The sequence below is a fragment of the Balaenoptera musculus genome, chromosome 8 (genome assembly GCF_009873245.2).
Source record: "Balaenoptera musculus isolate JJ_BM4_2016_0621 chromosome 8, mBalMus1.pri.v3, whole genome shotgun sequence".
NCBI classification, from domain to species: domain Eukaryota; kingdom Metazoa; phylum Chordata; class Mammalia; order Artiodactyla; family Balaenopteridae; genus Balaenoptera; species Balaenoptera musculus.
Window position 1 is genome coordinate 60,805,631 of NC_045792.1, and position 144,179 is coordinate 60,949,809.

The 144,179-nt window shown below is 38.6% G+C and overlaps 5 protein-coding genes across 8 annotated transcripts; 4 read left to right on the forward strand and 1 right to left on the reverse strand.

Annotated features, from left to right (window-relative positions):
- The first annotated feature begins 901 nt into the window (after window positions 1-901).
- Window positions 902-1,888, forward strand: LOC118900129 (olfactory receptor 2D3). Its single transcript, XM_036862382.1, has one exon. It carries the CDS (start codon window positions 944-946, stop codon window positions 1,886-1,888), a length of 945 nt encoding a protein of 314 aa, XP_036718277.1. The 5' UTR covers window positions 902-943.
- A 12,851-nt stretch (window positions 1,889-14,739) lies between these two features.
- ZNF215 (zinc finger protein 215) lies at window positions 14,740-38,755 on the forward strand. 3 transcript variants are annotated; one of them, XM_036862171.1, is made up of 6 exons: window positions 14,740-14,974; window positions 18,436-18,997; window positions 25,629-25,717; window positions 27,099-27,231; window positions 27,542-27,637; window positions 37,371-38,755. In XM_036862171.1, the coding sequence occupies exons 2-6, from the start codon at window positions 18,598-18,600 to the stop codon at window positions 38,240-38,242; spliced, it is 1,590 nt and encodes a 529-aa protein (XP_036718066.1). In that variant the 5' UTR covers window positions 14,740-14,974; window positions 18,436-18,597; the 3' UTR covers window positions 38,243-38,755. The 3 variants fall into 3 exon arrangements, with proteins under 3 accessions (XP_036718066.1, XP_036718069.1, XP_036718067.1); XM_036862174.1 differs by lacking the exons at window positions 18,436-18,997; window positions 27,099-27,231 and having other exon boundaries at window positions 14,809-14,974; XM_036862172.1 differs by lacking the exons at window positions 14,740-14,974; window positions 27,099-27,231 and having other exon boundaries at window positions 18,946-18,997.
- A 14,026-nt stretch (window positions 38,756-52,781) lies between these two features.
- On the reverse strand, window positions 52,782-71,873 carry ZNF214 (zinc finger protein 214). 2 transcript variants are annotated; one of them, XM_036862170.1, is made up of 5 exons: window positions 71,749-71,873; window positions 71,187-71,245; window positions 70,461-70,549; window positions 59,709-59,870; window positions 52,782-58,607 (listed from the first exon to the last, which is right to left on the reverse strand). In XM_036862170.1, exons 2-5 carry the CDS (start codon window positions 71,201-71,203, stop codon window positions 56,917-56,919), a joined length of 1,959 nt encoding a protein of 652 aa, XP_036718065.1. In that variant the 5' UTR covers window positions 71,204-71,245; window positions 71,749-71,873; the 3' UTR covers window positions 52,782-56,916. The 2 variants fall into 2 exon arrangements, with proteins under 2 accessions (XP_036718065.1, XP_036718064.1); XM_036862169.1 differs by having other exon boundaries at window positions 71,346-71,839.
- Window positions 71,874-82,649: 10,776 nt separating this feature from the next.
- On the forward strand, window positions 82,650-115,884 carry NLRP14 (NLR family pyrin domain containing 14). The gene is given in 12 exon segments (XM_036861308.1): window positions 82,650-82,969; window positions 83,768-83,820; window positions 91,955-92,358; window positions 92,360-93,471; window positions 93,473-93,550; window positions 94,341-94,417; window positions 101,618-101,792; window positions 102,215-102,385; window positions 103,904-104,074; window positions 106,087-106,257; window positions 114,717-114,887; window positions 115,749-115,884. Coding segments are annotated over 12 exon segments (3,039 nt in total).
- An 18,860-nt stretch (window positions 115,885-134,744) lies between these two features.
- Window positions 134,745-136,394, forward strand: RBMXL2 (RBMX like 2). Its single transcript, XM_036861639.1, has one exon. The coding sequence runs from the start codon at window positions 134,996-134,998 to the stop codon at window positions 136,151-136,153; it is 1,158 nt and encodes a 385-aa protein (XP_036717534.1). The 5' UTR covers window positions 134,745-134,995; the 3' UTR covers window positions 136,154-136,394.
- Window positions 136,395-144,179: the final 7,785 nt, after the last annotated feature.

Sequence of the window (144,179 nt, forward strand, 5' to 3'; positions counted from 1 at the left end):
AATATTTTTCTTATATTTAGTAGCTATTTGCATTTCTTCTTTGTAAATAGTCTTTTCATGTCCTTGGCCCATTATTTGTTGGACTCAACAATTTTCATAGTGTTTTATATGGAATCATAATGTAATAAAGTATTTTAACTTTTGTCTGATGTCTCCCTAAAATATTTTCCTCAGTTTGTAGTTTATCTTTTAATTTTATTCATGATATTATTGTCTCACAGAAATCTTTCAGTTTATGTTGTAAACTCTACACATGTTTTCCTTCATGGTTTCTTAGAAGGCTTTTGTGATTTTCAATTCTAATCCTATCCATATGTCACAACAACTTTAACCTATTTTTCCTTTTTTGTATTGTTTTACTTTTAATATTTTATTCTTTAATCCAAACAGAATGGTCCTTAGTGTTGATATGCCAAAGCTTTGTTTTTAAACCCAAGAAAATTTTGTTGTTTTTTAAGAGGTCAAATTAAATTGATGCCCAAAAACTGTTTCATGTTTTTCAAGCATATGTTATAATTAAATATGTGGTATTTTGAACAGTTAGTGGTGCAGTTTTATGCAAGGTGGTAGTCCTAACAGTATACATGGTCATTTCCTAATAATATGTGTATAGACATTTAGTAAAATCCACAGGAACTCTAATATCCTCATATCAGAAGTAGCCAAGAAGGCTTTAACAACGTCATATTCTATCTATAAATAAGAGGCACTGGGGAGAGGAGATTTGGGGAAAATGAGGTGGATTTAAATTACAACCAACTAATAAGAATAAAAATATTCTACTTAGTATCAATTAGAACAAGCTGGATAGCAAAAAGCTAGAAATATCTAATTGGGTTTTTAAATTGAGCTTTAAATGAGCCTCTTCTACAGGACTTGATGTCATAAACCCAATGTTTGTTCTTTTTGTTTGTGCCAAACAGGTAAACAAGCATAAATCTCAATGGGAGAAGAAAACCACACTTTTGTGGCTGAGTTTATCTTCCTTGGCCTTTCACAGGACTTGCAGACCCAGATCCTGCTGTTTATTCTTTTTCTTATCATTTATCTGTTGACTGTGCTTGGAAACCTGCTCATCACTATTCTCATCTTCATGGATTCTCGACTTCACACCCCCATGTACTTTTTTCTTAGAAATCTCTCTTTCACAGATCTCTGTTTCTCTACTAGTATTGTCCCTCAAGTGTTGGTCCACTTCCTGGTAAAGAGGAAAACTATTTCTTTTTTTGGGTGTATGACACAGATCATTGTTTTCCTTTTGGTTGGGGGCACAGAATGCGCACTGCTGGCAGTGATGTCCTATGACCGGTATGTGGCTGTCTGCAAGCCCCTGCACTACTCCACCGTCATGACCCAACAAGTGTGTATCCAGTTGGTCATAGGGTCCTGGGCTAGTGGCGCACTAGTGTCTCTGGTAGATACCACCTTTACTTTCCAACTTCCCTATCAAGGACAGAACATTATCAATCACTACTTTTGTGAACCCCCTGCCCTCCTGAAGCTGGCTTCAGCAGATACTTACAGCACAGAAATGGCCATCTTTGCAATGGGTGTGGTCATCCTCTTAGCTCCTGTCTCCCTGATCCTTGTCTCCTACTGGAATATCATCTCCACTGTGATCCAGATGCAGTCTGGGGAGGGGAGGCTCAAGGCTTTCTCTACCTGTGGCTCCCATCTCATTGTTGTTGTCCTCTTTTATGGATCAGGAATATTTACCTACATGTGGCCAAATTCCAAGACCACAGAAGAATGGGATAAAATGATATCTGTGTTCTATACAGTGGTGACTCCAATGTTGAACCCCATAATTTATAGCCTGAGAAACAAGGACGTCAAAGGAAGTCTCAGGAAACTGACTGGAAGAAAGTCCTCTTCTCAGAGACAGTGACCTCTAGGTCTGACTTTTAGAGCTATAGTAACCTTAAAAGAGGAGCAGGATTTCAGTCGACAGTTACAAGTTAGGTCATTTCAGGAAGAATCATAAAAGTAAGGAACATGTTCCAGAAACTGTGAATACACCACCCTAAACATAGGGAAGATATGAAAGGATGAAAAGTTAGTTTATTTCTTGATTATGAAAAGCACTAAATGCTATTTTGAAGGAGTTTTTGGTTAATTCAGCTAACGTGGACATGTTTTAAGCTTGATCACCCTTGAATTTAAGAGATTTAAACTGGATTATCCAGAGATAATGTCTAATATGAATTAAATACATGATTCTAACATTAAAGACATTTCAAGTTTGGATGTCCCAGTCATACAAAACCAGGAATAGTCTAATCAAAACAATCAATGTATTTAATACTGGTCTCATTCACGGCCCAAAGCATTTCAGCTTGTAAAAAGGTACCAGAGGCCACACTACTTCCTAGTTCATGATGTTCTCTCCTGAAAGCTCCAGAAAATGAGTTTTTATATCATCACCCCAAAGTCCATATAAACACAGACTATCAGAGTAAAAAGTGAATTCAACAGTCATCTAATCCAAACATATGTCTGAGGATTAAACCACTCCATAATATTGCCATTGAGTAATTAATTGTCCAGCATTTGCCTGAACAAGAATGGTATAGCTAGTGCTCTACGTTCTAGGATCATTCCCTTTCATATGTAGATAGTTTTTTTACTGTTAGAAAGATCTTCCTTATGGTAAGTCAAAATCAATTTTCCTATATCTTCAACCCACTTTCCCTAGTTTTACTCCTAGAATAATTTTCATTATCCTTCTATACCACAACTCACTGAAGTCAGTTTCTATATTTGCCCAAATTCAATTTTCATAGCCAACCACCCACTTGTTCCTTTAAAATTCCTTTATCTAACATGCTTTGGTATCCAATATTCATTCAGGTCATCTTCCTCTGTATGAACCCAATTAACCCAATGAATATCTCTTCTGTAAGCAAAATGAATTAGAATTTTAGAAATTGGAGTTTACCATCCCTAGACTGACCCCTTAAGCTTAGATGCCTCTAACCACATTTCACTGTGGCTCAACTTGTCTAGAATGGTCAATTCTAGAGTTCACTTTAGGTTCTCATAAACTCTTAGTCCAAATAAACAGACTGACAGGGCTTCCCTGGTGGCGCAGTGGTTGAGAATCTGCCTGCCAATGCAGGGAACACGGGTTCGAGCCCTGGTCTGGGAAGATCCCACATGCCGCGGAGCAACTAGGCCCGTGTGCCACAGCTACTGAGCCTGCGCGTCTGGAGCCTGTGCTCCGCAACAGGAGAGGCCACGACAGTGAGAGGCCCGCGCACCGCGATGAAGAGTGGCCCCCGCTTGCCACAACTAGAGAAAGCCCTTGCACAGAAACGAAGACCCAACACAGCCCAAATAAATAAATAAATAAAAATTTATTAAAAAAAAAAACAAAACTGACAGCTGCTCTGCTCTTTTTTTTTTTTTTTTTTACTCCTTATAACATAACATTTATTCACTTAAAAATACAGTAGATACAAAAAATAAAATGAGGGGGGTGGGGGGAATGGATTGGGAGTTTGGAAGTAGCAGATGAAAACTATTATATATAGAATGGATAAACAACAAGGTCCTACTATATAGCACAGGGAACTATATTCAATATCCTGTGAAAAACCATTATGAAAAAGAATATATGTATATAAATAACTGAATCACTTTGCTATAGAGCAGAAATCAACACAACATTCTATATCAACCATACTTCAATAAAATAAGTTTTAAAAAATTGAAATTGAAAACAAAAGTTTCCCGTCAGATAACCCTTGTTGTTGTTTAAAAAGCTACAAAAGTATAGAAGAAATTTTGAATAGTACAGAAAGATATAAAACAAAACATGATAGCCACTCCCTTCTTCCCATGTCTTTCTCCCCATAGATAAACACTATTCTGGGAAAGATAATTTTCTTGCTCATTCTGTCTCTCCCTTTCAATTTTAATTGGAAAATAGAGCACATAGCTTATAAAATGGGGATATGCCCCTCTATTTTTGTCATAGTTTTTATATGACTTTTAGATAATTTTAGAAAGTCCTTTTTTGTTTGTTTTTTTACTTTTATTTTTTAATTAAAAAAAATCTTTATTGGAATATAATTGCTTTACAATGTTGTGCTGGTTTCTGCTGTATAACAAAGTGAATCAGATACATGTATCCATGTATCCCCATATCCCCTCCCTCTTGCGTCTCCCTCCCACCCTCCCTATCCCACCCCTCTAGGTGGTCACAAAGCACCGAACTGATCTCCCTGTGCTATGCAGCTGCTTCCCACTAGATATCTATTTTACATTTGGTAGTGTATATATGTCAATGCTACTCTCTTGCTTCATCCCAGCTTACCCTTCCCCCTCCCTGTATCCTCAAGTCCATTCTCTACATCTGTGTCTTTATTCCTGTCCTGCCCCAAGGTTCATCAGTACCATTTTTTTTTTTTTTTTAGGTTCCATATATGTGTTAGCCTATGGTATTTGTTTTTCTCTTTCTGACTTACTTCACTCTGTATGAGAGACTCTAGGTCCATCCACCTCACTACAAATAACTCAATTTTGTTTCTTTCTATGGCTGAGTAATATTACATTGTATACAATGTGCCACATCTTCTTTATCCATTCATCTGTCGATGGACAGTTAGGTTGCTTGGCTATTGTAAATAGTGCTGCAATGAACATTGTGGTACATGTCTCTTTTTGAATTATGGTTTTCTCAGGGTATAGGCCCAGTAGTGGGATTGCTGGGGCATATGGTAGTTCTATTTTTAGTTTTTTAAGGAATTTCCATACTGTTCTCCAAGGTGGCTGTATCAATTTACATTCCCACCAACACTGCAAGAGGGTTCCCTTTTCTCCACACCCTCTCCAGCATTTATTGTTTGTAGATTTTTTGATGATGGCCATTCTGACCGGTGTGAGATCATATCTCATTGTAGTTTTGATTTGCATTTCTCTAATGATTAATGATGTTGAGCATTCTTTCATGTGTCTGTTGGCAATCTGTATATCTTCTTTGGAGAAATGTCTATTTAGGTCTTCTGCCCATTTTTGGATTGGGTTGTTTGTTTTTTTGATATTGAGCTGCATGAGCTGCTTGTATATTTTGGAGATTAATCCTTTGTCAGTTGCTTCATTTGCAAATATTATCTCACATTCTGAGGGTTGTCTTTTCATCTTGTTTATGGTTTCCTTTGCTGTGCAAAAGCTTTGAAGTTTCATTAGGTGCCATTTGTTTATTTTTGTTTTTATTTCCATTTCTCTAGAAGCTGGGTCAAAAAGGATCTTACTGTGATTTACGTTATAGTGTGTTCTGCCTGTATTACCCTCTAAGAGTTTTATAGTGACTGGCCTTACATTTAGGTCTTTAATCCATTTTGAGTTTATTTTTGTGTATGGTATTAGGAAGTGTTCTAATTTCATTCTTATGAAATTAGAACACTCCCTAACCACCTATTGAAGAGGCTGTATGTACTCCATTGTATATTCTTGCCTCCTTTGTCAAAGATAAGGTGACCATATGTGCATGGGTTTATCTCTGGGCTTTCTATCCTGTTCCATTGATCTGTATTGCTGTTTTTGTGCAAGTACCATACTGTCTTGATTACTGTAGCTTTGTAGTATAGTCTGAAGTCTGGGAGCCTGATTCCTCCAGCTCCGTTTTTCTTTCTCAAGATTGCTTTGGCTATTCGGGGCCTTTTGTGTTTCCACACAAACTGAAATTTTTTGCTCTAGTTCTGTGAAAAATGCCAGTGGTAGTTTGATAGGGATTGCATTGAATCTGTAAATTGCTTTGGGTAGTAGAGTCATTTTCACAATGTTGATTCTTCCAATCCAAGAACATGGTATATTTCTCCATCTGTTTGTATCATCTTTAATTTCTTTCATCAGTGTCTTATAGTTTGCTGCATACAGGTCTTTTATCTCCTTAGGTAGGTTTACTCCTAGATATTTTATTCTTTTTGTTGCAATGGTAAATGGGAGTGTTTTCTTAATTTCACTTTCAGATTTTTCATCATTATTGTATAGGAATGCAAGAGATTTCTGTGCATTAATTTTGTATCCTGCTACTTAACCAAATTCATTGATTAGCTCTAGTAGTTTTCTGGTAGCAGCTTTAGGATTCTCTAAGTATAGTATCATGTCATCTGCAAACAGTGACAGTTTTAATTTTTTTTTCTGATTTGGATTCCTTTTGGTTCTTTTTATTCTCTGATTGCTGCGGCTAAAACTTCCAAAACTATGTTGAATAATAGTGGTGAGAGTGGACAACCTTGTCTTGTTCCTGATCTTAGAGGAAATGGTTTCAGTTTTTCACCACGGAGAACAATGTTGGCTGTGGGTTTGTCATATATGGCCTTTATTATGTTGAGGTAGGTTACCTCTATGCCTACTTTCTGGAGAGTTCTTATCATAAATGGTGTTGAATTTGTCAAAAGCTTTTTCTGCATCTACTGAGATTATCATATGGTTTTTATCCTTCAATTTGTTAATATGGTGCACCACATTGATTAGCGTATATTGAAGAATCCTTGTATTCCTGGGATAAACCCCACTTGATCTTGATATATGATCCTTTTAATGTGCTGTTGGATTCTGTTTGCTAGTATTTTGTTGAGGATTTTTGCATCTATGATTATCAGTGATAATCATTTTCAGTGTAGTTTTCTTTTTTTGTGACATCTTTGTCTGGTTTTGGTATCAGGGTGATGGTGGCCTCATAGAATGAATTTGGGAGTGTTCCTCCCTCTGCTATATTTTGGAAGAGTTTGAGAAGCATAGGTGTTAGCTCTTCTGTAAATGTTTGATAGAATTCACCTGTGAATCCATCTGGTCCTGGGGTTTTGTTTGTTGGAAGATTTTAAATCACAGTTTCAATTTCAGTGCTTGTGATTGGTCTGTTTATATTTTCTATTTCTTCCTGGTTCATTCTCAAAAGGTTGTGCTTTTCTAAGAATTTGTCCATTTCTTCCAGGTTGTCTATTTTATTGGCATATAATTGCTTGTAGTAATCTCTCATGTTCCTTTCTATTTCTGCAGTGTCAGTTGTTACTTCTCCTTTTTCATTTCTAATTCTGTTGATTTGAGTCCTCTCCCTTTTTTTCTTGATGAGTCTGGCTAATGGTTTATCAATTTTGTTTATCTTCTCAGAGAACCAGCTTTTAGTTTTATTGATCTTTGCTATTGTTTCCTTCATTTCTTTTTCATTTATTTCTGATCTGATCTTTATGATTTCTTTCCTTCTGCTAACTTTGGGGGTTTTTTTTGTTCTTCTTTCTCTATTGGCTTATGTGTAAGGTTAGGTTGTTTATTTGAGATTTTTCTTGTTTGTTGAGGTAGGATTGTATTGCTATAAAATTCCCTCTTAGAACTGCTTTTGCTGCATCCCATAGGTTTTGGGCTGTGGTGTTGTCATTGTCATTTTTTTCTAGGTATTTTTTGATTTCCTCTCTGATTTCTTCAGTGATCTCTTGGTTATTTAGTATTGTATTGTTTAGCCTCCCTCTGTTTATATTTTTTACAGTTTTTTCCCTGTAATTTATATCTAGTCTCACAGCATTGTGGTCGGAAAAGATACTTGATATGATTTCAATTTTCTTAAATTTGCCAAGGCTTGAGTTGTGACCCAAGATATGATCTATCCTGGAGAATGTTCCATGAGCACTTGAGAAGAAAGTGTATTCTGTTGTTTTCGGATGGAATGCCCTATAAATATCAATTAAGTCCATCTTGTCTAATGTGTCATTTAAAGCTTATGTTTCCTTATTTATTTTCATTTTGGATGATATGTCCATTGGTGAAAGTGGGGTGTTAAAGTCCCCTACTATTACTGTGTTACTGTCAATTTCCCCTTTTATGGCTGTTAGCATTTGCCTTATGTATTGAGGTGCTCCTATGTTGGGTGCATAAATATTTACGATTGTTATATCTTCTTCTTGGATTGATCCCTTGACCTTTATATAGTGTCCTTCTTTGTCTCTTGTAATAGTCTTTATTTTAAAGTCTATTTTGTCTGATATGAGTATTGCTTCTCCAGCTTTCTTTTGATTTCCATTTGCATGGAATATCTTTTTCCATCCCCTCACTTTCAGTCTGTATGTGTCCCTAGGTCTGAAATGGGTCTCTTGTAGACAGCATATATACAGGTCTTGTTTTTGTAACCATTCAGTGAGCCTGTGTCTTTTGGTTGGAGCATTTAATCCATTCACATTTAAAGTAATTATTGATATGTGTGTTCCTAGTACCATTTTCTTAATTGTTTTGGGTTTATTATTGTAGGTCTTTTCCTTCTCTTGTGTGTCCTGCCTAGAGAAGTTCCTTTAGCATTTGTTGTAAAGCTGGTTTGGTGGTGTTGAATTCTCCTAACTTTTGCTTGTCGGTAAAGATTTTAATTTCTCCGTCGAATCTGAATGAGATCCTTGCTGGGTAGAGTAATCTTGGTTGTAGTTTTTTCCCTTTCATCATTTTAAATATATATTGCCACTCCCTTCTGGCTTGCAGAGTTTTGCTGAAAGATCAGCTGTTAACCTTATGGGTATTACCTTGTATGTTATTTGTTGCTTTTCCCTTGCTGCTTTTAATATTTGTTCTTTGTATTTAATTTTTGATAGTTTTATTAATATGTGTCTTGGCATGTTTCTCCTTGGATTTATCCTGTATGGGAAACTCTGCACTTCCTGGACTTGACTGACTGTTTCCTTTCCCATGTTAGGGAAGTTTTCAACTATAATCTCTTTAAATATTTTCTCAGACCCTTCCTTTTTTTTCCCCTCTTCTTCTTCTGGGACCCCTATAATTGGAATGTTGTTGCGTTTAATGTTGTCCCAGAGGTCTCTGAGACTGTCCTCAATTCTTTTCATTCTTTTTACTTTATTCTGATCTGCAGTAGTTTTTCCCACTATTTTATCTTCCAGGTCACTTATCCGTTTTTCTGCCTCAGTTATTCTGCTACTGATTCCTTCTAGAGTATTTTTAATTTCATTTATTGTGCTGTTCATCATTTTTTATTTGCTATTTAGTTCTTCTAGGTCCTTGTTAAACATTTCTTGTATTTTCTCCATTCTATTTCCAAGATTTTGGATCATCTTTACTATCATTACTCTGAATTCTTTTTCAGGTAGAGTGCCTATTTCCTCTTCATTTGTTTGGTCTGGTGGGTTTTTACCTTCCTCCTTCATCTGCTGCATATTTCTCTGTCTTCTCATTTTGTTTAGATTACTGTGTTTAGGGATTCCTTTTCTGAGGCTGCAGCTTCATAGTTCCTGTTGTTTATGGTGTCTGTCCTCAGTGGGTGAGGTTGCTTCAGTGGCTTGTGTAGGCTTCCTGGTATAGGGAACTGGTGTCTGTGTTCTGGTGGGTGGGGCTAGATCTTGTTTTTCTGGTGGGCAGGGCCACGTGTGGTGTTGTGTTTTGGGGTGTCTATGAACTTTGTATGATTTTAGGCAGCGCCTCTGCTAATGGGTGGGGTTGTGTTCCTGTTTTGCTAGTTGTTTGGCATGGGGCATCCAGCACTGGAGCTTGCTGGCCTTGGGTGGAGCTGGGTCTTAGCGTTGAGATGGAGATCTCTGGGAGAGCTCTCGCCGATTGATATTATATGGGCCTGGGAGGTCTCTGGTGGTCCAGTGTCCTGAACTCGGCTCTCCCACCTCGGAGGCTCAGGCCTGACACCAGGCCAGAGTACCAAGACCCTGTCAGCCACATGGCTCAGAATAAAAGGGAGAAAAAAAGAAAGAAAAAATATAATAAAAATTTAAAAAATTATTAAAATAAAAAAATCAAAAATAAATGAAATTAAATTTTAAAAAAAGAAGAGAGCAACCAAGCCAATAAGCAAATCCACCAATGATAAGAAGCACTAAAAACTGAACTAAGATTAACATAAAAATCAGAAACAAATCAGTTGCAGAAAGCAAACCCCAAGTCTACTCCCAAAGTCCACCACCTCAATTTTGGGATGATTTGTTGTCTATTCAGGTATTCCATAGATGCAGGGTACATCAAGTTGATTGTGGGGATTTAATCCGCTGCTCCTGAGGCTGCTGGGAGAGATTTCCCTTTCTCTTCTTTGTTCGCACAGCTCCTGGGGTTCAGCTTTGGTTTTGGCCCCACCTCTGTGTGTAGGTCGTCCTCCGGCATCTGTTCCCACCCAGACAGGACAGGGTTAAAGCAGTGGCTGATTAGGGCGCCCTTGCTCACTCAGGCTGGGGGGAGGGAGGGGTACGGTAGTCATAACTGGAATGCAGGGTGAGCCTGTAGCAGCAGAGGCCAGTGTGACGTTGCAACAGCCTGAGGCGTGCTGTGCATTCTCCCGGGGAAGTTGTCCCTGCATCACAGGACCCTGGCAGTGGTGGGCTGCACAGGCTCCCAGGAGGGGAGGTGTGGATAGTGACCTGTGCTTGCACACAGGCTTCTTGGTGGCAGCAGCAGCAGCCTTAGCATTTCATGCCCGTCTCTGGGGTCCGTGCTGATAGCCGCGGCTCACGCCCGTCTCTGGAGCTCCTTTAAGCGGCAGTCTTAATCCCCTGTCCTCGCGCACCAGGAAACAAAGAGGCAAGAAAAAGTCTCTTGCCTCTTCGGCAGTTCCAAACCTTTTCCCGGACTCCCTCCCGGCTAGCCGTGGTGCACTAGCCCCCTTCAGGCTGTGTTCACGCCGCCAACCCCAGTCCTCTCCCGGCGATCCGACCGAAGCCCGAGCCTCAGCTCCCAGCCCCCACCTGTCCCGGCGGGTGAGCAGACAAGCCTCTTGGGCTGGTGAGTGCTGGTCGGCACCGATCCTCTGTGTGGGAATCTCTCCGCTTTGCCCTCTGCATGCCTGTTGCTGCGCTCTCCTCCGTGGCTCTGAAGCTTCCCCCCTATGCCTCCCACAGTCTCCACCCACGAAGGGCCTTCCTAGTGTGTGGAAACTTTTCCTCCTTCACAGCTCCCTCCCACTGGTGCAGGTCCCATCCCTATTCTTTTGTCTCTGTTTTTTCTTTTTTCTTTTGCCCTACCCAAGTATGTGGGGAGTTTCTTGCCTTTTGGGAGGTCTGAGGTCTTCGGCCAGTGTTCAGTAGGTGTTCTGTAGGAGTCGCTCCACATGTAGATGTATTTCTGATGTATCTGTGGGGAGGAAGGTGATCTCCACCTCCTACTCCTCTGCCATCTTGAAGGTCCCTCTGCTTGGCTCTTTTACCCAAACGTTAATCAATCACACATTTAGAGGGGATTCCATGGTAACCATTCTACAGTTACCGTGAACATAGGTCCAGGAACAACACACCTCAGATTGACTTTGCAGGGGAAGACCTCCCCAGTGAAGAGATATCTAGTAACCAAAGTTCTTATTTCTTTCGTTCATGCATTCATGCATCCATGGAATCATTTTAAAAGTATTTATTGAGCTCTTATTTCATTTTATCTTACCATTTTATCAGAGCAATGACTGACACATAATGTGTTTTAATACACACTTTTGCATTTGTTACTATCCTTTTAAAATTACTGGAACTGCACTACAATAGACAAACTCTAATCTGGGGTAGGAGGATCAGAGAAAACCCTCATTCAAACAGCATGTGCTAGATGAGGTGATGTAGACAAGGACAAAAAATTAATAGTTGAAATTGGTGACTTGGCTTTCATTGATGATCTAGATGAGAGCTACTTCAGTAACAGCAGAAAAAATAAGAAAATGTAAGAAGAAAGTACAAACACTACCTTAAATATTGCCATTACCGATAGTTGCCATCTCCACCTTCCAAATTCTGGAATCCTGAGCAAATAAAATGATTGCTGTTTTAAGGCACAGAGTTTTGAGGTGGTTTGTTATGCAGCAATGGATAACTGAAACTCTGAGAGAATTGTGCTCCATCACATTCAAATAGGTTCTTGTGGGGCTTATTCACATTACCAATAAAAACGACTACCTCTCCTGCTATGGAGGGAGAGGGGGAATAAAGGGCCAAGAAGCTTCTAAAGAATCATAATAAAGATGATGTATCAGTCAGGGTTTGTAGTTGCAAGTAACAGAAACTGACTATGCATGATTTAAGCTAAAAGGAAAAATACTGAATAATAGTAATTCCGATTCTGCAGCCAGCATCACGGGCCAAATTCATTAACACAAAATGGGTCTGCTAAGGACATCACTGCCATTCAGCACTAGGTGGCGCAGTTTACACTGCCAACACCCTCAGCACAGGCCCTGCTGCTGGAGCGGCTAATTCCCTGAACCTGGAAATTGGAATGTTGCTGCTCTCTCTACCGCTGACAAAAAAAGAGAAGAAATTGCTGACACTGCCTCAGCCAGGTGACCAAGGTTAACATAAATAGTGTTAAGTCCTGTTGTTAGTACGTTCCCTTGAGATGATATGATGGAAATAGCACTTTATGATCGGAAGATCCCTCAAACCCATAACCTCAGTCTAATCATGAGAAAAACAGATAAATTCTCATACATGGGCTTCCTATAAAATATACAACCTGTACTCCTCAAAACTGTAAAGGTCATCAAAAACAAGTCTCAAAAACTGTCACAGCCAGGAGGAGCCTAAGGAGACAAAACCTCAGCAAATTCAAACAAAGTATAAAGTTTAGTTAATAATAAGGTATTAATCTTATTTTCTTAATTGTCGCAGATGTGCCATAATAATGTAAATAATAATAATAACAATGTAAGTTGATAGTGGGAAAAGGGGGGGTATATCAGAACTCAATGTACTATATCTTCTTAATTTTTCTGTACATCTAAAACTGACCTAAAAAATAAAGTCTGTTTTTAAAAAAGAAACTTTTTGATGTCCTTGCTTTTTCATGTCACTAGCTCTTAATTCAAAGTCTAGACTGGGTATATCTAATTGATCGAGTCCTAGCTGCAATGCAGACAAAGGAAGTTAATATTAGATGTATTCAGTTTCCATGGATGGAGACAGGCTCCAACTCCCTCACAAGACTCAGCAGAAGACTATAATTTTAGACAGTGTATTCAAAGGATCAGAAGCCAAAAACTGACAAATGTCCATAACACATGGCCCATGAAACCAAATCACCCCTATTCATATCTTGACTATCTACAAATTCCAGACTGACCAATGCAACTCACAATCTACACAACACAATATTCTGAGGATGTGCAGAACACAGAACATTGGGTGAAGAAGTACAATAGCTTAGCATATGGAATGCTTCCACTGGTCGTTAAGACAGTCTTCACTTGGTTGTGTTTACTAATATATTTTCAATTGCTAGTACAGTATTTGCCACATTAAATTCTCAATAAAAATTGGCTGAATGAATATATAAGTGGTCTAGGAAAAGTGTTGGCTTAACTCAGGTCAAGTTTTCTCTATATTTTTTTCTTAAATACAGAGAAGATCTGGATTTCACAATGATAGAAGAGAATGGAGTTTGTAGCAAACAAGTGTATGCATCTTAAGGATCTAATCCCAGATGGCTTTACAATGAAAGTCATATATTGAGAGAAACCTTTAAAATTGTGCCATTAAAAAATAGCTGGACTTTAGTGAGGTAACTGCAAACTGAAAATGACCCTTCTTCAATTAGAAAGCAGTGTCTAGGCCTCTGTGGACCTTTGAAGACACTTGGTCAGAAACTTCATATCTATAAGGTATGAGAGGAAGGCTGGTCATTCCTTTCCAGGGCACCCTTTCCATTTCCCTGAACTCTTAATTAGCTAAAGACTATGTTTGAGCCTGTTTACTGGCAATACTTACAAGTTAAAATTTTTATTTTGCCTAGCTATTAACTGACTTTTATAAAGGTCAACCCCATCACAAACAATTCATGGCACACACCATACTCCTAATCTTGGAAAATATCATTCCACAATTCTGGCACATCTTACTAATGACCCTCTAAATCTTGAAGCGTTGAGTGAGTAGCAGTGGGACAAGAACGAAGTGATCTGAGCTTGACGCTCAGCTTCGCTATCTTTTAGTTTCCATAAATTTGGGGATGATAATCTCTTCCTTATAGTGTTGTGGTGATGAGTGAGGTGACATTTATAATTTGCTTATGATAGTAATGAGTACAGAAGAGGTTGGTTAAAACAAACAAAAATCTGGCTCCTATCTTGTTTGATCTAGATTTAAAACTCCCTTCCTGGGAGACAGTCCCTGATTTACTAGTTTGAGTTCTTCCTCTGGGGCTCAGTCCTAGACTCCTCCTCCTTCTACTGTTTTCTCTCCTTCTCTCTGCAGTCTCATTCTCCCCCCACCCCACCCCCCGCCCCGCATAGTATCTAGTACCATCTACCCGTTACCGGCACAAATTTTACAAGTCTGGCCCCATACACCTCTAAGCTCTCAGACACTTACGTCCAATTTGACAATGCTTCTTGGATGTCACAAAGTATCTCATATGTAACAAGCCAAAATTGGACTCATGGTCTTTTGCAAGATTTTCTACCGCGATGCAAAACTGAATAAATGAGTGAATGAGCGAATCAGCAAGTCAGTAAAAACCATGTTAAACCATGTTATATACAAGACCATATCTTTTCAAAATTACTTCACTGGTTTTTGATTCCAAGAAAATGGGGGAGGAGGGTGGGTGGTGATGAGAAGGTAAAAAAATTTTGGCCATTTCTCCTAGATGGGAATGGAGGAAGCCACAGAAGTTTGACAAGGCCTTTTCCCACCTACCCTAAGCGTGGCCCTCAGTTCCTGGCCCTAGGGTTGACTCACGTCTATGAAGCGGGCGCGGCCTGGGAAAGGGGCGGGACGGGCAGAGGCCCCACCCCGTCTACTTTACAAACTTGGGCCGCGGGGGCTTCTGGGGGCTTCCACGGCTGGTGCGCTTGCGCGGGAGTGCGCCGGCCGGCGTCTTGGCATTTAGTAGATAATGAGCCGGCGCTGGCGTGTAAGGGGCGGGTGTGGCCCGCGCTGCTTAGTTGTGGCGTGATTACTAACGCAAGCTCCCTCCCCGGGCTGGGAGGACGACTTCTGCGGCTCCTCTGAACTGGCTCCTGGGTGTGACTGAACCCATCCCTGGCTGGGAGCGGTGTTTGCAGGTATCACGCGGGTCAGCGGGCGGTCAGGACGCGGGTGCGTGGAATTGGGAATCCTGCTTGAGTGCGTCCACGCGGTCTCCTCGGCTTGTTCGCTGTTACCTGGATTCCAACTCTGTGCTCTGCAGTCTCTGCGGGAGAAGCTGGAGGAGGGCGCGAGCTGACAGAGATGGAGGCGTGGGCTGTGGTAGGAAGTTAGTGCGTGAGAGAGGAGAGGTAAAGAGGGCTGGGGTGGGAAACAGGACGGTTAGGTTCCAGATCCAGGTCTGCTGTCTCCTCTTCCATTCTGTGGTGGGGGCAGTCTCCAGGCGTTTAATCTGCTAAATATATCTTGCTCAGCTGGTTTTGGAATGACTGATATGGATTCCCGATCCAGTGTGACTGGATCAATCGACTGCGAAAAAAAATGGAGAAAAGTTCATTCCAACTTGCCGTGCTGTCCCACTAAAACCTCTTTATTTCAGATGCTCATTTGCACACTGCTTTATGCTCCTTTTTACAAGCTAATCTCGGAAGGCGAAAGATTCTCCTTACCTCAGGCTACTGCTCTGCCTATGACCTATTTGATTAAAACAACTCTTTTTCACAGGTACTACCTTTTCCCCATAATTAGTGCCTGTTCAAGTTCCTTGACGCTGTAAAATCCTATGAACTTGTGTCAGCTGGTTATTTGATCTAACTCTCCAGATTCCTGTCACCTGCGCCTTACTGAGCCCTTCCTTCCATTGGTATTGGCTCAGCGTCTTAAATCTTCATTCTGAGTCCTACCATCATCCTTAAAGGTGTCTGTTTAGTACTTTAGAGTTTAAACTTTAACAGTTCTTGACTTTGTTTATTCCATTGGTGGTCACTTACAGACCACTTAAGCTATTCTCAGTCACAGTCATACCTTGGACCATTTATCACCCAGACTGTTCCTCTTTTGAAATCTTAAGTGCTAACATATCATCCTGAACATCTCTAACCTGTCTTCCTAGCTCTATAATTATTTATACTGAGTAATTTATTAATTTTTAACCTATAAACTCCTAGTATATTTTGTTGCTTTTTCTCACTTTGAGTTGAACGTTTAATTCATCTCATTCTTGGTTAATTATATATATAAGGCTTTGCTATTGCTTAACAGTAGAACTCGAGCTGTTAGATTTTGAAGTGCAGTGTTTTTAGTGTTTTTAATTTGAGTTGTTTTTTAGAAGCAAAAGTTAAATTTCAAAGTAGTTGAGATTTTTTTCTATTTCTACTTGATGTTAAGATCTCGTTTTCATTCTGGTAATAAATGTGGTTTGTACCACTTTTATTTACTTTTTATTTATTGAGGTTTTTGGTAGCTTAATAAATAGCAGCTTATGTAAGCATTCTCATAAGTGCTTGAATAGAAACTACATTCTATATGGTTTTATATATCAGGCTAAGCATGTTTTTCATGTCCTCTATACTATCAATTTTAGCTTACTTGTTAAGGACTGAGAAAGTTGCCTTAGCCTCCCATTTCTGTTGTGTTATTGTTGCTTGCATCTCTTGTTTTCTGAGGGTTTTGCTATAAATATATTTCACTGTGTTATTTGATATACTTAGTAGCAGTCATATTTCATTATGAGTTGTACCTTCAGTCATTTAAAGTTTCCTCTTTGTCTAATTTTATTCATTTGTGCTTTTAATTCAATATACATCTTAATTCAGTGTATCCCTGCATATTATTGTTGTTTACATTTGCTTGTTATTTTTTCTATCATTGCTTTAAGCTTTGGAGTTCTTTTGTTTTGGATGTCTCTTAATTTTTTACATAGTTGAGTTTAAATTTTTACCGAGTGCATTTATTGTTACAATGGATATTCTTGTTGTTAAATCTGCTTTTTTTTTTTTTTTAATGCTTACTTGGTTTTTTGTTTTGTTTTTAATATGTGATCTGTGAACTTATTTTTCTTCTTTCTCCCTGTATGTTAACTCTGAAAGTATCTGGGCCCATAGTTCATTGTTCTGCTGGAACTCAGTGAATGATACCTCTTAAGCACTTTGGAACTTTCTTTTTTTTTTTTTTTTTTTTTGGTAATGAACGTGTACTTTCCTTAAGCTTTGGAGAAGGTTTGTGTTGGATCTCAGAATGTTCCCTCAGTTGTTCCACTTTGCCCTGTGTCCCCATGTAATGGGGATACTAATGAGTATATAAATGGTGTCAATACATTTCTACAAGACAGAAAGTGAAAATATGGTTTACAGAAGCAGTGTAGAAAAGGTCACAACTTAGAATATGCTAGGAGGTGGAAACCCATCTGCCTATGTGAATCTTAAGCTGTTTCAACAGAGTATGGCAGTGAGAGTTAAATAGAACATAGGAATCGAGTGAAGGGTTACCTGTGAAACACCTATTCCAGTCATCTCCCCAACCTCCCAGCCCTCTTCCCACCTACATAGAGAAGCAGTTTAGCTCCAGTGCCTTCCTCCCACAAAAAGTTCTTCCCTAAATAAATTGAATAAACCATCTGAGGAGAACGAAGGCTTTTAGGTTAGGTGTTGACATTTCATAGTAAAACCTTTTCACTCTGTTGTGTGGGGAGCCCACAACTTGACAGCCTGCTCCTCCACTCACCCTAAATCAAAGTCTGTCAATGTGTGTGTCTCACTGATATTCACATGGCTCTTGGTAAGTCTCCCATTCAGGGTAGACACACATTAGGAAACCAATCTACTGATACAGAAGAAGTAGAAATTCATATGATGATCTGGAATAATCAACCTAACACTTGATTCTTAAATATGAGCAGAAAACTAGGGAATACCAGATGTCTAAAAACCAAGATAAATAGAAACCCTGACCACAGAATCAAAGGGAATTTAGGAAACAGAAAACTCAAATTAGAATCTTCAGAGAAATTAGAAACGATATTGTAACTGTACAAGCACAATGCTATGGAAAAAGAACCACTGGCCTAGAGACTTATAATAAAAATGACTCCTGAATGGTAAATTGCATCTGGACTGGGAGAACTGTAAATCAGATAGAAAGCTGGATCTGAACTTCCCTGAATGTAGTGACTCATAATCTGGCACACTCTTTGGGGAACCCTGAGAGCTGCACTCGTAGAGTTGTGAGATATCAGCTCCTGTAGAAGGCTTTTGAGTCAAGATGCTTTCTGCCCAACCTACATGGTCCACACCTCCTTGCACTCGAGCTATACTCTGTGAGAACTGCCACTGAAGAAAAATTCCAGTTACTCCTCTGTTAGCAAGCTTTGTTTTCTGTCCAATAGCCTTCTTAGTAACCTAGGTGCCAAATATGAGCTGTGGTAGTCCTGCAAGGTTTAAATGTTTTGTTGAGCCTAAGACCTCCCTGATTGATGGGCATTGCAGACTGGCTCATAGCGAATCCTAACAAATTAAAACTTTTGATTGTTATAGTCCGGGAATGCACTTTTTGACCTATCCATGTTCATTATCTGTAGGTCATATTTATGTCTTTTTTTCAGTCTCTTGGGTGCCTGAATATTGGCTCTTCGTCTGAAGCTCCTGAAACTTTTCTCACTGCGTATATATGTATATAGTACACAAGTGCTTAGCCCAAGCATGAGAATTATTGGAATCTTCTGATAAGACAAATCTGAACTGCAGTGGGAGCTCTGTGTAGGAAGATGCAGCCTTTGAACAAGTTGACGGCTATCTCAAAACCTCAAAACCTGGCTCCTCGTGAACAAAGTGAGGTCCTGAGAGCAGATGTGTCTTGGCAGCAGGAATCTATCCCAGTCGTGGAGACAGATGACTGTGAAGCCTCTCGTCTAAAGTTCAGACATTTCCAGTATTTGGAAGTGTCTGGGCCTCATGAAGCCCTGAGCCAACTCTGGGAGCTCTGTCTTCAGTGGCTGAGACCAGAAATTCACACAAAGAAGCAGATCCTAGAGCTATTGGTACTGGAACAATTCCTGACAATTCTCCCTGAAGAAGTCAGGACTTGGGTGAATTTACAACATCCAAAGAACAGCAAGGAAGTGGTGAGCCTCATAGAGGATGTGACTGATATGCTTAAGGATGAAGGTGAGAATATAGAAAATTGGAGGTAGAATAGTTGACCCTTCCCATATGAAGAAAAATTATCTTTTACAAAAAATTTTTTATGGATGCATAGTTGATGTACAGTATTTATATGTTATAGGTATATAACATAGTGATTCATAATTTTTAAAGGTTATTCTCCATTTATAGTCATAAAATATTGGCTATATTCCCTGTGTTGTACCATATATCCTTATAGCTTATTTTATACATAATATTTTATACCTCTTAATCCTCTTTCCCTATATTGTCTCTCCCCCCTTCCCTCTTCCCACTGGTAACCACTAGTTTGTTCTCTATATCTGTGAATCTGTTTATTTTTTGTTATATTCACTAGTTCTATTTTTTTGATTCCACATGTAAGTGATATCATAGAGTATTTGTCTTCCTCTATCTGACTTATTTCACTTAGCATAAGAACTTTTTCTGAAGCTAGAAGGTGTCAAGGGCCAGATCCTGAAGAACTTTACTATATTAGGAAGGCTGAACTGAGATCTCACAGATTGAGTAGGGGAGTAAAATAATTTGATTTACCTTTCAAAAATACTGTGTTGGCTTCAGTGTAGAGCAGGGATCAGCAAACTATGACCACAGGCCAAATATTTTTGGAAATAAAGTTTTATTGGAACACAGCCACACCCCATTCATTTACATTTTGTCTACAGCTGCTTTCATACTATGACTAGACTTGATTAGTTATAGCAGAGACTGTATTGCCTGCAAAGCCTAAATAAAATATTTACAATCTGGATCTTTACAGAAAAAGTTTATCAACTTCTGCAGTAAAGGATAGCCCTGAGAGCTCTGAAAATAGGAAAAACAGTTAGGAAGTATTGTAGTAGATCAGGTGTTAGAGAATGAGGAAGCATTTGGGAAAACAGAGGAGTTTGAACCTAAAGGGTTTACATATTAGGTGTGAATGGGATAAATGTTCTGGCTTGCATGAATGGAGCGTAAGTAACAGTTTTTGTTGGTGAGGAGATTGATATATTAATTATGTGGCATGTTGGATTTGAGGTCTTTGTGGGACAACCACAGTGAATAATCTAATATATAGTTAAAAATATGGCTTTAGTGTTCAGAAGTATAGCAATTTCTGTTGCTGCTGTAACACATTACCATAAACTTTGTTGCTTAAAACAATATGAATGTATAGTCCTACAGGTTTGTAGATCAGTGGGTCTCTCTGGGCTAAAATCAAGAAAGAAAAATATGGAAATGTATAGGTATGAACAGAAGTAGGAAAAATACAAATCCTTAGGAAGAACCAGTATTTAAGAGCTGGCATAGATCTAACTACCAATTATAGAAAATAGAGAGTAGAGGAACATGTTAAACTATACCATGGGAATGCCATTACTAAAATCCAATCTGTGGGAAACTGCAAGACAATCCAGTTTCTAAAAATAATTGTAAGGGAGTAGGGAGGGGCTATGGAAGAGGGATTTAGAGATTAAAAGAAACATAAAAGATGTGTAATTGATCATGTGAATGTGTGAACCTTATAAGACATGAGGCAATTGACTGGATATTTGACTAGGCATTATTGATTAGAGACAGTGATGATACTGGTATTGGGATTATATTTAGTCCTTATCCAAAAAGGAAATAAAATGAAGTACTGAGCAAAATAAGAAAACTCAGGGAAGCAAGCTAGAAAGGAGTAATCTAGAAAGCAAAGAAGCAGGAAAGATTGGTATCTTGAGCTAAGAAAAAAGAAATCTTCAAGAAGGGAGTGTTCAACAATGTTGCAACAAAAAGGTCCTGTTAAGATGAGTATTGAAAATAATTTATTGAAATTGTTGATTAGATCAGTGGTCCAACATGGGTCTCCCTGGGCTAAAATCAAGGCATCAACAGGAATTCATTTCTTTCTGGGCCTCATGCTCCCTTTCCCCCATCTTCAAAGCTGGCAATGGTGAGCCAAGCCCTTTTCACACTGCCATCTCTCTGACACTCCATTCTATTGTCATGGTGTGTGCTGGCATACATGCACATGCTCACACTCACTCTTTCACTCTCTCTGTCTCACTGACCACAGCTGGGAAAAGTTCTCCACTTTTCAAGATGAATGTAATTTGATTGAGACCACCCAGATAATCCAGGATGATTTTTTTTTTTTAATTTTTAATTTTTGGCTGCATCGGGTCTTTGTTGCTGCACACGGCCTTTCTCTAGTTGCAGCGAGCAGGGGCTACTCTTCGTTGTGGTGCTCGGGCTTCTCATTGCGGTGGCTTCTCTTGTTGCGGAGCACAGACTCTAGGTGTATGGCTGCAGTAGTTGCAGCACGTGGGCTGAGTAGTTGTGGCTCGCGGGCCCTGGAGTGCACGGGCTTCAGTAGCTGTGGCTCGCAGGCTCTAGAGCGCAGGCTCAGTAGTTGTGGCGCGCAGGCTTAGTTGCTCTGCGGCATGTGGGATCTTCCCAGACCAGGGCTCGAACCCGTGTCCCCTGCATTGGCAGGCAGATTCTTAACCACTGCACCACCAGGGAAGTCCCCAGGATGATTTCTTCATCTCAAGGATCTTTAACTTTAATATTGCTGAGTCCCTTTTTTTTTTGGCCGTGCCATGAGGCTTGTGGGGTCTTAGTTCCCCAACCAGAGATTGAACCCTGGCCCTGGCAGTGAAAGTGCTGAGTCCTAACCACTGGACCTCCAGGGAATTCCCTTGCTGCGTCCCTTTTGCCATGTATCCAAGGATTAGGGCATGGACATTTCAGGGGGCTATTCTGCCTATCACATGGGTCAAAAAAATATGAAGTATGAGGTGGGAATGTGATAATCATTATAGACTATTCTTGAGAAGTTTGGGAAGAAAATGAGAGGTTTCAGGGTAATACAGGACCGAGAAAGGCTTTTGCTTTCTTTTAACGTGCCATGGATCCCTGAAGAACCCACTTAAAGGGTTTGCCCATATTTTACCTACCTTAGACCTCTCAGGGCTGAAATGGCCACCTGGCTAGCATTTGTCAGAAACATTTAATGAAAAATGTTTTAGCCACTGCTACCTGGGACAGCAAATAAACAGTTGGGACAAACACAGACTAAACAAAAAGATGGGAGGAAAGGTGCTTTAGAGAGTAAGGGATTTGAAAGCTTCTACATATTCTTAGAGATCTAGAAGGCTGGGTACATGTTCAGAAAGACCTGAGAATTCCCTGATTCTCACCTCTGGCTGGTCTTCAGGCTCTGCTCGAGCAGGAAATGAAGACTAAGGCAGGGGTGAAAACTATCTGGCTAAGTATTGAAGACATTTCCTGATGCAGACAGCCCATCTGCAAAGGCTAGGAAATGATTTTTGTTTTTCTGGTTTCAAGCATTTAAGGAAATCTCTGGAATCGCTAGCTAACCACCAAGTTAAGGAAACAGACTTAAGTGGGCACACACAACAAAGAATATAGACTTTATAAATTCCAAAAAATGTTGAAAACATCAACAACATTGATAAAACTTTAGCTACAATGACCAAGCAAAAAAGAGAGAAGACCAAAATAATTAAAATCAGGAATAAAGGTAGGGATATTACTACTGACCTTGCATAAATCAAAAAGATTATAAGAGAATGCTGTGAAAACTTAGATGAAATAGAAAAATTCCCAAAACTACCAAACTGACTCAACTCATCTGTAACAACTAAAGAGGCTGAATCAGTAATTTTTAAAATTTCAACAAAGTAAACCCAAGGACAACATGGCTTCACTGATGAATTCTACCAAACATTAAAACAATAATTAACACCAAACTTTCTCAGACTCTTCTAAAAAATAGAAAAGGCAGGAATACTTCCTAACCTATTCTATGTTGGGAGTTTTAATCTGATGCCAAAGCCAGAGAGAGGCATTACAAGAAAAGAAAACTAGTGAACCAAACCCAGCAGCATATTAAGAGGATTATACACCATGACCATTAGGGATTTATCCCAGAAATACAAGGATGGTTCAAATGTGAAAATCAACATTATACACCATACCAATACAATGAAGGGAAAAATCACATGATCATCTCAGTTGATGCAGAAAAAGCGTTTGACAAATTTGTATATGAATGTTCATAGCAGCATTATTCATAATAACCAAACAAATGGAAGCAATCCAAAAGTTCATCAACTGATGAATGGATAAACAAATTGATATTCATACAGTGGCGTATTATTCAACCATTAAGAGGAACAAAGAACTGACACATGCTACAACATGGATGAACCTTCAAAATATGCTACTTTAAAGAAGTCAGACAAAAAAGGTCACATACCATATGACTGAATTTACATGGAATGCCCAGAATAGGCAAATCCAAAGAGACAGCATGGAGGGAAGGGGAATGGGAGGTGACTCCTTAAGGGGTATGGGGTTACTTTTGGGGGTAATGAGTATGTTCTGGAATTAGATAGTGGTGACGGTTGCACAACACTATGAATATACTAAAACCCATGAATTGTGTACTTTAGAATGGTTAATATGGTGAATTTTTTGTTATGTGAATTTTACCTCAGTTTTTTAAAAAGGTAATGTAAAAGAGATTACTGCATCAAGCTAAGATTGGATGTTAGATATAAAGGATCAGTGTTCAAGGAATTTGAAGTCTGAAAAGAGTAAATCTGCAAGTGATTTACCATAAAATCCAAGCTGCGTAGAAAAGAAAGTGACTTCACAAGAGGGATGATAGACTGGGAGAAAATTAAAGAAGCAATGTACTATGGTGGAACCTTGATGAAAGGATAGGAAAGTTGAAAGGATAGGAAAATATAGTTAGGGATTGATTCATTCAAGTTTGTTCTCAGAGTAGAACAATCCTAAGTATATAAGGACCCCAGTATGAAAAAGGAAGTAGCTTGATTGCTGATGGTTGTTAGAAATAAGGTTGTCAAGGGTCTTCAGGCTGGGTTGTTGAAAAGATTATGATTTGGTGTGGAAAGCAACGTTAGCTAAGTAAAGTTTTTACTGACCTAGTACAATTACTTATTTAATGCCTGTCATTCACAACAGACTATAGGCTCCCTGAGGGCAGGCATTTGTGTGCCTCACACATGGGAGGTACTCAGTAAATACGGTCTGAATAAATGAATTTGCAATAGCTTAGTGTATTACAACATCAAGAAGGCCCTAGCTAAATGGCATGAACCACTATGAAAAAATTTTTGTATGAGCGTAGAAAAATCTTTATGAGGAAATGGGAATGGAGAAGTATGAATATATCAAAACAACTACCAAGACCATAGTATTGGAGGATGAGAAGAGGTGGCTTTGATGGTGGCCAAGATCCATTTTAGATTAGAAGGGAGAAAGAATATTTTATAAAGAGCTAGGGAATGTATAGGAATTTTTCTTTGAATGGCATGAGAGTTTCAGACAACACAACTGTAAAGGTTCAGGAAGGAAGTCAGCAGGAAAGAAGAGTTACGGGAAGGAAACAATACTCAGAGCAATAAAAAAGGGATGGCTGATTGAAGGCTTTTGCATCTTTTCAAGATATCTTGCATATTTCCAAGAATGACAAGAATAAGAAACAATGTGATATTCTACTATGTATAAAATAGATAACTAATGAGAACCTACTGTATAGCACAGGGAACTCTACTCAGTGCTCTGTGGTGACCTAAATGGGAAGGAAATCCAAAAAAGAGGGGATATATGTATATGTATAGCTGATTCACTTTGCTGTACAGCAGAAACTAACACAACATTGTAAAGTAACTGTACTCCAATAAAAATTAATTTAAAAATTAAAAAAATCATATTAGAAGAAAATGTGGTATTGACTGTTCTAGGGGTTATGGGACTGAGGAAACTGAGGTTTCACAAAGTGTTATAGGCCTGAGTAAAGTTAACAGACTGTAATCTTGTGGCAGTATTCAAATGGCATGTTGCTGAGAAATTTGGATTTTTTTTTCAAATCCTGCCTTTATTTATAAAATGTAAATATTTCCTGCATTGTTTCTACTTTTTCTTATTTCACCCTGAATTAATGAAAACTTCTTCACAGACCAGTATTGGCCCATAGTCTGGCATTTGAGGATTAGTGGTGTAATTAATGAATCTTGGAGAAACATTAGGGAGTAGCCCTTGGGTATACGTCTCACCAAAGGGCTGGAGAAGAGAATCGGTTGCTGCTCAGATCTTTATGTCCTGGAAGACTCAGTAGTCCAAGGTGACCAGACTGCCTAAGTCTGTGTGTAGTATACACAGAGCGACTTAGAGGAAAAGAATCCTTGAGTAGATTAATCCCCAATGTCTTTGAGAAAGTGATTGGTTGGGTAAAATATTCTTAGCTCCCAGTAAATTACAGCCTGTGGTGGCTAAGCCTTAGTTAGGATTTAGTTTTGACAAGATCAAAGTTTTTTTTTTGGATCTGCTATAACCACAGGTGAGGCATCAAAATATTATTTTGGCCTCTCTGATCAAGTAGTTCTTGACCCCTCGTAGAATATGCAAATCACTTTTAGAGCTTTTTAAAAATATAAGATCTGGGCCCCACTCCTGGAGATTCTGGTTGCTGGTAGAGCCTGACATCATTAAATTTCAAACTTCTGAAGTAGCATGTTAAAAGTACTATAATTATTAAAAGTTTCTCCAAGGAAAAACTTGTCTCCCTAATGTTTTCCTTCATCTTCCTCAGCTATAACCTGCAAGGATTCTGCCCTACTCCAGAAGGGGAGCATCAAGAAAGAAAAAATGGAAGCTGACTCACTAACAGGCAAATCCCAGGTAAATTAGGATTCCACTCTATTGTAACGCTCTGCTTTTTTTTGTAGGTCTGTGAACTTTTGCCAAACATAGTTCCATCTAAGAACATGACTATTTTAGTTGATGATACGCTGGACGTTGGATCTATTTTAGTTGATGATACACTTTTTGGAAAATATTTAATTTTTGTATATTCTCTGTGCATCTATGCCCTTGAGATTGTAGATGATAATTGAAGGTATAGACATAGGGCCTACCCAGGGAATGTTTAGAATTAAAAGTGAAGGAAGCCAAGGGCAGAATCCTGAGCAATATCATTTAATAGGCAGGAGCAGAAGAAACCTCAAAGGATACTGAAATGAAAGGACCAAAGTGGTAGAGGAAAACCAGGAAAATATGATGTCACTGTGAAAGCAAAGAATGACCATATTTCAAGGAGAAATCCTTTAAAAGTTCAGAAAAGTGCAGCCTGAGTAGTGTCTATTCTCTTAACATCATGGAGATACAAGCATGCATGGGAATAGAAGCCAGGTTGCAGAGGGTTGAGGAAAGAGGAAAAGTGAGGAAGTAGGCAGAACACATGTAGACAGCTTATTCACAAAGACTGGCTCTGAGGTAGAGGAAGGATTTGTGTGTTTCAGTGTGATTGAAGGTAACTATAAGGACAAGGTTGAGAATGCTGGACAGAAAAGCGCAACAGCTGGCGGGATGAAGGCCCTTATAACCAGTATTTATGCAGTGCCTAACATTTCTAAGGGCTGGGAATATGACAGTAAATGAAACAAAATGCCTACCTCTGTGGAGATTACATACTACTAGAAGTAGACAAACACAAGCAAATAAGATAATTGCAGATGGTAATAATTGTTAGGGAGAAAATAAAGAAACAGACTGATTAGGAAGATGGCTACTTTGTTGGGTAATCAGAAAAGGCCTATCTGACAAAGTGACATTGGGCTCTGAGACCTGAAGGATGAGGCATTAGCCAACAGTGTTTCTCAGTTAGAGATGCTCCCTGTTCTGCTAGGAGAGCCTACATTTTCATTATAAATTTCCCTCCAATCTGCCTTAAACTCTTCCTATTCTGAACTCTTTCTGTGTAAATTATTTGTACTCTATAGTAATTTTTTGTTGCACAATTATTCCAACCGGTTTTTCTCCTCAGTTAAAATGTAAGCTAATCTAGAGTTAGGACAGCCCTTCATTTTCCTTTCCCAGCCCTCAAAGAGTACCAAGTTGATAGGCCCCTAAGGTAACTTGATTTTTGTCACTTAGAACTCCAAACATTGTCCTATCAATTTTTTTTTGGATATTCTCGCCACCTACCCTGTTCTTTCCAAATTCATTTCTCCTCTAGTAATATTTTTGAGACCTTTGATTAAGAAGGAACTTAATGTTTTAGGAACCAGTGACATTCAAAGATGTGGTTGTGGAATTCAGCGAGGAAGAGTGGGGGCAACTGGACCCTGCTGTAAAGAACCTGTACAGGGATGTGATGCTGGAGAACTATAGGAACCTGAATTCATTGCATAAAGGTGGCGTCTGCGTATTTACCTCATCTGCCCTTTAGTAGTCTCTTCATCTACTGTTAAAAACTACTGTTGAAGTGGTTGAGGGCATTTGGGTTTCAGTTTAGGTTTCGTAATAACTTCTGGGCACAATAGCAGATTTTCTTGCTGTATGTGACTGAAAGTCCTTTCTGATGTAGAGCTAGAAATACACAGGTCCACTGGCCTTACCTTTTATCAGCTCTTAGACTACTACTTTGGGATGGGATTCTCTTCCCTATAAAAATGTCTGAAATGTGTTTGTTTATTTGTTTGTTTTCCTTTTCCCCATGTACAGAGTATCTACTTTCCAAACCAGCTGAGACCTCCAGGTTGGAGAGTAAGGAAAAAAGTTGGATAATGGAGCAAGAAATTCTAAGAACAACTGTTTTTGGTAAGCAACAGGTAGATCTGAGGCATTTTTAAGAAGCTTCTGTTCATTAAATACACAGATAATGTACAACCCAGGGTTCGAGTTGTTGGTTGGAAGGTGACAGCAAACCAGCTAAACTTTGAAGAAGAAAAGTCATTGCTTTTTGTTCACAGATTCCTTTTCTTATATGGACAGGCAAAAAAGTGGTGTGGGTTAGGAACACAAACTCTTTTTTTTTTTTTTTAATTGAAGTATAGTTGGTTTACAATGTTGTGTTAAGTTTCTGGTGTACAGCAAAGTGATTCAGTTATGCATATATATATATATAAGTGTGTGTATGTATATATATATATTCTTTTTCATATTCTTTTCCATTATGGCTTATTATAGGATATTGAATATGGCTGCCTGTGCTATACAGTAGGCCCTTGTTATTTATCCATTCTATATATAATAGTTTGCATTTGCTAATCCCAAACTCCCAATCCATCCCTCTGCTCCTCCCTCCCCCTTGGCAACAACAATTTTGTTCTCTATGTCTGTGAGTCTGTTTCTGTTTCGTAGATAAGTTCATTTGTGTCATGTTTTAGATTCCACATGTAAGTGATACTATATGATATTTGTCTTTTTTTTTTTTGATTTACTTAGTGTGATAATCTCTAGGTCCACCCATGTTGCTGCAACTGGCATTATTTCATTATTTTTAGAGCTGAGTAATATTCCATTGTATATATGTACCACATCTTTATCCGTTCACCCGTCAATGGACATTTAGGTTGTTTCCATGTCTTGGCTATTGTAAATAGTGCTGCCATGAACATTGAGGTGCATGTATCTTTTTGAATTATAGTTTTGTATGGATATATACCCAGGAGTAGGATTGCTGGATCATATGGCAACTCTATTTTTAGTTTTTTAAGGAACCTCCATACTGTTCTCCATAGTGGCTGCACCAGTTTACATTCCCACCAACGGTGTAGGAGGAGGAACACAGACTCTTAACACAGGCAGAGTTGCCTGGGGCAGCCTCCCTGCCAAGTTTCCTCTTCTGTAATGTAACAGTGTTTACCTCCATGTTACTGTGAGGATTAAATGAGTTGATATGTGTAGCACACTTAGAACAGCCTCTGGCATGTGGTGTTATATAAGCAAATGTTAGCCAACCTAACATTAAATCATATTCTCTCTTTTAAAGAAAAGGAACTGCTTTATACTAGGGTGACTCCAGTAATCTTCCATTTTTCCTTCTTTTACTGTAAGACCTCCTTAACTTGTGCCTTCCTACCTTCATTGTAATCTCTATATTCTTATTAACATTTTGTTTGTGAGAGATTAGAAATTGTTGTGTGCTTAATATAAATTTTAGTAAATAAAGTATGAAGAGGAATATAACTCACCCTGTTACCTCACTACCCAGAGCTATGCAGTATTAACATCGTGGTTTGTTTTCTTAAGCCATTTTCTTTGTGATGATGTGTGCCTATGGCTTGTAAATATTTTTCTCCAAAACTGGATCATTGAGAATGTGTCATTATGTGTTCTGCTCTTCTCACCTCATGTGATATCATGAACAAATACCCATTTAATTAGTCTATGAAAATGTGGTTTCTTATTCGCATATGACAGCCCCTCACATGCATGTATAATAATTAACCATTCCCCACCCCAACTGTTGGACATGTAGTTTGTTGCCAGGTTTTCAGGCATATCTGATTCCTTTCACAGGATTCCTTCTTAGAAGAGAAACTTCATCCCAAAGGGTATAACTATATTAACTGTCTTGTTACATTAGGTTATATTGTCTACAAAAGAACTATGTTGTCTACTACCAACTCATACTCACTAATAATGAGAGTGTTACTATCACTTTAGTTATTATATCTCTGTTATCACCCGAGCAAACACTGGGTATTATTTACCTGAAATCTTAATTTGTTAGGCAATTGACTCCATTTCTTCTTTCATAAGGTAAATCCTCTCCCTGATTATCCTTTCGACCCCATTTCTCCATGCTTTTTTTAACTTATATTTTCACCATTTCTGCCTCATTCTCCCATTAGCTTTTTAACATTTTCAGGTCATTATTAATTTTTTAACTTTCTCTCTCAACCCTATACCCTCTTCTAATACTCTGTTTCTTACCTCTTTATAGCCAGACTTCTCCGGGTGTTTTATACTTGCTTTTCTCTTTTCCTCACCTTTTATTCCTCAACCCGTTCCTGTTGAGCTCTTACCCGAAATACTAATCTTAAACAGTTCTTGTTCAAGTCACTCATGACTTTATTGGAGCGAGCTCCAGGGGACACTTTTTAATTCCTTATCTCATTTGACTTCTCAACAGCAAGTGACGCTGTTAACTGCTGCTCGTTCTGAAAACCCTCCTAGGTTCCTGTAATACTCCTGAGTTTCTTCTTCTCTTTCTGGCTAGTCTGTCTCTGTCTACTGCAGACCTGTCCTTCTCTGCCTATCTAATACATTTCAGTTTGTCAACATTTGATCTCATCCTGTCTTCTCTTTTGACTCTGTATTTTCTTCCATCTACAACTGCAGCTTCAATTATCACACATTTATAGCAGCTTACAAGTTCATATCCCCAGCTCAGGCTTCAGCTCCGAAATAAAATTTATATACACATGACATTTCTTTTGGATGTCTCAAAGATGCCTTAAATTTCATAAAACCCAAGTGATCTTTTTCCTTCCCAGTATTCTTCCATTGTTCCCTACCTGGATGAGGTGCCATCCATCCAGTTATACAAGTATAGTTTAAGTATTATCCTTGACAGCCTCTTCTCCTTCACCTATCTAATACTTGTTTTTTATCCTAAATATCTCTTAAATGAATCTACTTCTCTATCTGCAATGCCACTACTGTAGTCCATGTCCTGTCATCTCTCACCTGAACTATCACCATAGCCTCTTGTCTTAATACAAGATCTTGGCTTCCCTCTTAGCTTTGTCTCCCCTCCACAACTCCAGTGTTTGAACCACACTGCAGTCATGGAGATCATGGTTTATCATGTACTTGCTGAAACCTCTGTACTGAATTCAGTTTTGCTTACTTCACAACACACTTGTCCCTACCTACTTCTCCAACCTCATCTCACAGTACATCCTTTTTGCACTCAAACCACACTGATCTACTCTCAGTCAGCCAGCATCAAATATGTATTAGCATCTACTGTGCCCTGTGCACTCTGATAGGTGTTGGGGTTCAGTAGAGAAAAAGCACTTCCATAGGGAACATATTTCTGTTGTCCCTTGAGTGTGGCTTGCCCTCTCCCATCACAGGACCTCTGTGCATGTTGTTTCTTTACTTAATGCTCTTCCTCCTATCTTTGCCTAGTTGACTCCTATTCCTTCAGATCTCAAATAGGTCCATATCTCCTCAGGGAAGCCTTTCTTGACTAGGTTAGTTTTTTCTATTATATACTCCCATAGCACCATATTCTTTTCCTCTTACCATTTATCACAAATACACTCTACATGTGTCTCTGTGAGTCTTTGTCTCACCCTAGGCTTTGTGTTCCTTGAGGGAAGGCAACATGTCTCTTTCTGCCTACATTTATATCTCCGCCTTTTGCACATATCTAGGAACCAAAGAAGCAGATAGATAGATGGATAGATACTGGATTATGAGAAAAGTAAAAATTATTTGTTTTGGTCATCTGTGATTCAGTAAACGGTTCTTTTATGTCTGTTATCAAGATTCTAGAGGTTTTTAATTAGTATATTACAAGCTTATGTTAAATTCTTACTATTGACCATATTTGTGGCAAATGAGATGTGTCTGAAGACATTTTTAAAAATTATTTTATTCATGGAGCCTGCCAAACATATTTTTTATGTTATCATGTATCTCCCCCATTGTTTTATATCTGTTAATTTTATACATAAGAATTTTTCCATCCCAAAACTAAGGTACATTTTTTCATTTTATTCTAGCTCCATCTACTTCATTATTTAAATATAATATACCTTAATCAATCTGGAATTTACTTCAGTAAATGTCATTTATTTTCCCAGTTAATGGATTTTGGTGGATTAATGATGGCCACAAAATCTTTGTCACTCCCTCCATTGAAGTGTAGATGTTGTTTTCCCTCCCCTTGACTCTGAGCTGGCACTAGATTCTTTGATCAATAAAATGTAGCAGAAGTGACACTGTGCCAGTTCCAGGTCTAGCCTGTAATAGGACTTGCAGCTTCTGCTTCTTTCTCCTGGAATTCAGCAGCCACTAGTTCTAGTACCCTGATATCACTATGCTTATGAGAAGCCCAACTTGGCCACATGGAACATGTATACACACACACAAATACACACATGCATCATGTATTTTTTTTAAGATTGCCACATTTTTTAAAATTGAAGTATAGTTGATTTACAATGTCATGTTAGTTTCAGGTGTACAGCAAAGTGATTCCATATATATATGGAAAAAAATATATATATATATATATTCTTTTTCAGATTCTTTTCCCTTAATGGTTATTACAAAATACTGAGTACAGTTCCCTGTGCTATACAGTAGGTCCTTGTTGGTTATCTATTTTATATATAGTAGTGTGTATATATTAATCTCAAACTCCTAATTTATCCCTCCCCCCTTCCCCTTTGGTAACCATAAGTTTGTTTTCTATGTCAGTAGGTCTATTTCTATTTTGTATTTAAGTTCATTTGTATCATTTTTTTTTTTTAGATTCCACATATGGGTGACATCATGATATTTGTCCTTTTCTTTCTGACTCATTTCATTTAGTATGATAATCTCTAGGTCCATCCATGTTGCTGCAGATGGCATTATTTCATTCTTTTTTATGGCTGAGTAATATTCCATTGTATATATGTACCACATCTTTTTTATCCATTCCTCTGTTGATGGACACTTAGGTTGCTTCCACGTCTTGGCTATTGTAAATAGTGCTGCAATGAACATTGAGGTGCATGTATCTTTTTGAATTATGGTTTTGTGTGGATATATGCCCAGGAGTGGGATTGCAGGATCATATGGTAGTTCTATTTTTAGTTTTTTAAGGAAACCTCCATACTGTTCTCCATAGTGGCTGTACCAATTTACATTCCCACCAACAATGTAGGATGGTTCCTTTTTCTCCACACCCTCTCCAGCATTTATTATTTATAGACTTTTTGATGATGGCCGTTCTGACCAGTGTTAAGGTGATACCTCATTGTAGTTTTGATTTGCATTTCTCTAACAATTAGGGATGCTGAGCGTCTTTTCATGTGCCTTTTGGGCATCTGTATGTCTTCTTTGGAGAAATGTCTGTTTAGATCTTCTGCCCATTTTTTGATTGGGTTGTTTGTTTTTTTGATATTGAGATATATGAGCTGTCTGTATATTTTGAAAATTAATCCCTTATCAGTTGCATCATTTGCAAATATTTTTTCCCATTCTGTAGGTTGTCTTTTTGTTTTGTTTATGGTTTCCTTTGCTGTGTAAAAGCTTTTAAGTTTAATTAGGTCCCATTTATTTATTTTTGTTTTTATTTCCATTACTCTAGGAGATGGATCCAAAAAGATATTGCTGCATTTTATGTCAGAGTGTTCTGCCTATGTTTTTATAGGAGTTTTATAGTATCTGGTTTTACATTTAGGTTTTTAATCCATTTTGAGTTTATTTTTGTATATGGGGTTAGAGAATGTTCTAATTTCATTCTTTTACATGTAGCCTGTCCATTTTTCCTGGCACCACTTATTGAAGAGACTGTCTTTTCTCCATTGTATATTCTTGCCTCCTTTATGGTAGATTAATTGACCGTAGGTGTGTGGGTTTATTTCTGGGCTTTCTATCCTGTTTCACTGATCTGTATTTGTTTTTGTGCCAGTACCATACTGTTGTGATCACTGTAGCTTTGTAGTATAGTCTGAAGTCAGGGAGCCTGGTTCCTCCAGCTCCATTTTTCTTTCTCAAGATTGCTTCGGCTATTCTCAAGATTGTCTTTTATGTTTCCATAGGAATTAAAAAATGTTTTGTTCTACTGTGAAAAATGCCATTTTCACAGTATGTATATAGTAGTGTGTATATATTAATCTCAAACTCCTAATTTATCCCTTCCCCCTTCTCCTTTGGTAACCATAAGTTTGTTTGTGTAATGCCAGTTACACAAAATGTAATTTGATAGAGATTGCATTGAATCTATAGATTGCCTTAGGTAGTATAGTCATTTTGGCAATATTGATTCTTCCAATCCAAGAACATGGTATATCTGTCCATCTGTTTGTGTCATCTTTGATTTCTTTCATCAACATCTTATAGTTTTCAGAGTACAGGTTTTTTGCCTCCTTAGGTAGGTTTACTCTTAGGTATTTTATTCTTTTTGATGTGATGGTAAATGGGATTGTTTCCTTAATTTCTCTTTCTGATCTTTTGTTGTTAGTGTATAGAAATGCAACAGATTTCTGTGTATTAATTTTGTATCCTGCAACTCTACTGAATTCATTGATGAGCTCTAGTAGTTTTCTGGTAGTGTCTTTAGGATTTTCTACACACATGTATATTTTTAAGGCTCACCAAATGTTTCAGATCTAGAATAAGAATCAGTGATCCAAGTTTACTAGAGACAGTATAAGGTAAATTTGGATAGAGCATATAAAGCCAGATTTTGGAGAGTTTAACTAACTAGGTGATTTGAGAAGTCGGGGGAAATTGTTAGGCCAAAGAAAGGCAGAGGTGGTTTGGCATGGGCTGGTCTCCAGGAGAGAAGTAGACAGAGACCCAGAATTAGGATTATAGGCTAAGGTTTAAAGTTTATTTTTGTTTTAGGTTAGAGACAGGAACAGTCTTATAGATAAAGCACAGTTTATGAGTTTGGAATTAGTGGTCAGGAATAAGCCAGTGATTTGAAATCTATTAGAGCAAAAAGAGAACAAATCATGGGTTAATATTATGTGTAAACAATGGTATTAACACTAAAATCAACAGATTCTTAGGCCTATTACCATAATTATTTAATATTTACCTGAAGGTTTTAACTAATGAAAGAAAAATAAATGAAACAAATGAGAAAATTAATAGAAAAGAGAAAAAGCTATTTGTGTATGATAACTTTCTACTTAGAAAATCCAAGAGACTCAGTATCAGAATGATTATATCTGTTTAGAATTTCGTTAAGGTGGCCAGATATAAAATAAAAATATTAGCAGCTTTTCTACATATTAGAACCAAGCGACTTGAAAATAACAAAATACATGAGAGTGATTTTAAAAATAGAAGTAAGGAAGTTGCATGAAAAATGAGTTGTACAAATATGAGGAGAACATAGATTTACTTAAGGAAATACAACTAGGAATTCTGCTATTTAATAAATACTACTAGAACAAAATTACGGTTTTGGTCATCTATTATTTCTAACAAATTACCCTAAAACTTAGTGACTTAAAACAATTATTTTATTAATTCTCACAATTTAGTGAGTTGACTTAGGAATTCTTACATTCCATATGATGTTCGCTGAGGATGCAGTGTTCTGGGAGCTTGACTGGGATGGAATGGCCAAGATGACTTGGCCATTCCAACTATGATCACATAGTTGGAAGTTGGTGCTAGCTGTCACTGGGAACTTAGCTAGTCCTGTGGACCACAACACCTATACGTGGCCTCTACTGAGGCAAAGACTTCTCACAGCATGGCAGCAAGGTTCTGAGAGGAATTGAAAGCTGTGGGTCTTTTAAAGGCTAGGCCCAGGGACTTCCCTGGTGGCGCAGTGGTTAAGAATCCACCTGCCAATGCAAGGGACACAGGTTCGATCCCTGATCCGAGAAGATCCCACATGCCGTGGAGCAACTAAGCCCTGTACTTTAGAGCCCGCGAGCCACAACTACTGAAGCCCATGTGCCTAGAGCCCATGCTCCGCAACAAGAGAAGCCACCGCAACGAGAAGCCCGTGCACCACAATGAAGAGTAGCCCCCGCTCACTGCAACTAGAGAAAGCACAGTGACAAAGACCTAACGCAGCCAAAAATAAATAAATTAATTAAAAAAAATTTTTTTTTTAAAAATAAAGGCTAGGCCCAGAAATAGCCTAGTATCACTTCTATCACATTGTGTTGGCCAAGCAGTTGCAGGATCAGCCCAGATTCCAGGGGAAGAAAAATAGACTCCACTTCTCTATGAGGAGAGTATCAGAGAAAGTGCCATAATTCTGATCTGTTATAGTCTGTCCTCTGGCCACAAATTAACTTTAGTTTTCTCCCTTGTTAATTACATTTACTCTCTCCTAAGATGTCATTTCATTATGGCATCAATCTTGAAGTCCAGGAACTCATCCTCTAAATTAAGTCCAGGTTTGGAAGAGGTTCCTCTCTCTCTGAAAACCTGTGAGTTAAATGGACAAGTTATCTGCCCCCACACATCCAGTATACACTGGTGAGGTAGAGACAGGAAAGCTACAATCGATATTTCCATTATATTCCTAGGCTTCATCCTAGGAGATTCTGATTTAATTGTCTAGTTTCCAGTGTGGGTATTTTACAGACAAATAATGATTTCTCGTAGAGATTAGACTAAAGAAGGCTGAATTGGTATATACTTGACAGAGTTGGATGTATCAGTGAGAGCTTTGAGGTAGAAGTCATTTCATAAAGTAAAGTAATAGTACCTAAGGACAGATTAGATATGAGAGGTAAAGAGCAATGGTTATTCAAGTTCTCTTCATGAACTCTAGTGTAAATGTTAGAAGGCCAGTGACTCACTGAACGAAAATGAGGACATTGAGGGAAGTTCTTTCCACATGGAAGATGATAGTCTCTCATTTGTTGAGTTTTGGAAGAGAGTAGGGATAGTCAAGTAGAGGTGTTCTAGTGACTGTGTGAAACTGGAAAGCTGAAGGTCTTGCTTGGCTACCAATAAAGTATAGAAGATAAAATCATTAGATATATCTGATGTTATGTGGAAAAGGAGAAAGCAGGAAGTCAGTTAAATTTAATTTTTTTAAAAAATGCTAGAATATACAGTATACTGGGTATATTTATATAGAAACTAAGTGAAAAAGGAATTTGAGAAGGAAAGTGGAACTTTATCAAATGAAATAGAGAAACTGAAGGCAGGTGAAAACAGAGGAACCCAACCTGAATCAGAATAGGTAAAGTTTTGAGTTCTAGGAAACACATAGACGTGTCTGAGCACTGTTAGAATCAGGAGTGATTATTTTGAGCCCAGGATAAGACTGGTTTCCCTGCTATCATATATTACAGTTCTTTCTGCCTCTGTTAAATGCAGGGAATAATTGCTCTGTATGGAAAATAGGGGCACTGTGATTGCAAGTTTGCTTTTAGCTGTTAAGCTATGGGGCCTATAAATTTAGACATGTTCCTGAAGACATTATTAAATTGGTATTTTTGAAGGGCTATTATGTGGAACAGCTTGGGGTAAAAGAGACAGGATGCTAGAGAAAGGAAGATTAGGTATAACTTTCACAAACTAGTTACGAACCAGTGGTGGCTTGAACTGTGATATGCCATGCCATCCCAGTTCATATGCTGATATTTTACCTAAGTTCTGTGTATTCTCCTTAGTATTCTTGAATAGCTCTCATATTTTGTGATCTCCTGATCCTTTTAAAAATATTTTTATCCCATTTATTTCTTCTGTAATCCTTGTTTTCTAACCTTGCCTCACATTTCCATTCTGTATTTAAAGACCCATAAAATATGCCTATACCTGTATATGGCTCAGCGTCCCTTTCCTAATTAAGCAGTTTCCCTTCTAGTTCATGGACTTTTTTATTTACTTTTAGACAGAGAGATAATTTCAGAAAATCAGGATTTAGTTCCAAAGCAGAGAATTTCTGGAGAAGAATCATCCCATGCAGTGATTATGACAAGACTGACTGAAAGTGGACATCCTCCTTTAGATGCCTGGAAAAGTGATGATTCGTTATATAGGAACCAGGAACACTGGGACATAAATTTGCCACAAGAAGCTTTCGTTCATAATGCAATCTACACTGAGGAGGGAGACTTTGAATATAGTGAAAATAAGAAAAGTTTTGATGTTAAGTCAGTTAACTCAACTTTTGACACACAACAGGGAGTTCCTATGAGAAAGGGTTCCCCAAAGTGTGATCAGCTTAAAACTAACTTCGAATTTAATTTAGACTCAGTAGGTAAGCAACATTCAGAATATAACGGATATGGGAATGCCTTGAACTTGAGTACAGATACTCAGCACCCAAAAAGTCATGCCACAGTGAATTCCTATGAATGTTATCAATGTGGGAAGGCCTTCAGCCGCAGTTCATCTCTTGTTCGACATCAGATCATTCACACAGGAGAGAAACCCTATAAATGCAATGAATGTGGAAGATTCTTCAACCGACGTACAAACCTTACTAAGCATCAAAAAATTCACACTGAAGCAAAGGCCTCCGAAGGCAATCAATATGTAAAACCCCTCAGTCAGCCTGAAGACAGTAATAAAAATCCAAGACTCTGTTCTGCAAATAATCCCTATGAATGTGTTAACTGTGGAAAATCCTTCACCCGGAGCTCCTCACTTATTCGACATCAAGTGATTCATACAGGAGAGAAACCATTCAAATGTAAGGAATGTGAGAAAACCTTCAACAGGAGTTCAAACCTGATTAAACACCAAAAACTTCATACTTGAGAGACGTCCTATGACAGGAAGAATGTGGCATTATCTTCAGTCAGAACTCATTCAAAGTCCATGAATTTATTCTGGAAGGAATCCTGTGAATATAGTAAATGAAAGAAAATGTTTGTCGGAGATTATTCTTTAATTGATATGACTGAATTAATATGGAGATAAATCTGTTATTGGATAGAAATCTGAGGGAGCTTTTCCAGGCTTCAAATGAACTCATAAGGGCTCAGAGTTAAACATATCAACATGATAGTGTTTGTCTGTCATTATTCCGATATCCATTACCATCATCTTTCCCTAGTTCATAAATGGAACCTATAGAATACTTATATTCACCTGATCTATTGATGAAGTAGATATTAGGGAGGTGCCAAGCAATACCCTTGGACTTGACTCAAACTTTCAGTCCTTATAAGAAGGTCACAAGAAACCAGGAACTCACAAGAATATATCCATAGAAGGACACTTCTAAGGACTGACTCTGAATTAATGGCGAAGACCACAGTGACAGCCAATTACTTCACACCTAGTAATATTCTTAGGTGTCCTGGTGCGGAGTGGGGACTGGAATTGGAAGAGGGTTTTCAACTGCAGTGGTGGGTGGATGTGTTGTTAATCTACATGTATTCTCAATATCTGCATTTGTTGAAGTACTGTTTGGGATCTAGGCTTGAGAGACATCCATAGCCTTGGGCTGTCATTTATCCCAAACATTAAATGGTGAACAGAGTGTCCTAATACTCTGTGTACCAGAACTGCCTCTGTTTTCTGTAAGCTACATCAGGATCCCAAAGGGTTCTTGAGACAAGATGTTTATCTTAATTTGCCCCCAAAGATTCATACTGGAGACATTCCCAATGAATGTTGATGGTGACATTTGTCAGAGTTCATACGTTATCCAAAAGCAGAAAACATATTCTGGAGTGAACCCCTATGATGAGTTAATAAATGTGAAAAATTATTCTGTGTTCATTTGTTCATTCTTTACATCACAAGCTGTTAAATTAAGACAAAACCCTATACAAGTATTGATAATTGATAGGGAAATTCATATAAACATAAGGCAACTTGTGAAGAATCCTAAGAGAAAAACACTCTGAACATAGGAAATTCTTGAGGTATATAGTTCAGTCATTCATCAAAGCAGTGACATGTTTAATATAATGGATTATGACATTCTTCTTTTAGGCATTCTAAGTCTAATAGTTCACCTTTTTTATAAGCTATACTTTTCTTTTGGCTGGTTGAAAGATTAAAGTACTATTTTCATTTGTTATCTTTTTTCTCAACAGCTAGCTATTTGGGCCTAAGTAAAATACTTATTTTTACTCCTAAATCTCTACGCTTTCCAAAAATTAAAAGATCTATATACTATTTACTAAGCTAAACATACTTAGATTCGAAGAAAACCCCTTTAGAGTACACTTAACATTTAATTTTTGCAGAAGAGTTACAGCCAGTTAACATCTTCCAGCCTTTTTCCATAAACCTATTTACTTAATAAACATTTGAATTTCACCATGTGCATTCAAAGGCAGGTATCTAAGCTGAAACATGAAGAAAGTGAAAATTAGCTAGATTGTATGTGGTGGAGTGTGGGAATGTTAGAAGAGATGAAAAAGAAACAAGGAGTACAGAGCTACAGAGTGATGAGGGCATGGCATCAGGAAACACGTTCACTGACTGGAATGTGGCACTGGAAAAGAGTGGAGCAGGAATACACAGAGGTGAAGTTAGAGGGAAACTCAAAGGCCAGATCGTGAAAGGCCTTGTAAGCCACCTTAGAAGTTTGGACTTCATGCTAAAGGTAGTGGCAAAAAGTAAAATTCCTGTCACCACAGTTATTCAGTGCTCTGAAAGTGCCAATTGGAATAATAAGAAAAGGAAAATAAATGGAAATTGGAAAGGAGAAAATCATTTGCTGGTGATATGGTAGACCATTAGGACAACCTAAAAAAATCAATTGAAAAACTTAAATTTAATAAGTGAATTCAGATATACTACATACACCCCACTTCCCTCAAAAAATACCTTGAATAAATGGAAACATGTTTCTGGATGAGAAGATAATTGTAGAGATGTTCAATCTCCCCACATTAAACCATTCTAATCAAATATTTCATTAGGAAGATTATTTCACCAAGTTATTATAAAGTTCATTTTGTAGAAGTAACAAGTTAAAATAGTTATATACCTTTTTATTAAAGGGGGGTGATAAGAGGAGCCTTACTACTAGTAACATAGTGCGGTACTAACCTAGGAATTGACATCTCTGGGACAGAATTGATAGTAACTAGACCTAGATATTTGTAAGAATTTAGCATGTCATAAATTATCACTTCACATTGGTATGGAAAAAAGAATAGTTAATATTACATTTATATCATATGCAGGTATATTAATTAGGTGAATATGTAATATAGGCTGATATTTATTAAAATCAAAAATTAAAAGTTGAACATCAATGAAAACTGGTCTAAAAAATTAACTGTCAATTCATGATAGAAGTATAACCAATAAACATGGGGGAAAATACTATCTTCACCAATAATAAAAACATAACACTTGGGGCTAATAACATATGAAAGGAATATTAAAGCAGGACTGTCAAAATGGCAACTCATAACCACTAACAGGAGTAAATAATTACTACCTTTTTGGAGAGCTGATTCGACGTGTATGAAGAGCCTTTAAAAAGTCAGTACACAGAAGGGAACAGATCAGGAGTTAAGGATTCAGGAACCTCAAGAATGCATGTGTTTCCCCAGAGGGCAGCACGGGATGCACAGTCTACAATAGGAAAGTGCAAGAAAGTTGCAGAAAGGACCAGGCATCCAGCCTACAAAGCAAGGGAGTAATTGCAGAGCTCAACCTGAGATAGCAAAAAAGAACAAGTATGACTCGAGAACCACCAGACTCAGCAACAGCAGCAGCAACAACAATCACTGAGGAACTAGGTCAGAGATGAGCTAGGGGTGGGGCTTCCCTGGTGGCGCAGTGGTTAAGAATCCACCTGCCAATGCAGGGGACACGGGTTCAATCTCTGGTCCGGGAAGATCCCACATGCCGCGGAGCAACTAAGCCTGTGCACCACAACTACTGAGCCCATGCGCCACAACTACTGAAGCCCACGCGCTCTAGGGCCCATGTGCTGCAACTACTGAGCCTGCACTCTAGAGCCTGCGGGCCACCACTACTGAGCCCGTGTGCTGCATCTACTGAGCCCACGTGCCACAACTACTGAAGCCCACGCACCTAGAGCCCGTGCTCCGCAACAAGAGAAGCCACCAAAATGAGAAGCCCGTGCACCGCGACGAAGAGTAGCCCCTGCTAACCGCAGCTAGAGAAAGCCCACATGCAACGAAGACCCAATGCAGCCAAAAATAAATTAAAATTAAATTAAATTAAAAAAAAAAGAGATGAGCTAGGGACAAGGCAAGCACATCACCCAGGCTCTCTTACATATACTTAAATATATCATTAAGCACTTAATTATTTGTCCATCTGTTTCATATTTAGGAAGCTGTGGTCAAGTTGTTATTGGCACAGATTCCTCTGGATCAAAACACTGTTAATTCCTACCCTCCTGTAACTTATTGCAGTAATTATGACCCTTTGTCTCTAACACATGCCCACCATCTGGCATCTGCCACTTTTGGGTTATATGATTACCGTTAAGATCAAGAAACCCATTTCCATTGCAGCAATTTTCACCGTCATCTCTAGCCTACACAGAACAGACACAGCAAAGCTCTTCAAGAATGTCTTTGCTCCTTTTTCAAAACATCCCTTAACTCTGGAGAAGAGAGTAATAATAAATCCTTTCCAATATTCCGTCACCCTGCACCTCTGAACACTATTCTCTATGGTATTCGAGAAGTTATGTTATTAGAAGTAGGTCAAGTTTGATTCCAGGTTTTAATTACCCAGTTTAACAGAATAGGTTGCTCTTTCAGATGTTTAAAGCAACATGTTAAACTCCAGGTTCCAGAAGTTTGCACCCATGACGATGAATTCAACCCAAATGTAACTTACATTTGGTCCATCATAGACTCCCACGTTTTCTCTCCCGGCTCTTGCTAATGTAATTACTGAGGTATTGTAATTCGTACAGTACTAATAGGTATCTCCTCTAGGAGCAGGGAATGCTTGCATTTTTTTCTATCAGGGTTAAGTTGGGATCTAAGTCTCATTATGGGCCTGGAGCCACTGACATTGGTGGGGAAGAGCACTGAAGAGATGTGGTATCAGTTTGTGAGGCAAATGCTCCAGATGTAATCAAGAGTAAACTTGAATGGAGTGGAGGTCTGATACCCTCAGATAAGCAGATAAGGGATATTGTTGTTAGTGACAAGAGAGGTTCAGAGGAATGGGGTGGCCGTGTTCTTAGCCTCACTGGTGTCTACCCAAATGCCTATCCATTGCTCTTCATCAGTTCTCTTACCATATCTCTGACCAGGTTATGAATTTAATTAGTGCTGCAATTTTGCAACCATTTCAGTCGGAGTGTGATTTGGTCCTTAGCCATATTTGCCTTGCAGCCGTTGATAACAAGCGCTAAAAACTATACTAAAAAAACCAAAAAAACGACAACAAAAAAACGGACAGACAGAACCCTAGGACAAATGGTAAAAGCAAAGCTATACAGACAGAATCACACAAAGAAGCATACACATACACACTCACAAAAAGAGAAAAAGGAAAAAAAAAGGAAGAGAGCAACCAAATCAATAAATATCTACCAATGATAATAAACTCTAAATACTAAACTAAGATAAACATAAAACCAGAAACCAATTAGATGCAGAAAGCAAACCCCAAGTCTACAGTTGCTCCCAAAGTCCACCTCCTCAATTTTGGGATGATTCGTTGTCTATTCAGGTATTCCACAGATGCAGGTACATCAAGTTGATTGTGGAGATTTAATCCGCTGCTCCTGAGGCTGCTGGGAGAGATTTCCCTTTCTCTTCTTTGTTCACACAGCTCCCGGGGTTCAGCTCTGGATTTGGCCCTGCCTCTGCATGTAGGTCACCTGAGGGCGTCAGTTCTTCGCTCAGACAGGACATGGTTAAAGGAGCAGCTGATTTGGGGGTTCTGGCTCACTCAGGCTGGGGGAGGGAGGGGTACGGATGCGGGGCGAGCCTGCGGCGGCAGAGGCCGGCGTGACGTTGCACCAGCCTGAGGCGCACCGTGCGTTCTCCCGGGGAAGTTATCCCTGGATCACGGGACCCTGGCAGTGGCGGGCTGCACAGGCTCCCGGGAGGGGAGGTGTGGATAGTGACCTGTGCTGGCACACAGGCTTCTTGGTGGCGGCAGCAGCAGCCTTAGTGTCTCATGCCCATCTCTGGGGTCCACGCTGATAGCCACGGCTTGCGCCCGTCTCTGGAGCTCGTTTAGGCGGTGCTCTGAATCCCCTCTCCTTGCGCACCCCGAAACAATGGTCTCTTGCCTCTTCAGCAGCTCCAGACTTTTTCCCAGACTCCCTCCCGGCTAGCTGTGGCGCACTAGCCCCCTTCAGGATGTGTTTACGCCGCCAACCCCAGTCCTCTCCCTGGGATCCGACCTCCAAAGCCGGAGCCTCAGCTCCCAGCCCCCGCCTGCCCCGGCGGGTGAGCAGCCAAGCCTCTCGGGCTGGTGAGTGCTGGTCGGCACCGATCCTCTGTGCGGGAGTCTCTCCGCTTTGCCCTCCGCACCCCTGTTGCTGCGCTCTCCTCCGTGGCTCCGAAGCTTCCTCCCCCGCTCACCCCCCATCTCTGCCAGTGATGGGGCTTCCTAGTGTGTGGAAACTTTTCCTCCTTCACAGCTCCCTCCCAGAGGGGCAGGTCCCATCCCTATTCTTTTGTCTCTGTTTTTTTCTTTTTTCTTTTGCCCTATCCAGGTACGTGGGGAGTTTCTTGCCTTTTGAGAAGTCTGAGGTCTTCTGCCAGCGTTCAGTAGGTGTTCTCTAGGAGTTGTTCCACATGTAGATGTATTTCTGATGTAGTTGTGGGGAGGAAGGTGATCTCCATGTCTTACTCCTCCGCCATCTTGAAGGTCTCCCAGCCGTTGAAAATGAGGAACTACTTCAAAACTGCCATAGGGACCTTTTGGTGATCCTCTTCTGTTTCTTAATTTTATGCTCACAGCTCTTGGTTACTCTTGTTCTCTATGTTTATTCTCGAAGGTGACAGAGAAGCTAGATGGCTCCAAATTTTTTAAATCATTATTTTCATCATAGCAACTGAATGTCATAGCCACTTGATCCCTCAACACCTTGCCCTCTACCTGCACTTTTCTTCAATTCTGCCACTAGTGATAATTTGAGAAATCTCTATACCCTAAAATTAATTTTTTCCCCCAGCAAGGAGGTTATCTCTGTGCTGCTCCCAGTAACCCAATCCTGAATCCCATTTAGAGGATCTATTTTCTAGGACCACTTTGGTCCCAATAAGTATTTCAGTCTGGGTCCCAGCAGGAAACAGGTTCTAATTTTAAAATAATTTGATGATAGTTTAACAATCTGGGACTATTTAAAGAGGTGTGGGCAGAGTTTAGGGAAACCACAAGAAATAGGGAAGTATTCCAGTGGTAGTAACAAGGGGGTGTTTTATTCCTAGGCCCGAAGAGGCAAGAGGAAGAGGAAGGAGCCATCTCCAGAAACTGGAAGGAGAAAGTCATGTAAAGAAGGCACTTTGGTAAGAGCTGTGACTTCAGGTCTAGAAGAGCAGCCAATCAAAACTAACCCGCCAGTCTGTCAGGGCTTCCCATTGGCCAAACCTAGTCAAAGCCAGAGGGCTTGGGAGCCTATTGATATAGTCCATTTAGGCCAGCCTCCCAATGTTGGAGAAGGTTAGGAGTGGATTTAGAAAGGCAAATGGAAGATGTCTGATACAGGATCCAATATGACCTGATGAGGGACTTTTAGTGGACCTTAGTCTTCCTGAATATATCTATGATTCACATCCTTGGGAGTCCAGCTCTCCTTGGACTAGCTTCTATACCCAATTAGGTTATCTATAGCATAAGTAGAAGTGTTTTTGTTTGTTAGTTTTTGAGATACAATTGACATATAACATTAGTTTCAGGTATACAACATAATGATTCAATATTTGTATATATTGTGATCACAAGAAATCTAGTTAACATCCATCACCACACGTTACAAATTTTTTTTCTCGTGATGAGAACATTTAAAATTTACTCTCAGCAACTTTGAAATATACAATACAGTATTATTAACTATAGTCTCCATACTGTACATTGCATCCCCAAGACTTACTTATGTTATAACTGGAAGTTTGTGCCTGTTAACCACATTCACCCATTTCATCCCCCCCCCTCACTCTTGACAACCACCAATCTGTTCTCTGTATCTATGAGTTTGTTTTCTTTTTTGGGGGGGTGGTTAAGATTCCACATATAAGTGAGATCATACAGTATTTGTCTTTCTCTGTCTAACTTATTTCACTTAGCATAATACCCTCAAGATCCATCTGTGTTATTGCAGATGGCAAGATTTCCTTCTTTTTTATGGCTGAATAATATTCCATTGTGTATAAATATACATACTGCATCTTCTTTATCCATTTATGCATCAGTGGACACTTAGGTTGCTTCCATGTCTTGGCTATTGTAATTAATGCTGCTGTGAACATGGGAGTGCAGATATCTTTCCAATTTAGTGTTTTCATTTTTTTAGGATAAATACCCAGAAATGGAATTGCTGGATCATACAGTAGTTCTATTTATAATTTTTTTAAGAACCTCCATACTCTTTTCCATAATGGCTGCACCAATGTACATTCCCACCAACAGTGCACAAGGGCTCCCTTTTCTCCACATCCTTGCTAATACATATTATTTCTTATCTTTTTGATAGCCATTCTAATAGATGTGAGGTGATATCTTCCTGTGGTTTTGATTTGCATCTCCCTGATGATTAGTGATGTAAAGCTCCTTTTCATGTACCTTTTGTCTTTGTAAAAACGTCTATTCCAATCCTCTGCCTATTTTTTAATTAGATTGTCTGTTTTTGCTATTGAGTTGTGTTTATATATTTTGGATATTAACCCCTTACCAGATATACTGTTTGCAAATATTTTCTCCCATTTGGTAGGTTGCCTTTTCATTTTGTTGATGGTTTCTTTTGCTGGGCAGAAACTTTTCAGTTTGATGTAGTCTCACTTATTTTTGCTTTTGCTGCCTTTGCTTCTGGTGTCAAATCTAAAAAATCATCTCTAAATCTGAAGTCAGATAAAACTGTGAGTTGCTTAAAGTGTACATCCTGGTGATTTGATACGTATACATTGTGAAAGGATTCCCCCCATCTAGTTAATTAATACATCACCTCCAGGCCAGCCAAACTTCTTGAAGGTGTTGTTTATACTGGCTCTGTACTGGTGACCCCACTAACACACACCAGTACTTTTTTCAAGTTTGTGTATTTCTTTGAATAAAAAAAAAGTATTTCTATTGTTTGCACTAAATTATGACTGGATTATGAACAGTGGCCCTGACTGGGATCTGTTCACTATTACCTTAATAGATGTGATCTTTGAACTTAGTAATTTACCAATACTAGTTCTGCTCTGTCAATTTTCTCCAAGGACTCCTTGATATTCAAGTTGATTTCTCTTGCCCTCATTACTTCATTTTGATGTTGTAATGACTGAAATAGATTATTTCTTAAAAGAAGGATCTAGTATTGTTTGTCAGAGACATTAACTAGGTACCACTCTAGCAAGTGAGGAAAATCATAAGAGATATCACTTACTAAATATATGTGACAATGAGTTTAGTGGCTAAAAAAGCAGTTTCTGAGAAATAAAAATACATAGGATTAGTATTTTGATTTTCTTTTTTTAATGACAATGCTTCTTATAAAACATTTCATCTCCCAATATAGTCTTAAGAGATATGGAAAACCAAACTTCTAGGTTTTAATCCTGATTTGCTACTAATTTGTCCTATAACCAGTTATTTAACTTGGGACTCTGATTTCTCACCTGAGAAGGGGGATAACTGGTCCACATTTTGATTGTTATACAGCTCAAATGAAATAATATATTACTTATTACTGAAGTACAAGAATTGCAAATGAAATGCAAATATATAATTTTCATTATTATTAGCACTCAGTGATTTAGCAGTGTTTGGCTCATGGTAATTGCTCAAAAGTCACAGCCATTATAACTATAATAATTGACCAAAGAAGCAATAGCCTGGCTCCGAAATTAACAATCAACCCTCCAAAACATCAAATGCAATAAATTCTAGTTCCAGGGATGAAAGATTCCTCAACTGTATGTGTTCAGGCTTTCTAAGAGTCAAACTTATTTTTCTGTGGAAGAACCTGTAGCACCAGAATTCATCATAGATGGAGCAGTTCACGTTTAGACAGGGATAAATCCCACCTTACCCCACCACTTACTTTAATATATTGATATTTTCAATTATGAAATGGTTGGAAATTTTCTTTCAAAAGGAGAGAGGCATGCCTTTACTTTTCCCATCTATCATTGAACCAGGAAAGGAAGGTAACAACTCTTGGAGACCTATTCAGAGCTAAAATATAAACTACGGAAAAATCCATTCAAAAATCCTGTGCCTGTGTTAGTACTCTCAAATATCTGGATGTGTGTGTCTGTGTTTATACATGTGAATGCAGACTTACCAAGGATAGCAGATACTGACTAGATCAAAGCAGTTATTTCTAAAACAACAAAATCCAGCAAAAACTAACACTTGGGAGCATATTCACCAGTTGCCTGACAATCTAAAGGTGGGTACTGATGGGGATCTGCCCAGGTGGAAGACAGCAGGAGAGCAAAGGGGGCCTTTTGCCCACTGGAAGATAAAACCAAAGATATCTGGTCTAATACTAAAATATAGGCATAACTTGGAGATATTGTGGGTTTGGTTCCAGACCACCTCAATAAAGAAAATAATGCAATAAAGCGAGTCACATGAATTTTTTTTTTTTTTGGTTTCGCAGTGCATATGAAAGTCATGTTTACACTATACTGTAGTCTATTAAGTGCACAATTGCATTATTTCTAAAAGAAACAATATACATACCTTAATTTAAAAATACTTTATTGCTAAAAAATGCTAACCATCATCTGACAATGCAGGGTTGCCACAAACCTTCAATTCGTAGAAAACAAACAAACAAAAAACCTCATCATTTGTGAAGCACAGTTAAGTGAGTTATGCCTGTATGCACGTCATAGAGGAAACCAAGTAATTAAAAAGGACAGGAGATGAAAGGGTTGAGGGAAGAAAAGGAAGAGGCTATTAGAAGATTAAACTTCCAGGAATAACGGAATTTTCCTTTGTGTCTTCATGGGTACGAAATGGTAACATCTCAGTGGTTTTGATTTCTGAATGAAAATGTATAACTTTTTGGAATTAAAAAAAAGTCTAAATCAGTATTCTGCATCAGCTACTATCTGTTTGGCTCTTTGATCCTAAAATAATTCCTTCATGTTCACTATTTAGTGGATAACACAAAAGTGGGAGAGAAGGCTGACATGAGGACTACCTGCACAGTGACTTGCTTGATGCTGTTTAAAAGTTTTATTTCTTGTCAATTGCATTATGAATGTAAAAAGAGTACTAGTTTAAAGAGGAAGGGAATTTTTCAATTAGGTTTCTCTTCCTGTGACTCAGTTTTCATATAAAAGCAACTGGAAGGCTTCCCTGGTGGCGCAGTGGTTGAGAATCCGCCTGCCAATGCAGGGGACACGGGTTTGAGCCCTGGTCCGGGAAGATCCCACGTGCCGCGGAGCCACTAAGCCCACGTGCCACAACTACTGAGCCCACGCTCCTAGAGCCCATGCTCTGCAGCAAGAGAAGCCACCACAATGAGAAGCCCACATGCAGCAATGAAGACCCAACACAGCCAAAAAAATAAAGAAAAAAAAAAGCAACTGGGAATACTACTTCTGTATGGGACACATGTAAAAATTTTAATGAATTCTTTGTTCCTAAACCCCAAAATTCTAAATTTTTTTCTCTCAATGGACTTGAAATCATTTGAAGATGTGAAGTTATGATGATACTGTCTCTTCAACAGTATCCATTCCTTAAACATTTATAGTGTGTCAACACTGTGCTAGAAGTCAGAGACACGCCAGGAACTCCTAATACCTATATAGAAGGTACTATAGAAATGATGTGAAAGCACAGGATTCCAGAGACCAGATTTGACAATGTTTAAGCCTCCAGCGTGGGGACAAGATCTCCGAAATGACTCTGAAACTGCGTTTCCGGATGGAGAAGAAACGCTTACTGACCTGAGTCCTAGCTGTGAAGGGCTCCATCCCTCCTTTTCTGTTCTCTTCCCCTAGGGAAGGGCAGAATGGTGGGAAGACGGCCGGTGGAGTGTAGGGACTGTCACTTTTGTAGTCTGAAGAGGTCAGCTTCTCTAGAATAGAGCACTGTAAACCAGCCCGGACCCCCACCCCCTCCAGAAATTAGGCGGATCCCAAACCATTCGCACCAGCTCCCAGAATAAAGTCGGCCCAGCTCAGCCCGGAGTGGTCTGAGCTCGCTGCTACAGCGCGAGCAGTAGGAGTTCCGTATGAGCCTTAAGAGATCTTCACTAAGAGCGTGTGCAATTGGTAGCTTCAGCCTATCAACAAAAATAAGAAATCAAGCTAAAACCTCTGCTTGCCCTCAGGAGTCCCTCCAGTTTGAGAGTTGCGCAGGCCTGAAGGCTCGGACTGCTTGCCAAGGCAGTAAGGATACTTCAGTCCTTGCCTAAGAAACAGTCTAGCCACTGCAGCCTCGGGACGTATCCCGCCGGGAGGCACCACCCCTTGCGGCCCCGGTGGAGCGGTTTGGCGCCAGCACAGTCCGCAGCTGCATTAGTCCTCCTGCTCTGGAGCAGTGGGGCTTTCCTGGCCAGGTCGCTCATGTACTCTCTGCGGATCCCGGAATCCACACATTTTCCCATGAAAACTGGGTAACTGTTCTGTCCTTTGGGCTTCTCTTTAATTGCTATTAGAAGTGTCTGGTGACCGCTAGTCTCCAGTACTATGAAACAGACTTGCCATTTGGTGCCTGGAGACTTGGTGAGATTTCCAGCTGAGTCTCACCACTTGGTTTCCTCGGGCTAATCGTGAGCCTTTCCAAGCCACGATTTTTCTTGACTGTAGAGTGCACTTAGTAGGACCTTTCTTGACATGATTGTGAAATTAAAATGACGTTAAACTTTTGAGAAGATGTCCCGGCAACAGTATCCTGTGAAAATCAATAGTTTACTATGTAGTATGCACCATTCTAGAGATATAAGTTCACAAGAGACCTTAGGACTCTTGTTATCTCAACCCTTTTAATTTACAGCTAAGCATACTTAAGCTCAGAGAGGTCAAATGATTATCCCAATTCCGTATCATCAATAAAAGGTAGATCTTGGATCAAATGCCAGCAATTCTTCAGTTACTTAAGCTACTGTGCCTTTCACTGTTCACTAGGAAACCTTTTCAAAGAATGTTAAAGTTCTAAATCATTTGCCAATTAATTTTAATATTTGGTGAAAGACACCTGTACACATGACTCAGGGTGGTCTGTATTCTAAGTTGTAGAACCTAAGAAGATGAACAAAAACATACCATAGTGTTACCTTTTTTACTGGATCACATAGTTTTTCAGCCTCTGCATAGCCTAGTATACAGTATTCAGTAGATATTAGGATTTAGTCAGTTAATTTGGTAGGCATTCCTGACAGGATCTGCCTGACTCTGATAACTTGGCCTACATAGGATTGCTGATGACAAGACTCCCAGTTCATCCTGACCCAGTGATTGATTATAAAAGTTCGTTGACATTAGGTAGAAATACACCCTGTTTTCATAAAAACTGATCTGAGCTCAGGCAGCCTGGTTCTTAACTACTAAACTCTTATTCTTAAGACTGCGTATTTTGCTCACTCTGCTTGAAACACTTACCAACCTCCCTGCCCCATCCCCTGTCAAGTTATTTCAGTTTATTCGGGACAAAGATTAAAACCACTCTCTGGAATGCCTCCCCTGACTCTTCCCCAAGGTTGGGCTTAACTATCCCCATGGCACAATTTGAGCTTTATATTATCCAGATGAAAAAACCCTAGACGTTTAGGAGTAGCTCAAACCCCAACATGAAGTCATTAATCTGGACAGACTGATTTCACTGTCCCTAAAAGACGATGTACTCAACTACACGTTTTTATAAGCAATTCCTCCTGTCTGTAAACTATTTTGGCCTTTTTACCTATTGAAATTCCATCTAAAGTCCAAGTTTAAAACCGCCTTCTGATATATTCATCATACTCAAAGTATATCCAAAATTTGATTATTTCTCTTGCCTCCACTGCTAACATTATGTTAACACCTTATCTTTCTTAGGCATCACTAAAATACTTTCTAATTGGAATTTCTGCTTTGGCTGTAGCCGCTACCTTCAGTTAATTCTTAACACAGCATTCACAGTGACCCTGTTAAAATTTACAGTTAGACCACGTCTCTTATAATCTTCTAATGGCTTTTTATACTATCTTTAAACTCATTTTTTTTAGTGACTGTGTTTTCCAGTTTTACTCTAGTGGGCACACTGATGAAGTGAAAAATAAATCCAACAATTAAAAAAGCAAACTGAGGACTTCCCTGGTGGCGTAGTGGATGAGACTCTGTGCTCCCAGTGCAGGGGGCCTGGGTTCGATCCCTGGTCAGGGAACTAGATCCCACATGCATGCCGCAACTAAGAGTTCACATGCCACAACTAAGGAGCCCACATGCTGCAACCGAGGAGCCCATGAGCCACAACTAAGGAGTCCGCCTGCCACAACTAAGACCCAGCGCAACCAAATAAATAATTTAAAAAAAAAAAAGGAAACTCCCTCCTACTATCAAAACTCATTGACACCACCTCGTTGTCTTGTCTACTGTATGGCCTCATTACCTCCATTCTTGCTCCTTCTCTTCCCCTCACTCTACAAAATATCCAGTCTCTGGATATCCAGTCACTGTTGTTGAAGTCTTTTCCAAATGGCATACTGTTGTTCCTTTGTTTAAGATTCTTTAATGTCTCTCCATGACCAATAGAAATTTTTTAGCTAGGCACAAGAAGTCCTTCATGATCTGGCCATCCTCTAACCTCACCTTTCGCTTTTATACTTTATAATCCAACAATGTCAAGTACTTGGCTTTGACATTGTTGTCAGGTACTTTGACATTACTTGTAGCTGGTTGTATACATCATGTAATTTCATTATTCCATTTCTCTGCACAAATTATACCTTCTGCCTCCTATCTTTTAACCCAATAACTGAATATAGGAAATCATTATAAAAATTACCTAAAATAATTGAAAACATCATACATAAGTATACTTATGGCAGTTCAATTCATGATATAAAAATTAAAAGTCTAAATACCTGATAATATAGCAATAAATACTATGGTACAGCCACACAATGGAATGTCATGTAATCATTAACATTTTAAATAAGTTGTATGTAAAAAGTTTTTATTTTTTTTTGAAAAAAAGACACCAATAAAAATATTAAAAATACAGAAAAGCATGAAGAACATAAAGATAACCAAAGATCCTCTCAAAGAAACCCACTAATAACATTTTTGTATATATCCAATGTTTTCCCCATGGAAATATCTGTATAAATATAAATAGAATCTTACCCCATGTAGAGTTCTGTATCTTGTGCTTTTAACACCGTAAGTATATTCTTATTATAACATTCTTGGAAAATATAAGTTTTAATGACTGCATAATATTACATCATGTAGATGAACCATAATTTATATGACCTTTTCCCTATTTAGGGGGGAGGGCAGCATAAAAATATTTCAATAAATATCTTGAACATTTATCTGTGTATGTGTTCTAATGTGGTTCAGAATGCTTGGCCCAGACCCACCACTTTCTGGAGAAACCTATTTGAACGTCAGCCCTTACAACCATGTTATATGCCTTATCACTTCATCCCTGGGCATGTCTGAAAGCACCAGAGTGAACATCTGATACAAAGCTAGCCAATCCAAAGGCTTACCAGTAGCCTATAGTTTGGCCTGGCCTCAAAGACTTGTCAGGAGGTAGTAATTATAAGTTGAGCCAATCATCTTCCCCTACTCAGAAATCTAAACAGAGACCCAGAAGTTACAAGTTAGTGGTGGGCAATAAAATTGAAAAAAATATATTCAAGGATGTGGTGGCAATTATAAGCATGCACAGAGTGAGTAAACAGGAGGTCAATTTGTAGGGAGGAGAGGATAACCAAAGAGAAACAAAAGTTCTTGAAAGAGTAGCCTCCTTGTCTAATGGCTTTCTACAGCAAATTCTCATATTGAAGCTTCAGTCCTTGTGTTTTCTTTTTCTTTTTTGGTGAGATTTTAAAACATAATGTTATATAACTCAGTTTTTATATGAAATAACTTAAGTGGATCTCTGTTCTTTGCAAATAGAACTACCCTAATAACACAACAATGTAAAGCAATTATACTCCATTAAAGATGTTTAAAAAAAAAAATGAAGTACCCTAATAGAGTGTAACTCTATTTCCACAGGATATACATCTAGATATGAAATCACTATAGGACAAAGAGTAATAACAATTTTAAGGCTTATAATTGGCCAAATAGCTTTTCCAAAGCATATCAATTTACCCTCAACAAAGGTAGTGTATAAGTATCAATCATTCTGTACTCTCACTGAAAATAGCTATTACAATTTTTGTTAATGATAGTGGTATTTTCATCGCTTTAATCTGTTGACGTCCTTTGCCATTTTTTAAACTAGGTGTCCATCTCTTGTATTAACTTATAAAAGTTCGTAACTATCCTAATCAGGGCAAATATTTTCCCTGTTGTTGTCTTGACTTCCATATGTTCTTAACCTATAAATTTTTTTAATGTGGTCAAATTCCTAGGTATTTTTTCTGAGTTCTTCCATTTCATCAAACTCTCAAAAAATGCATGTGTCTTTTTAACCATGTAAAAACCCACTTTGGTGAATTTTAAACATTTTATGTTTAAAATGGTAGAACCTCCTCTAAAAGAAAAAAAAGAAAGAAAGAAATCTTGTGCTAATCTTGAATGTGAATCAGAAAAGATGGATGGGGTTAACTTGTAGCTTTGTTTTTGATGAACCAGGCTTCATGAAACCATATGGAGGTTCATGGAACACAGCTTGAAAACCTGTGCTTTAATCAATATATATTAGATCAGTATATATGATATAGGTCATGAGACAAAAGCCTAATTTTATTTTTCACAAAAGTTAAATAATTTTCTCAGCACCATTTACTGAGTAATCCTTCTATTCATAAATCTTTTATCATATGTAAAGTATTTAAGCATATGTACTTAATGTTTTATATATATATATATAATCCATATACTGGTTTATTTTTAAGCTATTTAGTAATAACTGAGCATTCTGAACATTTTTTCAAATGTACAATCAAGTTCTCAATATTTTAACTTCAACATATCATTTATTATATGTTAGGGCAATCTCATTAATCTTTCTTATAATTATCTTTGCTCTTCTCCAATATCTATTTTTCTTAAAAGACTTTAGAATACTTTTTTCAATTTCACATCTCATTGGGATTTTGATGAGTTTGGAAATAAATCTATAAATTAAGAACATCCTCTCTATACAAGTCCCCTTTTACTTTCAATTAAATGTTGTTTTTCATTATTTTCATTCTACATTTTTGCTATTTGTTCCTTTTAAAGAAATTTTAGTATTTCAAACCCTTTTTTGCACCCATTGTATTTTTCTGATTATTACAAGAGTTTAGGAAACTATTGGTTTTTATATTATTACCCACCTTAATGGGTTTAATTAGTTCATTTTAAATCAACCTTTAAAAGCATATCGTAGGCATGCTTTTGTTTGCCTAATAAACATTTGCCTATTCTTTTATATCAATAAATCAATATTGAGCAATCAATTGAAAATTGGTCAATTGACCAATATCATTTTGCTTTAATCTTTTCTGTTGTAATAGCATATAAGTAAAATTTTAATTCAATCAAGGGTTTTCAAAACTTTTTAAGGGGAGATTTAACCTATTTTGATAAATTTGATTTCCTCTCATCTTGATCCATGTTCTCTAATTTTTTAGATCATCTTCATGTTGTTTTTGTTTTCTGTCTTTTGCTATAGGGACTGAATATTCTTTGCTTTTATCTTCTCTGTTTTGAAAGAAATATGTTTTTAGTTCTTTTAGTTGCAATTTCTAACTTTGTAAAAAAATATTTAGACCTTTATTTCTAGAGTTGTTAAAGTCAAGAAGAAAATGTCATGAATCCATGCTATTTAAGGTCAGAGATGTAGCACACTTTCTTTTGCTGTCCTTCCCTCATTTGGTTGCCAGATTTAGCAAATAAAAACACAGGGTGCTGTTAAGTTTGAATTTATATGAACAAATAATTTCTTAGTATAAGTTCCATGCAATATTTGGGAAATACTTATACTAAAAAATTATCATTGTATATCTGAAAATCAAACCTAACTGGGTGTCCTGGATTTTATCTGATAACCCTACTTTCCCATCCAGACTTTAACATATAATGTTTTTATACTCAACATTTGTATATTAAATATTTCTTGTACAACTATTTAATATTTTTGAAGTTTTGTAAACAAATTAACAATTATTCAAGACTTAACTGCATGTTTAACTGATTTTAGTGTTTGTTACCAGTTCTTTTACACTATGACTTCCACATTCTTGAGCTCTCTTTAAGAAAGGTACGTATTTGATATGTTTTCTGTTTTCTTGCTTATCTAATTCGTTACCTACAAACGTAAAAGACAATTTAGTTGATAAGATAAACTATGGGCGATAACAGATTTTTCAGTCTCACAATTCTGAAGGTGTTATTCTGTTGTCTTTTGACAATTACTGTTGCAGAGGTCTTTATCCATTTTCCCTCTTTGGTTTTTTAGATAACCAGAATTTTTCCACACCTCCTAGTGTCTGAACCTATGAATAAATGTGGAAAACTGGGAAGGGGAATGGGTGAGAGTGTATTATGGTAACCTCATAGTGCAGCACCCCTGCAACAAAAGGCTGGTTCTTGAGTTTTCTGGGTGACAGAAATAACATCTCTAGGATACCCTATCTTGGATAAGGGTCATACACTGTTTTCCGAATTTACTGGCCCTTTAGTTAATTCTTCAACATTTGAGAACTTGTTGTCTACCAGTTTGAGTTTCAAGTTTTGTGTGTTTTCATTTTTTTTCTGTAGCTTCTTAGGGACTTTACAGGTGAGTCAAGATGCTATTTCATTTATAGCTAGCCAATTTCAATTCAAACCAAAATATAAGAAAATGTTTTGAAGTCAGTGAAAATAGAAAATTGAACATACAGTATGACTTCATGCACATGAAAATGCACAGGAAAAAAGGCTTAGAATGAAACAGGATGAAAAGTTTTCTTCTTGACTCTTCTATATATTTTATAATGACTATGCATAATATTTATTGTAGAAAAAGAAAATACACTTTAATTTAAAATATCCTCCTAAGGATCTCCTCTTGAAGCAAATGATTCTTAGTAGGAATTAGGAGAAACTATAAATGTTCCTTGGGATTATTTGGGTTATTTATAGAATTTTCTTCCCAGCAGCATTTACTGGGCTTAAGGTGAAGCTTTGATTAAAGCTGTTATAACTAAATGAACAGAATTATAAGGTTTTTCTTCTGCGATTACTATGAAGATGTGAATTCTGATCGAACCCCTTATAATACTCATGGCATTTATGAATTTTTTCTCCCATGTGGACTCTTTGATGAATTCGAAGAGCTGAGCTATGGCTGAAACCCTTACCACACTTAGCACATTGATAAGGCTTCTCTCCTGTGTGGACCCTCTGATGAATGTGAAGATTTGAGCTGTGACTAAAGCCCTTTCCACAATCATCACACTTATAGGGTTTTTCTCCTGTATGGACTCTCTGATGAATGAGAAGATGTGAACGCTGACTGAAGCCCTTCCCACACTGTTCACATTTATAGGGTTTCTCTCCAGTATGTACTCTTTGGTGAGTGTGAAGTTTGGAACTCTTGCTGAAGCCCTTCCCACATTCATGACAAGTATAGGGCTTCTCCCCTGTATGGACCCTCTGATGAATGCGAAGATCTGAGCTGTGACTAAAGTCCTTCCCACAGTCATCACATTTGTAAGGCTTCTCTCCTGTATGCACCCTCTGATGGATTTGAAGATTTGAGCGCTGGGTAAAGCCCTTACCACAGTCATCACATTTATAGGACTTTTCTCCCGTGTGGACTAACTGATGAATTCGAAGATTTGAACTCTGACTGAAGCCCTTACCACACTCATCACACTTATATGGTTTTTCTCCTGTGTGGACTCTCTGATGAACATGAAGTACTGAACTCCGACTAAAACTCTTACCACACTGATCACACTTAAAAGGCTTCTCTCCTATGTGAAGTCTCTGGTGAATGTGAAGTAATGAATTTCTACTGAGGTCCTTATCACACTGCAGTCTATAGAGTTTCTCTTCTGTGTGGACTCTTTGATGACAGTGAAGACTGGAGATCTGACTGAAGCTCTTACTACACACATTACATATATAAGGTACCTCCCCTGGGTGGACTCTCTGATGAAAGTGAACACCGAAGCTCTGACTAAAGTTACTGGCAACTTCATCACATCTGTACAGCTTCTTACCTATGTGGATTCTTGGATGTCTGTATACGTCTGATCTCTGAGTGAAGCATGCTGTGCTGATGGAGCATGGATAGAACTTTTCTCCAAGTTGATTTCTCTTGTGAACACACTGTGAGTTCCAATAATAAATTTCTTTACATTTATTACATCCACAGTATTTCTCTTCCACAGAGCCTTTCAGCAGGTCATTTTGGCATATCTCCCCAATGTACTCTGGAAGGGCTTCCTCTCCTGGGATATAAGAATGCTGACCTATGAGCTTCTGTTCTTTTTCCACAGAGAGATTTTTCGTGGATATGCCAACATGGTATCCGCATCCTTGAAAACCACGTGAATCACTCACATAGATTTCTCTACCATCGTCTTCAGTGTGTTTTGTTTCTAAGGATTGACAAGGTATCAACTTCGTATATTTTAAGTTCCTGGGAATTTTGCCTTCAAAAGTCAGTTCATAGTTCCCAAACCCTGGTACTTGTGTGGAGAGTATTAACCATTCTTGATGGTGAGAAAGGTGTTGCTGCTTTAGGTCTTTGGAATCTATACCTTGAACCATTTCCACATAGTTTTGATTATCATATGTCTGAGTGCTGGCATTCCTCCAGCCTTGCCAGCAGGAAAGATGTTCATGTTCAAAATATCTGAATCTTTCTTCTTGGGGTCTGTAGCTCTCTTTCCAGTTTCCTAGAAAAATAAGCAGATAATCCGGTGGTAAGATGAAAGCTGTGCTTAAAAATTTCCAAGTATCTCAATCAACAAGCTCCAGAATTACAGGAATATATGTGTGGGTGCAAGTGGGAAAGAAGTGTTATGACTTAGGCTGCTCCATATTTGGGTGTGGAATTCATTTGTTTGTTCATTCATAGATGTATTCATTCATTCAACAAACATATGTTGAGCATCTACTACTTACCAGGTACTGTTAGAAAAAAAAAAAGAAAGTCTGACTGGTTTCATGGAAATAGTCTTAAAGACTGAGATTTAATTAGATTACTCTATTTGGGACATTATTATAAGAAATAAAATATTGTTTCTATTTTTCTGTTCTAAAATAGTATAGTAGATTGTGGGAAAAAACTCTCTACTTTATCTACATCTTTGGGTGTTCCCCTTACACACTGACTCTAGGCTTAGCTATATAATTCGCTTTGGTCACTGGGACAAAAGTGAGACAAGCAGAGATTCGCAAAGTGCTCGTGCATTGGGGCTTGGCCTCTCTTGCTGGTTTTGAAAGTCCTGTGATCACCACCATGTAAATGAGCCTGGGCTGGCCTCCTTGAAGAGAGATATATGGTCAATACATGCCTGTTATAACACTGATACTGACCAGCTGCCATTCAGGCTGTCCAGTTTCATCTTAGACCATCCAGCCCCAATCAAGTCACTCCATGATAGAAGATCCATCTAACCAACTAGAATCATGAAAAATAAAGTTTGTTTTAAGTCACTAAGTTTGGGGTAGTTTGTTATACAGCAAAAGCTAACTTACAAATAGAACATGAAGAGAGAACAAATCGAGGACTGCACAAAATTATGGGCGGAAATCTGTGCTTTAAGTGTAATCCAGAAAATAAATAAGAATCACAAATACCTATTAATTACATAGCCAAAATGTTTTGGAAGATATCTTGCTTCCTTTATCTTCTATTTGTCATGTGATTTAAGACCCATTTTTGAGAATGTTTCTTCTACCTCAATACAGCACCCTAATAAAGAACCAAAATACTCAACAAAACTGGTCCCAGAAGAAACTAACCTTATTCCCTAAGAGTTGGGATAATTTACCTACTGACATGACATTTGTGTAGTTCTCCCACATGACCTCTCTGTAGAGCTTTTTTTGAGAAGAATCCAAGAATTTCCACTCCTCCCAAGTAAAATTAACAGTCACATCTTCAAATGTTACTGCCATCTGGTCGAAGATCAGGCTTTCCAGGAAGAAGAAATCTAAGTGAGAAGATGGACAAAGAAAAAGACATTCAGCAGGTAACATAAGTGGTAAACCAGAAAGAAAAAGAAATAACTCCAATAATGAAGAAAAACAAGAAAGGTAAGAGGAGACATAATAAGAGGTCAAGTAGTTAAATAATGTATCCAATCATTGAACACCATCACCATCATAAGAAACATTTATATAGCATTTGTCTGCTAACCACTGGGCCAAGTAAGTACTTCACATATATTTCAAGTAATCCTTACAGCAATCCTATGTTGTAGATACTATTATTATCCTCATTTTACACATTAGTAATAATGGTTGAAAAAGATTAATTCCCAAGATCATGGACCTGGAGGTACTGCAGCTAGGACCCAGGTCTACATACTTTGGACCAGAACTATTTGCCAACTGTAACAATATTGCTTCATGTTGCTTATATTATTGCTTCATGATTGATCATTTTAGACTGTTTACTTCCCACTGTGAGATGAGGAATTAAATTACCACCCGTACCTCCACTCCATATCCTCCTATAGCATTATCACTAATTTTCTGGTTAAATCAATAAGCAGTGCTTATATAATTTTGAATATGATTATATACTGTTTTTTTGTGGGGGGGAATTACCTGTTTAATTTTTACTTAATAAATTTACTGTCCTCAATTTTTTGATTGTTCAAAAGGCTTTATATAATCTATTTTATCAAGTGTCTCATCCCCTCGCCCAACCCTTTTATTTTGGAAAAGTCCATCATCCTGCTCCAGTCAGGGCCAACTACTCTTTAGTGCTCCATTTCAAGATCATATGACTCTTCTTCTTTTGTGATTTACTCCATTAATTGGGAGGCACATAACAACATGAGTTCAATCAAGCCTGTGAATGTTAAGCCTATGGCCATCGAAAAAAGCAAAGGTGAGAAACAGACGAGGTTTTCTTCAAAGGAGAATATCCAAACACGGTTACTAGGAAAGATTCCCAAGAATCATTTGAATCACTGTATGACTTAAGTCTTTATTACTATCCCTCATAAGTGGCTGGGTGTAGAATTCGAGAGTGACAAGAATTTTTCTCAAAACTGCTTCACTGTTCATAAGCTTTTGGTGTTGCCAAGACTGATTTAAAGAACAAACTGTAATTCCTTTGTGGGCAACTTTTTCTTTCCTCTCTGGAAATATTTTAGGGTCTTCTTTTGTGGCTGGCCCTCTGCCCCAAATGGTGTATGGATTTGAGCCTCTCTAAAGTTCACAGGGCTCATCAGTTCCTTTCTTGTCTGTATTACCCTGCTGAGTATTCTAGGATGTAACATCTTCAGCCCTATGTAGCTCTTACCACTATTCCTACTGTTGCCATCCAGGTTTTTGTTGAAATTTCTCATTTGCTGACAGCTCTTCGGCTTCATCATTGTAAGTTCATAAATTTCTTGGTTTTTTATTATATATATGCAGTTTTAGAAAGTAGAAGAGATAAATGCATGTATTCTAACTGTCTAAAAATATTTCAGTAGAAAGAATAGATCATAAGTTGGTTATGTGACAAATTCATTTTATTTCTTTGATGACACATTCTCAATTGTAAAGTTCAATTTAAAATGTTCAGTAAATACTAAGAATAAAAGAAATAGTACTTTTGGACTTCCCTGGTGGCACAGTGGTTGGGAGTCCTCCTGCCAGTGCAGGGGACACGGGTTCGAGCCTTGGTCCGGGAGGATCCCACATGCCGCGGAGCAGCTAAACCCACAAGCCACAACTACTGAAGCCCATGCGCCTAGAGCCCGTGCTCCGCAACAAGAGAAGCCACTGCAATGAGAAGCCTGTGCACCACAACGAAGAGTAGCCCCCGCTCACCACAACTAGAGAAAGCCCGCGCGCAGCAACGAAGACCCAATGCAGCCAAAGATAAATAAATAAATAAATTTATATTTAAAAAAAAGGGAGAGATAGTACTTTTAAGGAGATTACAATAAAATGGAAGGAAACTAGACTATCATCATCATCATACAAATATAATCATAGCAGCAGCTAAATATTATCTAGCAGTTATGTGAAGAAGGCTTTGTTATCTCGTTTACCATCACAACAATCCAGTAAGGTATTATCATCAACACTAAAGGAATGAGGAAACTAACATTTAGCAAGATTAAGTAACTTTTACAAGGTCATGTAGTTACAAAGTAGTGGTTTTTAAACCCAGGCCTACCTACTAAGTGAAAGTGAGAAAAGTTAAAAACAACTTGTGAAGGGTTGTAAATCAAGATTTCCACGTACAGCCATATTGTGTTAATACATAAGGGCAAAAGGAAGATGTACTGAAATATTCAAGGAAACAGCTACTGTTTCCCAAATTAAATAAAAATCCACGCCTAAAAAATGAAACGTTAATTAGAAATACGAATTCAAGAATGAGAAAATTCAGTGCTGTTTATTTTTAAATGTTTATAAATGTTAAAAACTATAAAGATAGTAAGTCTACTTTAACACATATGAATGGATAAATCAAATAAGAAAATTGGGATCCTCAGAAGCTGAAAACCTGGTGTCAGTGTAAAAAATAAATGAACTCGCTGGTGCTTCATTTTTTAAAAAGTATGGTAAATAAAACCCAGTCTGTTGTTATTGCTTTTGATTGTCATTTTAACAAAGATTTAGGAATTTATTTTTAAAAATATACTAGAGATTAAGAGCCTAGTTTTTTTTTTTTTTTTACTGAAAGTAAGTTCATAAAAATTATAACAATGCCGAAGTAATATAAGTAAAAATTAAGTCTATCCTCCCCAAATAATTTAAGAAATAACCACTATAGTTTTCACTGTGTCCTTTCGGACCTTTTTTCATACATACATACCCCACTAATGTTTTTTTCATAACACAGACATGATAATTCTGCAGTCTGCTTTTTTCATATAATATATAGTATACAACTTCCCTTTTCAGTACATATAGGCCTATGTTATTCATGGTGACTTTAAAATATGTCCAGAAATTATTTGATACCTTTCCCTTCAAAAGGTGGGACCTAATTCCCCACCCCTTGAATGTGGCCTGGGTTAGGGACTTACTTCTGATGAACAGGAAAAAAAAGCAGAAGGGGAAGCAATGGTATGCAGCTTTCAAGACTAGCTCATAAAAGGCACTGCAGCTTCCTCCATGCTTTTTTTCTTGGATCAGTCACTCTGGGAGAAGCTATCTAACACACTGTATGAATAGTTAGGCAGCCCTGTAGAGAGGCCCATGTGGTGAGGAACTGAGGCCTTCTGTCCTCAGTGAGAAATGAGGCATCTGCCAACAGCCATGTGAGTGAACCATCTTAGAAGTGGATCCTCCAGCCCCAGTGAAGGTTTCCAATGAACTGTAGTCCTGCTGACAACTTGACTGCAACCTCGTGTGAAACCCTGAGCCAGAACCACACTGCTATACTGTTCCCAGATTCCTGACCCTTAGAAACTGAGATAATACATGTTTGTTATTTTAAGCTACTACATATAATTTATTATGCAGAAGTAGATGGTTAATGTATTGTTGTAAAAGTTGCATAGCATTTCATGTTATGATGTTCCAAAATTTAACTGTTCCCATACTGATGAAGATTATTTCCAGTTTTCTGGCTATCATAATACAGCAGTGAACAACTCTCTTAAATACATCATTGAACACTCGTAATATTTCTAGAAGATACATTTCCAGAATTAGAACCACCAGGCATGTGCATTTCAGTCTACTAAAAAAAACACTGTAAAACTTTGAAAATATTTTTAAAAATCTGTTACAAATATTTTCCCCCACTAGAAAGTTAAAAGCGGAATACCTACATTCAAAATTAGTAGGTACAAGTCTATAGAGGAAAAAAAGAATTATAGAAAGCATAAATTAAGATGGCAAGTAAAATTATTAATAGACAAAAGGATACTAAAACAGTTTTAAAATATAGAGGCATATTGCTTAGAAGAGACACTCCAAACTACTGAATTCTAGAAGATTAAAAATGAAAAGACAGGCTAATCTATAACAGAAAAATGTAGACAAAAATAAAGTAGGTTTTGCAATATTAATATTACATAAGGTAAAATCAAAGGAAAAAGTATTACCCTAGATTAACAGAGTAATTTTATAAGAAATGAAATTATTGCTCTTGGTGTACCACCCATCAGAATTAAGATTTTGTCAGAATTGCTCCAAGACTGTATATCAGAAGGTGGGGGGGTGAGGGGAGATGGGGACCATATGATAGCAAAAATAACAGTAATTATAATAAATGTGAATAGCTTAATCTCACAGATTAAAAGACACAGATTTGTAGGTTAAAAAAATAAGATTCAACATGTGGTTTAGAAGAGACACACTAAAAAGAAAAAAAACATAGGAATAAAAGGATGGAAAAACATATTCCACACAAATATGAACCAAAAGAAGGCTGTAATAACAAACTTAACTTCAGCTGAGATAAAATTTATGGCAAAAAATTTGTAACTATGTGTGGTGATGGATGTTAACTAGATGTATTGTGGTGATCATTTTACAATGTATACAAATATAGAATCATGTTGTATACCTGAAACTAATATGTCAGTTATATCCCAATAAAAAATTTATGGCAAAAATATAAGGGACAAAAACACAGTTTTTTTTCTGTATTAGTAAATAAATAGTAAGACCAAAAAATATCCATTATAATTAAACTGCACCCACAAATAAAATTTCAAAATGTATTAAGTAACAACTATCGTAAGTTTAAGGAGATATAATATATACACCATTGATTGTAATTATAGATATTAATACAATCCTCTCAGAAAATGACAGATCAAGCAAAACCAAAGAACTCAACAATATAAAGACTAAACAGTACAATTAATACTAGAGTTATTTTATCTGTGTTGAATTCTATACTCCCAAAACACTAAATACACATTATTTTCATGAACCCACAGTACTGTTACAAGATTGACCATGTATTGGTCTATAAAAGAAATCTCAATAAATTCCAAATTATCAACATAATGCAGAATACATTCTCTAGGTACAAGGTAATAAAATTAGGAACTATTAACAATGGAATTTAAAAATCCACACTTCTGGAACCCAAGTAACATATTAAATAGCCCTTAAATTTAAAAGGAAAATATAATGATAATTAAGAAAATTTGAATTGAATAATAATAATTACACATCAAAATTTTCAAGACCCAGATAAATAAGTACTAAAAGGAAATAAGAATGGCTACATATAATCAACCTAAGCATTCAACTCAGAAACTCAGAAAACAAAAACCCTCCCCCTCTAAAAAAAAGAGCAAACTTCAAAAAAGAAGGATAAAGCTGAAAGTCAGAGGCAATAAACAAATAGATGATGTGGAAATGCATAAAGCCAAAAGATGCTCTTAAAAATTTAATAAGTCAGATCTCTGCAAGTCTAATTTTTTTTTGAAAAGATGATTATAAACAAAATTCTGGACAAAATGAGGAAATAACCACAGACATAAGACTTAAAATACAAGAGCATTATGAACTATATGCAAATACACTTGAACATCTATATAAAAGGACAAATTCCTAGTAAAGTACACAATGCCAATATAAAATGCCAAAATAGATTTTAAGAGTAATATAAAATTACAGACCAGTAAGTATTAAAGGAAACTGAAATGGCAGCCAAGATTCTTTCTCCCTCCCCCAAAATCAAAGGCCCAAAGAGTTTTACAGTTGAGTTCTAGCAAATGTTCAATTAACAGTTAATTACTATTACAATCAAATTGTTTTAGAAAATAGAAGGTGAAAATTACTAGCTCATTATATGGCCAGTGTAATATTGATTACAAGACCTGGTAAGAACAATACAAAAGAAAACTATAGGCCCATTTTTAAGTTTGATAGATATGTAAAAAATCCTAAATAGATATTAGCTAATTGAATTCAGATATGTATGAAAAAATGATAAAGCATAATTTATAACAGGAATGGAGGACAGTTCAACATGAGAAAATTAATCAACATAATTCACTATACTAATAGACTACAGAAGAAAACCACAATTATCTCAACTGATGCAGAAAAATTGTGTGATAAAGATCATAATGTTCACTGCCTATAAAGGTCTTAAAAAAACTTTTAGCCAACTAGAAATAAAAAGAAACTACCTAAATTGGTAAAGGTTATATATTGATACTAAGAATCTACATCAAACATTAAGTTTAATGGAGAAATTTTATATGTATTCCCTTTATGATGGTAACAAGATAAGAATGCCCACCATCACCACTGCTTTCAAAGTAGTACTAAGGGTTCTGACAAATACTATAAGAAAAGAAAAAGAAATAAGAAGCATAAGGATTAGAAGAAAAAACATAAAATGTCATTATTTGCATATGTTATGGCAATCTACCTAGAAAAACAAGAGTATGTGGATAAACCATAAACTGATGAAAAAGCTCAGCAAAATTACCAGACACAATAAAGCAAAAGCATCACGGTATCAGCAATCAACTACCAGAAAACAAGATATCATTCACAACAGCAAAAAAACCCAAAAAACCAAAAAAACAACTATCTTATAAAAAGATAGTTTTATCTTTGAAGACAACTTTCAAATTCCAATAAAGTAGAAAAAAGATTATCTGAATAAAGGGAGAAGCATGCCTCCATGTTCTTGGATGAGATGACTCAAATTCAATATACCTCCAGTCAAATTTCTAGCTGGATTTTTTGAGGAACATGATATACTTTTTTTCCCTAAAATTTATAGGGAGGGAAAAGAAGTCCATAAAGACTTAAGTAAACCAAGCAGGAAGACTTGTTCTACTAGATACTGACATACCACCAAACTACAATAGTAAAATCAGAACAAATAGACCAGTAGAACAGAATTGAGGACTCAGAGCCTAAGCAATGTACTTGTTTATATATGAAAACTTACTAACAATAAAGATGGCATTAAAAATCAAAGAAAAAAGAATGGATTATTTATACTAGATGGTGGTGTGAAACTGATTAACTATATGAGAAAAAATAAAGCTGGATTCCAACTTGATATCATATACAATGGGACACTAGATGGATTAAACACTTAAATGTTAAAGGGAGAGTTATAGAGTTAGTAAAAGAAAATGTTAGGATTGAAAAACATTTACCATTGTTAAATGAATCCAAGGACCAGTTCTTTGGGGGGAAAATATTAACAATAAAATAAATCAATCCCTGACTAGCTATAAAAGAAAAGAAAAAAGGGTGGGCACAAACAGAAAAAAGTTAGAAATGAGATTAGTGAAAAAGCAACAGATAAAAATTTAATTGAACATTAGGTGGGCACTTTCCACCATTCTTTAGAACATAAATCTGAAAATCTGAATGGGAAATGTATTTTTTCCTAGAAAACCATTTGATATAGCCCCAAGAAAAGGGAAAAATCCTGAACAGATCAGATATTTTGAAAGAAACTGGTCAAGTTATCAAAGAAATATGACCTTCACAATAACAACCCAAAAGTTTCCTTAAATGAATTCTTTCAGATTTGCAAAGAACAGATTATGTGATTCTATTAAACTATTCCAAGGCATATAAAAGAATTATCAAAAATTTTAAGAAACTCAGGAAAATACTGAGACAGCAAAATCAGAAAACTACAGATCTATATTACTAATGAATATTGACATAAACTTCAGAAATAAAGTAATATATAAGGCCAATAAAATGCAGCAACACCTGTATTTATAATCTACTGCCACACAACTAGTTACTTCAAAACTGAGTGGCTTAAAACAATAATTATTATCTTTCATGGTTTCTCTGGGTCAGAAATTCAGGGGTAGCTTGGCTGGGCAGTTCTGGTTTGGACCTCTCATGAGAGTGATGTTGAGCTGTCAGCTAGCGCTGCAGTCACCTAAAAGGCTTGACTGGGCTGGAGGATTCACTCCCAGGGTGGCTCACTCACATGGCTGGCAGGTTGGTTGTGATTGTTGATGGAAGGTGGAAGGTCTCAGTTTCTTTCTACTTGGTCCTTTCATGTGGCCTGGGCTACCTATCAACATGGTGGCAAGTTTCTTGAGAGAGACAGGCAAGCAAAAGCTGCATCCTATTAATGACTTAGCCTGGGAAGTCACATAGCATCACTTCTGCTGTACTCCATTGGCTGAGGCAAACACATGCCCCCAGCCAGATTTGAGAAAAGGGGACACAGATGACACCTTTCGGTGGTAAGAGTGAAAGTCACATTGTAAGAAGAACATGAAGGATAGGATGAATTATAGGTATGACTATCTTTGGAAAACGTGATCTGCTATAATACCAAAGTATATTATAGCATGATGAAATGGTGGCTAATTCCAAAAGGCAAAGGAAGGTTCATAAGAGAAAATCTATTAACTATAAGCCATCATAATAATGTCAAATAAGAAAAGCCATATAATTATTTTAATCAATGCCCAAAAGATCTCTCTTAAAATTCCACAAATGGGACCTAATGAAACTTAAAAGCTTTTGCACAGCAAAGGAAACCATAAACAAGACGAAAAGACAACCCTCAGAATGGGAGAAAATATTTGCAAATGAAGCAACTGACAAAGGATGAATCTCCAAAACATACAAGCAACTCATGCAGCTCAATATCAAAAAAACAAACAACCCAATCCAAAAATGGGCAGAAGACCTAAATAGACATTTCTCCAAAGAAAATACACAGATTGCCAACAAACACATGAACGGATGCTCAACATCATTCATCATTAGAGAAATGCAAATCAAAACTACAATGAGATATGATCTCACACCGGTCAGAATGGCCATCATCAAAAAATCTGCAAACAATAAATGCTGAAGAGGGTGTGGAGAAAAGAGAACCCTCTTGCACTGTTGGTGGGAATGTAAATTGATACAGCCACTATGGAGAACAGTATGGAGGTTCCCTAAAAAACTAAAAATAGAACTACCATATGACCCAGCAATCCCACTATTGGCTTATACCCTGAGAAAACCATAATTCAAAAAGAGTCATATACCAAAATGTTCATTGCAGCTCTATTTACAATAGCCAGGACATGGAAGCAACCTAAGTGTCCATCAACAGATGAATGGATAAAGAAGATGTGGCAAATATATACAATGGAATATTACTCAGCCACAAAAAGGAATGAAACTGAGTTATTTGTAGTGAGGTGGATGGACCTAGAGACTGTCATACAGAGTGAAGTAAGTCAGAAAGAGAAAAACAAATACCGTATGCTAACATATATATGGAATCTAAAAAAAAAAAAAGAAAACAGTCAGAAGAACCTAGGGGCAAGACTGGAATAAATATGCAGACTTACTAGAGAATGGACTTGAGGACATGGGGAGGGGGAAGGGTAAGCTGGGACGAAGTGAGACAGTGGCATGGATATATATACACTACCAAATGTAAAATAGATAGCTAGTGGGAAGCAGCCGCATAGCACAGGGAGATCAGCTCGGTGCTTTGTGACCACCTAGAGGGGTGGGATAGGGAGGGTGGGGTGGAGGGAGAAGCAAGAGGGAAGAGATATGGGGACGTATGTATATGTATAACTGATTCACTTTGTTATAAAGCAGAAACTGACACACCATTGTAAAGCAATTATACTCTAATAAAGATGTTAAAAAAAAAAACAACTCATGCTATCCAAACATACTTGGAAAAATGTCCACTTCATATGTTAAATGAAAAAATTAAACATATAACAGCCATTCATACATTCAACAAATATTCATTGAGTGCTCACTATATGCCAGGCATAGTTCTATATACTAGGAACTTTCCCTGCCCTCATGGAGCCTATCTGTCATGATTCAAATTTTTTTTATATATACTAATCTCTTTATATATGTATCTTAAATTTATGTTTGCATATTTGTACATATGTGTATGTGTATGTATGCATACATACTAGTATTTGTATGGATTAGTGAGTATGTATGTATATTAAGTATTAAATAAAAGACTCTAAATATTGATAAATACATCAAAATGTCAATAATGGCTGTCTCTGGTTGATGTGCCGTGGACTCTGAGTGGTACACAAGAATAAGTAACCAGTTAAACATTAATTGCCCTCCAGAGTATGGCCTTACCTTATACATTCATACTTACGTCTCTACTGCAACTAGCCCAGTTTCCTTATTTGTCCCTTTATATTCTGCCTGAGACTAAATGATGGTCTTCCTGTCTGGAAAGATATCTTCCAATTCATAGTAATTATTCAAATCTGAGTTCCTGTTCCTGTCTTTTACTTAAAAGTGCCACTCATTCCAGCACTGTTTAATGTATAATAACTTTAGAAATTCTTATTAACCTCAGTGGTTTGTTTCTCCAAGGTTAAGGAAAGACATTTTTGTATTCATTCATCTCGGGTCATCAAAAACAGTATGAATTATATAGTAGGCTTGAATGACTGGCTGAGTGAATGAGTAATTGCTGGGAAAAGACACTGGGCAGGAGGCAGGGGCTTGCTGCATAGGAGGCTTGAAAGCTTCTCAGGCAAAGAGGAATATGTTCTATTCAGTCTGGTCCATCCATCCCCGTGGCCACCTCCACTACTCCCACTATCCATGGAGAAGTCTGGGGCATTTTATAAATGAGAAAGGACAATCCGACTCACCTGGGATCAGACTGTGAGGGAAACAGTGAACATTCCTTCCTCCTTCGTGCTCCTTTTTGGGGGAAGGGTGGAGTGTTGAGAAGGCTGAGCTGAGGGAGAAGAAAGGAGGAATGAACGACAGGGCATGACTTGAAATTCCCAAACTCACTACAATCCCCACGTACTAACTGAGTGTGACCCCCCAAATCTCCCAGACAGAGGTCAGAAAGAGCCCAAGAACATTTCTGTTCCCTTTCAAGCACCCGAAAGGAGAGCTGTACGAACTGGCACTCAGGACCTTATTTCTGACCATTTAGAAAAGTACAATTCTAGTTTGGGCATGAAAACACAGAATTTGATCTCACAGTTTAGTCCCTCCAGGAATGCAGATGCTTTCTATGTAATTTAACCTCTCTGAGCCTCAAAATTTTCCTAGTTTATTATTAACAAGAACAATTTTTTAAAAAGATTGGAAAAACAACAGCACACTTAAATAGTTCTTTCTAAAAGTATATTTTTAAAATCTTGTTCAATCAGTTAAGTAGAAAGGTAAATTCCATCACCCTCTCCTACTTCTTACAACATAAATACTGGATTTACTATTAGATCAGAGTACAGAGTCTCAGCAAAAGATCCCAGATCTAGGGCCCCCAGGACACGGTAATAGTCTCAACTCTGTCACCAACCACTTGTAGAACTTCGAAAAAGACCAAACTTCTAGACCTCGTAGGGCCTCACTTTCCTCACCTGCAAAATGGGGGCATGAGTCTTTGCCACCCTGGTCCTCCCTTTGTGATCACAGGTCCCTGTGGAAAATGATAAACAGTTAAGAGCCCTCTTTCCCTAGAGAGAAAAATGCTTCATGGTGTCTCAGGAGCAGGACAGGTTTGGGCTCCCACTACGCACCAAGGGCCGCCAGAGTTTGTACATCTGAAGCTCCGGGTTCAGACGTACAAACGGTTCTCGCGGAGCTGGATCCCGGCGGCCTCGGCTCCTGTCGCGGAAACACGCGCGGCCTCCGTTCCACATCCAGGCCTCCGTTCCCCAACCAGACCTCCGCCCCAGCACCTCTCGGCCCCAAGCACCCCGGCCCCAGGGCCCAAGCTGCCTGTGCCTCCTCTCTCCTTCCCCTTCTTCAGTTTAAACGTGGGGCGGGCGGCTGTGAAGACACCTACACTGGTGTCCGAGATTTCTAAGCCGGAGCGGCTTCTCGGCCCCGGCCCTCCCTCTTCTGCCTCTCTTCCTGCCACAGCTCTCCCCGCCCTTGTCCGCTTCTGGCTCGGTGCTCCCGAGAGTCCGCGTCACTTACGGAGCCTCTGGAGGGGGACGGGGACCGGCCCAAATACTCGTCTAAATAAACAATGGCCGCAGCCCCGCTTGACCAAAACCGAAGCCCCAGGCCTCGGAGTAGACACTCGGAGCGTTCCCATGGAGACGGGAGGAGGCGGGGCGGGAAAGGAAAACGCCGGAGGACGTGGCTCCTGATTGGCCAGAAAGAACGAGGTGAGACCTGGCCTTAAACCATCAGCGTTCTGGGGGTGGGAGGACTGTGTACTATGGCACTCTGAACCGAGAATGGGGCTGAGCCCCCAAGATACTAACGTTAATGGGACAGTTCTAGGTGTTTTTAGGGCCCCTGGGAAGGGGGGGCAGGGCTGGGGATTCGGGGAAACAGTCACCCTGGGGGGCGAGGGGTGGTAACGCCTGCTGTCTCGCGCACTCGGCGGAATGGGCAACCCACTAGCTCTGGCTGTAGCGTCGTCTCTAAATTCGAGTCACACAGCCGCGAAGAGAGCTTTTCAAATTTCGTTTTATGGGGACCCGCTTCTCTTCTGGTAACTCGCTGGTCGGGTGGGGCTTTCCTCCCTGCTCTCTTCCTGCCAAGACCTAGGCTTCTCTGCTACCATCATTTTCTCTCACCTGGATTATTGTTAATAGCCTATTAACTGGTCCCTCGCTTCTGCTATTGCTACTTAAATCCCCTTCATGAGGATCCTGGATGATTCTCTCAAAACATAATTGTGATTATTCACTTTGCTCAAAACCCTTACTTGGCTCCCTAGCTTATTCCTAAGTGAAAGCCAAAGTTCTCACAGTGACCTATATGGCCCTACGTATAGGGCCATACTTTTCTCATCTAATTCCCTACCTCTCTGACTCCATATTTCATTATTCTGCTCCCTTTTGCCGTATTAGCCATTCTGGCCTAATTGTTTTTCTTTCAACTTGTCATATTTGTTTCCACGTCAGTCCCGTCTTACATTCATGAGGTGTGGATGGACTCATCCACTGTTCTAGGTGCTGGGGATACACAGTGAACTAAATGGATACAAATCTTTATCCACTATGGAGTATGGAGCCATTCTATTTGGTGGAGTGAAGTGGGCTGGGGAGAGAGCATTAATAGCCAACGCACAAAATTATTTGTTGGGTGAGGAATTCAGGATGCAAAAAACAAAATATAATTCAAATTGTGTAACTCAGTGTGTGTGTGTGTGTGTGTGTGTTTGTGTGTGTTTGTGTATGTTATTGTGAGTATAATTATACAAGCATGGAGAAAAAATGCAAAAGGATACATTCCAGATAGTTGATGTACTTCATGTGGTTCATTTATTGGGAGAGATCACTGTGAGTAAAGATAGGAAGAAAATTGAGGGCCTATGAGTCTCTCAGACTCTTAGTAAAAAAGGAATTTCATGACTTTTACCTCTGTGCTTGTGGGAGATAAGGGAAATCACAAGCTTTCTTATTTGACAAACCTCCAAGCATTTTACCTTCTAGTAACACAGAGATGTCATTTATAATATTATTATCAGAAGAACAAGGACTACAATCACTCAGAATTCATGTTAGATGTTAAAAGTTACTTTCACAAGGCATTGCAATACTTTCAAAAGTCCAGGTATCTTATAGGAGTACTCCGTACAACTAACACTTTCAAGTGCAATATTAGCAGAAATAGAACAAGATGGTAGCATTATGAATATCTATGCAGATCTCCTTATTGCACAGCAAAACAAGATGGATATTCTATTACTGATTTCCACTTTTCACCTTGTTAGATTAGTTTTATGAAGAAGAATGGTGTCTCTCCTTCCAGTTGCAAGGGCTTGTGGAGACATCTATAAATTTTTTCAGAAATGCCTTTCCCTAGTAGTTGTTAATTAATAAGACTTGCATTTCAATTTTATTATTTAGCTTTTCAAGGAAAAAAGGCATGGTGCTTGCTTCAGCAGCACATATACTAAGAAAAAAAAGGAAAGAAGGCATGGAAAATTAAATTTTACCAAAAGTAATAGAGAAAAGGCAAAACAGAATTTTTTAAATAATGATGCAATAAAGGGCAAACATGTTCTTCACAGGAGTTTTTTTTAGTGGGAGAGCTAAGTCAAAAAGAAACAAAAAGATTGCCCTAAAATGCATATTATAAAACGTAAGCATTCACATAAAATCAAATATTGTCAGATATATGTAAATAAAATAAAAATGAAAGTGTCTAATTCATTTTTACTAAGGTACAGTTCTGGGACCCTCAGTTTCTAAAACTTCGTTTCTTTAATAGTCTCCTCAGTTTTTAATTTTTTTGTGAAATAAATGTGTTCTATTTCATGGTTTTTTATGAGCATGTTAGAAATGGTTTCAGATGCAAAACCTCTAACATTCATAGCTTCTCTTAAGCTGTATGGACTTGTGAATAAAATATTTAGCACATTACTTGAAGAGCTATTATATAACCAATCCATATAGTAGGCTGGAGCCAAACCAAGAGAGTGTACTTTGTTTTCTCTCACCCTCACACTGTTGGTTATCCTTTTGAATTAGTTTTTATATGAATGTTTACAATCTAAGGCTCTGACTTCTGAGTGATTGAGGTTGTTGGATCCATCTTGCCAACTAGCAGGCCTGCTCCCTTAGTATCTGCTGCCTAGAGTGGACATTTACTTAATGACAATGAATGCTGACTCCTACTTTGCCGATAAGGTTTAAAGCTCTCCGTGAAGATTCCAGCTGGAGAAGTGTTACCTTAAATGAGGCTATGGACAACTCCACAATCTCCCAAATCTTGCTAGGTCAAGAGGAAAAAAAAAAAGGGGGGTCTTTAGAATGGGTAATCCCCATCCTAAGAGGACACACATTTGCCCATTTAATTTGAGGTCTCTCATCTGAGAGTTAGACGATTCTAATTGCTGAAGCTGCTGGATTTATTAGAGTCTAAGCCAACTTTGAGGGGCCAAGGCCATAAATTCACACAGGAGATTTGGGATTTGGATGAAATTCCACTATCTATATGTCAACACAGGGTCATGATGACCATGATGCTTGATTTACTCAAATGTTCCTCATGTCTATCAGACAGACTCTTGCCCGAGGGCCTCTGCACTTGATATTTCCTCCCCCTGGAATGCTCCATCTCCAGGATATCTGCATCGCTCATGCCCTCACTTTCTGCAAATGTCACCTTCGCAGAGTGTCTTCCTTTTCCACCCAAAGAGAAATAGGACCCACCTCCTAGCCCCCACCCCCAAGCACTAGGTCCCTTACCCACTGTTTTCCTCCTTAGCGATGATCACCATCTGATACACTGCAGTTGGTTATCTTTACTCCTTCAGTAGAATGTAAGCTCCATGGGAGGTGTGGGGGTCTGGTGGCGGGGGGCGGCAGCAAAATTTTGAATGTTTTGTTCCCTGCTAGAGAAGGCCCAGAAAAGTGTCAGGCACGAAGTGGGTGCTCAACAGTTATAGGGATTATTGGATGGATGAATAAGGGGACGCAGCTTATTGTAAGTCAGCCTGTCTGGGAAAGGTCATCCATAGCTAGGGTCCAACTCCCAGACTCTCTCTTCCCCACATGCTACCGGTTATCGGGAAAAGGAGGCTGCGTGCCCCAAGGTGTGCTGCGCACAGAAGGTCCTATAATGAACAGTGTATCTTTTCCTAGGAGCAGGGCGTGGTAACGCTGGTCTAAGACGCAGGCCGGGAGCGGGAGAGTGGGAACAGCCCCTTGCCCTGCGAGCCAATGGGAAGAGACACTCTCTGGGCGGGGCTGTGAGGGTCCAAGCATCCCGGGCGGCCCACGCAGCACTCTGCGCGCGTTTGCTCGGCTTGAAGCGCAGGAGGGGGTTTTGGCGTAAAGAGTCAGAGTGAGTTCCCCTTTCGCATCAGACAGCAGGTAACTCTTGAGCCTTTCCCTTCCCTCTTTCCTTTCCCTCTTGAGTTCGTGGCTTTCAGCGCTGGAATTGAACCTTCGCCACCAATGCCCACCGTGTGACCCCAGGTATGGAATGACCGTCCTCTTCGCTGCGTGTATTTTGCCTGCTCTAAAATACAAAGTTAAATCCTGTGAGCGTCTTGCCAGCGCCCGGATTCTGTGTGGAAGACAAGAAAGGGCAGGCAAACTCGGCCCGAGGCCCAAGAGGAGAGCTGCTAGGACCCCGGGGGTGGAGAACGGTGCTGGCTAGAGGGCGCCGGCGGTGACCGGGCGGGAGAGGCCACTTCCCAGGTTCCAGTCCGCTGCACCTGGGGAGGCGGGAAGCCCGGGACCGGGGTACCCACGTGGGTAATGAGTGCAGTTTGGGTGAAGACCTAGTGTAGCCTTTAACTCGCGGGCAATGCCCGTTTCTTAACTCTCCTGATGTTAGGTGGTATGATTATCCCCACTGTCAAGAGTTCTGATGAATTCAGGCACGGTTCTCTCCCCTCTGCCCGGAGCAGGTGTTTATCCTTCAATCCCAGAATCTTCCCTCCACCTGGGCTCCGCCGTTATTCCTCCACCCTGTGACGCCTCCAACCCCCTCGCCCGACTGAAGACAAAACCGCTAGCCTAAAACTTTGCAGTCTCTGCTCCTCGCTACCAATTTCTCTCATTCCTCTTCTAACAAAGTTCTAAAAAGAATAGCGCATATTTGCTCCCTGCATCAGTCACCCTCTACCCATAATAGTGAGGCTTTATCACTCCCACTCCTTCTCCCCCAGCAGAGGCCTAAAATTGCTCTCTTCACAGAGGTTTCCACTGAGCTGCCACCCTCCATATTCAAGTACAGTTGGCAGGCATTCATTATCTCTTTGAGATTTGACAAATTGATATTGCCTCTCTCACCTTTTTATTTTTCCACGTATTGAAGTAATGTATTCTGATTAAAGAAAGTTGTTACAAATTGTCCTAAACCCAGAACACAACAGTGGTTAATACTTTGATATATTTCATCCATTTTTTATGCAGAGGTTTCAGTTCCTTAGTTGTAATCCTTAATGCTCCTACCATTTGCTTTTAACTATGCATGTGTTGCATATTGCTGTATGACGAGATCATTTTAATGGCTGAGAAATCAAGTGCGTGCCATATTTTTATGCATTTATTTCACTAATCATCATTAAATTTTAATTTGCTGACAATTATTTACTATTCTATTATGCACAAAACTTTCTTTTCTGTATTTGGAATTCTTTCCATTGGATAATTTCCCATAGAGAAGTTACTGATTGAACAGTCATGCATATTTTTAAAGTTCTCCAGAGCTGTGAAACCTGCAGCTTTCCAAGAGTGTACAAATTAACATTTACACTAACAATATCTGCTTCATTCCATTCTCATTGTCATACGGTATTGTTTCTTAAAGTTTATTTTTGCCATTTTAATAAGCGTGGAGTGATATCACCTGGTTTGTATTAGTTTTGGTATCTGCTTAAGTTTGAACATTTTCTGAACTACTTGTTAGCCATTTTCCCCCTGTCTGAAAAGGTTATTTACAATAATTTTATTTCAGTGCTTTTCTAATATATTTGTATTATGTCTTTTGGTGATATGAACCTTTTTAAAACCATATTTTAGAGGGGACTGTAACTCATATAGAAGACTGCATTAAACATAAATGTGCATCTTAGTGAACGATAACCCAGTGATCATCCATGTAAACCATCACCGGGTCAAGGAATAGAAGATTACTATTACCGTACTACACTATACTAATGTATTACCATTACTATAGAGTGCCCAAGAGCCCAGGGGAAGCTTCCTGATTACAAGTCCCTCCCTCCCTGCAGAGGTAACACTAAACCGATTTTTATGGTAGTTACTTCCTTACCCCAGCCCATTTAAAAAATATGGCTTTAACACTTACACATACATACATAAACAGTATACCAGTTTAGTTTTCTATTTTTTAGTTTTGATATTTTTATAAATGGAATTATATGGTATATAATCTTTTGGGGTTTGACTTCTTTCACTGATTATGTTTGTGTGATTCATTCTAGTGGCATGTAACTACAGATCATATATTTTCATTGCCCCATAGGATTTCATTCTATGAATTTACCAGTTTATTTATTGGTTCTACTATAGGTTTGCTCTTGGATCTTTTCCAGTGCTTAGGAATTACAGACAATGCTGTTATGGCTATTTTTGTATGTCTCTTGGCCTATACCTGCACACACACATTTCTGTTAGGTATAATATATTCTGAGGACTGTAATTGCTAGGCCATCGTGTATGCATAAATCTAATTTAAAAACAACCATTTTATTTTAGAATAGTTTTAGATTTACAGAAAAAAGAGTTCTTGTGCACCCATTACGCAATTTCCCCTATTTTTAACATCTTGTATTACTGTAGTATATTTGTAACAACTAAAGCAATTAATTAAAACTATTAATTCACACTTAGTTCAGATTTCACTATTTTTTTTTCCTAGTACTCTTTCTGCCCTTGGATCCTTTCTAGGATACCATATTATCAATACTTTTAGGCATCTTGTCTCCTTAGTTTCCTCTGGTCTGTGACAGTTTCTCAGTCGTTCCTTGTTTTTGATGACCTCGACATTTTTGAGAGTTACTGGCCAGGTATTTTGTAGCATTTCATTTAGGTTTGTCTAAAATTTTCCTCGTGGTTAGACTGGGATTATGGATTTGGGGGAAGAATATCACAGTGGTTATATGCTATTCTCATCAAATCACATCAGTGGTACACACTGTCAACAGTGACTTATGGTTGATGATATTAACCTTGATCACCAGGCTAGGGCAGAGTGTCAGGTTTCTCCACTTAGCAAATCACTAAGAATGATCCACACTCCTGGGTGGGCGTGGGCTGGGGTTAAGATCCACCTCCTGGAGGAAGGAATAGCTACATAAAGTATTTGGAATTCTTCTGTAAGTAAGATTTGTCTCTTTCCCCCCATTAATTTATTCATTCAGTCATTTATATCAGTACGGACTTATGAACATTTGCTTTATACTTTAGGTTATAATACTACATTACTTTTGCCATTGGGAGCTCTTTTGGGTTGGTTCTTGTATCTTTTTGACCTACCTCATCCTTTTCTTTTCCTTACTTTCTGGCATAACAAGAAGCTTTAGACTCAGTTTGTATACTCCCAGCCCCAGTTCTAGAATCAGCAATTTCTCCAAGGAGCCCTCATTCCTCTTATTGGAGAATGGTATTAGAAACCAAGATCTGGGTCTGGGTGCACATCTCCAATTTTACTAGTTAATGCCAACAGTTCTAAAGTGGTTTTACTAATTTAAACTTCAACTCGTTATTTGTCAAATTTCCTAAAAACATTTGCTGTTTTCAGTTTACCTTTTGTGTTTGAATTCCTATGGACAAGAAGTTTTAATTTCAACATAGTTAACAATATATCTCCTGATATTCATCCTGATTCTTGATCATTTCCCTTATTGTGCCCAAGCTGGTAAGTTCCTCCTTTTCTAAGGTGTAATGAATATGCTCTGCTTTTTCCCCCTCTTGTTTGAAGTATTAACAATGTACTGATTTATGTATCTGAGATTTATTCTGAGGATACTAATTTTTGTCTGAATGGTTTACACGTTGTCCTAATAATCTACACTGAATGCTTCCCTTCCCAATTATGATGTTTCTTCTATCATACATTACAATCTCATGGGAATGCCTTTTTCTGAGCTATCTACTCTGTTTCTTTGATTTGTTATGGTAATGTCATAGAGAAGGGCTGATGAGTTGTGTACGAAGCAGTAGAGGGTAAGGCTTTGGAACTGGTTTCAACTGGGGCAATTTGCTGCCCCGTGAACATCTGGCAATGTCTGAAGACACTTTGTTTGTCACAACTGTGGGAGATTGAGGGTCGTAACGGCATATAGTGGGTAGAGGCCAAGAAGGCTGCTGAACATTATACTGTGCACTTACAGTATCCCCCAAATAAAGAATTATCTGGCAAAAAGTGTTAATAGTGGTGAGGTTGAGAAACTGCTATAGGAGATTACAGTGGCCCAAGAAAGGAAATCAGACAGGAATGTATGAAAAGGGTGGGAATATCCTGTTTCCTAGATAAAATGTAACTTCTCCAAGACCTTCTCATCTCTACCCTCTATGGAAAAGAATTCCTCCTTCCTTTGTGTTCTGGAACTGCTAGAGCTCAGAAGACTGCCATTATATATTTAGAGGTCTTCCCTTTCCCCTAGCCCGGTGTTCAGCATGGGGTCAGATATCAGAGCATAGCCACACAGATTTCATTAAATCTGAATTCCCAGTGTCTGGGAAAATAAAGTGAAATTAGAAGGCAAGTGGTACCTAGTAGAAAGAGAATGAATTTTGTAGTCTGATAAGCTCCTTGTCAACTCTGTAACCTGGGCAAGCTTCTTAATTTCTGAGTCCCTGTATCTGTAAAATGTGGATAAAACCAAACTTTCGGGACTAGAGAAGATTTTCATAAAGAACCTGTCACAGTAGATCCTCAACAAATATGGTAATTATTAATATGTGCTGAGTGAATAATTTATTTTGAACAAATATCCTTTCATTATTATAGGTGGTAAAATTTTACATCAATAAATTTGCAAATTGAAATAGATCCTCTTAGGCCATGGGTTCCCATTTTAGTTCAGAACATTTTGGAATTTATGAATGCCATCGCAGAAGAGGAGCCACACCAGACAACATCTGTTTTCCTCTTCCCAAAAATGTAAACAAAGGAAGACCACAAAATTTAAAATAAAAACAAATTCCTTCAAGAACAGCATAAAACCTTTGGGAAGGAAGCCAAAGTATATTGTACTCTCTGTCAGAGTTGTAGATATCATATAGTAGAAGCCCAGTAGGGTTCAGAACTTACAGATCTCTGCTCAAAGTTTCACCTAGAAAGGCAGGAGGAAAATGAAGGAAGTATGGGATATTATGAGAGCCAAGGGGGGACAAAATATCAACAATTAAGGCATTGTTAAAATAGTAGTATTATACGTATGGCACCCTGTAAATTAGGTGCATGTGTTATCTTCCAATCCTTGCGGAGGTACTGTTATTTTTCCTGCTTACAGATACGAAAATTGAATTTTAAAATGCCTATCTAGTGGGTTTTACAAAAGGGTGGGCATTGGTCTGAACTATCTCAGTGGAATTGTGGTAGCAACAGTTAGGTTGCAGGGGACTGAGGAGGTATATTATAATACATAAAGTATAGAAGGCTGTGAGGACATTTGACTCTGAAAATGAAGGGGATGTGAAGTGAAGGACACATTTGTAGAAGACTAAAGTGGACTTGGGCATGTTTAAATGCTAATGAGAAGGACTTAGAGGACAGGGAGAAGTTGAGGCCAGAGAAGTGAAGAGAGATTTCTGATGGATTAAGTCCCTTAATAATTCCTGACTCTAATGAGATTCAGGGGTGAAGGAATGAGCTATAGAAAAGGGGCTAGAGCCACCTTCTTTTGTTACAGGAAAGAAGAAGGAAAAGATAGGCTCCCATGCAGTGATAACTGTACATTACATATCACATTTTCCCTCACCTACTGTATTTTGTATGTTCTGGAGGAATTTCAGTGTTCCTTTGAAGTTTCCTCAAATTTTCTCCTTTTTGCTTCTTTAAAAAAAAAATTACTATGGAACCTGTTTTGGTCAGATCCTAATCTATAATCTAGATTATTTCTGCAGTGCAGTCAAAACAAACAAAACCCTAAAACAGCCGATAGCTCACCGGTTACTGTAGGAGAAAGTCCTGATTTACTTTATAATTTTCAGATAATTCGCCTTCTGTTTAAGAAGTAAAATCTCCCTCTGTACATTTTTACTTGTCCCATCAATCTTATCCAATCCCATTGGCAAGATTAGGGGATGGCATATGAAAGGCTGGAAAGGAGAGGGGGTTGGAGAAAGATCTAGGTTGAGTTCTAGCTGTACCACTTACTAGCTCTGTCTCTTAAGGCAAATCACTGAAGAGGAGATGAGGAACTTGAAGACACGGTTTAAACGATTGACTGCAGTACCCGTGCTAAATAAGAAACTGAATAAGGCTCTTAAGATGGCTGATAAATAAGAGGAAAACAGAGGGCTCAAAAGACTAGGATTTGATAGCATTTGAAGAACAGTCACCATGGGAGTGAGGGCGTGAAACTGCTCAATTAACTGGAAGGTATTAGTTTAAGGGTTTAATTAATTTAAGGGACTCTGCAGAGTTTGGGTAGCTGCTGCTGATAAAGTCTGAGTAAGAGCATCAGAGTGAAATGCTGCAGTGGAATGAGGTCATGGGGGTTGAGGTGGGCGAGAATGCTGTTTGGGAAGGGCTTTAACTTTGAGCTCACCCAGAATAATTGTGGTGTTGGGGAGTGGATGTGAAAGTAGCTTGTGAGCTAAGAACGCAGATCTTCAGGGACTAGTATGGATTTGTGACCAGAGATGACATGACAAGAGGTAAATGGTGATATATGCCAATGGTGACAAATGTGCTTCAAGAGTAATGATGGGGGTACAATAACAATGTTTTATAGGCTGAGATGTATGTTGAGTGTTGGTGGGGGAGAGAGAATGAAGAAATTTGCCAATACTTAGTAGGAGCCTGTTCTGAGCCAGTTGATATATGAACTCTACCTTATTTAATCCATACCACAGTCCTCTGAGATTGGTTCTGACATCTTTGCTTTGCAGAAGAGTAATGAGAGATGGGTTGCCTTTCTTTATTTCTTACAGCTCATAAGTGTGGGACTGGGAGTAACTCTTGGGAAGGTGGAAGAAACATAGATGGGTCTATATTAGAAGAATGTTTTTTTGATAGAAAATGTTTACAGTGGACAGGAAGTCAGTACTGAGCCTGATACAGTGGGATTCAACACAGGTTTGTTGAATTAATCTATGTTTTTAGAGGTATTTCATTTTCTAAACTTACTTTTCCATAGGCCCCATTTATTCCACGTTCTTTTGATTATTTTTTCCCCACTGAAGCTTGAATATTGATCCATGGACAAGATGACAGACTTGTCATCTTCCTCCTTCTTTTCTGATTTTGGGCTGCTACTGTATTTGGAGGAGCTAAACAAAGAGGAATTAGATAGATTCAAGTCACTCCTAAAGAATGAGACTTCGGAACCTGGATCCTGCAGGATACCCTGGTCTGAAGTGAAGACGGCCAAGCGGGAGGATTTGGCTAACTTGATGAACAAGTGTTATCCAGGAGAGCAGGCCTGGGAGGTGGCTCTCAAAATCTTTGGCAAGATGAACCTGAAGGATCTGTGTGAGAGAGCAAATGCAGAGATCAACTGTGAGTGATGCTGGGCTCACATCTGCGGGTGGGAAGAAGGAAGTGGTTCCTGGAGCCCATTGATTCTATGAGAGGGACTTGGGGATTAAACCATTCTTTGGGACACAAGCTCCATGGTGCTCAAGTACGTTGGATCATTTGAGGAACACTAAACAGGCTGGAGGGTTCTGAGTACTGTTATTCAGCCTGGCTCCTTAATTGGGGGTAATTCATCCATCTTGTACCAATTAGAATGATTAAAGGAATTGAGTGAAAAGAGTTGCCCCATCTAGTGCTCCTTTGCCTAAACTACAAATAAAGTCCTAGGTTGGCCTAAATTTTGAGGACACTCAAATATGACCTTAAATCTTTACTGAAATATGAGGAATGGGCAAAAACTTATTAAGGGACATAAGGCAAAACAGTATTTTTAGTCATTCCCAGGCGTGAAATTCTGTAGACATCTAAAATTCCTTATTCATATACAAGGCTTTAGAGCTCCAAAATGTATATCCATTATTTCTTTTGAGCCTCACCATATCCCTGTGAGGTCAGTACAGTCAAGGAAACTTAGGCTTAGACTAGACTACTTGCATTAGAGTTACAGGGTGGGAAGCATGGCAGGAGGTATCATGCCTCAGTGTTGTTCACACCACATCACTTCACCCTCAGCTAAGCTGGTGGAGTCTGAGGCTTTGTTGGCTCTAGTTTCTTAAACCCAGATGATCATAGAATTGGACCACTGAGGAAAATTCTGGCCCCTGTTCTGGCCATCACCAAATTCTCCTTGTTTTTTGTAAATCTCACGATCCTTTTGGAACCTGTTGCAGGGACAGTCCAGACTGAGACCAGAGGACACTGGGGCCAGAGAGGTACAAGGTGATCAGGAAGCAGTGCTGGGTAAGTAGATGGGCTTTTTGTCAGATTTGGGAGGTTTGAGCTTTTGAAGCATGATGGGGGAAAGTTATCTCCCAGGGGACCTTTGTTCAACCCTTGTTAACTTCTTGCAATATCCCACCTGTTCTGTGATTATTGTTCAAAAAGAGTTGACAAAACTGGCTCTCTGGACAAAGTCAGAAACAGGGCCATGTTAATTCAAAGCCTCAAAAGAGCAGTATTTGGAAGTGGCCAGTCAAAAATTGACAGTCTGATGAACAAAGGTATCTTGATATCTTGTTTTATAGACTGAAGAGTCCCTGAGTTGACAGGGATTATTTGGCTTTTTGCATCTCCTCTCTTCCATTAGAAATGATGTTGTAGGGACTTCCCTGGTAGTCCAGTGGTTAAGACTTTGCCTTCCAATGCAGCAGGTGTGGGTCTGATCCCTGGTCGGGGAGCTAAGATCCCACATGCCTTGGGGACAAAAAAACCAAAACATAACATGGAAGCAATATTGTAACAAATTCAGTAAAGACTTTAAAAATGGTCCACATCAAAAGAAAAATCTTTATATAAACAGCTCATGCAACTCAATATTAAAAAGCAAACAAGCCAATCAAAAAATGGGCAGAATACCTAAATAGACATTTCTCCAAAGAAGACATACAGATGGCCAAGAAGCACATGAAAAGCTGCTCAACATCATTAATTATTAGAGCAAATCAAATCAAATCAGATCAAATTAATGCAAATCAAAACTACAGTGAGGTATTACCTCACACCAGTTAGAATGGACATTATCAGAAAATCTACAAACAACAAATGCTGGAGAGGGTGTGGAGAAAAGGGAACCCTCTTGCACTGTTGGTGGGAATGTAAATTGATACAGCCACTATGGAGAACAGTATGGAGGTTCCTTAAAAAACTAAAAGTAGAATTACCATATGACCCAGCAATCCCACTGCTGGGCATACACGCAGAGAAAACCGTAATTCAAAAAGACACATGCACCCCAGTGTTCATTGCAGCACTATTTACAATAGCCAGGTCATGGAAGCAATCTAAATGCCCATCGACAGACGAATAGATAAAGAAGATGTGGTACATATATACAATGGAATATTACTCAGCCCTAAAAAAGGAACGAAATTGGGTCATTTGTAAAGACGTGGATGGATCTAGAGACTATCGTACAGAGTGAAGTAAGTCAGAAAGAGAAAAACAAATATCGTGTATTAACGCATATATGTGGAATCTAGAAAAATGGCACAGATGAACCAGTTTGCAAGGCAGAAATAGAGACACAGATGTAGAGAACAAACGTATGGACACCAAGGGGGGAAAGTGGCAGGGGGTGGTGGTGGTGGTGTGATGAATTGGGTGATTGGGATTGACATGTATACACTGATGTGTATAAAATAGATAACTAATAAGAACCTGCTGTATAAAAAATTAATTTAATTTAATTTAAAAAAGAAAAGAAATGATGCTGTAATTGAGTTCCAGGATGGTGACAACTAGTCTACATAAAATGTAATTTCTAGGACCAGGTTTTCTCAGTCTTAGTTCAATACTATTTCCAGTACCCCTACTTTGTTTTGAATTCTATATGGCTGAATTCCAGTTTATATAAATTGAATTATAATACAAAGAAAACTGGACCAGCTTAGCTCAGCTATGCTGCTTTCTAATGGGCTACATTATTTCATTCAAGAAATAATTGAGAACCTACTTTATTCTAAGCACTAATAAATAAAAATTTCTTATTGTATTAAATGATTTTGAAGATAAGTTCCTGCTTGGACCTTAATTTCTGATACAATATAAGGAAACTTATTTTTGTGGTATAACTGGCCATAAATTTAGGAAACCAAGGTTCTACCTCCATAGAAATTTACTTTGGAAAATTTGGAAGATAGATAAAAGTATAATGAAGAAAGTAAAGATCATCCTTATAATCCCAATTTTTTAAAATACAGCACTGTGTGATATTATACCATAAAAAGAAAGAGCATCTGACTTCTAATACCATACCTTCCCCTGGGGGAGAACTAAGCATAATTTAGTAGGATATGAACTTTGTTAGATGTTTGCACTGAATGCCCTAGTAGAACAAAGAAAAGAATTATATGCTTTAAAAATTAAAGTAATTCCAGCTTGAGATATGTGCTGTGAATGAAAAATATACTGTGTTCTGAGAATGTACAAAAGAGAGAACTATCTATCTTTGGAGTTCAGAGGAGTCTTCCCAGAGATAGTGATATTTAAATTGAGCTCTAAAGAAGGAATCAGACTGAACTAGGAAAAAAAGAAACTATATTTTCATTCTACTTGGACACTTGGGAATTTTTTTCTTTTCTTTAAAATATTCTTCAGGCTATGCTTCAATGTTCATTTCTTTCTTTCTTTTTCTTTTTTAGTTTGTACCTCTCCCTCACCTATTTCTAAATTCCTCCCATCTCCCAGCCCTCTGGCAACCACCTGTTTTTCTCTGTATCTATGACTCTGTTTCTGTTTCATTATGTTTTTTCATTTGTTTTTTAGATTCCACATATAAGTGAACTTGTACAGTATTTGTCTTTCTCTGTCTGACTTCTTCACTTAGCATAACACCCTCTAGGTCCACCCATGTTGTCACAAATGGCAAGATTTCATTCCTTTTTATGGCTAATATTCCATTGTGTATATATACCACAGTTTCTTTATCTGTTCATCTGTTGAGGGGCACTTAGGTTGCTTCCATATCTTGGCTATTGTAAATAATGCTACAATAAACATAAGGGTGCATATATCTTTTTGAATTAGTGTTTTCATTTTTCTTTGGCTAAATACCCAGGAGTAGAATTACTGTATGGTATGGTAGTTCTGTTTTCAATTTTTTGAGGAACCTTCTTACTGTTTTCCATACTGGCTGTACCTACTTACATTCCCACCAACAGTGCCCGAGGGTTCCATTTTCTCCATATCCTCGCCAGCACCTGTTATTTGTTGTCTTTTTGATAATAGCCATTGTGACAGATGTAGGGTGATATCTTGTGATTTTGATTTGTATTTTTCTGATGATTAGTGATGTTGAGAATCTTTTCATGTGCCTGTTGCCCATCTGAAGTCATCTTTGGAAAAATGTCTATTCAGGTCCTCTGCCCATTTTTCAATAGGGTTTTTTTTTTAAATAAATTTATTTATTTTTATTTTTTTGGCTGCGTCGGGTCTTTGTTGCTGCGCGTGGGCTTTTCTCTAGTTGCGGCGAGAGGGGGCTACTCTTCGTTGCAGTGCGCGGGCTTCTCATTAGGTGGCTTCTCTTGTTGCAGAGCATGGGCTCTAGGCACGCGGGCTTCAGTAGTTGTGGCACTTGGGCTCAATAGTTGTGGCTTGTGGGCTCTAGAACGTAGGCTCAGTAGTTGCGGCGCACGGGCTTAGTTGCTCCGCCGCATGTGGGATCTTCCCGGACCAGGGCTCGAACCTGTGTTCCCTGCATTGGCAGGCGAATTCTTAACCACTGTGCCACCAGGGTTTTTTTAAATGTTGAGTTGTATGAGCTCTTTGTATAGTTTGGATATTAACCCATTAATGGATATAGTATTTGCAAATATCTTCTCCCATTCAGTAGATGGCCTTTTTGTTTTGTTGATAGTTTCACTGTGCAAAAGCTTTTTATTTATTTATATATTTATTGAAGTATAGTTGATATACAATATTATATAAGTCACAGGTGTACAATATAACGATTCATAATTTTTAAAAGAATTCTCCATTTATGGTTATTATAAAATATTGGCTATCTTCCCCGTGTTGTACAATATATCCTTGTAGCTTATTTTATATGTAATAGTTTGTACCTCTTAATCCCATACCCCTATAGTGCCCCTCCCCCCCAACTGGTAACCACTAGTTTGTTCTCTATATCTGTGAGTCTGCTTCTTTTTTGTTATATTCATTAGTTTGTTGCATTTTTTTTAGATTCCACATATAAGTGATACTATATCTTTCTCTGTGTGACTTATTTCACTTAGCATAATACCCTCAAATGCAAAAGCTTTTTAGTTCGATGTAGTCCTATTTGTTTACTTTTGCTTTCATTTCCCTTGCCTGAGGAGGCATATCCAAAATAATATTGCTAAGACGAGTGTCAAAGAGCATACTGCCTATGTTTTCTTCCAGAAGTTTTATGGTTTTAGGTCTTAACACTTAAGTCTTTTTAAAAAAATTTTTATTGGAGTATAGTTGATTTAAAATGTTGTGTTAGTTTCTACTGTACAGCAAAGTGATTCAGTTATACATATACATATATCCACTCTTTTTTAGATTCTTTTCCCATATAGGTTGAGTTCCCTGTGCTCTACAGTAGGTCCTTATTAGTTTTCTATTTTATATACAGTAGTGTGTATATGTCAATCCCAATCTTCCAATTTATCTCTCCCCCACCCTTTCCCCCCTGGTAACCATAAGTTTGTTTTCTACATCTGTGACTCTATTTCTGTTTTATAAATAAGTTCATTTTTACCATTTTTTTAGATTCCACATATAAGCGATATCATATAATATTTGTTTTTCTGTGTCTGACTTACTTCACTCAGTATGGCAATCTCTAGGTCCATCCATGTTGCTGCAAATGACATTGTTTCATTCTTTTTTATGGCTGAGTAATATTCCATTGTATATATGTACCACACCTTCTTTATCCATTCCTTTGTCGAGGGACATTTAGGTTGCTTGCATTGCATTTAAGTCTTTAATCCATTTTGAGTTTATTTTTGTATATGGTGTGAGAAAGTAGTCTTTTGCATGACAGCTGTCTACTTTTCCCAACACCGTTTATTGAATAGACTCTCTTTTCTCAGTTATATATTCATATTTCCTTTGTTGTAGATTAATTGACCATATAAGTATGGGTTCATTTCTGGGCTCTCTTTTCTGTTCCATTGTTCTGTGTGTCTGTTTCTGTGTTAGTACTATACTGTTTTGATTACTATAGTATAGTCTGAAGTCAGGGATTGTGATACCTCCAGCTTTGTTGTTCTTTTTCAAGATTGTTTTTGCTATTTGGGGTCTTTTGTGTTTCCATACAAATTTTAGATTGTTCTGGTTCAGTGAAAAATGCCATTGGTATTTTGATTGAGATTGCATTGAATCCGTAGGTTGCCTTGGGTAGTATGGTCATCTCCACTTTCTGGAGAGTTTTTATCCTAAATGGATGTGAATTTTGTCAGAAGCTTTTTTGTCATCTATTGAAGTGATCGTATGATTTGTATTATTTAATTTGTTAATGTGGTGAATCACATTGATTGATTTGCAGATACTGAACTCTTCTTGGGGATAAATCCCACTTGATCATGGTGTATGATCCTTTTAATGTATTGTTGAATTTGGATTACTAGTGTTTTGTTGAGGACTTTTGCGTCTGTGTTCATCAGTGATATTGGTCTGTAATTCTCTTTTTTCGTGATATCTTTGTCTGGTTTTGGTAAGAGGGTGATTGTGGCCTCATAGAATGAGTTTGGGAATATTCCTTCGTCTGCAATTTTTTGGAATAGTTTCAGAAGGATAGGTGTTAACTCTTTTCTAAATGTTTGATAGAGTTCTCCTATGAAGCTCTCTGGTCCTGAACTTCTGTTTGTTGGGAGTTTTTTAATCACAGTTTCAATTTCAGTACTTGTGATTGGTCTGTTCATATTTTCTATTTATTCCTGGTTCAGTCTTGGGAGATTGTACCTTTCTAAGAATTTGCCCATTTCTTCCAGGTTGTGCATTTTATTGGCATATAGTTGCTCATGGTAGTCTCTTATTCTTTGTATTTCTGTGGAGTCCATTGTTAACTTCTCCTTTTTCATTTCTAATTTTATTGATTTGAGCCCTCTCCCTGTTTTTCTTGATGAGTCTGGCTAAAAGTTTATCAGTTTTGTTTATCTTTTCAAAGAACCAGCTTTTAGTTTCATTGATCTTTGCTATTGTTTTCTTTCTATTTCACTTATTTCTGCTCTGATCTTTATGATTTCTTTCCTTCTACTAACTTTGGGTTTTGTTTGTTCTTCTTTCTCTAGTTGCTTTAGGTGTAAGGTTAGGTTGTTTATTTGTGATTTTTCTTATTTCCTGAGTTAAGATTGTATTGCTAGAAACTTCCCTCTTAGAACTGCTTTTGCTGCATCCCATAGGTTTTAGATCATCATGGTTTCATTTTTGTTTGTCTCTAGGTATTTTTTTATTTCCTCTTTGATTTCTTCATTGACCCATTAGTTGTTTAGTAGCATATTGTTTAGCCTCCGTGTGTTTGTGTTTTTTACAGTTTTTTTCTTGTAGTTGTTTCTGTGTCTATTTCTATGTATTAGGTAGGTCAGTTGTGCTTCCTAATCTTGGGGAAGTAGCCTTATTTAGGAGATGACCTATGAGGCCCAGCAGCACACTTCCCTCTGGTCAACAGAGCTGTATGCTCTAGTGGTGACCCCTGTGTGGGCTGCGTGGGCCCTTCTGTTGTGGCAGGGCTGCAACAGGCCACATGCCTACTGTGGACACACAGGTAGGCATGGCTGGCCCCTGGCCTGGTTGGTTGCTAGGCCCTGCCTAGTGCAGAGGCTGCTGGCTGCTGGTGGAGCTGGTCCTGGAGCGGCTGGCTGCATGGCCTGGGGATTCCCTGTCCTGGTGCTGTCCCGCTGGGGAGTGGGGCTGGGTCATGGGTGGCTGGCTGCAGGCCCAGGGTTCCCAGAGCTGGTGTTGACCTGCTATTGGGTGGGGTTGGGGCGTGGTGTGACTGGCTGCACAGTCTGGGCTGACCTGTTGGTCGGTGGGGCCAGATTACAAGGTGGCTGGCTTTGGGAGTACAGGGGCGCCAGGACTGGACCAGTCTGTCCTGGCACCCCTCGGTGGAGCCAGGTCCAGAGGTGACTGGCTGTGGAGCTCTGAGGGGTTCCAGGGCTAGTACTGACCCACTAATGGGCAGAGCCAGGTTTGGGGTGGCTGGCTGTGGCCTGGGGGTCCTAGAGCTGGTAGATGAAGGCAGGTTCTGGGGCCAATGCTGGCCCACTGGTGGTTGAGGCTGGATTCCAAGGATGCTGGCTGAGGGGCCTAAGATATCTTGGAGCTGGTGTGTCCACCCGCTGGTAGGCAGGGTCCAGGGACTGGTGTCTGCCCACTGGTGGGGGTCTGGGGGCTGGGTCCTGGGCCAGCTGGGATGCTCAGGGGGGCCTACGGCTTCTATCGTCTTGCTGGTAGGTGAAGCTCTGTCCCTACGTGGTTGCTGCTTGGTCTGGGGTGCCCCAGGACTGGTGCCAACCAGCTGGTGGGCAGGGCTGGGTCCTGGTGCTAATGAGCTAGGGGAAGGACTCCAAAATGGCTCTTGCCAGCACCAGTGTCCTCATGTTAGAAGGAACTCCCCAAACAGCTGCCATCAGTGTCTGTGTCCCATGGGTGAGTCCCAGTTGCCTCCTGCCTCTCTGGGAGGCTTTCCAAGATCAGATACTAGGTCTTACCTGAGCTCCTTTCAAATTACTGCTTTTACCCTGGGTCTCAACATGTGAGATTTTGTATGTGCCCTTTAAAAGCAGAGTCGTGTTTCCCACAGCCCTCTGGCTCTCCTGAAAGTAAGCCCTGCTGCCTTCAAAGCCAAACGTTCTGTGGGCTCATCTTCCCAGTGCAGGACCCCAAGGGTGGGAAGCTCGATGTGGGGCTTAGCCGTCTTGCTCCCTGGGGAGAATGTCTACAGCTGTTCATGTCCACTAATGGTTTATCTGTATAAAGTGGATGATTTTGATCTGTAGATTCAGATCTGTCTTCAGGTCCTCTCTGGGTATTATTGTTAATTGTTGCCTGTGTTCTCTTTTTATCTGGATGATGGCTCTGTTCTCCACATATACCCTCTTTTTCCTCTGTAGAATAGAAGTACAGAGAAGAAAAAAAAGTATTTCTAGAACGAATCTAATTTTTATTTTCCATCATTCATTTCTGCATTGTGGGTTCTGTTTTTTCAGTTTATAATGTGGGTTTTAAACCTACAAGAATATTTTTGTTTTATTTACATTCTTTTCTCATTTAAACCAGCTGCACTTTGATTTAAGCATGTATCACTTCTTGGTCCTGCTCTAAGTGCAATATTCTTAAGATTGAAAATCATAGAATTAATTCTGATCGCGTGTATCTTCTGGCTCCCTTCTAACTGATTTAGGTGATGGAGCAGAACACAGAGTTCAAATAAGGGAAAAAACTTGCATCATGTTAGATAAGAACCATTTGCTTGGAGAATCTGAAAACTTCTGTCATGAAATTGCTCAGGAAGGCTGAGAACTGTTGGAACGTTTGTTTGATGAGGATGTCAGAACAGGTTCGCAGCCACAGACCGTGCTCCTTCAGGGGGCTGCTGGCGTTGGGAAGACAACCTTGGTGAGAATGATGATGTTAGACTGGGCACAGGGCAACCCCTACCAGCAGAAATTTACCTATGTTTTTTATCTCAGTGCAAGAGAAATTAACCAGTTGAGAGAGAGAAGCTTTGCTCAAACGATATCAAAGGACTGGCCCAGCACAGAAGGCCCCATTGAAAGGATTCTGTCCCAGCCGAGTAGTCTCCTTTTTTATTATTGATAGTTTTGATGAACTGAACTTTGCCTTTGAGGAACCTGAGTGTGTGCTGTGTGCAGACTGGACCCCGGTACACCACGTGTCCTTCCTCATGAGTAGTTTGCTGAGAAAAGTGAAGCTCCCTGAGTCGTCCTTATTGGTGATGACAAAACTCACAGCTTGTAAGAAACTAAAGCCTTTGTTGAAGAGTCAGCATTCTATACAGCTACTAGGTAGGTCTGAGGATGCGAGAGAGGCATATATTTACCAATTTTTTGAACATGAGAGGTGGGCCTTGCAAGTGTTCAGTTCCCAAAGAAACAATGAGATGCTTTTTAGCATGTGCAAAGCCCCCGTAGTGTGCTGGGTCGTTTGTAGTTGTCTGGAGCAGCAAATGGAGAGGGGTGGTGATATCACACTGACCTGCAAGACAACCACATCTCTGTTTACCTGCTGTGTCTCTAGCTTGTTGACACGGGTAGAGGGAAGCTTTCCTAGTCTACCCAGCCAAACCCAACTGAGAAGCCTGTGCCACTTGGCTGCCAAAGGAGCACGGACTATGACATGTGTGTTTTACAAGGAAAATCTCAGAAGGCATGGGTTAGCGAAAGCTGATGTCTCAATTTTCCTGGACATGAATATTCTTCAAAAGGACACAGAGTATGAAAACTGCTATGTGTTCACCCGCCTGCACATTCAGGAGTTTTCTGCAGCAATGTTTTATATGTTGCAAGGCAGTTGGGGCACCAGGGACAATTCCTTTCAGTCTTTTGAAGACTTGGAGCTGGTACTTGAAAGGAGCAGTTATAAAGACCCCCATTTGCTGCAGATGAAATGCTTTTTGTTTGGCCTTTTGAAGGAAGATCAAGTGAAACAACTGGAGGAAACTTTTAACTGTAAAATGTCACTGGAGATGAAATGGGAGATACTTCAGTGGATGGAAACACTAGGAAACAGTGAACATTTTCCATCACATCTGGTTTTTCTGGAGTTGTTTTACCACCTGTATGAGACTCAAGATGACGTATTTATAAGCCAGGCAATGAGATACTTCCAAAAGGTTGTCATTGATATTTGTGAGGAAATCCATTTGCTTGTGTCTTCCTTCTGCCTGAAGCATTGCCAGTTTACGGACCATTAAACTGACTGTAATTGTGGTATTTGAGAAGAAGATGTTAAACTCAAGCTTCCCAGCTGAAACTTGGTAAGTGTGCTAGGTCAGTTCCCTGGAAGTGCCCTGTGAGGGAGTGAAGGAAGTAGATGTTGTCAGAGGGAGGGGCGGAGTTGTTTAACTGAGGTCCCAGAGCCAGGATAACCTTTCAGAATTGTCTCACCTTGAGACAAGGAGGCCAGGCACTGAAACCCCCTATTGACCAGTCACAACTACTGGTGAGGAATGGGCAAAAACGTGCCTGATGTGGCTCTCTTGGCCTGAGGGCAGCCCCAAGAGAAGGACTTGGCTGAGAGCTGTCAGCTGTCAACACTCCCAGCACCTGTGGAATGAGTGATTCCGTCTTCAAGGAGGGAGACAGCATAGGGCTAGCTTCCAGCCACTATAGGATATTTAAATTTTTAAAATAATGCCTTCCCAAAGGAGAGGGACCAGGAATTTCTTGCTGAACCCAGGTTACATAGGTCATCTATCTGGGCTGTTTCACTATACTCTACTGACCTCACTCACCTTCCCCATTACCTAGACATAGTTTGGCCTTTGTATGGAAGGTCTCAGCCCTTTAATACCTAAATGGAGAGAGTCAGATGTGGGTAAGAAATAGTAGGTGCTGACGGAATGTTTTGAAAGAATAAATGAACCTTCAGCATTTTATGCATACTATTTTACCCTCTCTCCTTCCTCGAGTTGCCTTTTCTGACTCTACCCATCTAAGTCTGGGGGTAGAATTGAACTATGGTATCAGTTCCAGATTTAATTAATGGAGGGCTTACTATGTGGTATACAGTTATACAGTACATGGGATATTTAACATGTTATCCAGTTTAATGCTGGTCAAAACCATATCTCAGTTTATTTTTACGATTATAAAACTGAGATTCAGAGAAGTTCACCCAGAAAGTAAGTGTACAGTTATTGATTCAAGCACACATCAAATAATAGCTAAATTTGCTTAACACATACCTGACAGCCTTCTAAGTCCTAGCTCATTTAGTCTGCCAACAATCCTACATAGATGCTATTATTTCCATTTTACTTATAAAAAACCGAGGTACCAAGAGTGTACATAACTTGACTGAGGTCACATATCTGATTATAAGTCCTTGGTTTTCGAACTTTACCCAGGTTGTCTCACTGCCATTACATACAGTTGTATTCCTTTTATAAGAACATGCATTTCATTTCTCTCTGAACTGTGGGAGCAGGAAATGTAGGCTGGAATGCTATGACCTTTGCTGTCCTTGGGGAGTTGTGAATAATCACCTGCAGTCAGTTTTCTAATTATGGCCTCATAGTTCTATTTATAGGAGATGTGATTCAACCCAGGGCATTAGAATGTATTTGATGCCTAATAATTATAATGTATTTGATGTTAGGATGGCATTCTGGCCACTATATTGCCAGTCTTTGTGCTACCTTCCCCTCACCTATGTTGTAGTGTTATCTAATCCTAGAGTTGCCATTGTTATGAAAATAAAAGAGACCAAGAACCCAGTGTTTTAAAAGAGACAATATCGGTGACCTCAGTCTTTTCTATGGCATAACTACATTGTAAACTACACGAGCAGGATCTGTGTCTTGTCCACCGTTTTATCCATAGTATTTGTACATAGTAAGCGCTTGAATGTCTGAATGAATGATTTATTGCCTAGTTTTCTCAAATTTAAGACCCTTAGGTGATGTAGAGACCACCCCTCTGCAATGTCACTTATTCCAATTTAAGCAAGGCATGGGGGAACCAATATTTATTGAGTAGTGATGTGGATCAGTATATGCCACTTCAAAATATGCAGCTTTTACATAAGCATTATTTTGAACTGAAGGCATTTGAGTTCCTGAAATCCCTTACTGCCTAAAAGCAGAACTTCTCAAAAGAACTCAGCTTTTAAAATCAGCTGTCATAAATTCCCTCCCCGGAGCAACTCTAATCCTGTCTTCTTGGAGACAGCAGTTGTCCCTACACTCAGATAGACATTATCACCATCATACCTCCCCATCTGTTCTCCTAGAGGCCCATTTACCTTTCCAAAAAGTCAGTTGTTTTCCTATAAGTGCCCTTTCTCCCCCTGCCTTTCCCCTAGTAATTTAGATATATAGACCCCAAATTCTAACCACTCCTTTGAGTTACTCATAACTGCATAACTGAGTATCTCCCATGTGTATGTAGCAATGCACATGCTAATAAAATTTCCCCACTTTCTTCTGGAATGAGTTTTGTCAGTCTGATTTACAGAGCCCCATTCACAGAACCTAGGAGGGCAGAGGGAAAAATGTATTTTTTCCTCCCCTACAGTAGCTATTATATATAAGGCAGCATGGTAGACTTTTATATGTTTTAATATAAATAATAGCAGCTACCAATTGTTAGGAACATTTATAAAGTAAAACATTTGCTAAGCATTTTCCATAGATTATCTTACTGAATGTTCACAGTAATCCTAAGAAATAGAGACTATTATCTTCATTTTTTTATGATAAAGAAGCCAAAGCTCACATAGGTTAGTAACGTGGCCAGAATCACCCAGTTTACCCAGTTTAGTGAATAATAGAGTTGGGATTCAGGACTCTTACGTTCTAGAGCTTATGTTTATAATCACTAGGCTATCCTCTGTTTTATTGCTTATTACCCTTTATTTGTATAAATAAGTTTATTGATAGTATGCCTAATAACTAAATTATACAGCATTTTAAAATTTACAAAGTGCTTTTGTGTACTCACTGAAATTGACTATTAGATCCTCACAACCCTGTGAAAAGAGATGGCATTTGCATTTTATGGCTGAAGAAAACTTGGAGCTCAGAGACCTGATGGGACTTAAAGTAGTACAGCTAGTAAATGGTAGAACTGGAGCTCAAAGCCTGTGCTTCTTAATCTACACCACAGCCTCCTGATGTCTACACACTATTCCTAATCTTACTCTTTGTGGTCATGTGTTATTTTTCTTCTGGATATTGGCTCTTGAGCTTGTTTTCACTTGCCACTCACTGATAGGGTTTTGATATGAGTCGGCAAGCAATTGATTTATTATGGTCTCTGTGCAGTCAAGCCTCTCTGCTAATGATAATCTGTATTTGCAGCCACTCCCCAGCGCCAGCATCACTGTCTCAGCTCCACCTCAGATCATCAGGCGTTAGATTCTCGTAAGGAGCGTGCAACCTAGATCCCTCACATGCGCAGTTCACAGTAGGGTTCGCGCTCCCATGAGAATCTAATGCTGCCGCTGATCTGACAGGAGGCGGAGCTCAGGCGGTAATGCGAGCGATCGGGAGTGGCTGTAAATACAGATGAAGCTTCGCTCGCTTGCCCACCCGCCGCTCACCTCCTGCTCTGCATCCCGGTTCCTAACAGGCCACGAACCAGTAGCAGTCCATAGCGCAGGGGTTGGGGACCCCTGGTTTAAATGTTTAAGCCCTAACTTTTTAAACATAAATAATATGGGATATAAGACAATACATTGATTTTGCTATTTTAATTTGAATAGTATGAAGAAGAAATGGTAACAGATTGTTGTAAGAATGTAATTTATTTTCTCTCTTTGAAGTTTAATTTCTTTAGATGTCTTTAGATAAACACAAATTACTAATTTTTAAAATATTACATTACTCCAAGGTTCCAAAATCAATTAGTAAGTTTAGAAAATATATTCAAGTTAACATTAAGGAGAGTATAGCCACTGTTAGTAACTAAGAATTTAGCAAAACAGTATTATATCTCAAGCATGACCCAGATAGTATAGTGTTTGTAATATTGTCTCATTCCAAGATTTATAAGATCCTAATTTATAAAGATGTTAGTTATTTATTTAACTCATTTAAATTATACACCCAGATTTATATTTATATTCTTTTAAATATTAACATAATTATAAAGCAGAAACTAACACACCATTGTAAAGCAATTATACTCCATTAAAGATGTTTAAAAAAAATAAACAATAAATATTAACATAAGTAATGATTATTTGACCTATAAGGGAACTGTAAGAGATTTAGGAAATTCTTTAGTTTAGACTTATTGTTAAAGAAATGCAAAGCCTTATGTGATCTAAGAAAACGTGTGCATTTTTATTTCTCACTTTAGTAAAATCAGGGAGAAGTCCCATAGCCATTTTAGGTCTCAAATTTTAGACCACATTAATTTATCTAATGATTTACCTTGCTTTAGAACAGGCCCATGAAGCCTGTCTTACTAACGTAAAAGCTCTTTCTCTTGTGAGCACCATTCCTCTGGCACCTGTGGTGCATTCGGCCCATACGTGGGGAACACATAACTTCTGCAACCATACTGCTTTAGCAACAACTCCATTCTGCCATATCTTAATGTCTAGTTCATATCAGAAAAATAATCTCACACTCAACAACAAGAAATTCTTGGACAACCTGAAAATTAAGCAGCAGGCATTTTTAGAAAAGAAAAATATATTCAGACAGCTGTTCTGAATATAATAAGAACAATAAAATCAATCAATAAGAACAAAAAAAAAATAAAAATTATAATGTGCTTACTTTGAAGGGGCTTTGGAAATTTTCAGCCCAGGGCCTCATTTTAGTAGCAATATTAAGAGATTATAGGGCTGGTTCTCCAATAGGACCCAAAAGTAAGTTAATGTATCTCCTCTGTTTCACTGGTTCATATTTAGGGATAAGTATGGAGCCACAAGCTGGAGCTCAGCTCTCAGCTTCCCTTTTGATTGAGTCACTGGTGGTTGATGTTACATATTAATATAAACGAGACAGGACCTTCAAACTCTAGAAGAAGAATAATTATATATATATTTTTATTACCTTAATGCATGTGAGAGGAGAGTAGTGATGATCTTTTTTTCTGCTTTAACAAAATTCTTTCAATATTTGTAACATTTAAGAATTCCAAAATATCAATTTGAATATTGCAAGAGAGACACATTTTTATGTAAGACAATCAAAATTACAGACTTAAAAGCACTTAAGGGTTGTTTTCACAAGACATAGCAACAATTTCTAAGGTCCAGATATCTTGTAAGATTCCCTTGTTACGATAAAACAATAAAACACAGCAAAAATGTTCTTACAAAATATTTTCTGACTTGTAATACCATCTGCTTTTCTTTGCAGATGCAAGGGAAAGAGGGAACATTTTCTTTTTATGAGGCTGAGATTTCATTCATAAAGCATTAGGAGGTCCATAGCTGAAATTCTATTAATTGGCACGAAGAAAAGAAGAGAGTTTGAGAAACTCAAACTTATAATATGGAAAGAATAAGAGCAAAATAGATTATGAACAGAGGGACTCTGGGGCATGTACTGTTTATATCTCCAGTTAGAAGCATTTTTTAATGTTTTCAGTACCACTTCTATTTCTTGATTCACAAATGAGCTACGTTTTGTTTCATTTTTGTTTTGTGTCCAGGTATGTTGGAACATTTGCAAGTTCTAGTGCCTGTTTTTAATTGGTGATTATTAGTTATTACTCTTCAGGGTCCCACCCCCCCAAATATATCTTAATCAAATTCAAAAGTATTACAGCATTTAAAATACCCTTATGTAAGGCAATACATTTAGTATACCTTGATCATACAATTTCCAGTATGTTCATTTAATCTGGGATTACAAGGGCTAAATATTTTACCCTTTGAACTCTTTCAAAACTTTTCTGACTTTTTATCATGGCAACACATGAATACAATTATTTAGACTTAATTCTGTACACTTAATTTTTAATCAATGTATACTGCTAGTTTTTGGTTTTGTTTTCTTAAACTCACCTTTCCCACTGTATAAAATCTTAATTTTGATTCATTGCATGATTGGCTGGTACAATTTTAAACTAACATTTTTATGCAATGTGTGTGAATGATACATTTTATGACTTCCTTTATGTCCTTTGATTGCCTTCACAGATGAATGACGTGTATCTTGGTCTTAGGCCTCCACTCTGTTCTTCACACTTTGACTTTGTTACATTACTTTTTTCTAGTGTTCTAAAGAGAAGTCTAAGGATAACCTGACACTTCAACCCCTTAGCTCCCTCCCACCTTCTCACATTTTCTCACTAGTGTTCTCAGGATTTTTTAAAATTACTTTTACATTTTATTACTGTTGATCTGCGGGAAGCCTTTCTTTTTTCCCCTCAGAAATGATTTCTTTAAATTGGTTTTTTAAAATGACGTCAGGGCTCACTCTCTTGCACGTGCTGTCTCTGTCTCTCCTTTTTAAGAGCATCTAATAGTCATTGGTTGTAGCTCTGTTCCTATATAACTCTTACTTATTTTTTGTCCTCTGAATCTTTTTCCCCCTTCCTTCTTGGGGAGTTTCGCATATTTATTTATATTGATTTTGCTCTTTATTGCTTCAAATTCAGATTTCAGTTTTCTGTTGGTTTTTTTGTTTTGTTTTGTTTTGACTTTTTTTTTTTTTTTGGCTGCTCCATGAGGTATGTGGGATCGTAGTTCTCCAACCAGGGATCGAACCTGTGCCCCTTGCGGTGGAAGCATGGAGTCCTAACCAGTTGACCTCTAGGGAATTCCCCTGATCTCCACTTCTGATGTGGTATTCTTGTTTCACAGAGTCTGCATCTTCCTATACATTTAAAATGTAAAGGAAGCCTTTCTAAGCACTTTCTTCTGTTTCCTAGTTTTCTGGTTTTTATACATGTGCTTATTTTCTGTCCCTTAGTGTAATGTTTTCTTTCTGTTAAGCTTTAATATTTTATCCACAGGTCCCATAATACTGGAGTCTCTTTTCTGCCTAGAAGAGCTCTATCCAAACATAGTTTATAAGATTTCCCTTGTTTCCCTACTTGCCTCCTGGCTGCTGATATAATACCCTTTTGTATTAATCTGCTCAGGCTCCCATAACAGAATACCCAAAATAGCACAGACTTAAACAACATAAATTTATTTCTCACAGTTCTGGAAGCTGGAAGGTCAAGATCAGGGTGTTGGCAGGGTTGGTTTCTGGTGAGGCCTGTCTCCCTGGCTTGTAGATGGCTGCCTTCTCATTGTGCCCTCACATGGCCTTTTTGTGTGTGTGCTCACTCCTGGTGTCTCTTCCTCCCCTTATGAGGACATCAGTCCTATTGGATTAGGGGTCCACTCTTACAACCTCATTAACCTTAATTACCTCCTTAGAGGCCCTGTCTCTAAATACTGTCACATTGGGCTGGGGGTAGGGCTTCAACATACAAATCTGGGGAACAATTCAGTCCATAACAACTTTTCAAAGCAAGGTGAGGTTTTCAGCCTTGAGCCATGTTCTAGGTCATCCACTGAGGTCTAATTCTGGACTGAGGAGGGAGTTTCTCCTGTTCCTACCTCTCTATACCCTGATTTTGATGTAGAGAACCAATTCTCAAGGGACTCAAGTTGATAAGTCCTTGATTAATGGGAGTAAGTGGAACAATTCCAAGTTCCAGGAATGCTGCTGCCTGACTCTTCTTACAAATAGCTGATATTAGTCCCAGCCACAGTCAAAGCCCAAGTCATCCCTAAATATGGGTCTCTAAAAATAGGGGCTCTACTAATAAATAATAAATAATAAATAATACTTCTTATTTTCTTCTTCTGTTTCCCTTCCTCTTTTACTTTATTTTTAGAAACCATTTTATTTTATTTCTGATTTACTTCTTGTTTTCACTGTTAAGGACAGGGTTCCTCAGAAAACATAGGTTGGCTCCCATGAAGAAATGAGCCCTTGGCAGACAGTTTTGTGGTTGTCACAGCCTTTGCCTCTGATTTCCTGCCCGTCTATTCTGTTTCAGAAGTCAAAGAATGCAAGGATACAGCCATCCTCCAGTACACCTTCTTCCAAGTTGTAGTTAAAGGAAATTTCTCCCAGATTAAAAAAAGATTATAATTTAAAGATATTTTTAAATGCTTTCATACATATTTTGTGGGGGAACTGGGGAGGTGGGGATGGAAGAGACAAGCTTCCTACCCTCCCCTTCCTAACTCTCTATCAGAGCCCTGTGCTTTAGTTAAATCATTCTCATTCTATGTAGGAAAGCTGGATTTTCAGAACAAATCCCAAAGACTGGGAAACCACACCCTCTGGCTGGGTGAGTGGGGCTTATAATTATTCTCTGAGGAGTGGTCGTTTCTATTTTTCTGTATTGTTTTCCAGCTTGGAATCAATCCTGCGACCTAACTACTGTTTGTTGCCTAAATATCTCTAAGGCTTTCGTCAGAAGCCAAAGCCTGTTATCTCTGAATCTATCAACTAATAATCTCTTGGATGACGGAGTGAAGCTGTTGTGTGAGGCCTTAATGCATCCAAAGTGCAACCTAGAGAGATTATCGTGAGTCTTTCTGTACTATTTTCTCTAGATTCATTTTGTTCAGTCTTGTGTAGCTTAATTATGACCTGAATGGGGAAACTGCTTGGGTCCTGACATTAATTGGCTCATTCGTCAATCCTGCAAGACCTCCTTCTTTTCTTCTTCTACCTCCCTTCCTCTTTCACTTGACTTGTAGACATTTCTTTATGATTGACATCTTATTTTCATTCTTTTCTAGGCTTATCCTCTCTCCTCCTTTGTTTGGTTTCATCATACCCTGTCCATAGCTGCAATGGAATTCATGATTTAAGTAGGTTTGATGAGACTGCTTCTATAGTGGAGATGTAGGGGTTGTGAGTACCAGCTAACTTCCCTGTGAAGGAGAAGAGAAGGATGCACTTTGGGAATTGACTGATCCCTCCCCATCTGTCTTTCTCCTTCGGCTTAGAAAGCTGTGGGCTCTCGGTAGCTGGTTGTGAGGATCTCTCTTTGGCTCTCACCAGCAATAAAAGGCTGACACATTTATGCTTGGAGGACAATGTCTTGGGAGATAGTGGAGTAAAGCTTATGAGTGATGCCTTGAAACATCCACCGTGCACTCTACAGAGCCTTGTGTGAGTGTCTGCTAGTTTTCATCCTTCCAATATAATACATATTTTGAAATATATTGAAACTGGGAAAATATTATGGACATATTATATCCCTTGCTTTTTCCCTAGAATCTTTAATGATAATGAAGATGATGAGGATGATGATATTAATAATTGCCATTTATTTTGTCCTTACTTTGTGCTGGGCCCTGCGCAAAATTTGTTTAACCTGAACAGAAGTACCTATTGGTGTCAGATTGGCCACCTGAGTTCTAAGTGCCTCACTGAACAGGTGAGGAATGTGAGGCTTAGAAAGATTATGCAGCTTTCATAATGCTTACAAGAAAATGATGGATTTAGGACTAAAGTCCACCCATCCAACTCTATATTCTGGGCTCTGAACAGGTAAATATATATCTATACCATTAAACAAAAACCATTAAATGCATTATGTGGTATGGCTGGATCATGGTGTGATTATACTGTTCGTCGCTGTTAGGTTAACTTCCTAGACATGGAATTGATGAGTCAGAATTTTTTATTTTGTCAGATATGGTTAAACTGCCTCCAGATAGATTGTGTACATTCCCTCAGCAGTTTAGGGGCCTACATTTTTAATATCTTCACTTTGTATCTACAAGCTTCTTTATCAATATTAATTAGATAGTTGAAAATAACTTTTAAAATGATTTGATGTTGAACATCTTTTCGAATGTTTTTGGCCTCTAGTATTCAAGGAATTGCCTCTTCATAAGGCTCAGTTTTCTCCTGGATGTTTTCTGTTATATATGTTATGGTATTAATATCACATATACATTGTTACTATTATTTTTTATATATTGTAAATAACTTACCTAGCATGTTGCTGTATTTCTAACTTTCTTTATGGTCATTTTTAGGATATAGATGTTTACAACTTTTGTGTAGTCAAATTATGACTCCTCATGACTTCTAGGAGTTTTTTCATAATTGGAAATACCTTTTTTAAAAAAAAAACCCACTTATGTCATCTTTTGCATATTCTTTATGACTTAATTTTTAACATTTAAATTTTAAATTATTCCAAATTTATTTTGTTATAAGGCTTAAACTTACTTTCCCCTGTATATTAGATCTGTTGTCCCCAAATCATTTATGGCATAATGTATCTTTTCCCTTCTGATTGGAAATGCCACTTTTATTATGTACGAAAAGTCCTTAGTTAATTTTGATTACTCTCATTCTACTCCATTTGCCTGCTCCTGTGCTCCATAGAGCTACTTCTGCAGTAGGATACTATATTTACGTACAGTGTAAGGAAGTTAACATATTTATAGTAAGAAAAATTCTGAAGAACAAGAATCCAGTTTGTAGCCCAATTTGGCGCAAACCTAAGGATCCCAAGTGAGACAGCCAAAGAGGTAATGGGGGAAGAGGGCATTTCATCTGACATGGAGTGCTGTCAAGTAAATATGGGATTGTAACATGAAATCTCTTCAAAGATATAAATCTCTAGGCAGTAGAGCAGTGATTCCATCTTTCCTTACATTGTCCTTCCCACAGGCTGAGGCGTTGCCATTTTACTTCACTCAGCAGTGAATCTCTCTGAACCTCCCTCCTACGCAACAAGAGCCTGACGCATCTGGATCTGGGGTCAAACTGCCTACAAGATGATGGAGTAAAGTTCCTGTGTGATGTCTTTCGGCATCCAAGCTGCAATCTCCAAGACCTGGAGTAGGTGTTCTGTGACCATTTTGTGTAGCTTTATGTACTGTGAGGGCAGGGGAGATGCGGAAAGGAATATCCAACAATCCAGTCATTCTTAAATAGCAACCATTTTTATTCCTATTATGTTCTCCCTTGCTCTGGGAGTGGGTAGACATACATGTGCATGATATGTGTATATGTAATTGTGATTACTATGTAGACATGACTTTGAGGTTTCCTTTTCACATGATAGTACTTCAGAAACACATTTAAGTACTTACATACAATTATCTGATTATTTTAATGGCTACATGATGTTTAATATTTCATTAGGTAAATATTGTGGCTCGAGTGAAGCAAGATAGAAGTGTCGCTTAGAAATCTCACTTTCCCACTAGGGCCTCCCATGGGACTAGTAGCCTGGGTGAGTCATTAAGGGTCTAAGCCCAACATTGTTTTTCTAGAACGATAAACTGATGATCAGTGGTATACCCAGAAGTGTTTGGCCTGACTGGACTGACTCATGATAACCAAATTTTCAAATGAGTTTAATAGTTGATTGTCACATCTGTAAACACTAAGGTGATTGAACTCTTGGATCCAATAAGCACCTGTACTTCCTCTGGGAAAATGTATGTGATATGGGTTACAATGTGATTCTCTGGTTTCCTTGATTATTATTCAACTAGAAGACATTTTACTTAATGGAGTTTATCATTAAATCCAGTGCCTTGGGACTTCCCTGGTAGTCCAGTGGCTAGGGCTCCACGCTCCCAGTGCAGGGGGCCCGGGTTCAATCCCTGGTCAGGGAACTAGATCCCACATGCATGCTGCAACTAAGAGTTTGCATGTCGCCGCTAAAGATCCCACATGCTGCAACTAAAGATCCTGCATGCTGCAATAAAGATGGGAGATTCCGCATGCCGCAGCTGAGACCCGGAGCAGCCAAATAAATACATACATAAATAAATAAATAAATAAATAAAAGATCATGCTGTGTATTTTAAAAAATAGATTAAAAAAAATAAATCCAGTGCCTTCATTTCAGCTACAGAGATATAATTTCTAAGTGACCTATGCACACAAGATGTTTGCTTAGCCTGCTTTTTCTCCTTAGCATTGCTGTAAACACATAGACAAATTTGTGCTTCCTTAGCTACTTTCATAGCCTCTGCAGGATGCCAATTCTCTCAACCAATATTTACAACAAATATGAGCTAGATGCTGAGGGGGCTAAAGGTTATCTCTGAGGTTATGCTCTTGTCCTAAGGTAACTCACAAAGTGCAGATGGCAGGGAAATAAATATAAAGCCAACTATATATAGATTCCATATGTTGTTAAAAGGATATGGCAAAAGTCCCAAGGAGCAAGGAATGGGACAGAAGAAACTGAGTTACTTTAGTCTTGAAAGATAAAGAGGATTTTGTTATGTGCAGATATTCTAAGGAGAAGGAAAGAAGAGAGAAGAAAGGGGGAATGCAGATAGATGTGATATATTTGGGGGAAAAATGGATGTGTATGGTTGGAAAATAGGGTGGGAACAAAGTATGGAAAGAGAACACAAGGCCAGATTGTGAATGCTCTTGAATGCCCTACAAAGGACTTGAAGGAAATACCTTTTTGTATGTAGCTTCTTTCTTCTTCAGAAATATGACTTTTAGATTCCTGGACAGCATTTTTATTTCAAAAATATATTAGCAACTGAAGGCATAGAGATCTGTGAGTTCCTTGGGAAAGTTATATCCATTTTTTTTTTTTTTGGTATTGGTAGAAATAAGTGTTTATACCCTTGATTTGGGAAGCTTACTAGAAAACAACCTATTTGTGAGAGAAGGCAGTTTTACCTGCTGGCTTTTTTCCTGCTCATTAAGAAATCTCATCTGTTTTTACTAGTAATGTTAGACCTTCCTATGTGCACGCTAGGTTATAGATAGAAAAGGCTCAGAAAAAAGGCTCAAATACCTGGGCGTTTCTCCTAGGAATAAACTAATAAAGCCTCACAACTGAAGATCTCACTTCTCTTTTTTATTTCTCACAGATTGATGGGCTGTGTTCTCATTAATGCATGTTGTCTCGATCTGGCTTCTGCTATTTTAAACAACCCAAACCTGCAGAGCCTGGACCTTGGGAACAATGACTTGCAGGATGATGGAGTAAGAATTCTGTTTGAGGCTTTGAGACATCCAAACTGCAATATTCAGAGGCTTGGGTGAGTTCAGTTTTCCATGAGGAAAATGATACCTATTTGGTGGCTTATACAGCTAGAAGAAATTTAGTATATGGAGAGATGATGAAAAATAAATGGGGCTAGAAGGTAAGTTATTCTCAGAAATGAGAATCTGAATTTCATATATACAGATCAGTATATTACATGTTATTAGTATAGAAGCCATATTTCACATTTCTTTATGTCCCCCTTAGTACTTTGGACAGGGTATGTATTAAGTAAATGGCACTTAATTTAGGTCTTCTGTGTTCTGTCATCCTTAGATATTCCATCTGTCCTTGAATTAATTTTTCTTATTAAATCAAAGGTTTTACTAATCATTTTCTATCTGGAAAAATGCTGTCTATGGTCTCAAGGAACTTGCAATCTAATAAAATCTCGTCCTATGTTCTGAGTACTTTTTATGTTCAATAATGTATTGTTTAGATTTTTATTTTCTTTTTAAATCTTGAACTGATTGATATTGGCTAGTACATTTTTACTTATACAGCATGAATTATTGACCTCTGGGTCAAGAATTTTGCTCTACATGTGGGAAGCCTAGACACTATGATACGTCTTCCTGGCTCTTCCAAGAAAGTACTGCTTTTCTGTGTTTCTATTGTCAATTTATATATGTATTTTTCACAATTATGATATAACTTTGGGGTCTGAATTTTAATTTTATTCTGCTTGTAACCTAATAAGTTAGCCTATTACTGTTTAATGGATGCTGGCAGGAGATGTAGAATCCTATCAGAGACAGAGGACTTCATTACTCAGAGTATAGCCCCGTAAGCATTGGGCATGTTTGTGTCAGTTTCCGGAGTGCCCCAGGTCCCACAGGGTCGATGTGGAAGACTTGGATGGATGCCTCCACGTGCAGTGGGTTGCATTCCAGGAGAGGAACATTGATTTTGGGGAACTCACCATTTTATAGCAAGCAGTGAGCAAGCCTGCCCTTTGTCCTGGAGGGAGATGTTTCTTCATCCCACAAGGTTGCTCACTGCACACACATCCTAGGAAACAGCCAGGTAAAATATTGTCAGGGCCTTGCATTTTTGTCAGTACAACATGTGGGAGAGTGAAATACCCGTGGAAGAATGTCTCCCCAAAATATCCAACGCTTTTCCGACACAGTACAGTCTTCGCTTCTGGTGAATTTTCACGTGGATAAGCCACTCCACTGGCCACTCTGATTAGTCTGACCAACAGAAGCTGGGACTAAATTTGGTCAGTTTGTCTCATGTGCCATTTAATTAAGGCCACTATCAACAGGACTCCAAGCACAGGATGAGGCCAGATTGCAGTATTGATTTAAATCATGCCCCAGGGTCCTGGGCTCAGCAGCTGAGTAACAACAGGAGGAACAATGGGTCTGGTTTTCCATTACAACTCATGAAAGGGAATTTAGAATGACCTGCTGCTCTTGGTGTCATTGGCAGTAAATAAAGGAGGCAAAAGATGGGCCAAAAGCAACCCCTTGCCCGTTAAAGAGCCATTCAGTGGTCTACACTTCCCCACATGCAAACACATAACCTGAAGGTGCACAGGTCGCTCCAGTGTGGGGTTTGTTGTTATATTTGATTTGGGTCACCGTTACCTTGATTTGGTTATATCAGGTGGGCAGTGCCACTGAGTAGTTATAACTGCTTTGTTTGCAATATGTGATACAACCCACAGCTGTTCCCAGCATCAAGAGAATTTTATGAATTTGTATCAGTCAGACTGAAACAAAGTCATACTGTGTCTATATACATGAGAGGGGTCCACATTTGGGGTCTGCCATTGATGGCCTCAAGCACAACAGAATAGCTCAGGGCCTGCCATGTCTATGTGAGATTTTCCGTTCTCACAGCATGTGGACAGCATGACAACTGGGCAGTGGGTCAGGTTGCCAGCCGCAGCTGCTGCTTGACTCAAGCAGACCACATAATTATTTTGCCAGGCAGTAGTGTTGGATCTAGGGTGAAAAAGAGAGCCTTCGTTGTTCTCCCCACTCCCTGAACCTCCCAGGTTCTAAGGTGTTCCTTCCCCACGTATTAGTGTTGCTAGTCTTCCCCCCAGCCATGAAGTCAGTGTGTCCCATCCCAGTGTCTATAACTTCACTTTTTCTCTAATCATCTGCCACTGGCCCCCAGGCCTTCAGTCCAGAGGAATCAGGTGGGAAAGGGACAAAAGCAATTTTACAACATTTATAGAAACCCATTACATCCCACATCTTGGCTTGTAGGGGGAGTTGTCCAGCATTGTACTCAATCAAATGATCACTATCCTCATGACCTAGGGCCTTGTCAATCCAAAAGAGAATCCAGGTATCTGATCTGACAGAAGTCTGAATCCCAAAGGCCCTTTTTGGCTGGCCTGCCACCTGGAGGGTGTACCAATCAGGGTGGCCTGGAGTTGCTGTGAGGGAAAGAAAAGCATCATGCCGAGGAATGGTCAGGATACAATCCTGAAACTTCAAAACAGTTTTTTATAGAACCTTCTCTCCCTTTCATCCTAATCATTACCCAGGAGGTGGCCAAAAAGAGATGAGCCATTTCAGGGGATAGCCACATTTCTTGACCAAACTGCCCCACTAAGGAATGTAGACCAGGAGTTGGTGAGGGAGGTACAGTCAGTAATCTTTTTGATTTAATTTTGAGGGGCCGGTCCAGAGATTTTTTGCATATCTGAAACTGTCTTAGTTTTCTGTGAACTTGAGTCGCAGCTTGGTTGTGTTCATTGTATTTTGGTTATGCTCTCAGAGTTCTGCAGAGTCCGTTCCCTGCTAGCATTGACTCTAGTTGTAGAAAAGTCTGAAACCAGCTGATTCTTCCCCTTCAATATCCTTACTGGTTAAAAAGAAATTTTTTTTTTTTTGGCCTGTATGTCCTTAGAATTTCTTCTTTGGCCCAATAATTTGTCTTGTGTTGAATTTTCTTTATCAATATTTTTTCTCATATGCCATTTAAGTCTGAAGAGTGTGCTCTTTTTTTGGTAGGGTTTCCTATCTTTAGATTCTGCTTATCTATTTGTCTAATTTTTTTTCAACATGCTTATGTTGGATCTCTTTTGTCTGTATTCCTTATCCGTAATTTTCTTTAATCTTTTAAAACTCATTCTTCTTTTGCTGGATTTTTCTAACTCATCCTACATATTCCTAAGTGTATTTTTAGCAGTTGTGACTTCTTTTTTCTTCTTTTAATATGACCTTCATTCTATAATTTTTATTTTTCTCTTCTGTTACTTTTAAGCTCTGCCAAATTATATTTTAAACATTTTCTTTATAAAATATAAAATACAGAAAAATAAATAAAACTAATATTTTAAAAAAGCAAACGTGTATATAATCACACTCAGATTAGGAAATTGAATTTTCCCAGTAAACTAAATTCCCCTCAATCATCCCTCCCAAATCACAGCTTCTCTCCTCTTCAAGCAGTAAACATCATCTTGACTTTTACAGCAGTAATTTATGTGTTTTCCTTTACAGTGAACCATAATATATGTAATCATAAACAATATACTTGAAGTTTGCTTGATTTTGAACTTTATATACAGGGAATCATACTTTATGTATTCTTTTGTGTTATGATTTTCTTTTTGCTTAATGTTATGATTGTAAGAGTCACCTGGTTGTTTCATGTGGCTGTTTTTATTCATTTTTATTGCTGTAAAAGAGTCCAGTGAATGACCATATGATAAACTGTTGCTATCCTGAAACAAATAGACTGCCAGATATTTCTCTGGCAAAAATAGGTTTATTTGGGATCAGCAGAGAATTGTAATTTGGGGACTGTAAACATGATGAGCCATGTGCAAGTCTCCACGTGGCAAGGAAAGCAGAATGCGTTTATAGAGAGGAAAAGGAGGCTGGAAGGGCTACAGTAAACTAAGAGTCCATGGCTTTTCTCTGGCTAAGTCCTTGCCAGCAAAGTCCTTCTTCCAGTTGAGCTCTGCTATCTTTGCAGGGTGTGAGAGCTCCCTCTTCTGGTCTCCCAACTCTATTTAATTGAGGTTTCTGTTTATTAGTTCTCCTCTACTATAGAACCATTCTATTGTTGGTGGACTTTTGGGTTGTTTTCATTTTTTTTCTTTAATGATTAGTGCTGCTATGAGTATTTTAATACATGAATTGTGAGACGTGTACACATTTATCTAGGGTAAATAATTGAGTGGAATTGTTATATCATGGGGAAAATCCTCAAGGATTGTACCAATTTATTCTACCACTGGCAGTGTGTAAGAGTTCCTGTTGCACTCTATTCTTGTCAACTTTGTCAGACTCAATTTTTAAAATTTTAGCCAGTCAGGTGTGGTTTTAGCATATGGTTGTGTAGGACTGAATTTATTTCTTCCTTGAACTTTGTAGAAATTTCTGGTGAAGCCGTATGATCTGGAGTTCCCTTTTTGTGGAGAGTTTTTTGACTTCTCACTCAATTTTTAAATAATTATATATTTATGTAGGTTTTCTCTTACTGAGTAATTTTTGGTAAGTGATATTATTCCTGTGATTTTATCCATTTCAGCTGAATTTTAAAACTTACTGGCAAGTGTCTAGTATTATTATATTATTATCTGCTTAATTTCTAAATCATCTCTAGTGTTTAGATAGCTAGTCATGTTTCATTAATTATTATTTTATTTCTTCTACTTTTGTTGTTTATTTTACCATTATTTTTCTAAATTCTTGAGTTGGATGCTTAGCTCATAAATATTTCCTTCTTTTCCAACAGGCTTCAGGTTATGATTTCACTTCAAATCACTGCATTAACTTCACCAGACAAGTTTTGATATTATCTGTAGTGTTTTCTTATTTTGAGTCTAAAATATTTAACTTCCCTTATGATTTTTTCTTCAACCCATGGATTATTCTAAAGTTTACTCCTTAATTTTCAAACATAAGAGGGGTTTCTTATTATCTTTTTATATTTAATCTGTAGCACTGTAGTTTGAGAACATACTATGCATGATTTCAATTTTTAAAAATTTGTTGACATTTGTTTCATGGCCCATATATAGTCAGTTTTTATATGTGTTCCAAAGTGTGCTTAAAAAGAATATGAAGAGTTGTGGGTTGCAGTATTTTGTATCAGTTAAGATTGTTAATTCTGTTGTTGAAATCATCTGGTATTTTTAGTGATTTTTTTTTCCAGATAATTCGATTATTGTGAAAAATATGTTAAAATCTCTGTTATAATTACAGATTTCTGTATTTCACTTTGTAGTTCTGTTAGTTTTTATTTCCTATATTTTGAGACTTTTATTAGCGACTGCAAATTTAGAATGATTATGTTTCCTGATGAATTCTTTTTTTTTTAAAATAAATTTATTTATTTATTTATTATTTTTGGCTGTGTTGGGCCTTCGTTTCTGTGCGAGGGCTTTCTGTAGTTGTGGCGAGCGCGGGCCACTCTTCATCGCGGTGCGCGGGCCTCTCACTATCGTGGCCTCTCTTGTTGCGGAGCACAGGCTCCAGACGCACAGGCTCAGTAGTTGTGGCTCACGGGCCCAGTTGCTCCGCAGCATGTGGGATCTTCCCAGACCAGGGCTCGAACCCGTGTCCCCTGCATTGCCAGGCGGATTCTCAACCACTGCACCACCAGGGAAGCCCCCTGATGAATTCTTGATAACCTTTTATGTCTTATAATGCTTTTAACCCTAAGGTTTATTTTGTGTGATATTTATGTACCTTGTGTCATAATTAGTGATATTGTTGCTCCACCACATTAATGTTTATTCCATGTGGGCAGTAACTGAAAAATATGTTTATATACTCAGCACTTATATAGGCACTCAAATGTTGAATGGCTAGATAAACAGAAGGTGAAAATTAAAATTAGTTGGTAGTGGGGATCATCAGGTCCAAAAGGTTGAGTTTAACATACTTCATCAGTTCATGGTATTATGTATATATTTTTTAAATTTTTTTTTTATTGAAATATAGTTGATTTGCAGTGTTGTATTAATTTCTGCAGTACAGCAAAGTGACTCAGTTATACACATATATGCATTCCTTTTTGTGTTCTTTTCCATTATGATTTATCCCAGGATACTGAATATAGTTCCCTGTGCTATACAGTACGATGTTGTTGTTTATCCGTTCTATATGTAACAGTTTGCATATACTAACCCAGAACTCCCAGTCCATCCCTCTCCTACCCTCCCTCCCCCTTGGCAACCACAAGTCTGTTCTCTGTGTCTGTGAGTCTGTTTCTATTTTGTAGATAGGTTAATTCGTGCCATATTTTAGATTCTGCATATAAGTGATATCATATTTCTGACTTACTTCACTTAGTATGACAATCTCTAGGTCCATCTGTGTTGCTTCAAATGGCTTTATTTCATTCTCTTTTATGGCTGAGTAGTATTCCATTGTGTATATATACCACATCTTCTTTATCCATTCATCTATCGATGGACATTTAGATTGCTTCCATGTCTTGGCTATTGTAAATAGTGCTGCTGTGAAAATAGGGGTGCATGTATCTTTTTGAATTATAGTTTTGTCTGGATATATGCCCAGGCATGGGATTGCTGGATCATATGGTAATTCTATTTTTAGTTTTCTGAGGACCCTCTCTACTGTTTTCCATAGTAGCTCACCAATTTACACTCCTAAACCAACAGCGTAGGAGGCTTCCCTTTTCTCCACACTCTCTTCAGCATTTGTTATTTGTAGAGTTTCTAATGATGGCCATTCTGACTAGTATGAGGTGGAACCTCACTGTAGTTTTGATTTGCATTTCTCTAATAATTAGCCATGATGAGCATCTTTTCATGTGCCTGTTGGCCATCTATATGTCTTCTTTGGACAGATGTCTATTTAGGTCTTCTGCCCATTTTTCGATTGGGTTGTTTATTTTTTTGTTGTTGAGTTGTATGAGCTGTTTGTATATTTTGGAAATTAAGCCCTTGTTGGTTACATCATTTGGAAATATTTTCTCCCATTCCATAGGTTGTCTTTTCATTTTTTTATGGTTTCCTTTGCTGTGCAAGAGCTTGTAAGTTTGATTAGATCCCATTTGTTTATTTTTGTTTTTATTTCTATTGCCTTGGGAGATTGACCTAAGAAAACATTGGTACGATTTACGTCAGAGAATGTTTTGCCTATGATCTCTTCTAGGAGTTTTATGGTGTCTTTTATATATTTAAGTCTTTAAGCTATTTTGAGTCTATCTTTGTGCATGGTGTGAGGATATGTTCTAACTTCATTGATTTACATACAGCTGTCCAACTTTCCCAGCATCACTTGCTGAAAAGACCATCTTTTTCTCATTTTATATTCTTGCCCCCTTTGTTGAAGATTAATTGACTGTAGGTGTGTGGGTTTATTTCTGGACTCTCTATTCTGTTCTGTGGATCCAGTTCATGGTATTATATTGTTTTTGGTTTATGCAAGGGCCTTCTACCAACTATTGGTTGGTTGAGTAGTTGGTTAATTTATATCCATTAACCATGTCCCCTTCTCACCTATAGGCAACTTACCTAATGTGTTTGAAATATGCCATAGAACTATATGTACCTTATAAAAGATGCAATGTTATTTTTAGATGTATGAATTTTTTGCATAAATGGCATGGTGCCATTTATATACCTTACCTTTTTTTCCCTTAATTTCTTTAAAATACACAGGACATTTTAAAAAATATATTAAAAATATTTCTTTTTCATATTATTTTTCATTGTGGTTTATCACAGGATATTGAATATAGTTCCCTGTGCTATACAGTAGGACCTTGTTGTTTATCCATTCTATATATAATAGTTTGCACCTGCTAGTCCCAAACTCCCAATCCAACCGTCCCCCACCTCCCCTCCCCCTTGGCAACCAAAGACTGTTCTCCATGTCTGTGAGTCTGTTTCTGTTTTGTAGATAAGTTCATTTGTGTCATATTTTAGATTCCACATATAAGTGATATCATATGGTATTTGTCTTTCTCTTTCTGGCTTACTTCACTTAGTATGATAATCTCTAAGTCCAACCATGTTGCTGCAAATGGCATTATTTCATTCTTTTTTATGGCTGAATAATATTCCATTGTATATATGTACCACATCTTCTTTATCCATTCCTCTGTCGATGGACATTTAGGTTGTTTCCATGTCTTAGTTATTGTATATCTTGCCTTTTAACACACAATACCATATTTCTAAAATCTACTTATGTTGCTACATTTTTAATCCTATCCAAGGATTCAGTTGCTTCATAGTTTTCCTTAGTGTGCTTCCACATCTTATTTATTCCCTGGACCATAATTATGAATTTATAATTCATGATATAGGAAGGGATATGTTCAACCCATAAATATCTAGAAATAATGAATATCATACTTATATTCCTTGACTTTACCCTATTTGTGCTCATTTTTTAAGCTTCTTGAGTTATCCCACGCTCCCAGCTCACAGATCTCTTGTGTGCATGCTCTCTGTCATGGGATAATGTTCACTTTATCTTTAGTCTCTCTTCCCTGCAGGTTGGAACACTGTGGTTTGACCTCTCTCTGTTGTCAGGATCTCTCCTCTACTCTTAGCAGCGACCAAAAACTGATAAAAATAAGCCTGACCCTGAATAACTTAGAGTGTGAAGGAATTATGAAGTTATGTGAAGTCTTGAGGTCTCCTGAATGTAAACTACAGGTTCTAGGGTAAGTCTTCATTGGCTTCTCAGCAGAAAAGTTTCCTGGAATGAGGCATTTGGGGAGCCGCTTGTTAATGGCAAGACTCAGCATCAACCTGATTGTGGATCCTTGGGTGTTTTCCAGGCCTTTATTTGTTTTTCTCCCATAGAACACTGAATTTCAAGAGATGTACTGTAGCATAGTAAAGAGCCGAGAACTCTAGAGCCAGATTATGAGAGTTTGAACTCTGGCCCTGCCACTTACTAGATATTTGAACTTGCACTAGTCTCCAGTCTCTCTGTGTTTTGGTTTCCATATCTGTAAAATGGGTGGAATGATAATATATACCCATAGCATTATTGTGAGAATGGATCACCTGAGTCCATATAGGCAGTATTTAGAACAGTGGCTAGCATATAATAAACAATTAAAAAAAAAGGGGGCATGGTGAAGAAATTCCCTGGTGGTCCAGTGGTTAGGACTCTGTGCTTCTACTGCAGGGGACCCGGGTTCGATCCCGCAAGCCACGCAGCACGGCCAAAAAAAAAACCCCCCAAAACAAAAACAAAAACAGCAAACATATGTGTTGGCTGTTTTCATAATCATGATGAGTAGAAGTACTTTGCTTGAATAGGAAAAGGCTCTTGGCAGATCCTTTAAAATGTAATCTATTTTCTCTTTCTCTTTTATACTCCATTTTCCTTCAACTGCTGTATTTCCCTCCGTGTATCCCTGTGTCCTTTCCCACTACCCAGCCATGTTAATATTCTCTCTCTACTGACAGGTTTTATTTCCCCCCTGAAAATAATTCTCCAGAGAAAGTAAAGGGCTGTGGGAAAATTGAGAGGCGTTTTTGTGGCAAGAAGAGGTGTTCCCTTGTCTTCTCAGGTTGTGCAAAGAGGCATTTGATGAGGAAGCCCAGAAGCTGCTGGAAGCTGTGGGGAGTAGCAATCCATGCCTAGTCATTAAGCAGGACTGTAATGATCATGAGGAAGAAGATGGTTCCTGGTGGCAGTGTTTCTGATTTGAAGAACCTGATGTTCCTTAACAAAGTAAAATAAAGACCTCGGAGTGACAAGGCCCAGGGCTCTTAGCTTTAGATACTCCATGCCCAGACATACTGCATGTGATGTCTGTCAGATATAGTTTAGTCACTTACCTGTAAAATGTCTGTTCTACTTCACACAGGAGCTAAGAGGCTAAAATAAAATGGAAAACACGAAGCTCTGTGAAAGGTGTAACATGTTAAATGAATGCAGAGTTTAAGAATTCCGATGTGAGAAGCTTAGAAATGAGACTAGAGAATGGGACCAGGGAAGATTATGCTAAAGCACCTTGTTTTCCTTTCTCTCCGTTCCTGCCGCCATGGCTCTCTTCACAGCCTCGCCATCTGAGGCATGTATTACTGAATGCTTCTCCGTGTGTGTTCTTGGGACCATTCGGGTCAAAATCACTTGGGCGTTTTCTTAAAATGCAGATTTCTGAGCCCCATACCAGACTTACTGATTCAGAACATCTGGGTGAGGTCCTAGAAACTGGCATTTTTAATAATTTCCCAGGCAATTCTTCGGTACATTAATATTTAAGAATCAGTAGAAATGGGAGTCCACTTCTGCAGTGAACATTTTCTGTAGCCTATTGTGAAGATAAAAGGCAATATAAAGATTATTGGGGTTAGAGCTAAAACCAGATTCCTCCCTTTGGCAGAAACTCGGCACAATAAAATCTTCTGTGGAAGAATGTTTTGGTTATTTATTGCTATGTAACAAACCATCCCAAAACATAGCAGCTTAAAACAATAACCACTTTGTTATATCTCATCACTGGATGAATTAGAATCCAGAAAGGGCTCAGCTCAGCATTTCTTATGCTCCACATGACATCACCTGGAGTCCCTTGGTGGTATTCAACTGACAGCCAGATTGCTCTAGAAGCCTGAAGAGGACTTCAGTCACATGCCTGGTGCCTTGGAGAGGATGCATGGCTGGCTGGCTGGGTGGGGCTGGGCCCCTCTTCCCTCCAGCCTTAGGGCCTCTCCAGCAGGGAAGATGGAATACTTTGATGGAGGTTCAGGGCTTGAAGAGGTCAAGTGGAAGTTGCCAATTCTCTTAAAAGCTAGGCCTAGAACTAGCATAAAGTCACTTCTCTCTTACTCCATTGATCAAAACAGTCCAGGCCAGCCCAGATTCAAGGGCAGTCACTTGTTGATGGGAATAGTGTCAGAGAATTTATGGCATTCTTTAGTCCACCACAAACTGTTATTCATTTTTTTCTCTCTGTCTGTAGGAGATAAGAAAGTCTCTTAGCTGGTATAATAGCTCCTGAGTCAATGTAGCAGGGGTGGAGACAAGAGTGAACCATGGCAGTTAGAAGGGGCAGATGGCAATCAGGTGAGAATTTACAAGTAATGTTACTGGAACTGACAGCCACACAGAACAGTGATACGGCTGACATTTGGCAGAGACGATACCTAGAGAAGGGTCAGTAAGAGGTTAACTCCCAGCGATGACAGTCCTGCTGGCTAGAGAAAGCTAGCCTTGGGCTGTTGTAACAAACACAGAAAAGAAAGTATGCATCAGAGAAGTGGCATTCCCTTCACAGGGCAGCCCTGAGCTGCAGTGAGCATCTTATCCTTCGTAAACAACAGGATTTCCAAGCTGCCCAAATAAAACTCCAACCAAGGAGTTGATAAATGATTCTTCTTTTTTTTTTTTTTTTTCCTTTGACCACTCACGCAGCTTGTGGGATCTTAGTTCCCTGACCAGGGTTGGACCAGGGATTGAACTCCGGCCCATGGCAGTGAAAGTGCCAAGTCCTAACCACTGGACTGCCAGGGAATTCCCAATACATGCTTCTTATCAAAGGGATTTCTAACAAATTTTCAGATTAAGGAAAATTCTTTTGCTTTTTAAACTAAATTTCAGAGCGTTACAGAGGAAGATAACTTTTCTATTTCATTTTATAAGGTTAGAAAAACTTCGATAATAGAACTTACAAAGATAAATTTACAATTGAATGTCACTTATGAATATATATGTAAAGATCAAATATATTTGAAAATTAATTCTAACAGTTAAAATATACCATGATTCTTACGATTTATAACAGAAGTACAAGAGAGGACAAGTATTAGTTGACTGATGGAGAAAGACCAAATAACCACCTTAATATATTATACGTTGAAAAGGCAGTTAATAAAATTTAGTCTTTTTGGTCAGGTACTTCCATAACGTAAGGACTGTTTACCCTGAGCTAACAATATACTAGAAGCAATGCCACTTACATTTTGAAAACATGCCTGGTATCACTGCTATCATGTAACCCATGGCCAGGATTAGGGTGAGGCAAGTGAGGCACTTATTCTCAGGGTTGTGCAAGTTCAGGGTCAGACACCGTCTTTATTTAAATTTTTAATATTTGGTTATCATGGATATTTTTGCACTAATTTTGATTTTTAAAAATATTCCCTAAAATATTATTTATCTTGATTACTGAATTTTTTTGGCATCTCCTCAAATTTGTGCATCAGGCAAACCACTCCCCTCATCCTAAACAGAGCTCTGTGTTAGGGATGGTTTGCAATTTTATCAGTAAATAGTGTAGTTAAGGAGTCAAATAGGATAGTCAAAGAATCAAATAGGGTGGTCAAAACAAATGTTGGATTTGTTGACTGTTTACATTTTGTCTGTTTTCATTTTATAAATTTATTTTGTAAATTCTTATTTCATCATTTCTGTTATCTTTGAATTTTTGTCAGTATGCTAACTTCTTAAGTTAGATTCTTATTGACTTCCAACCTTTTCTTTTATTACAAGCATTAAGACTATAAATTCCCTTCTATTTACATTTTAGCCAAATTCCCATGCTTGACCATGGAGTCTTTTTTGTTTGTTGAAGTACAGTTGATTTACAACATTATATAAGTTTCAAGTGTACAACATAGTGATTCACTATTTTTAAACGTTATACTTCATTTATAGTTATTATAAAATATTGGCTATATCGTTGTACAATATATCCTTGTAGCTTATTTATTTTATACATAGTAGTTTGTACGTCTTAATCCCCTGCCCCTACATTGCCCCTCCCCTCTTCTCTCTCTCCCCACTGATAACCACTACTTTGTTCTCTGTATCTTTGAGTCTCTTTCTTTTTAGTTATATTCACTAGTTTTATTTTTTAGATTCTACGTATAAGTGATATCATACAGTATTTGTCTTTCTCTCTCTGACTTTTTTCACTAAGCATAATACCCTCCAAGTCCATCCAGTATATGGAATATTTTCATTAGCATTCATGTCCAAATATTTTGATTTACATGAATTTTTTTTTTCTGTGACCCACATGTCACATAGAAGTGTGCTTGTACATTTCCAAACTTAGGCATTTTTTTTTTAACATCTTTATTGGAGTATAATTATTTACAATGGTGTATTAGTTTCTGCTTTATAACAAAGTGAATCGGCTATACATATACATATTTCCCTATATCTCCTCCCTCTTGTGTCTCCTTCCCATCCTCCCTATCCCACCCCTCTAGGTGGTCACAAAGCACCGAGCTGATCTCCCCGTGCTATGCAGCTGCTTCCCACTAGCTAGCTATTTTACATTTGGTAGTGCTTATATGTCCATGCCACTCTCTCACTTCGTCCCAGCTTACCCTTCCCCCTCCCCGTGTCCTCAAGTCCATTCTCTACATCTGCGTCTTTATTCCTGTCCTGCCCCTAAGTTCTCCATGACCTTTTTTTTAGATTCCATATATATGTGTTAACATACGGTATTTGTTTTTCTCTTTCTGACTTACTTCACTCTGTATGACAGACTCTAGGTCCATCCACCTCACTACAAATAACTCAAATTCGTTTCTTTTCATGGCTGAGTAATATTCCACTGTATATATGTGCCACATCTTCTTTATCCATCCATCTGTTGATGGACATTTAGATTGCTTCCATGTCTTGGCTATTGTAAATAATGCTGCAATGAACATTGTGGTACATGACTCTTTTTGAATTATGGTTTTCTCAGGGTATATGCCCAGTAGTGGAATTGCTGGGTCGTATGGTAGTTCTGTTTTTAGTTTTTTAACTAAACAGAGAACATATTGTTCTCCATAGTGGCTGTATTAATTTACATTCCCACCAACAGTGCAAGAGGGTTCCCTTTTCTCCACACCCTCTCCAGCATTTCTTGTTTGTAGATTTTTTGATGATGGCCATTTTGACTGGTGTGAGGTGATACCTCATTGTAGTTTTGATTTGCATTTCTCTAATGATTAGTGATGTTGAGCATCCTTTCATGTGTTTGTTGGCTATCTGTATATCTTCTTTGGAGAAATGTCTATTTAGGTCTTCTGCCCATTTTTGGATTGGGTTGTTTGTTTTCTTTATATTGAGTTGCGTGAGAGGCATTTTTAAAGTTACCTTTTTGTTATTGTTTTTAACCTAATAGAGTTCAGATAATGTGAAAATGTTTTTTGAAATTAGTTAAGATATAATTCATGGCCTAGTATATAATCAATTTTCTATGTGTGCTTGAAAAGAATATGTATTTTCCCATGACTGAGTGTGTGCACATGTGTATATATCCATTAAATCAAGCTTTTTAATTATGCAGTTCAAATCATCTTGTACTAATTTTTGTTGCTCAATCTATAAATTATTGAGAACATTTTCTTTAAATCTTTTAATATGATGGAAAAGTTTTCTTTTTTTCTTATAGATCTTTAAAATTTTCCTTTAGATATTTTGAGGCTATGGTATTGGGTAAATGTGGTAGAAGTATGTCACAGGCAGCTTTGAGCTCACATGCTTTCAGCTTAGCAACCAAGGGGAAAAGATCTCTTTTATTCCCCTGCTTTAGTTTAAAATGTCTTCCAAAGACTCTAATTGGTCCATTGTGGGTCCAGTGATGCAGTTAAATAATTTTTGAGGATTTCAAATCATGGCTCTTTCTAAATCATGGCCCTTTGGTTATACAAATGCAAAATGAACTCTTGTCAAAGAATATTATCAATTCATTAGTAAGGGAACCAGTGAGATGCAGGTTTACAAAGCATTTGACGAACAAGTGTTTATATATCCATCATGAATAGCATTTAAAAGAATTTTTATTTTATTTTGGAGTATAGTTGATTTACAATGTTATGTTAATTTCAGGTGTATAGCAAAGTGATTCAATTATAAATATACATATATCTATTCTTTTTCAGATTCTTTTCCCATATAGGATATTACAGAGTATTGAGTAGAGTTTCCTGTGCTATTACAGTAGGTCCTCTTTGATTATCTATTTTATATACAGTAGTGTATATATGTTAATCCCAACCTCCTACTTTATCCCTCCCCTCCACTTTTCCCCTTTGGTAACCATAAGTTTGTTTGCAAAGCCTGTGAGTCTGTTTCTATTTTGTAAATAAGTTCATTTGTATCAATTTTTTTTTAGATTCCACATATAAGTGATATCATATGATATTTGTCTGACTTACTTCACTTAGTATGATAATCTCTAGGTCCATCTATGTTGCTGCAAATGGCATTATTTCATTCTTTTTTATGACTGAGTAATATTCCATTGTATATATGTACCACATCTTCTTTATCTATTCATCTGTTGATGGACATTTAGATTGCTTCCATGTCTTGGCTATTGTGAATAGTGCTGCACTGAACATTGGAGTGCAAGTATCTTTTTGAAGTATAGTTTTCTCTAGATATATGCCCAGGAGTGGGATTGCAGGATCATATAGTAACTCTATTTTTAGTTTTTTAAGGAACCTCCATTCTGTTCTCCATAGTGACTGTACCAATATACATTCCCACCAGCAGTGTAGGAGGGTTCCCTTTTCTCCACACCCTCTCCAGCATTTATTTGTAGAATGAAAGGCATTTTTTTTTAAAGTTAGAATAACATTGTAAGATAAATACAAAACTGATTAATGTCCTACAAGGCAATAAATGATAAACTTTGGGATTATCTTTTCCATCACAGAGGAAATTTGCACTGATCAAGGACAAGAATTATTTGCATTGCTATCAGGTCTCTGTAAGATAATCTTTACCCTTACAAAGTTGTGAATCTTCTGATCAATAGAATTGAGAGTCAGAGAACTGTTAAAACATAAGCAGAGGCAAATCAAAAATTTTAAGAGTTTATTTAAACAAAAAACTAAATAGGCTTCCCTGGTGGCGCAGTGGTTGGGAATCTGCCTGCCAATGCAGGGGACACGGGTTCGAGCCCTGGTCTGGGAAGATCCCACACACCGTGGAGCAACTAGGCCCGTGAGCCACAACTACTGAGCCTGCGTGTCTGGAGCCTGTGCTCCGCAACAAGAGAGGCCGCGATGGTGGGAGGCCCGGGCACCGCGATGAAGAGTGGCCCCCGCTTGCCGCAACTGGAGAAAGCCCTCGCACAGAAGCAAGGACCCAACACAACCATAAATTAATTAATAAAAAAAAAAAAACCTAAATAGGGCAGTGCCAAACCAGAAATGGTTAGGAGCGCTCCACGGGACAGGAGCTAAGGGAAAGGCTTTTATAGAGAAGAGGCAGATGCAAAACTGGAAAATTATTTGATTGGCTAAAGCTTAAGCATTTTCCTTATCTGGAAAAGCCTAGTTGGCTGTGATTGGTTGTCCTTAGGTTTCGATTTCTTAACCTTGAGGCATGTATAGGTTTATGTTTTGGTTTGTTTAGTAGGCTGCTAAGGTATTAGAACCACCTCAGTCTATTGGCCTCCTTGTTTAACTAATCTGACATAAAGATACACACCCCTAGAAAATCAGATAATCCCCAGTCTGCTAGACAGTGCCTAGAACTACAGTGAAAGGACACTCAGTAATACTAGTAATACCTTTTGCCTATTTTTAAGTTTTGGATGATTTTTCTTAACAATGCTCACCTCTTAGAACAGTGGATCTCAACTCTGGTTGGTGATTTGGCCACCAAGGGAACATTTTTGGTTGTCACAAGTGAGGGTTGCTCCTGGCATCAAGTTGTGTTCCACACCTCAAGTGAATCTGAAATCAAAGGATTTGGGATTTAGTCCTGTTACTATCAGTTACAAGTTCTGTGATGTTGGCGGATATTTAGTATTTTCACACTTCGAGTTATCTATAAAATGGAGGCTAAAAAAATATTTATGTCTCACTAACATTCTTTATTCTTAGCTGGGGAGAAAATGAACTTTGTGTTGAAGGAGGAGGGAGAAGGTCTGAAGGACAACCATCTATACCCTACTGTGATACTGTGATTTATAATAAAATAAATTTTAGTCTTTTTCCACAGTTCCTGGCTCATGGCTCCTAAAACCCTTAGAATTTCCTCATTGATAAGAGCAATGGGAGCATCTTTTGTTCTAATATTTCATCTTCTGTCCTCAGTTTCTGAAATAGCTTCAGAGCCATACAGGTGAAAAGGGTAATCCATAACAACCCCTTTCAACCACACCTGAGTTGTTTCTGAGGTGACAGCTGGAAACCCCTTATGGATGGTGGAGCTGGTTGCCAGGGAAACTAACCAATTAAAGGGTTGGCACTTTCAATCACACCTCCTGTAATCAGGGATGAGGGGGTAGGTGTAGAGGTTGAATCAATCACCAATGGCCACTGATTTAATCAATCATGCCTATATAATGGAGCCTCCATAAAAACCCAAAAGGGAGGGATCTGGAGAACTTCCAGGTAACCAGAATGCATCCACCTGCCAGGCCTCAAACTCCTTGGGGACAGAAGCTCTTGCTGTGCAGGACCTAGCCCTATGTATCTCTTCATCTGGCTCTTCATTCGTATTCTTTACTGTCATTTGTAATAAACCAGTAATCTAGTAAGTAAACTACTTTCCTGAGTTCCATGAGCCACTGTAGCAAATTAACTGAACCTCAGGAAGGGGTCCTGAGGTCCTCGGGTTTATAGCCAGTTGGTCAAACACACAGGTAGCAACTTGGACTTATGACTGGCATCTGATGTGGGGGCGGTCTTGTGGGACTGAGCCTTTAACCTATTGGATCTGATGCTATCTCCAGGTAGATAGTGTCAGAATTGAGTTAAATTTGTGGGACACCAGGTCATTGTCTGAGGCGAATGGAGTTAATTGCTTCATGGTGTAGGAAAAAAACACATATCATACCTTGTATCATCAGCACACTTAAGAGTAAAAGAGAAAATTATAATGGAAAACTAGGTTGAAAAGATTTCTCTTTCTAGTCTCCTGCTACGGTTTCTTTAAGGTCATTATTTCCTGTGTGGTCTCCTGGTTTCTCATACTGCATTCTACTCTATATCGTCTACACTGCTTTCAATGTAGTTTTCTTTAAAAACAAAACAAAAACCATATTGAAGTCTCTTTTCCCCCTCCTTCCACCACTAATGATTACATTCAGCCTCATCTTTTGACCCCTAAACACAATGTAAACCTTTGACAACATTACTTTCAAACAGAATAACACTCTATAAACTTTCCGTTTATCATTTTGTGTGTTTTCTTATGCATATATTGTTCTTTCTAATATTTTTCTTTTCCTTCCTTAGTCTTCATTTCTTTATTTTGTAGATCATCACAGAACCTCTACCAGAAAATAAATATCCTTCTTTAAGAGCGGAGGAAAGGGTGAAAATGAACAGGTTCCTTTATAGCAACAGAGGGAAGAAAGACTATTGTTAGTACTTTTGTCTTTCAGATGTAATTAGTTTTTAATTCAACAGCCCCCTTTACTGTTTGTCATCACCTCAGAATCTCTTTCACCTAGTACAATGCCTGCCTTATATCAGATGTTCAAGAAATATTCTTTGAATGAGAGAGTAAGTGAATGTTACTAGAGCTGGACCAAATTCTTCGTATTCAAAAGACTGCATAATTTGGTTCAGCTTTCCAATATGTCACTCTCCCCTCTCACTAAACAATGTAATTTCTTCCCAATTCCTTGTATGCTCCAAGTGTTTCACCACTGGTCCTTTGTGCAGGTGATCCTCTCTGCCTACTCTGCTCTTCCACTCTTCATAGATCTGGCTGTGGGCCATCCTTTAAATATTATCTCCTGCGGGAGGTTGAGCGCTCTATCGTAAGTACCACCCTCTCCCCTTTTCCTAACAATGCATCAGTGTTTCTTCCTTTCCTACCACTAACACCAAGATTTCCTTATTTTATTTCTTTTTGTCTGTCTTCCTCACCACAACCTAAGTTCAATAAGGGCAGAAACCACGGCTCTCTGGTTCACTGTTGTCTCATTAACATAAACCCAAGTGTGGTAGAAAGGGGCTTGTTATGAATAACAAGACATTCCTTTCACCTTTATGGCTCTGGAGCTATTTCAGAAACCCATGACAAAAACCAAATATTAAATATTTCCCATTGATCTCATTGCTTAGGAAATTCCAAGGGTTTTAGGAGCTGTGAGCCAGGAACCATGGACCAAGACAAAAATATATATTTATTATAAATCACAATATCATATCTATTGAACTGTGTATCTAAAAATGCTTAAGGTGGTAAATTCTATGTTAAGTGTATTTTACCACAATTTTAAAAATTAAATTAAGAAAAAAAAGAGAGGGTGCCCAAGCTTCAGACTAACTGGGAAGCTCCCTCCTCACTGTCAAGGAGTTTGTGGCATGGTGTAGAGTCGTGAGATCACTCTGTGTGTCTGGATGCTGGGATCAGAACTCAGTCCCTGAAGATACTAGGGACAGATTCAGGGGCCCAGGCTACAGGCACTGGTGCTGCTTCCAGAGAAATTCCCCTGACCTTCCTAGTAGGAAGGATGGGGATCTCATTCAATTGATTTAGGGATTTCTACCCTGAGGAGATAGGGACCTTCAAGACGATTCCTCGTGTTCTGCAACTCATCCTTGTCAAGGCATAGCCCTTCGCAGAGATTTTTTTTTTCTCAATTTTTAGAGCAAGGAGTGTGATTCTTTTTTATTTTTCTTGAAATGTCATCTCTATTCCCTGATGGTAATACATTTCTTCATCTTGGAGCTCCTCTGCCCCCTAAGTCTCCATCTAGGGTACCCTGGCCCAGTTACTCTCTTGGAGGATACTGGTACCAGTGTAGCCAGTGAAAGACTACATAGGGAATGCCCCCACCCCCCTGCCTGGTTCTAGCTCCTTTGGTGGACCCTTCCTTGTTCACTGGTATTTGTACCTTCATTCATCATTCAAATCTACTACAGTTTGCTGCCAGTAGTTGTACAAGGATTGAAAAATAGTATGAGACAGTCTTTTTCATGGGTACATGGGGGACAGTGGGTAAACACACAAAATACTCATCTATTTAATGCCTTTTTATAATTTCAGATATTATTACTTTAAAATATTTCAAAATGAGTGGCCCAGACCACGAGTGTAGAATTTACAAAGACCGTGTATGTCAGAACCTCTTCATTGTAGTTGCTCTGTAGTTGGCCAGGCAGAAATTTGGGGACCCCATTTGCAGCTGGCATCTGAAGTGAGAGCAGTTTTGTTGGAACTGAGGCCTTAAGCCGCACAGTCTGTGCCGACTCTAGGTACATAGTGTCAGAAATGAGTTGAACTACAGGACACCCAGTTGGTGTCAGAGAATTGAGGACTGTTGTTGGAAAATGACATACCATCTCTCCCTGATTACCACAATAGATTCCAGGCCAACCACAAATTTGGGAATTCCCACAATCCCCCTCAGGTTCTATAATTCTCTAGTATGACTCACAGAACTAAGGAAAGTGCTATACTTATGATTATAGTTTATTATAAAGGATACAAATGAACAGCCAGATGAAGAGCAAGTTCAGGGTGGGGAGGAGTGGACTCACAGAGCTTCCATTCCCCTTCCAAGTGCATGATCCTTCCAGCACATTCTGTGTTTACCAACCCAGACGTTCCCTGAACTCTGTTGTTTAGGGTTTTTACGTGGGGTTTCATTTCATAGGCAGGATTGATTAAATCATTGGCCATTAGTGATTGAATTCAATCTTCAGCCCCCTTCCCAGAGGTCAGGTTCTAACCCTCTAATCTCATGGTTGGTTCCTCTGGTGACCAGTCCCCATCCTGAAGCTCTCTAGGTGCCCCGTTAGGAGTTACCTCAGGTTCCTCAGGTGTGGTGGAAAGGGACTCATTATGGACAATAAAAGACACTCCTATCACTCAGGAAATTGCAAGGGTTTTAGACAAAGACCAAATAAATGTTTTTTGTTGCACCATAGGCTACCCCCTGGTCTTTGACAGTGGATCCCTTATAGCAAAAAGATCGTATCTGTCTGACCGTAACAGATATAGCAACATTTGGAGGAGTCAGTGTAGAATAGAAATAGGAGGCTTTTAACTCAATTTCCAAGTACATTTGACTATCAATGTCAGTATTATCATTTTAACAACAATGTAAGTGTAAGACCATATTGCATTATGGTAGATATAACTTGGAAAGTGAAAGTCAAAAGAGACTGGCACGTTCCCAGAGTCCCTTTCGGTCCAGTCCATCTTCATATTGTATGAAAGATCTCCCAGGATGAGGCCACCCAGGTTTGCAGGCTTCCATTTGATCTTGGCAGGTTCCGAAAGCAGGAGTGGCCTCTGCACTGTGTAGCTCCATTCTTTCAGGCATGTGGTCTCATCGAGCTAAGAGATAATATCATCTCTTGCTCGGAGCTGCTTTCAGAGTGTTAATGTAATTTTGGGTGTCCCTCTTCATATAACCCATTTATTCATTCCTTTACCCTCCCTCTCTCCATTTATACCCAAACTTTTCCACTTTTGGAAGGGAGCGTGGCACCCGCTATGCTGCTCTAGGTTGCAGACAGCAGTACTCCTGTAGAAAGTACCTCCCATTCATTTAGAGTAGGGTTATGTAGACACAGAACCCATGGCCGTTTTTACCATTAGACAATATAGCTGCATTCACTGTTAATCCCAGTTTTGCCAAAAAGGGTAAAGGGACAATCCACTCCATCAGGTCCTTAGGAATTCTGACATAAAAATTTATAGTTTCTTGCTTGGGTATCATCCCTCCTTCTGGGACTTGTAGTTGCAGCCCTGATCCTGTGACCATTACATAAGGAAAAGAAAGGTGAGGTGAGGTGGGAAGGAAAGAAAAAGTTATGGTCATCAGTCATCTTCCATGTGGGAAGGATTGCACAGTCATACTAGTATCCTTCTCCACCCCATATCCACCAGGGAGAGAAAAAAAAAAAGGACTCTATTTAGTGAGGACACTCCTTTAGCCCCGCTCATGTTGAGTGTGAGCACACACTCATGCAGGTAAGAGAGCCCCTCATGCCTATATCTACCCGCCTTTTAGACAACGGATGCTTTAATTCCCCATTCCAATTCTCTATCAAACTGTTACTCTGAGCAGGATATCTCTCTGTCCATCTCTTTACACTATGGGGTGTAAAGTATGTACCTTGGTCTGAAGAAATGTCACTTGGTGATCCACATTGGTATAATATTTTCTGTACTGTTCTTTTATAGTACTCTGAGCATTTGCATCTATCACTGAGTAAGCAAAGTCTACACCAGAGTCAGGATCTATTCTTGTCAAGACCCATTGGATATCAGCATCTGACTCACTTGCCACTTGCTATGTTCACGGTCTTTCCCCCTCCAAGGTTATCTGCAACATCCCATCTGCAGACTCTGTCTTTTTTTTTTTTTTTTCTTTTTCTTTTGGCAAACAAAACAGTTCTTAGTGGCAGTTTGTGCTTCAGAGGTGCAAGAGGGGTATGTCTAGACTGAGTCCATCTCTGTATTGCTGTAGTCCCTCAGTGTCCACTCATTTTATGCACCCAGGTGGCCTCCTCAACCAAGCACACCAGGATATCCACTAGTCAGTTCCAACCACCTTGTGAACCTGCTAGTCGGTTCTTCCTACGGGCATCACCATGTCCTACTGTAATGCATCCCTCAAATTCTCATAGTGATTTCAATATGGCCATGCCTCATAGGGGCATCCCTTTAATATGCCAGTTTTCCATTCCCTTAAGGCCAGGCCATTGGACACCACCGATGAGTCAGTAAAAGCTCAAACATAGGGGCTTTTTATCATCGTTCATTTCTTCCATCATTGCTAGGAAAACAGGATATAATTCAGCTCACTGAACTGACTGGGTTTTTTTTTTTCATTATTACATTGGATTCCTACTCAAAAGGAGGACCAAAAAGTCCTGCTGAACTAATTGGTTTTTACCTTCTTCGAACAGTATGGTAACCTTCCAAACAGGATGCGGTCCGTTCACCTTGGAACTGCCATCCATAAATGAAGCAGCTCTTTTCTGGTCAGCTGAAAAGCTGTTTACAGGGCACTATCCATAGAATAGACTCTGGCAGTTCCTCATGTGTTTCCAAAGTCAGTCCTTGGAGAAAAGGGTACACCTGCTTGTGAATCCACTGAGTAACTCTGCATTCCTCTGATAACATATTCCTATACAAACCATTTCCATTTTATTATGGAACTCTACTGGCCACTGCCCTCCCCATTAACATGTTTTTCTGACCTCACCCAAGACATCACTGATACTTCAGGTTTTAAGATTATTATTTATTTTTTATTTACAAAATTTTTAGTTGTGGTTAAAAACACAACATGAAGTTTACCATCTTAACTATTCTTAAATGTGCAGTTCAGTAGTGTTGAGTATATTCACATTGTTATGCAACAAATCCCTCGAACTTTTTCATCTGGCAGAACTGAAATTCTATACCAATTAAACAATAGCTCCTCATTTCTCCCTCCCTCCAGCCCCTGTCAACCGCTGCTCCACTTTCTGTTTCTATGAACTTGAGTATTCTAGGACACCTTTTATAAGTGAAATCACCATACGGTATTTGTCTTTTTTGTGACTGGCTTATTTTAAATAATTAGCATAATGTCCTCCAGGTTCATCCATATTGTAGCAGGTGTCAGCATTTCTTTCCCTTTTAAGTCTGAATAATATTACACTGTACATATATACTACGTTTTGTTTATCCACTCATCTGGCAACGGACACGAGTTGCTTCCACCTCTTGGCTATTATGAATAATGTGGCTATGAACATGGGTATAAAATATCTGAGATCCTGCTTTCGATTCTTTTTTATACATACCTAGAAGTAGATTGCTGGATCATCTGGTAATTCTATTTTTAATTTTTTGAAAAACCACCACCCTGTTTCCCATAGTGGCTGCACCATTTTACATTCCTACCAGTAGATGCACAAGTGTTCCAGTTTCTGCACATCGTCCCCAACATTTGTTATTTTCTGGTTTTTTTTTTTTTTTTTTTTTTGATAGTAACCATACTAATAGGTGTGAGGTGAGAAGATTATTTTTTTGTCCTTCAGTCATAGGGACAGTTTCAATTAATGTTCAATAGCAAGCTAGTAATTGCCCCTCAAATGGAAATTCTCTAGTCCAAGTCCCAGTAGTCATTACTGTGGAGTGTTTACAAGCTTTTGGTATAAACCTGTTTACACTCCACATAGGTCTCTGGTACAGAGAATTCACTCATACCAGCATTCAAAGTTTTATTCTATACTGTGTGGGCTCAGGCAATCTTTTGTGAAAAGAAATTTTAATTGAAGTATAGTTGATTTACAGTGTTGTATTAGTTTCAGGTGTACAGCAAAGTAAATCAGATATATATGTATGTCTATATATGTGTGTGTGTATATATATATATTCTTTTTCAGATTCTTTTCTATTATAGGTTATTACAAGATATTGATAGTTCCCTGTGCTGCACAGTGGGTCCTTGTTGTTTATTTTATATATAGTGTGTATCTGTTAATCCCAAACTCCTAGTTTATCCCTCCCCCTTTTCCCCTTTGGTAACCATAAGTTTGTTTTCTATGTCTATGAGTCTATTTCTGTTTTGTAAATAGTTCATTTTATCATTTTTTTAGATTCCACATATAAGTGATGTCATATGATATTTGTCTTTCTCTGTCTGACTTAGTTCACTTAGTATGATAATCCCTAGGTCCATCCATGTTGCTGCAAATGGCATTATTTCATTCCTTTTATGGCTGAGTAATATTCCATTGTGTGTGTGTGTGTGTGTGTGTGTGTGTGTGTGTGTGTGTATGAAGATATGCCACATCCATTCATCTGTCAATGGACATTTAGACTGCTTCCATGTCTTGGCTATTGTAAAGAGTGCTGCAATGAACATTGGGGTGCACATATCTTTTTTAATTAGAGTTTTCTCTGTATATATGCCCAGGAGTGGGATAGCTGGATCATATGGTAACCTTATTTTTAGTTTTTTAAGGATCCTCCATACTGTTTTCCATAGTGGCTGCACCAGTTTACATTCCCACCATCAGTGTAGGATGGTTCCCTTTTCTCCACACCCTCTCCAGCATTTATTATTTGTAGAATTTTGAAGATGGCTATTCTTCTGGTTTGAGGTGGTACCTCATTGTAGTTTTGATTTACATTTCTCTAATAATTAGGGATGTTAAGCATCTTTTCATGTGCCTGTTGGCCATTGTATGTCTGCTTTGGAGAAATGTCTATTTAGGTCTTCTGTCCATTTTTTGATTTGGTTGTTTATTTTTTTTATATTAAGCTGTATGAGCTGTTTGTATATTTTGGAAATTAATTCCTTGTTGGTCGCATCGTTTGTGTTCAGGCAATCTTACTTGTTCCCATTTAGCATGTCCTATTAATGCTGCTTAAAGAGAAATTTACGTCTTGTGTTTTACAACAGTAGGTAGGGGAAACATTCCTCAGTCAGTTACAATATCCATCCACATAATACACTCAGGTAAAAGACACAAAGAGACCCAATCATTTCATGTAAAGCCTGTTTAAACATTCCAATTCTCATCCAAACCTCCACTTAAATTCTATCAACCCTTACATTTCTATATTCTCTCAATCTAATTGCAGCTCCGGGTACAGATCACCAATGGGTTTTGATACTTGACAAGGGACATGAGGCTCCCTTGTCAAGGAGTCCCAGACCCTTGGGACTGTTGACCATTTTACCCACTCATAAGACTTTGTGTCCCCAGCAGGTGTCCAGCCAAGGGACATAGGTAGTTGGTATGAAGGTGATTGCAGTGCAGAAGTAGTTAAGTGAATGGATTCTGGATGTATCGTGGGATCTGGGACTGATTATATGGGGAGAGGGCATTGTGGTAACTGGAGGAAAAAGGAATCATTCCCCAACAAGCTCCTATGTCCATCAACAGAAAAATGGAAAAAAAAATATTTTGGTATAGTCATACAATGACTAAAAAAATCAAAGAAGAAGTTCAATTACTGGTGTGTACAATACATGGATGAATCTCAAAAATATACTGAGTGCCATAAGCCAGACACAGAAGAGTTCATTCTATATTATTCCATTTATATAAAGTCAAAGAACAAGCAAAACAAAATTATGGTTGATGTAAGTCAGAAAAGTGGTTACCTCTGAGCGGAAGGTATTATTTTGAAAGGGGCATGAGGGAACAATTGGGGGTGATGGAAAGGTTATAGATCTTGATGTGGGTCATCCATGTTTACACGGATGTACACATATGTAAAAATTAATTAAGCAGTAAATTTAAGATTTTATACGTAAACTTTTAAATTTTGTGTTTATAAGTTAGCCCTCAATAAAAACATTAAAGGTAATCATTCAAGGAATAGATATAGAAAACATAACTTCTTCCATATTGTTAGAGGAAAAAGAAAGGAATAAAGTCAAATCATGTGATACCAGAGATGGCAGGAAAGATGGAAAAAAGAGGCAAGAAAGGCATGGTTAACAGACAGCACACCATAAGCTGGCAGAAAAAAATCTGAAAAATATTGAGCTACATAAGTGTCAGACAAAACAAATTAAGGTAAAAAAATATTATGAATAAGGATCATTATGTAATAAAATCATTCACCAGAAATACATAGCAATTCTCAATCTTCATGCATTTAACAATATAATCTTAAGTTACATGAAGCAAAAATGGACATAAAAATAAAGAGAAATGAATAAATCTACAATTATGGGAATTTAAAAGTTCTCAACAACTCTATCAAATAAAAAATAAGTTAGGATATGGAAGACTTGAACATCGCTATATAAGGAAAGAATTCTACCCCAATATTTAGAGAATATACTTTCTTCTCAAGCATACGTGGACTGTTAGACACACAACACACACACAAGCACACATACACTTCAGGTCGTAAAGCAAGTTTCAGCAAATACCAACGTATGGATATCATATAGAGCATGTTAGAAAACAACCAAAAATATCCATATGTTTGAAATTTTAAAAACATACTTCTTTATAATTCATGAGTCAAGAAATGATGAAAATGAGAAAATGTTAGGAACGGAACAATGGTGAAAATAACCATGTATCACAGCTCAGGGCACGCTGTTAACTAGTACATGGAGAGTAAAATTTAAACTTAGATACAACAATCAGAAGAAATGTTTTTTGAAACTCTTAATGCACTAAGTGTCTTACCTAAAAATCTAGAACAAAAATAATACAAATTGTAAATCCAAAGAATTATGGAAAGGAAAAAAGACAATAGCAGCAAATAAAATCAGAACAGAGGATCAGCAAAGAAAAAGTGTAGTTCTTTGAAAAGATAAAAAACTTCTGGCAAGACTGGTCACAAAAAGGAGAGAAAGTGAAACAGGACATGGCTATTGATAAAATAAAATTTCAAATTAAACAAAGATGGATAACTTATAGAAAAAAGTATATCTTACAAAAACCAAGTCAAGAAGAAATTTTTAAAAATCTGAATAGACTGAAAACTAAAGGAAATTTGGGCAAAAATCTCCCCAGCTAGGTATGGGAAAGAAAATTATTGGCTAATACCCTTTATGCCCAGAAATGTAAAATTTCTAAGTATGAGCAAACAAAATTCGTTAATATACTTAAAAATGAATACATCCCAACAGGTAAGTTTACCTTAGAAATATAATAATGATTTAATAATAAAAATTTGTTACTGCAATTCCTCACATGAACTGATGGGATGCATTTATACTTTAACTTCCATTTATGCATGCTAAAAAAATCTCAAAGCCTTAAAAGAGTACCCATTAAAATCAGAAACATCATAAAAATGCCTCCTTGCACTACCCTTTTCAAGATTATATGGCTATTGCAATAAAAAAATGTAACACATAATATATATATACACATTCCCACACAAAGTAAATATTTTTTTAAAAAAGTGGCTTCAGACATTACTATCTCGGGTGAAGACAGTTCACCAATTTACTTTTCATACTTATTTCCATTCAGAGAATATCGTGAGGAACGAATCTGAACTGTGTAATTCGTTAGAATGAACCCAAAATGTTTTGTTTTCCTGAGGTGCGCCTTTCTTTCGCGATGAAGCGGTAAAGGCTTTAGTTAGTGTCCTATGCTTGCTTAGGTGCTACTTTGGCGAGTGTCCTAGTGCTGTCACATTGGCCTTTATTTTGTCCCTCAGGTGACTTTCTGTTCAATATTTATCTTAAAGGGCAGTTTCAATACTACATAACTATGAGTCCTTTGAAGGTTGAAAAATGCAAGAAAACGGTGCAGGAGGGAATGATGGCACATCCAAAGAACGACTCCCTCTTCTTCCTATACCACCAAAGAACCCTCCACTTATCAAGTTCTCTCTTTCCCCTTGGCAACGCAAAAAATCTTATTCTTAACACATTTTACGTACAAACTGCATTTTAAAACTTTAAAATTGTTATTATTCCATTTTTTTCAACTACTTTTTCTGTTTGTGGTTTTGGGTAACGTGGATTGGAATGCATTAAAATTCCTCTCATTAAGAGCAATGGGAAAAACTTTTTGATGTAACCTAACAGCTTTTCATTTTGCAGCCGAGCTTTCAGGAGTGACTTAAAGAATTCAGGCGAACGATAGGTTACTCAGTCGTAGTTAAACGACTGGAAAAAAGTCACAAAACCGCCAACCTCCCTAGTTGCCGGCGGGACGGCCCTCCCCGCACCACCAACCAATCACAACCAGCAAGAGCCGGCCAGGCTGCGGGAACTAGACCCGAGAGGCACAAACCGGCGCGTTCCGCCTGCGCAGCTGACTTGTGGTTCCGGGGGCTTCCGCGACGACGCACCGCCAACCGGTAGGAGCCGCCCTCGGCCAGCGGGCTCGGAGGCCAAGACCGGTGCCTCGACTTCGCCGCCCACCGCCACTGACCACCCGACCCGCAGACATGGTGGAAGCGGATCGCCCGGGGAAGCTCTTCATTGGCGGGCTCAACCTCGAAACCGACGAGAAAATCCTCGAGGCCACGTTTGGCAAGTATGGCTGCATCACCGAGGTGCTCCTGATGAAAGATCGAGAAACCAGCAAGTCCAGGGGCTTCGCGTTCGTCACCTTCGAAAGCCCGGCAGACGCCAAGGCCGCCGTCAGAGACATGAACGGCAAGTCCCTGGATGGTAAGGCCATTAAGGTGGCCCAGGCCACCAAGCCGGTGTTCGAGAGCGGCCGGCGGGGTCCGCCGCCGTCCCACAGCCGCCCGAGGGGCCTGCTCGGGGCCCGCGGCGGCGGCGGCGGCCCACGGCGCCCCCAGTCCCGGGGCGGGCCGGCGGACGACGGCGGTTACGCGGGCGACTTCGACCTGCGGTCCTCCCGGGCCCCGCTGCCTGTGAAGCGCGGGCCGCCGCCGCCGCGCAGGGCCGGCCCGCCCCCGAAGAGGGCCGCGCCGTCGGGCCCGACTCACAGCGGAGGCGGTGGAATACGCGGGCGGCCTCCGGCCGCTCGGGGGCGAGACGGCTATGCCGGGCCGCCGCGCCGGGAGCCCCCGCCCCCGCGCCGGGACCCGTACCTGGGCCCCCGGGAGGAGGGCTACTTGCCCCGACACAGCTACTCGTCGAGCCGCGACTACTCGAGCGTCCGCGACCCCCGGGATTTTGCTCCCTCGCCCAGAGAGTACACCTACCGCGACTACGGCCACTCCAGCGCCCGGGACGACTGTGCATCGAGAGGCTACGGCGACCGAGACGGCTACGGGGGGCGCGACCGCGACTACCTGGATCACCCGAGTGGAGGCTCCTACCGAGACCACTTCGAGAGCTACGGGGACCCGCGCAGCGCCGCCCCTGCACGGTGGCCCCTGCCATCTTACGGCGGCGGCCGCTACGACGAGTACCGCGGCTGCTCGCCCGACGCCTACGGTGGCGGCCGGAGCGAGCGCTATTGGAGGGGCCGCGACCGGGCAGGCAGAGCTGATCGCGGGCTGCCGCCGTCCATGGAGAGGGGGTGCCCGCCCCCGCGCGAGTCCTACAGCGGGTCCGGCCGCAGGGCCCCCCTAGGCGGAGGCCGCCTGGGAAGCTGCTCGGAGAGAGGGGGAGACCGGAGCAGATACTAAGCAGCAAGAGAGTTGGGACCAAAATCCGCATTCAAAGAAGCTGCCGAAAAGCAGAGACTGGTCTATGGTAACTACTCAAGGACTAGTGCAAGGAAGAGTTGTTTTTACGTTTTAAGAATTTCCTGTTAACTTTCTCTCCATAATTTTTTTTTTTTTGGTACTTTTGAGAGGAAAAAGTTAAAACTCGTTTTGATTTCGTTTTGGAATTGTTAACGTTTCTTTCAACAAGTTCATTTAAAAGTATACGACTTGAACCTGCGTACTAGTTTTCTTATATTTCCAAGTAGAAATTCTCCTAAAGGCTTCCTTCCTTATAAATTCTCCTGATAAATGAGGCCAAAAGTTCTAAGATCTTTTACAAAGATCTTTCTGCCCACCTAAAATGGAAAATTCGGTCATTCTGTCCATTCAAACCAACTAGATTTTTGGGAGAGTGGGAGGGATTGGTGTGTTTTACTCCTAAGATTTCAAAGTGTCTTTCAAACTGAATCTCAGTGTTAACCGTATTAAAAACCAAACAGCTGACAGCAACAACAAAAACCACTTAGATCAGTTGTATATGTAACAAAAGAAAGTTCTATTCACTCAGTAAGTCTAAAAAAACAAATGGAGAATGCTGGCCACATTTTGCCTGTTTTCTTATTCTTTGGAAATCTGCAGAATCTCCTGTTCCCTTACTCCCCAAAATACCATTCTTGTGTTGAACTAGGATGGAATACTATATTAAAAATTCGGCCAACCAGCCACAAAACTGCAAACCGCCCCCCATAAAGTCATTAATACCATTCCCTTTCACCACCAACAAATTATTAAGAAACAAGTAGAAAATATACCAATGGTGGATTTGGGTATCCAGATGGCTTCCATTCCTAACTGCAAGCTACTTGCCCTTGGCTCTAGAGAATTGGAGAATTGGGTTTCTTCCCCTAGGGATGGAAGAATCAAAAGTAAATATCATTAGAGCTCAGAAACTCAGAGGATCCCTGAGAGCTTGGCATTTCAATATCTGAGGATCTCAGCCTGTTATGAGGTCCTCCTGTCCACAAAAGGCAAGGGCATGGGTTGAGTGGTCTATACTCTTATGGTGGGGAGAAGGGCTTGAGCAAAGATCATAGAGGCTTCCTCCAAAGTGGCTCAAGGATATGAGAGTCTCCTTTTTTCACCCCAAGCACAAGGTAAGAAACACCTTTTCCATTTAACTCCTGTGGAATTCCTCTGTTCATCTGAAAGAAAGGTAATTGTACAGTCAAGGGTCTCTAACGACCAGACAGAGACGGATCGGGTCAAAATATTAGGATCCATGTTCAGTGTTATAATTGCTAGAGAAACAGATGAACACCTGAACAACAACAAAAAGTCCTTAAAGGGATCTGAATGTAACACACATACATGACTCTAAAAACATGATTTTTTGACACAATAATAAAGTAGGTGAATTACAGGAGAGGCTGCAATAGTGGCCCAGAAGATCAAATGCAAGAAATAGCTCAACAACAAAAAAAGATCCATGAGTTAACCTGGCAAAAATGTGTAAGACCTTAATGGAAAAATTGCTAATTTTTGTTAAAGGACATAAAAGAAGCCTAAATAAATGGAGATTCATGTCATGTCATGGTTGGGAAGACTATCATAACTGTTCTCAACCTTGCCAAATAAATTTGGAAAATCAGTACAACTTCCAGTGAAATTACAACATGATTTCTTTTTGCCACACAGCACCCCTCCCCTCTTCCCCAATAATATCATATATTTGTGTTGACCAGCGATGGAATACTAAAAAGATTTGGCCAATCAACCACAAAACTGAAAAAAAATTAATAGCTCCCATTCACTACCAACAAATTATTAAGAAATAGATTTTTTAAAAGACACTAATGGGAGATTTAGCTAATCCTAAAACTTATATGGTAGAATAAAGAGCGAGAAGAGCAAAGTAATTCTGAAAAAAAAGAGAACTTACCCTACTGGATATCAAGACTTATTAGAAAATTATAGTAATTTAAGCTGTGTGACATCAACAGACAAATATAGACAGATCAATAGACCAAAATAGCCTAGAAACAGGCCAAGCTGTATATGAAAACATGGTATTATGACAGATAGCTTTAAAGCAATGGTGAAAGGATGGACTTTTTTTAATGGCTATCTCTGCAAAAAGAGATTCCCTAATACTATACACAAAAATACATTCTAGCTGGTTTGAAGATAAATGTGATGTGAAGAGGAAAAAAATTTAAACATTTAGAAGAAAATAAATATATCACACTGAGGTACAGAGTTTCTTTTTAAGATAAGCACAAACCTAGGAGGAAAATGTTGATATAATTTTCCACAGTAAGATTTTTTTTGTGATAAAAGACACTGGTAAAGTGAAGTATTAAACCATAGATTGGAACAATTTATTTGCATTGAAATAATTTCCAAAAGAATACTTAGAAAACAATAAGAAAGAAAAAATACCAAGAAAAAAGTGGGCAAAAGAACTCATACCTTTCTGATAGATGTGGAAATTGACACAATCACTTTGGAAATAATCTTGGCAATGTCTAATAAAGTTGGAGGGAACATACCTTAATGACCCAGAAAATCTGCTTCAAGGAGAGGACCTAGAGAAATTTGCACAAGTACACAAGGAGATATGCACAGGATTGGTCTTTACAGCATTTTTTGAATGTTAAAAAGGGTAGAAAGACCCTACTGGAGAGGATCAACTGAGATTCATTCTTCGGTGAAGTTCCATGTAGAAGCTAATGTGAATCAACCAGATCCACATGTATCAACATAGGTAAATATCAATATTTGCTGGGTGAAAAAGGTAAATTCTGTAAATATAGATGTGCTATAAAAGAACAAAAATATTATTGGAGTGATACACAAGAAGTCAGGATATTTAGTGTGGGGAGTGAGCTTTAGCTGAATTTGTAATGTTTTATCTCTTTAAAAGAGGTGGATTTTAAGCAAAAATGACAATGTTACCTTAAATTTCTATGGTCTGCACATTGGCATCTCTTACTGTATAATTTCAAAATACTTTATAATACAAATTTTAATATGAAAAATAGAGATCAGTAAGCACCAGAATATAATGGCTACTCAAAAAAATGTTAACTATTACTCTGAAACTGTCTTACCTTGACAGTGATTCTCCCTCCCATGTTTGTTCCCTCTGGGTGGACGACGCCTTATTCTGTCTGACTCAATTTATAGAACCTTCTTATTCTAGACTGTGCTCATGGCTAGCTCACGATAACCGCAAGGGTAGAACTTTTATATCTGAGAACCAAATCTTAGCTGACAGTACAGTTTTCCCTTTGCTATTCTTTTTGAAGTGTAATAGCGATGAAAACCTTTTTCCAGTTAACAGAATTGTTATTTCTGAGGAGTAATCTCATGGCTATTGAAACTACTAATAATTTTTTAAAAAGTGAGATGCAAACATTTGGAAATAAAGACTTAGCCAGAGCTTAAATGAGCTCAAGAGATCATAGCTTACAAAGACTGTGGATTTCTCATGTATGTATATAACAGACCCAATATTTCCTCAGTGGAAATTAATGTATTAGAGCTATCTTTGTAGGAAAATAAGCAAGAGAGCTAGTCAGTTGAGATCTTGTTTATAATCACTTTCATGAGAGAGAGAGAGAGAGAGAGAGCGAGAGAGCATATCAAGTGTTTTGCAGGACTGACTCCCTGGGTATAATTTAAGGAATGTGCATCTCATAACCAAAACCTTTACGTTCTCTATCTTGAGCTTGTCTCAGCCTATTCCTGAGACCCCTTCTCCACATTCCTTCTGTCCAGAACAGGGTTCCAGAAGAATCCAGACTGTCCATGTGGCAACTGACAGCATTGCTGAATATTTCCCCATCAGGTGAGGCCTTAACATCTTCCATCTCTGATTGCAACCTGAATCCTGGGGTTCTCCTAGAGTGTTGGAGGGAGACTTGTTTCCTATAGGTCAATAGCTCCCCTTTTCCCCTTGCCTCAGGACAGGTAAGATGGCAAAGAATTTTCTGCCTGTATTTCTCCAACCTGGGACCTCTCTAACATTTCTCAACCTTAAGATTATGTGGGGTCCATGCTGCCTCCCATTTAACCTTTACCTCAAAGGTTATGTGATTATCCTTCTCTTCCCCAAGAGAAGTTTCATTTTTGGGGACAGTTACTGTGTCCTCCTCTTTGGGGCATATTCCCAAACTCACCAAGCGGAGTTAGCCTGTGTTGCTTTTGCTGTGCACACATGAAATCCAGTGGTGGTGGAATTCCTTTCAGAATCTCTATGTTCTCTTTGCAGTGATATTGTTTGTGAAGCTAATTTCTTTCACAGTATAGCACATCTAAATTCTTTAAAGATGATTCTGAGTCCAAATATTTTGTGGGTGACATTGAACATGCGTATCAAGCACAAAAGTAAACTAACTCTAGAGGATAACTACAGAGCAATGATGACCCTGTGGAGTGTATTCAACTATTTACAAAATACTCAAGAATAATGACAAATCTGAGGATGTGTTATGAATTTTTAGGGAAGAAATTAGGAAAAACTAATATAGCTTCCTCATAATGTTTGGAGGCTCCTTGTTACAGTAGAAAGGTAATCTTTTTGTCATATGTATGAGTCCACATTCTGTTATTTTATGTGGCTTGGGCAATTATCTTTTAAAAATTTGACCTTTGGTTTTTTCATATGCAAATGATGATAATCATCTCATAAAACTGAGAGTTTAAAATAAGGTAAGGCATATAAACACACAACACAGTGCCGGGAATGAATGGGGTTCATCAGGTGGTAGTACCACAGCATTCTACACACAGCAGTAGCATGACTTTCCTTTGGAGTTTATCATTGCCATTGACTGGTAAAATTGCTCATGCACTAGAAGTCTTCAGAAAAGTTCAACTTGAGAGTTTTATTGTATTTATTCAGGCTGTATTCACCCAACTTGAAATCTAGAAGATGTATTTGACTCTTTACAGCCCTGATTTATATTCTGTAGCCTCTGCCTTCTCAACTTCTTGACAGCTAAGGTGACCAAGAACCTCCATCAGCAGGCTCAGTGTCCCATTCCTAACCAGTTTGAAGTGATATGTTATTATCAAGACCTTGATTCCTTCAGGGAAGGCAGGCAGGCGGGAAAGGGGGATGAAGTAGGTAAAGAGGATTAAGAGGTACAAACCTCTGTTTATAAAATAAATAAGCCACAGGGATGTAACATGCAGCATAAAGAATATGGTCAATAATACTATACTAATGTTGTATGGGGACACATTAAGTTATTAGACTTAATCTTGGTGATCATTTCATAATATATGCGAATGTCAAATCATTATGAAACTAATTATGCCCTGAAAGTAACATATTGTACGTCAAAATATTTCAATTTTTAAAAAGTGAGAGGTTAAAAAAAAAAGACTTTGATTCCTTCAAATCTAGTAGGATTTAGAATTATTACTCTCTGGCATAATTGGCTTAGACTTTATCTCATAAATCAGGTAGCTAGTACGATGCCTGGATATTAAAAACTGTGGCTGTTATTGTTATTTACAGTTGACACAGAGCCTGGTGCACCTAAGGAAGTCTGTGAGTTCCAGTAGAGTATAGTGATTCAGAGTAAGTAGTATGGAATCTGGTAGACCTGAATTCACATCCTATACCCACCATTCACTAACTGTGTGATATTGGCCTGGTTACCTCTGCTTTGTTTGCCTTACCTGTAAAATAGAGATAGGAGTGCTCACCTTATGAGGTTGTTTGTTCATCTCTCTGTTTACTTATTAGATCAAATGTTGAGCCAGTATTTATGCAGTATCTGCTATATATCAATCACTTATAATTTTATGTGAACGAGGCAAACAGCACAGCAGCAAATATACATGGCTGTTGAATTAAGGAAGATTCACAGAAACAGAGCAGTAGCAATTGGTGGTTGCCCAGATGCATTCTAGGGGATTACACAGAGATCCAGCAGGATTAGACATCAGCTTTGGGAGAGGAGAACTACATTTGGGCTCTGGGGCTTTTGGGTTGCACAATATAGGAAGTACCAGCCCCTACCCAGGAATAGTTAGGGGTTAGGGTCCAATAGCAATATGTCATGACAGAACCTTCGCTTTAACCTCTTGTCACTCATTGCTTATGGTTGGGATTTGAAGAAGTTGAGGCCTTGATAATAAAATCTATCTACCTTACTTCAGACTGGTTAAGAAGAGGACACTGAGACCCCTGGTGGAGATTTTTAGCCAGCCCAGCTGTCAAGGACTAGAGAAAGCAGAGACAGTAGAATATAAATAAGGACTGCAAAGGTGTTACTGTGACTAACACCTCTTCAAAGGTGTTAGTGGGCTGGGGTGAAAGTCTTGGAATTGAAGCTGTATGACAGCGAACTAGTGGCAGGATTTGTTACATCAGCGTTCATGATTGTGGGAGTTTTAGCTCTTTTTCTAACATCATAGCTGTAGAGGCAACTGTTGTCCAAGCTGTGCAGCTGACCAGGATTGATTGCCTTAAAAACTGGGCCTTAATAAGTTTCCACTGAACTTGCATAAGGCCAATCCTCTGTGTGAGGCCACTCTGCTGGGGATTACTTCTGGACAAGATGATCCTTATGGCTTAGCTGGCAATGGAGACACTGTGGTGAACAAAAGTAGATATTATTAAGCCTCAAAGGGACTTAATGTTCAAAAGGGAAGATAGACTTTGGTTAAAAAATGTAAAATTTTAACTGCGGTAAGCATTATGAAAGAGATGCATAGTGCTATAAGATGCTATATTTAATAAAGGTTTGGTGTAGTGAAGGACATCAGAGGATGCATCCTTAAGGAAGTGATGATTGAATTAAGCTGTGACAGATGAGTAAAAACTAGATTGCTGTGAAATTTAAACGAGGCAATATATTAAAGCATGTAGGAGATAGTAAGCTTTCAGTAAATAGAGGCTGTGGTTTTCTTATTGTTATTCTTTTTTTTAATTGAAGTATAGTTGATTTACAATGTTGCGTTAATCTCTGCTGTATGCAAGGTGATTCAATTATACATACGTATATACATTCTTTTTCATATTCTTTTCCACTATGGTTTATCACAGGATATTGAATATAGTTCCCTGTGCTCTACAGTAGGACCTTGTTGTTTATCCATTCTTTCTATAATAGTTTGCATCTACTAATTCAAAACTCCCCCTCCATCCCTCTCCCACCCTCCCTCCCCCTTGGCAACCACAAGTCTGTTCTCTGTCTGTGAGTCTGTTTCGTAGGTAAGTTCATTTGTGTCATAGTTTAGATTCCACATATAAGTGGTATCATATAATATTTGTCTTTCTCTTCCTGACTTACTTCACTTAGTATAATAATCTCAAGGTCCATCCATGTTGCTGCAAATGGCATTATTTCATTCCTTTTTTATGGCTGAGTAATATTCCATTGTATATATGTACCACATCTTCTTTATCTATTCATCTGTTGATGGACATTTAGATTGCTTCCATGTCTTGGCTGTTGTGAATAGTGCTGCTTTGAACATAGGGGTGCATGTATTTTTTTGAATTACAGTTTTGTCCAGATATATGCCCAGGAGGGGGATTGTAGGATCATATGGTAGCTCTATTTTTAGTTTTTTGAGGAACCTCCATACTGTTTTCCGTAGTGGCTGCACCAATTTACATTCCCACCAACAGTGTAGGAGAGTTCCCTTTGCTCCAAACCCTTTCCAGCGTTTGTTATTTGTAGACATTTTAGTGATAGTCATTCTGACTGGTGTGAGGTGGTACCTCATTCTAGTTTTTGATTTGCATTTCTCTAATAATTATATTGCTGGTTTTTTTGACATCAGGATAGTTTTTGCTGAAGTTTAAGCTGTACAGATGAGTGAAGATACACAAATGAATCACTAACATTAATTTAAGAAGGCATACCTTAAGGTTGATTAACAGGGGAGCAGAAATGAGGAATACCAAAATGTGAATCCACAAATAAAAAAGGCAGGAAATAAGAGATCAGTTTGAGCTCAAACAAATAAGAAAAAAATGAAC

What these genes read in the sequence shown, in the direction of transcription:
- LOC118900129 (XM_036862382.1), top strand. Translation starts at nt 944, where the DNA reads ATGGGAGAAGAAAACCACACTTTTGTGGCTGAGTTTATCTTCCTTGGC.
- ZNF215 (XM_036862171.1), top strand. Translation starts at nt 18,598, where the DNA reads ATGCAGCCTTTGAACAAGTTGACGGCTATCTCAAAACCTCAAAACCTG. An exon ending in CCTGAATTCATTGCATAAAG is followed by an intron (nt 27,232 to 27,541) that starts GTGGCGTCTGCG and finishes CCCCATGTACAG; the next exon opens with AGTATCTACTTTCCAAACCA. An exon ending in TCTAAGAACAACTGTTTTTG is followed by an intron (nt 27,638 to 37,370) that starts GTAAGCAACAGG and finishes ATTTACTTTTAG; the next exon opens with ACAGAGAGATAATTTCAGAA.
- ZNF214 (XM_036862169.1), bottom strand. Translation starts at nt 71,468, where the DNA reads ATGTGGAACGGAGGCCGCGCGTGTTTCCGCGACAGGAGCCGAGGCCGC. An exon ending in CTCATGCCCCCATTTTGCAG is followed by an intron (nt 70,550 to 71,186) that starts GTGAGGAAAGTG and finishes CTTCTCCCTCAG; the next exon opens with CTCAGCCTTCTCAACACTCC. An exon ending in CACAAATGTCATGTCAGTAG is followed by an intron (nt 58,608 to 59,708) that starts GTAAATTATCCC and finishes TTATTTTTCTAG; the next exon opens with GAAACTGGAAAGAGAGCTAC.
- RBMXL2 (XM_036861639.1), top strand. Translation starts at nt 134,996, where the DNA reads ATGGTGGAAGCGGATCGCCCGGGGAAGCTCTTCATTGGCGGGCTCAAC.